The sequence below is a fragment of the Salvia miltiorrhiza genome, chromosome 8 (assembly GCF_028751815.1).
Source record: "Salvia miltiorrhiza cultivar Shanhuang (shh) chromosome 8, IMPLAD_Smil_shh, whole genome shotgun sequence".
NCBI classification, from domain to species: Eukaryota; Viridiplantae; Streptophyta; class Magnoliopsida; order Lamiales; family Lamiaceae; genus Salvia; species Salvia miltiorrhiza.
The window spans coordinates 55840505-55976483 of record NC_080394.1 but is presented as its reverse complement, the minus strand read 5'-3'; the positions used below and the strand labels follow the sequence as shown (position 1 = coordinate 55976483).

Here is a 135979-nt window from a genome sequence, read left to right as displayed (position 1 = left end):
GTGGTAGAAAAAGAACTAGGCAGCCCCGTGTGCGTCAAAAGATTGCTCTTCAGAATTCAAATAACCCTTCACCATCTGAGCAGGATGAACATCATGAGCATCATGTTGCGAATTCAAATAACCCTTCGCCATCTGAGCAGGATGAACATCATGAGCATCATGTTGCGAATTCAAATAACCCTTCGCCATCTGGCAGGATGAACATGTTGAGCATCATGTTGCGAATTCAAATAACCCTTCCCCATCTGATCAGGATGAACATCTTGAGCATCATGTTGCAAAGCCTAAACGTGGTGAAAAGAGGAACAATTCTGTCTCTGTTGCAACATCAACATCTGGACAGTATCATCCTAACCCTAAACGTCGTAGGCTTGCACCCAATGAGGAGAATGCGGATAATGTTGCAATCGATGAGCTTGCAACATTAGAACATTATGATTCTAAGCCTAAACATGGTAAAAAGAGGAACAGTGCAACATCAACATCTGGACAATATCATGTTAAGCCTAAACTTGGTAAGCGTGCACCCAATGAGAAGAATTTGGAGAATGTTGCAACTGATGAGCAGAACGAGGATGGATCCAGTGAGCCTCTTTTTACAGGCCACTAGTCTACCACCCACGCAATATGTGTGGGGCAGTGGTGGAGCCAGAAATTTACATTAGAGGGGGCTAAACTTGTATGAGGGTTCGGGGACTATCCCCAAGCCAAATTCTATTATAATCTATATTTTTTAAAATATTATATTTAAAAAATAAAATTTTATAAGTTTTATATATTATTTAAAATAGTTCTAACAAAAATAGTAGCATTAAAATGAAGATGAAATTATTTTATAGTTGGAGCCTTATCAAATGAATGATCAAGATTTTGACAAAACATTTTTTTATCTAATGAACACTATTATCTCTTTAAAGTTTTCACCAAAATACCTATATATTTTTTCTTTTAAATTTTCTATTAGTGTAGAAAGAGTTTTTGGAACTTTTAATTACTTTTTATAGATCAGTATTTCACAACATATTTTTGGAGACATTAATTGGCTGTAAATCCACAAACTATTAGTGAATTTTGGTATTTTTTCAACTCTATAAAGTTGTAATGCTAATACATAAACTTTAGTCAATTCCGAAATTTGTCATTAATTTTAATTTCACCAAATCAAAAATGACATGACAAAATTAAAGCTGATATAATAAACACACATTATATTAATAAATGGACGAATAAATTTGATCAAATTCAGCCAACAAATAATTAAAATTTCAAACCAAAATAATAAATGATGTTGCCCCAAAAAAATAGAATTTACAACTGTAGTTTAAGTGGAAAAATATATATATTTTTTTTATCACTCTGCTATTATATAGATAAAATGAACTTTCAAATTCTAACACTATGAATAGGGTGAAAAAATTTAAAAATAATATTTTCAAATTCATGAATATTATAACATTCTATATTGAATAAGTTAATTTAATTACACAAATTATATTAGAATCATATACATCTAATTTGACTACCATATTTTAATATATACCCACACGCATGCGAATATCTACACTTGTAAGATCCGTGCTAGTTTTATATTTAAATTAATTACCTTTAAATAAAGAAATACACAATCATCTGCACAAATTATTAAAATTAAAATTAAAAATCTATTAATTGATACTAAATTAAGTTGATTAATTGATTTAAATATGGAAACTATTTAAACAAATTAATTATATATGTTAGTGTAAATAATAATTAAATTTATTTTTTTTATAAAAAAAAAACTAAAAGTTTGGGAGTGGGCTTCAGCCCACCCTAGCCTCCATGTGGATCCGCCACTGGCGTGGGGATCATTTTATTTTCATGATGAGAGCTTGATTAAATAAAATAAATTATATACGCATTAAAGTTATACAAAGAAGACAAAAAAAATATATTAGCTTCATAAAAAAAAAATTAGAATGTTTTCTTGTATACATAAAATTTGTTAATACACATTCTAACTTCATATCAATTTAATTAGAAATCTATGAATTGTTCTAGATAGATTGAACAAAGAAGTGGTTAGGAAAAATTCAAATTTGAATGACATAACCAAATAGTTTGACAGTCCAATAAGATTGAGGGTTAAGGGTTTAGGTCGATTGAACTAACTTAAAAATCAACTGAATTGATCTGATTAATCTAAATCTTTCTTATTATTTGATTTTCAAATGTCATACTTTACCATCACTCGTTAACAATAAATTCTCACATTATTATAATTTATACCAGTCCCTAATTAAAAATAATTTTTTTGCTACCTATGGGATTCGAACTCAGGACCATGAATTCATCCAACAAGGTGATGAATCAACCATAGATCTTGATGATCTAAGAACTGAAAATGGTTCTTATTTTATATTTGAAAAAAAGTGTTTTTATTTTAACTCACCCATATATATATATATATATATATATATATATATATATATGGGTGAGTTAAAATAAAAACACTTTTTTTCAAATATAAAATAAGAACCATTTTCAGTTCTTAGATCATCAAGATCTATGGTTGATTCATCACCTTGTTGGATGAATTCATGGTCCTGAGTTCGAATCCCATAGGTAGCAAAAAAATTATTTTTCGCAATTCATACATTTATATATATATATATATATATATATATATATATATATATATACACATTTATATATATATATAGGGGGCCGCTCCAATGAGACCCCCTAATTTTAGTGAGATCTAGGGCACGATCTGGTGCATTTATTTTAACAATCCTATGGTTGATATTGTATCTGGAGGGTGATTTTTTTTCGCAGGGTTCGAATCCTGGAGGGAGCAGAATATTTTAAATTTTGTTATTCATCAGTATATACGGCCCTGTTCATCAGTATATATATCTTATTCATCACGAATTTTTTAAATTTTATTTTTCATCAGTATATACATCTTGTTCATTAGATATACGTTTTGTTCATTAGTATTATATGTCTTATTCATTGTACTCATGTTACACGAAAAATAGGGGGTCTCACTGGAGCGCGCCCCTATATATATATATATATATATATATATATATATATATATAGAGAGAGAGAGAGAGAGAGAGAGAGAGAAAGGTTAAACAGAGAATGATAAACATGTAGAGAAAGAAGAATTAATCTGGAGCATCCAAAATTACAAATCCAAGGGCCGATTTTTTTCTGTTTATTTTCCTTAATTATAGCCGAAAAGGCTATATATGTAATTGTTCAATTTTATGCAATCCGTTAATTAAGATTTGAAGATCTGTAATTATCTACTTATTTTTGGTAAGATATTATACATCCAAATCTTTATATTTCTTTTATTTTAAACTTTGTCTGTTGTGTACAGAATATATGTTCACGTTAATCTTTTCATAATCTGTACAATATATTTAATTTTTGATGTTCGCAATTTTTTTTTGCTTATTCGAAATATTTTATATTAAATATGTTCTGTCAGCAAAAAATATTCGAATGTTCTATTTAAATGTTCGTAATATTATTAGGCTTGTTCGAAAAGTTATATGTTAAATATTTTATATCATCAAAAGATTCGAATATTTTAGTTTATATGTTCGTAATTTTTTTAAAGCCTGTTCGAAACATTTATGTTTAATATTTTTAAAATTCTTAATCATATATAAATAATATTATTCAAAAATATAATGCGTAACGAACAATCACAATTTTTCAATGAACAAAACAAAATATTTCAATGAACTGAGCACAAGTTTTAATCATAAAATGCGAAAAAAAATGTTACACTGAATAAAGTAATATTTATCATGAATATAATATAAAACGAACAATCATGACTTTTCAATGAACACAATACAATTTCTAGATGAACATAACAAAATTTTTTAAATGAACAAACATAATTTCTAAACTAACAGAACACAATTCTTCGATGAACATGAGTCTAGCTGGAAAATCAATCTAACAGCCACGATGCTTTGGTGGTTCAGCCGCCGTAATATATTATAAAACGAACAATCATGACTTTTCAATGAACACGATACAATTTCTAGATGAACATAACAAAATTTTTTAAATGAACAAACATAATTTCTAAACGAACGGAACACAATTCTTCGATGAACAGGAATCTAGCTGAAAAATCAATCTAACAGTCACGATGCTTTGGTGGTTCAGCCGTCGTAGACTCCATTGTGCGAAGCAGCATTTGATTCTACGAACACAAATATTGTGGAAGCTTTCTTTTTTCAGCAAACTTGAACGAATTGAACGAAGCAGCAACTTTTTCCCTGAAAAATCTGGAAATCTGGAAATTTTGGTTTTGAACTTTCAACAAACATATGTTGTGTTGTTCTCATTTAACAAAGTTTTAAAAGTAAAATCAATTTAAAGTGGTCGAGGTTGATTTGGCCAGAATCGAAATTGTTTGGAGAAGATGATGGAAAATTATCGGAATAATGAGAAAATTAAAATGACGCACTAGATCTGTTCAAAAGATTTCTTAAAATTGTGAAATAAATCGAAAATCCTACCTTTGTTGAACTTCGCCGCCGAACAGGAAAATCGTGATAACAGAGATCCTCACCTTGATTGGCGAGATGGGCTACAAGCGCGGAGGCGCTGCGGCATCAGGATGCGCCCTTGGACCAGCATCGACAGCGACCGTTTGCGTCGACGAGCAGATGCCGGCGACCGAAGCAATATTGCACTGTGTTGGCGAGGATGTGACGGGCGTTGCCGTTCGCTGCTGCTACTGATGGCGAAGAGGGATGAGAGAGGCGGCAAGGTGGCTGCACAAGGGAAAGGGGGAGAGATGGAGAGATTGGAGAGAGAATGAGAGACGGTTGAGGGTTGAGGAACGAAAAAGAGTGAGAGAATGAAGAGTGAAAATAGGATTTTCCGTTTTCACTCATACGAAAGTTACCCATATACCCTTTCAGTAATTTTTGAATATTACAATTCTTAAATAAAATAGGAAAATTCATTCAATATAAGCCGCATGATGCAGTCGTTTTAATGGATGAGATCTCTTCTTTATTCTCTATACATAGAGTCATTCTTTGTTTAACTTGACCCACCCTATATATATATATATATATATATATATATATATAATGAGTCACATTATACTGGAAAGAACCCAATCTCCAATTATATAGGTTTATTCAAAATGATCAAATGTGTTTTTTTCTATTGCATAGTTTTAAACACACTAATTGCCCTAAAAAAAATACTAATCAAACAAATCAGTTCACACAGAATCATTAAATTTAATCAAGTACAAAATATAGATGTAATTCTTCAATACCTTATATTAATAAAAACGTGACCAACTAAGTCAAACTTGATTAATTAATTTAATCAAAATAATTAAATACTTTATCAATTAATTTGAAAAAAAAATCTCGATATACAAAAGTAATAAAACTCAACTATATATCAACTAACAACTAATTATAATTAATCAATCAAAAAACAAACAACTAATTAAAACTAAATATAGGCAATGAGGTCTACCTCAAATGGCAAAGTTGAGGCATCCAAAAACTCTCCTTTGTGAGAGGTCTTGTGTGTGTAGTGGTCCTGTCTACATGCGATTATTCTCAAAAAATGATCATTTCAAATTTAACGATATTAAAATTCAAAATCACCATAGAAATATAGAAATATACATATAGATATGAATATTGAAAGTTATAATTGAATATACATATATGAATAGTTTTCTTTTTATTTTATTGGATCTACATATACAAAAACATCGCTTATTGGAGTAGATTATCATTTTCTTATGTTGTATTATTATGTTTTGGGAAAAGGTGCAGATGCACCCTTGTACTGGTAGCCTCTATAGCGTATAGCTCATCTTACTCAATGTGTGTGCAAAGAGGCCCCCGAAGTATTAAAAATAGCTCAATTACACCCTTTTGACCAAGCGGCGTTTTCCTCCGTTAGTCAACATTTTTTTTATTTTTTAATTAAAATAATGGGGCCCACCTTTTGCATTAGGTTCAGCAGTAGTGGAGTTTTGGGGAGGCTACTGTTCTGATCTCCATCGCGCAGGGGGTTAATTTCACGATTTCTGGCCACAATTCCAGGTATGAACAAAATTCATTCCTAATCAGGATCTACAATATGAAGTTTCAAATGCAAGTAAAATTTCTCCAAAGCAATGAAAAATCATTATCATTTACATCAGATGGGAAGAAGTATTTCCAAAAGTCATTGGTTCTGATGGGAGAGATAGGAGGAAATGATTACAATTATCCAATAATGCAAGGCTCAACTTTGGAGACCATCCAACCGCTCGTTTCGCTAGTCATTGACTGCATTGGCTCCACAATTAGTCGGTGGACGGAGGAGTGGTGAGAGATGTGAGGCAGAGTGGTGGCTTTTCGCTGCCACTTAATCGAAGCTCAAGAGAGAGGGAGATCCGTCGTGGTGTCGTCAGATTCTCAGCGAGGGGTTTCAGCCATGGTTGCGGCGCAGTCGTCGAAAATCGGGTGCGGCGATGGTAGCCTTGCGGCTGAGTCACCGGAATATCAGGAAGGAGAGGTGGTGTCTGGGGTATCGGGATTAGATGTGGGGGCGCGACTTGTGATCGTGTCACCGCCGAAGTATATAGAGGGAGCCGGGAGGAGGTCTGAGGGAGGCGTGCGACGGCGGCGTGGTATCGCCGGCGGCCGCTGCTGCAGCGACGTGGTATCAAATTCATAACTTTTCTTTATTAAAAGGAATTATATGTGTTTGTTTATTAAAGGTGGGTCCTACATTTTAATTAAAAAATATATAAAAAGTTGACTAACGGAAGAAAAACGTCGATTAGTCCAAATGGGCTAATTGATCGATTTTTAAGACTTCGGGGGCCTATTTGCACACACATTGAGTAAGGGGAGCTATACGCTATAGGGGCTACCACTACAAGGATCTGCACCTTTTCCCTTGGGTTTTTTCACGTTAATTTTGTTACGCATACTGTCAAACATAGTATAGGCATTAGAGGTTTTAGATTTTTCTCGAATATCTATATCTATATATATATATATATATATGTATGTATGTATATATAATTTATGTTGTAAATTCAAAATTAATATGTTTGCAAGTTCACAATATTATATGAGTGAAAATTTAAAATGCCCTACTCCTTAAGTTCTATAGTAAAAAATAAAAATGCTCTCTTTTATAAACATAAGCATTCTATGCCCTATTCATTAAATACCCTTTGATTTGATGGGTTTGTTTGATTTTCTGTGAAAGTCTTACACATTTGACCGATTTGACAGCCATCAATCATAAAAGTCAACGATTTGACAGCTATCAGTCAAGAGTACATGTGATCGGTGGGTGGCTAGATCATGCGTCCGCTCAAATCATTGACTTTTATGACTGATGGTTGTTAAATTTTAAGCTTCTATAAGTTTCAATTATAATATTTATGGCTTATATATATTAGTACTATATATAACATATACATATTTAATTACAACAAAGATATAGTTAAAAATGGAAAAATCAAAGTTACTATTTTTAGAAAACCGTTATTTGAAAAAATCATGCTGACTAATTGAATTAATTTATGGCAGTATTAATAGTATACTTTGAAATGTAATCAAAGATAATTAATTAATAATATAGTTAATCATTAAGTACTCAATACTATAATGTATTATTTACTAAAATTATTCTAAAAACAGAAAGTTGGAAAAATGAAAAGCTGAAGTTTCTATTTAAAGCAATCCGTAATCGTTATTATATATTATATAGATGTGGAGAATGGGAATAAATGTGGGCCAAAGAGGAGGCTTGCACCCAATGAGCCGAATGTGGAGAATGTTCAAACCAATGAGCCGAACGGGGATGGATCCATTGAGCCTCATATTACAACCCATGTGGAGAATGGGGATGAATTCTGTGTGATTCTCCTGTTAGGGATGAATGCAGTGAGTCTCTTGATGCAACTGAGGAGAATGATAATACATAGAAAATAGCATAAAAAGAGGCTGAACTTAAGCTGCGAATAAGATCGATCTTACGCAGGGGCGGATCCAGGATTTGAGGTTAGGGGGGTGAATTTATTGATCTACGACGCATGTAGACACGGGGGTGCAAATTTTTTTGAGAATTCCATACACTTCATTTTCAATCACTTAATATAATAGATAATTGTTTGCAATTCAATTAATTCAAGAGTTTAAAATTATTTAAGGCCATTATCTTAGGGCTATTTGCAAAAATAGGCCACTATTTTTCGGACTTGCAAAAATAGGCCAATTATTTTAGTTTTTTGCATTTTTAGGCCATATTTGAGCTCAATTCAGCATTTATAGGCCATTTTTTGGGGTCAAAATGTGGCCCAAAATAGCCTGATTGGGTACACATGTGGCCTAAAAATACTAAAAACTAAAATAATTGGCCTATTTTTGCAATTCCGAAAAATAGTGGTCTATTTTTGCAAATAGCCCTAAGATAATGGCCTTAAATTAATTTAAACTCATTAATTCAACATCAAGTAGATTGAAAGTATACAAAAACATACTTTTATGCATTCTTTTAAAAAAATATATTTCATTTTCTAAACAAATAAACTAACTTTCATTGTTAATAATTACTCTCTCCGTCCCAATAAAAGTGGCCACATTTCCTTTTTGGGTGTCCCATTACAAGTGGCTACTTTCTAAAAATGGCAAAATTTTACTTTAATTAAGTCAACAATTACTCACTAATTTGGTCAATAATTGTAGGTCACTTTCTAAAAATGCCAAAATTACTCACTAATTTGGTCAACAATTGTAGGCCACTTTCTAAAAATTACTCACTAATTTTGGTGGGTCACACTCAATTAAAACATAACAATCTCCTTCTTAATCTCCGTGCCCAAAAAAAAGTGACCACTTTTATTGGGACGTAATTTTACTTTTAACTTTGGAATGGACTCAAATTCAACATTAAAAATTAAATAAGAAAAAAATAGGATAAAAATAACATAAATGTAACAAATCAATGTACAATTTCAAAGAATTAATATGGATAGTTGGATATACTATAAATAATGTATTATATTTTTTCTTCTATTTCTTATTTATATACTCCCTCCGTCCCACGAATCTTGACACGTTTTCCTTTTTGGGCCGTCCCACGAATCTTGACACGTTTCCTTTTTTGGTAATAATTATTACCTTCTCTCTCCTACTTTATCACATTTATTATATTCTCTCTCCTACTTTATCACTTTTATTACATTTTCTCTCCTACTTTATCAATTTTATACTTTATTAATTACAAACTTAAAACACTAATCTACAACTCCTTAATTCTCGTGCCGAATCCAAACGTGTCAAGACTCGCGGGACGGAGGGAGTACACATATACATATATATAGATATATAAAATAAAATAAATTTCTATATAAAAAAAAAAAATTGGGAGGGGCTTCGGCCCTCCCTGAATCCGCCACTGATCTTACGTACGGATGGATTGCAATTTATTGTACTTCAAGGTGCCCTGAAGGCTCTCTTAGAAGATTTTCCTACGAAAGATTGCCCCATTACAGTGTATGAGCTTGAACAAAGAATCAATAGATTTGGGGTGGAAAATTATGACACACAGTCATTGATATTTAACAATGATTGGGTTAGTCGACTATCTGCTTTCGGAAAGAATGTTCAATTTCACGCTTTTTTTGAAGATGGATCTTTGTATTTGAAGAAAAACCGCTCCACAGATAGAGATGGAGATGCATTGTGAGTTTTTTATTTATTTTTCTACTAATCTATTTTGTGTTTATTTTATATTAATCTTTTTTTAGAATGAGCATGACGCTCTCTGAAAATACTCTCATTTTAAAACCCTAGCTGTCGTCTACGGTTTTTCCGGCGCCGGACGTCCTTCCTTCCGGCTGCTTTGGGATGGCATCTCTGACAAGGGTTCTTGTTGACTCACCTAGGGTTCTTACTAGGGTTTTGGATGCGCCTGCTGATAATCATGATCAAATGCCGTCTGCTGCTAACATCACGAAGGGGAGTACCGAGAACACTCAGGCTCTCGTTCAGAAACCTTCTTATGCCGCCTTCATGGGTCCACGTCCGCGGCGTAAACCCCATATCCCGGCACATAATTTCTTTGCCCTAAAACCTGAAAAGAAAGGGGATGAAGTTGCGCTAAATATTCCTTCATCTATCTATCAGAAATAGGTTTCTGAGTTTCAACACGCTCTTATCGGACGTCTGCTGCTGCGAAAAGGGGATAAGCCTCGTCTTAACTTGGAGTTGAAAAATGAACTTCACACCATGTGGGATATTCAAAATAACTGGAATCTTATTCCGATGGGAAAATGATATTTTACTTTGAAATTCTCAAGCGTTGATGATAAGGCGAAGGTCAAGAAATATTTGATATGGGAACTTTTGACAGGCACTATTCGTATTCGTGAATGGGTTAAAAATGTTTGATCCTTACCGGGAGATATCTTCTTTATGCCATGTTTGGGTCGGAATTTATTATTTATTGGTTGAATGTTGGTACCCGGAAATTATTACTGGAATTGGACATCATATTGGACTTCCTCTACATATCGACTCGGCTTCGGCACATGGGGAATTTGGACATTTTGCTCGCTTGCTGATTGAAATTGATCTCTCACTCCCTTTGCCTGAAACGCTTCTTGTTAATTGTGATGAAGGGTCTTTTTATGTGGAGTTTGGTTATGAACAACTTCCCCAATATTGTTCCAAATGCAGAATCACTGGGCATTCACTTGACAAATGCTGAAAAGGGGAGGCTGCCCATAAGGAAGCTGCTACGAAAGAGAAAACTATCGGCAATAAGACTGATAAGGAAAATGAACCTGGGAAGAGAGGTATGGACCTTGTGAAAGAACCAAAGTGGAAACCCAAAGAGTCTGAGGTGGAATACCAAAGTACCAATAATTTTGCTTGTCTTTCGGAGAATGAGGAGCACATTGATCAAGGGATTTTATATGGTCCCGATTTACTAGACAAGATTTTGATTAGTAGAAATACGAAAGGGTATGATGATACGGGAGAAGACAGGAGCAGGTTACCAGAACGCAGGATATGAAGTCTAATTCTTCCTCGGAAGAGTACATCCACAAGAGATTGAGTACAGCTATCACTGCGGGTCAGCAGCCTCGAAATTACACGGTGGAGAATTCTACCTCTCCCAGTGCCCGATCAATGGATAACATTACAGCTCGGAGTTGGGCTGCAGACATGGAATCGGGGGAAACTTCGACAAACTGCCTTTAGTTTCCATGAATTTATTAGTTTGGAATACCCGAGGGCTCTCGGACGAGTCTAAACTAATTCTCAAGGAACATTGCCGTTCCTTTTTCTCCTATGATCATGGGTATTCTAGAGCCCAAGAGGAAGTTCCATAAGATTCCGGATGGTTTTTGGCGTTCTTTAAATCTTATTCCTTGTCTTCAGAATTCTCGCCTTAACAGGATATCTAATATTTGGATTTTTACTCATCCTGATGCGACTACTAATGTTATTCTCACGTCTGAGCAGGTTGTTATTGTTGATTGCGTCTGGACTCGCTACACTTTCCGTGTTGCCATCGTTCATGGCGCTAATTCAAATGTTCTTAGAAGGCAGCTTTGGGTGGACCTGTTAGAACATGGTATAAACATATTTGTATAACTAGAAGACATGATTAGGATGTTGAATTGTTTGTGTTGTATTGCTTGATCTTGTTTCTGTGAATTACATCTACCCTTTATAGGGTTAAAGAGCAATATACAAGGAAAGTTACAAACTAGGAAACTCTAAATAATTGATCTTCATTTGATCTCCAATCAATGTAAATGATTATTTCCTTTCCAACAATCTTGATTTGATCTCCAATCAATGTAAATGATTCTTTCCTTTCCAACACTCCCCCTCAAGTTGAGTGACGGGATTTTCGATGCTCAACTTATCGAGAACTTGTGTAAAATTCTTGGTATTCACAGCCTTGGTTAAAATATCAGCGAGTTGATTGTTTTGTTTTTGAGATGATTATTGCTCCACTGAGGAGAAAATGAAGAACGCCGTAGAGCATCTGCTTGCTACCGGTAGGTACAAGATATCGAGCATTGTCACTTGTCCAGCAGCACTCCGGTGCAGTGTGAAGAAGACGCTTGAGCCGCGTCTGCAAATACTTCGACTTTTGGAAAGTATGAGTCTGATTGAAAAGTGGCCATCTCTTTCAGCAGTTGCTAGATTACAAGAGGTTAGATTTTTTGACAGATTCGTTAAGCCTTATTGTGATGAGATTGGCGAAAGAACACATCACAACGATATATGTCGAGGACTGAAAGAGGCGAAGCTTTGTAAGCAACGATTTTCGTCTTTTGCAATCGGAAGCTCAAGGTTTTGCTCCCTGTCCTGCTGTGAGTTTGATGGCATAGTGTGATGACGCTAATAGACAACGTTCATAAACCGTTGTCTATTAAGAAATAAACTGTTGTAAATGAGAGTATTGTCTATTGAAGGGCGGTCATAGACAACGGTCGGATATCCGTTGTCTATTCTCTAATAGAGATAGACAACAGTGTCCTGATCGTTGTCTATCAGAGAATAGACAACAATTGGGCGTCCGTTGTCTATTCTCTTACTGACAATCATTATCTATATTACAGTTTTTATTTTATATTTATATTTAAAATTTTCTGCTTTTTCAATATATATTTCAATAAATCTAAAAACATAATATTAAAAGCCAAAATTACATAAATTAATAATAGAATTCATACATTAAAATCAAACATCATCCTATTGAAACATTGTTCATCATCCTATATTACATTGAAACATTGTTCATCATCCTATATTACATTGAAACATTGCTCATCAAGCAAACTTAATTGAGGCAGTAACTAGATCAGTTTCTATTGGATGCCCAGTCGCGACTGTGAGTTGGCTAAAGTAAGCACAACATGCTCACGTTGATTCCTTATATTGTCTTTCTGCAAAAGGTAAGTCAAACAAGCCAAGGACTAATGTTAAAACAAAAATAGAAGCCATAAAAGCAATAAATATAAGTCAATGAGCAAGCACTGGACATTGGTTTAAAAGATGAACATGCTTCACTCATTTAGCAAATCTCTACATGCTTAAAAGTTAAAACAACTACCAACAGATGACGATTTTCTATAACATTTTGGCTATCAAAACAATTGCTATTGGTTATAACAGCCCATTTTGAACAAATAAACTTGAACTAGTTAGGCAAAAAGCTCATATTAACAAGTAATGCAGGTCAAAATATGTATAAGGAACGTCTACCTTAGAAGTTAAGAAAGCCGAAACAGCTCAAAAAGCTATCACCTAACTGGTTCTCTAAATTAATACTACTATTTCACTCTCATTGACTACTTCCAATAACAAAATTGACGCAAAATTGACACGAATTACATGAAGATTAAGCGAGAATTCGATAATTCGAAAAATAAAAAGGCAAAATAACCTAAAGCCCGGCGCGGGAAGAGCGAGTGATGGGTTTCTTCTTGTCCTTATCCTTGTCTTTCGAAGTCGGAGTTTTCCCCGTCAACAACCCATTTTCTCCTTTCCCTGACATTCTCTACCTCACGCAGATCTGAGAATTACACAGAAAATTCAATTGAGAATTAATATGAGGATACAAGAATACAAGAATTTGGGAATAACAAACAAGAAGAATTAACCAAGTGGAAAGTTCTAGGATATATACTAATCTTGAACTCTATATTAATAAATAATAAGGTAAGTGCAAATAAACAGGTAAATAAGCAGAGACAAAACTAGTAAGGCCCTTGTGTATAGGCAGTAGAATCTAAAGTTAAGCAGATTCTCCAGTACTTGGACTTTAATCAGTTGCTCAAAACTTAATAAAGCTGCATTTTGGACCAAGCTGGGGGTATAATCCCAGTCGAACTGAGCTCAGAAAGTGAAAGAATGACAGAGGCTTCTTCCAGTTACCAATATCGGCATAGATATTAAATAAATCTCTAAGCACAAATTTAATAGCTTTTACTTACAGCCGAAGAACTTAAAGCAAACATGGTTAATAATCCACCTACTTAAGCATATTGTGCTCATCATTTGTCATAGCACCACCAGAAGGTTTGCAAATTTTGGCTATTCTATCAAATACCAAGAGAGAAATGCTAGAATCAAACAATCTCCACCTGACCATCATCGGTAGGAATAAACACAATGTGCACATTAAAATCATCATCAACTTGAGACCAAAACAATGAGAGGGGATTGCAAACGAACCAATTTGCGGCGTTTCTCTCGAGGGGAATTGAACTTTCGGATGGTGTTCACGACGACAATTTGAATCCATGGGAGCGAGATCTGCCCGACGCGCGGCGCCTCTCCCATCCACCAACTCCAAACCTTCCTCACTCCGCCTCCAAACCACCAAAAATTCCTCCACCACCGTCTGCCAAAGAGGGAAATGAGAAGAGAATTTCAGTTTTTAAACAAAAAGGGGAACGAAATGAAAGGAATTAGAAACTAAAGAAATATAGGGTTTTTACCAAGGCAGACGGACGGCGGCGGCCGCGACTCTGCTGCTGTCGGTTGAAGATTTGAAGGGGAGAACGAGCGGTGGCGGCGGCCGGAGGAGGGCTGCTGTCGTCCGCCGAAGTTTGTTGGAAAGAGAGAGAGATTTTGTCAGATCTGGGGGAGAGGAGAGTGAGGACGGCGGGGACGGCGGCGCTAGTGTCGTCGGTAGGAGTCAGGAGGGGGAGGCGGCGTGGCTGGCGGCGGCGGATTCTGTGGGAGCCGTGATTGGGGCTAGGGCTCAGACGGCGGAGGCTCTCACCGTCGCCGATCTAAGTCAGAGGGGTAAAGGAGATGAGGCGGTGATGCCGCCGAGAGAGAGAAGGGAGAGCCGGGCGTGTCAGCGGCTTATCGCCGTTGCTTTGCCGGGAAGGACGAGCGGCGGCGGCGACTCTGCTGCTATCGCCGTTGCTTTGCGGGAAATCTGAGAGAGAGAGCTGAAATCTGAGAGAGAGATAGTGAGATGGGAGGGGGCGCGGCGCAGGAGAGATAAGGGGAATAGGGTTGGAGTTGGGTTTGTGTTGGGTTTAAATGTTTAATATGGGTATAAAATGTTAATGAAGAGACAAAAAATAAAATATTTTTAATTTTGTTTTTTTATAATTTATTTATTTTTTATGATTTTTATATCATATTAAATATTTTTTTCATTAATTTAAATTTAAGATGTAGTATTAAGTATTTTTTTTATGAATTAAATTTGATGATGTTCTTAAAAAAAATTAAAGAAAAAAATAGTAAAAAAAAATTAGTGAAAGAAGAGAGAGAAAAATGTAGGAAAAAACTCCTCTTTTATAGACAACGATTTTTCCAAGACCGTTGTCTATGACCGCCCTAAATAGACAACGATTTTTCAAAACTGTTGTCTATAGTTATAATAGACAACGGTTTTCAGACTCGTTGTCTATGACCGCCATATATAACCGCCTTAAATAGACAACGGTTTTTCCAAAACCGTTGTCTATAGTTATCATAGACAACGAGTTTTAGATTCGTTGTCTATGACCGCCCTAAATAGACAACGGTTTTTTCAAAACGTTGTCTATAATTATCATAGACAACAGTTTTAGAAGCATGTTGTCTATATTATGTTGTCTATGAGCTGAATTCTTGTAGTGGGGAGGCCTTGAGCTAGCTAAAGAAGCCATGGTGATTCAAATGGATTGTTAGTTTATATTCTAAACTTTCTTATATTGGATTTGCATGGCTTTTGCCAGTGTTTCTCAATTTCTCATCTAATTAATGGAATTTCCTTCTATTTCTCAATACATGTGGTTGGAAATTCTCTTATTTTAAGAGTGTTAATTGGAAATGGCAGTCATCAGAAATCCGGAAGATGTCACTATTTTGACAGCCACCAGCTGCACCAACAGATCAGCAGAAAGGCTGAATGAGAAAGGTCGAGATTCTAACAGCATGTCAACGTTCTCGAATCCCCATTAAAGGATCTCAGGATATGCTAAGGCTATAAATCCAACAAAGCCAGCATAAAAGATGTGCACTTCGTTAAGCCAACCGAGACAGAAGATAGAGTGGCAGTTCTGAACTGACAAGAACAGGAGATTAAAGATTAAATTAAACCATTATTCAATCTTTTTTTTTTTTGATCGGGCAAAGTCATGTTAGATGTAAGTAATTAGTTGGAGAACATTATATTCCATTTTAAACAAGTTTTTGAGAAAGACCTTTTCTTTTTATCTCCTAATACAAGTTTTTGCCATCTCTTTTCTTTAAACTGTAAGTGTGAGAATGAGAACATTATCATATTACTATAGTTTCTTAAAACATAAAAATAAGTAAGCGTTAGGATACATAATAAACATTTATAAGGACTTCATTGCTGTTATAATCCAAAAAATTCCAATAACAAGATAAATATGAAGGTCATAACTCTGGTCATGTTATTAAGGAACATTGATCATTCTCAAGGAGTGTGTGATATATAGAACACATTTGGTGATTACAAGACTTTGTAACCACGTGTTGGAGGCTAAAATATTAATTAATCAATACAAATTCTAGCAAAAAAGTGTTGATTTCTAGAATGCATCTGATTACATCTGATCCACGACTTCCATTCAAGTTTGCATAGTGACAATTTCCTCTTATTGTTTTGTATATATGTGCCATAACAATCAACAAGAGTCAATGATAATCTCTATCACACGTGAAGCTTTTTCAAAAGAAACTAGTATTCTCTCATGATCAACTTTACGTTGCTATTTCAAGAGTAAAGAGTCGGAGTGGCTTGAAGATTTTAGCATGTGATAAAAGATAATAATAGCATATCTAGTACAATGAATATTGTCTACGAAGAAGTTTTTCAAAACTTATAAATTTACTAATTTGTATTACCATGCTTTATTTAATACTAGCAGAGATGACGTGCGTTCGCATGTAAAAAATAATTATTTTAATGAAGAAATTGTTATGGGTGTAAATTTATATTTTATTTTATAGCAATATCTATCATTTTAATGTATTTTTTGAATCAATTATTGATTAATATTTGAAAAGTATAATGTTATAGAACTCATAAAATTAAAATAAAAATTTAATTTTATTTAATTAAACATCACTTAATTTTTTCTTCATATTTATTTTATAGGTTTCTTCTTAATTAATTTTAATTCCAAAGATTCTAGCAAAATTAAAATTTTAATTCTTTGTATTTTTTTAATTCTAAATTATTAAAATTATATAATAAAAACTAGTAACTTATATGATGAAGAGTCCTAATGGAAACTACTACTTAAATAACTATTAAAATATAAAGGATAAACCATAATATATTTATAGATATATTATATGTATAATATATTAAATTACACAATTGACCTTGAATTAAGTATATATATGAGGGATATAATAGGCAAATCAAATTTTGTAAAATAAAGCTCTTTTATAATAGGTATAGATTACAATTATCATTATTATTATTATTATTATTATTATTATTATTATTATTATTATTATTATTATTATTATTATTATTATTATTATTATTATTATAGCACCCTTATTTGTAATAGTATAATTAAAAAAACTATTTGCTTAGTTAAAGGTTATGTGTTCTCTTCCAATATAACATAATAATTTTTATTTATTATTTTAACACAATACAATGTTAATTAATACTACTATATAATTAATTAATGTTATAAAAAAATTACAATAATTAACCCCGTGCATGCGCACGTACGGGTGGAATTAATATTAGTTGAAAGGAATAGCAACAACTTTTGACCTTAAAACTATTTGCCATAGATGCTTGGAAATTGGCTTGAGCTACAATCAGTGGCGGAGCCAGACTTTGAGTTCAGGGGGGTCCATTTTTTTTTTAATAAAATAAATAAATAAATAATAAAAAATTCGAAATAAATAATAATCACTAATACAACTATAATGTCATTTAAATTACATAACAAGTCAAATAAACAACATAAACAATTTTTTTCAGAAATCATAACATTTCTCTCCTGTTTTTCATGTTCTGAAACCTCTGCATAATAGCTTCATTAGTAACATTTACAAACACATCCTTTTCGATGTAAGGTACTAAGCAATCGTTCAAAAGATTGTCTCCCATACGATTGCGAAGAACACTCTTGATGATCTTCATTGCTGAAAAGACTCTTTCAACTGTAGCAGTAGCAACTGGTAAAGTCAATGATAACTTAACTAACAAATACACCAAAGGAAAAATGTCATGTTTCCTTGTAGAAACCATCTTCTCAGCAAGATCTCCAATCCCTGATAGTTCTAAGAACTTTTCATCCATGCGCACATCGACAATAAAGTTCTCAAGCTGACTTTCAAGTTCATACAAAGCAACTTCAGAAAATTCAGACGGATAAAACTTTGCAAGTCGAACTAGCTTTTCAATATCAAATCCAGCAAATGAGTCTCTAGGATCCAAACATGACATGCATAAAATCAATTCTGTGTTGACTTCATCAAAACGTTGATTTAACTCTAAAACCTGCATGTCAATCACAGTGTAAAAAAGCTCAACTCGATAATGGTGGAGATTTGTCATTTTCTCAACTCTACGCCTTCCTCTTCCTCGAGGTGCATATTCATCTTCCATATCAATCATTTCTATCTCATTTTTACTACAAAACATAGAAATGTCAGTTAACATCATCTCCCATTCTTTATCTCTCATTGCTTGCAAGCGAGTTTTTGCTACATTAACAAGTCTCATTGCATTCACAATATCTTGTTCTTTCCTTTGTAGCACTTGAGATAGATCATGTGTAATTCCCAAAATTTTCTTCATCAGATGTAACACAAAGACAAACTCAAATCGACTAATAACATCTAACAAATCCATAGCTTCAGATTTTTGTGAATCATCGGTACCATTTGCCCCAACATACTCCAGAACATCAACAACAGAAGTAAATAAGTGAATCAAGTTGATGAGAGTACCGTAATGAGAACTCCAACGAGTGTCCCCGTGTCGTTTCATCCCCATTTCTTGATTCAATCCCCTTCCGGTCTTAATTTCATCACTTGCAATGCCTTCCATAATCTTCTCTCTTTGGCTCTCTCGAAGCATATCCCTGCGCTTACATGAACCTCCAACCACATTGCATAAACGCGAGATAGTGTTAAAGAAAGACCCAATAATGATATGCTTTTTCGCAACAGCAACAATTGTTAGTTGAAGCTGATGAGCAAAACAATGAACATAATAGGCATTAGGATTCCTCTTGAGAATCAAAGTTTTCAATCCACTGAATTCACCTCTCATGTTACTTGCACCATCATATCCTTGACCTCTCAAACTAGAAATGCTCAACCCATAAGTAGAAAATAAGGAATCAATTCCCTTCTCAAGTGAGGTAGCAATTGTGTCACTAACATGCACTAGACCAATAAATCGTTCAATGACACATCCCTTTTTATTCACATAGCGTAGAACAATACCCATTTGCTCTTTGACAGACACATCCCGACATTCATCAACTAATATGGCAAAAAAATCATTACCAATATCATCAATGATAGCTCTAGTAGTCTCAACTGCAATTGCATTTATGATATCTTTCTGAATGTCAGGTGATGTAAGTTTCAAGTTTTCAGGAGCATTCTTCAACACAACATTAGATATCTCTTTACTACAAGAAGCCAAAAGTTTCAAAAGCTCCATAAAATTGCCTTGGTTCAAAGATTCTTCTGACTCATCATGTCCTCGAAAAGCCATTCCTTGCATAAGGAGATAGCGGAGACACTTTATTGATGCATCTAATCTAGAGCGATAATCCATCTGTGACTGTTTAGATACTCTAGAAATTGTCACCTCAATGTGTTGGGCTTGATTCATCAAATCTTGACATGCCAATCTACATTTATTATGATCACTATTAACCTCTCCAACATGATCTCTCAATCTATCTTTCTTGCGCCAAGTATTAAACCCTCCAGATATAAAAGCATCATGTCCTTTTTCGCTACTACCCGATGAAAACAAATAACAATATAAGCAAAAAGCAGCATCTTTTGCAATATTATATTCCAACCACATCTTGAATTCATCAAACCAAGCCGAAACAAATTTTCGCTTTCTATTGGCCTCTATCTTCTGTGGAAAATCATGATTACGCGGTTGACATGGACCTTTTAATAAATAAGCTCTACGCACCTGCTCAATCATGTTTGGAGGATAGCTCATTATGTTAGGCCGTAGTCCCGGATCACTTGGAAGATTTAATAAATCAACCACTTTCGAAGATGGCTCAAGCTGAAGATCAACTTCAATATTCACTTCTTTTGGTGATGCTTCAGGTTCCACACGTGCATTAGGACCATTAATCGTTGAAGATGAACCCGCCCCACTTGTAGTAACTATGTGATTATAATATCGTTTCATTTTCAGCTACTTCCTGTGAATAAAAAATATATACATTTCAGTCAATATATAAACGCATTAATACCAACAAATATATGAGGCAAATCACCAATCAAATTACAATTCTCATACCAAAGGAACATTACAATGTGAATACTACTGATTTAGACATCAATAGAGAAAAACAAAAGAACAAACAAAAAGGATCAATTGATTTAAACATGTTGCAGTTCCCATTTTTAATTTCAAAGAAGAACAAACTTATATTTTTATTTTTTTAACAAACCAATAAAAACAAAATCTTAAGATTTATCATCAAATGTGCGTCTAAACATGCTGAATAAAAATCATTTCAACTAAATCCATTAAAAATAAATGGCTACAAGCCTACAACTAAATAAATCACAGCACCCTCTCTGCAAAGTCGATGGCAACACAGTTCAACGATATTTAATAAATCCGATTTCCTTAGCATTGCTGCGGAAGCTACAAACTTATATTTTTAAAACCAACATGAAATTAAAGAAAAAGACGTCGCACCGGAGAGAGACGACGCACCGGAGAGAGATTGCTGTCGACGGAGAGAAATTGCCGGCGACGGCGTCGACAGGGGCAGGCTGGCAGCAGCCGGTAGAGAAGTTGGAAAGCGGCGCGGCACCTGGAAGTTGGAAAGCGGCGCAGCTGCGCAATGGAGAAGGGGAGGAGTTTCAGAGGTTAGGTTGTGAGGGCTGCGAAAATGAACCCTAAAATTGTTTTTTTTTTAATTTTTATTAATATATGTGAAATTACTAAAATACCCCTGCGAAAATTACAAAATTCCAGGGGGGTCCAGTGAACCCACTGCCCCCCCCCTTGGCTCCGCCACTGGCTACAATAGTAGCATATGCTAGCTCATTTGACTAACATATATGATGCATGCCATTGCCATCAAATTCATCCCTAGCTTTTTATCTGGGCATATAGATGGCTTATGCTGCAGTGATTTCCCTTAAGCAAACAATAGAACGTCTTCTAAATTCTTGTCGATTTTCTCGGGAAAGCTTGCGATCTGCCTCCGAGGAGGCGGCATCACTACAGAGCGTCCTGAAAAGACTCGACGATCACGGCGGAGGCGAAAGGTTGGAGGCTTTGGACGGCCAGACGAGAGAGGCGGCGAGCAAACTTGAAGATTTTCTGATACTCCTGTTAGTCAAAAGAAGGGGGCCAACCACCAAGTCAAAAGGGTGGCTTCCACTTTAGCTGCAAATGGCTTCAAGCAATGCGGCCATCAATCTTTCAACAACTGCTGCAGATACTATTCATTTGGAGGCAGTCTTTTGCCTATAAATAGAGAAGGCAGAAACCTGCAAAAATCACCCCAAAACCCCAGAACAACACCACCAAGCAGAAGGAAAATTTTGCTAGAGAGAGAGAAAAATCTTGTGAGAGAAAACTTCAGTGTGGAAGTTATACACGAGTGATAAAAGTGAGTTGAGAGAGATAGCCTCTGCGTAGGCAGATACAAAATACAGTGTGGTATTTTTGTTGTACTCCTCCTTTTGAGATTCTCTAATATATTGGTGTGGGTCCGTGGACGTAGGCAGTTTGGCCGAACCACGTTAAAAATATCGGTGTCATTTTTCTTCTCGTTTCATATCGGTCGATATCCACAATATTGAGTCACACTTGATCCCGGGCGGAATTAGTTGTGTCTAATTTCCCAACAACAATCCTGGGCGGAATTATTAGCGTCTATAATTCCCAACAACTGGTATCAGAGCCACAGTGGTGGCAGATATTTTCTGATGTTTTTTCGCTGTTACTATTCACGGCGGTTCCGATTTGTCGACAAAAGGTGTTCTAAACACGGTGGTTAGCTGAAAAATCAGAAATGATCCAAGGAGTCCAGATCGAGTGGGAGCAATGTCGACAGACGATAAAATTTCCAAAATAGATAAATTCAACGGTGTGAATTTTGGATTTTTTGGAAAATGCAAATGGAGGATTACTTGTACCAGAAGGACCTGTATAAGCCCTTGAAGGAAAATCCAGAAGTCAAGGACATGGACGGAGCAAGTCAAAGAATGGCAGGCAGAGCTCCATGAACCACAAGAATTCCAACAAATCAAAGTCTGTTGAATGTTGGAACTGTGGTCAGGTCGGGCACTACAGAACGCAGTGTAAAGTACCTTCAAAGGGAAACGAGAAAAAGACCGAAGCCAATGTTATGGCTGAAGAAGAAGGCGATGTCTTGATATGTTCCATGGAGAAAATGGCCGAGTATTGGGTCATAGACTCTGGAGCATCTTTCCATGCCACCTCGAATCGAAATTCCTTCATAAATTACATGTCGGGAAATTTCGGAGAAGTATATCTTGGAGATGATCATCCATGCAGCGTGGTGGGCATAGGAGAAGTACAGATCAAACTCAATGGATCTGTATGGAAATTGAAGGACGTGAGACATATTCCAGAGTTGAGGAATAACTTGATCTCCGTCAAGCAATTGTCGAGAGAAGGATGTGATACACACCTCTCAGGTGATTGTTGGAAAATCACTAGGGGCGCAATGATTCTTGCACGTGGCAAGGATGCTGGCAGCCTATACACAGCGATGAATGCGTGTGTGACAATTGCAGTTGCTGATAGCAAGAAGAATGCAAATCTGTGGCACCAAAGACTTGGGCACATGAGCCAGAAAGGGCTCAAGTATATGCATTCGAAAGGGAAACTACCAGAGCTTCAGTCTGTTGATATAGACTTTTGCAAAAGTTGTATCTTCGGGAAGCAGAAGAGGGTGAGTTTCAACACAAGTTGTAGAACTCTGAAGCAAGTAAAGCTTGAGTTAGTCCACACAGATGTTTGGGGTCCAGCAAGAGTTTCATCCATTGGCGGAAAGTCTTACCTTTGTGACTTTCATCGATGACCACTCGAAAAAGGTGTGGGTTTACTTCTTGAGACAAAAGTCAGAGGTGTTTGAGGCGTTCAAGAAGTGGAAGGCCATGGTGGAGAATGAAACTGGCTTACGGATAAAGAGATCCGATAATGGCGGAGAATACGAAGATATGGCGTTCAAGAAATTTTGTTACCAGAATGGCATCAAGTTGGAAATGCCAGGGACCCCACAACAAAATAGAGTCGCAGAACGCATGAACCGGACGTTGACAGAAAGAGCTAGGAGCATGAGGATACATGCAGGACTGCCAACACAATTTTGGGCAGAAGCTGTCAACACAACGGCATATCTCGTTAACCATGGGACATCTGTACCATTGGAGTACAGAATACCGGAGAAAGTTTGGAGCGGCAAAGAAATCAAACTTTCTCACATAAAAGTATTTGGCAGGTCATCTCGACCTCAGGTTCCTTGTATCGAAAGTCTTCCTGATAGTGTGGTCAGGCAGCGAGTCCCGTTGAGTGGTAACGGCGGTGCAAGATATACGGAGGTGTACCCCCAGTGAACTCACGATTGAATCCGGTGGTTCCTTGTATCGAAAGTCTTCCTGATACTGTGGTCAGGCAGCGAGTCCCGTTGAGTGGTAACGGCGGTGCAAGATGTATGGATTGTCGTTCGAGGGAGGACATGATGTGGTCCTTGGTTTGAGGGGAGGATTTAGGAGAAGCAAAGCGAATTCTCGGGATGAGAATTTACAGAGACAAGCAAAAAGGTGTTTTGCAGTTGTCTCAGGCCAAATACGTTGATCGAATCTTGCAAAGATTCAACATGAGCAGTGCTAAGCCGGTTAGCTCAGCGTTAGCTAACCATTTCCGCCTATGCAAAGAGCACTCTCAAAAGACAAAGGAGGAAAGAGACTTCATGGCTAAAATTCCTTACGCCTCAGCCGTTGGAAGTCTGATGTATGCCATGGTCTGTACTAGACCAGATATCGCTCATGCAGTGGGAGTTGTGAGCAGATTTATGGCAAATCCAGGAAAGCAGCATTGGGAAGCAGTAAGGTGGATATTGAGATATCTACGTGGATCTACTGATAGATGCTTGTGCTTTCGACGAGGTGATGTAGCACTACAAGGTTTTGTAGATGCAAATTTTGGCGGTGCGGTAGATCGCAGGAGAAGCACTACCGGTTATGTCTTTACAGTTAAGACAGAAAGACTGCTGCGTTGATCAAGGTGTGAAGACAGATTGAAATCAGTCTTCAAGTGGGAGATTGTTAGTCAAAAGAAGGGGGCCAACCACCAAGTCAAAAGGGTGGCTTCCACTTTAGCTGCAAATGGCTTCAAGCAATGCGGCCATCAATCTTTCAACAACTGCTGCAGATACTATTCATTTGGAGGCAGTCTTTTGCCTATAAATAGAGAAGGCAGAAACCTGCAAAAATCACCCCAAAACCCCAGAACAACACCACCAAGCAGAAGGAAAATTTTGCTAGAGAGAGAGAAAAATCTTGTGAGAGAAAACTTCAGTGTGGAAGTTATACACGAGTGATAAAAGTGAGTTGAGAGAGATAGCCTCTGCGTAGGCAGATACAAAATACAGTGTGGTATTTTTGTTGTACTCCTCCTTTTGAGATTCTCTAATATATTGGTGTGGGTCCGTGGACGTAGGCAGTTTGGCCGAACCACGTTAAAAATATCGGTGTCATTTTTCTTCTCGTTTCATATCGGTCGATATCCACAATATTGAGTCACACTTGATCCCGGGCGGAATTAGTTGTGTCTAATTTCCCAACAACAATCCTGGGCGGAATTATTAGCGTCTATAATTCCCAACAACTCCATCAATCAGATTATGACGGAGATGAATTAGTTTCTTGTGAGATGATGAGGTGGTTTGCTGAAACTGCGACGAAGTTGAGGGAGGATTACGCCGCGGAACTAGACAATGACGACGGGGGCGAGGGCGGTGGCGGCGACGCTTCATTATCAGAAACTGATGACTCTGATGATGCCGACATGGTTGGATACTCTGATGAACTGAACCGTATGAAATGGCACATGAGAAAAGCCGTGAGGCCAGACGACTGGGCAGCTGCGTCGATCTTCGGGCGGCCGGGCACCAAAAGAACGTACGCGGCGCGGGAGCTTTTTCAATACGTACGAGAACTACAAACTTTTCACTGCGGCGTGTGGGTGACCGTGGCCCCCAATAATCACCGCAAAGATATCCTCATCGGCATTCTCTCTCAGGCTAGAATCTATCTCAACTGTGGCGACCGGGAGGTGGCGGTGGCGGCGGTCGGGCAAGGCGCCACGGGGCTCAAGGGGAGCTACGAGGACGACGAAGAATTTGCAATCAGGGTCAATCTGCTCAACATACTGGCGGGGCGGAGGTACAATATTCGATTCGTATTCGTCAAATTATTTAAATATCTTTCAAATACTAAATTCGATTTGGATTATTCGTACGTATCATAATATTATTATTGTGACAATATACAATTCTAGCATTTTCGATATAGCAAGAGAAACTTGAGTTAATAACTCATAAAGATAAAAAAAATTGGAAATATTAATCTTTTTTGTGTAAATGTGCCAATTATATCCTTAATAAAAAAAAAATTAGAATTCAAATTTTTTATCCATATGGATAAAAAGTAAAAAATGACTATTGTTTCTTTATTTAAAAATTAACATTGCAATTACACGAATTTAAATTAATTTTTCGTGTAATTATCGAATTTTATGTATAAAAGTATTAAAGTAAAAAATGAGTATGATTTTTATATTTTTATCTATATGACTATAAATTTCTATGAGTGGATTTTGAAAATAGCCACTTTTATATAGTAAAAATAAATTTTACCCACTAATATAAAAACTTAAAAAAATACCCACATTTACCATTTTACCCTTACATATAAAATTTTACAAATACCCACTGTTCACTGGTTGTGAATTCAACTCGAATTCACAACTAAATTCAAGTATTGGTTGTGAATAACAAGTGTTGGTTGTGAATTCGCGTGAATTCACAACCAACATTATTTCGAGTTGTGAATTCACAACCGATAAAACTTGAATTCACAATCAACATTATTTCAAATTGTGAATTCACAACCAATGAAACTTGAATTCACAACCAACACTATTTCAATTGTGAATTCACAACCAACGTTGATAATTCAGTTGTGAATTCATAAATCTGGTTGTGAATTCAAGAACATTTGTACAAAATTGCTCGATTTTCATCAATTTCTTTGTTACTTGTAATTTTTTTTATTAAAATCAAATTGAATTTAATTTTTTCTCAAATAATCTAAATAATCTCCTAGTTAACTTCCGTGTTGAAATCAACATAAAAGAATATCGAATATAATTGAAAAAAAATCAATTCCCCCCCCCCCCTAATTCACTAATCCATCAACTCGAAGAAATTGTTGATCAAGTTAATCTGCAACAATTCGCTGATCCCCTAATTCACCAAATTCACTCAAATTCACCAAAACTCCCCTCAAATTCAACAATTTTAAAATAAGTCACATGGAAATTATACACATTCGCCCCATTCGTTAAGTAAACTGGAAATTGATGGCAGAGGGAGATCGACGGCAGAGCATGCGTTTCTCGCCGGCCGTTGCAGGAGAGAGAAAGAGAGAGAGAAGACAAAGAGCGAGGCGGCGGCGGCCGCGACGCGGCGGAGACGTCGAACTTGTGAGCGTCGAGATCTGATCACCGAGCTTCTGATCGTCGGCGATGGTGAGGCTCGAGATCTGATCGCCGAGATCGATGACCTTCTCCGGAGCCTCGACCGCGGCGAGGGGGCGGACGGCGGCGGAGGTGCGTGTAGATAGAGGAAGAAGGAGAGAGAGATGCCGAGATTGGAGATGAGGAGAGGAACGCGCGGCGGCAACGCCGATGTCGCCATGGCTGTCCTCGACCGCCACCGCCGTGCTCCAGTCGATCCGCCGCCTCAATGGCCGCCCTCGGCCGCCACCGCCGTGCTCCAGTCGATCCGCCGCCTCAATCGCCAGAGAGAGAGAGAGTGCGTTGAGGAATGAGAGAGAGAGGAGAGAGCGGGTAGAGAGAGAGAAATGAGATAATGAAATGAAATTAGGGTTTGCCCATTTATATAGAAGGGTAATTTAGTCCTTTAACACAAAAAGTGGGTATTTTTTATGTTTTTATTTGAGTGGGTAAAATTTATTTTTGTTATAAGAAAGTGGGTACTTTGATATATTAACACAATTTCTATTACTCCCTCAGTCTCATTATTATAGTGTAAAAGTGTGTGAGACCAATTGTTTATAGTGTAAAGACATTGCCAAAAATAGAAACAGACCAATATTAATGAGACACCCCAATAAGGAAAACATACAGAGAGTGTGTATTATATACTTTTGACCATTTCTCATACTATAACAAAAGAAAATTACACGAATGTAGATAAAATTGTGTAAATAATACTCCCTCCGTCCCGCGAGTCTTGACACGTTTGGGTTCGGCACGGGAATTAAGGAGTTGTAGATTAGTGTTTTAAGTGTGTAATTAATAAAATATAAAATTGATAAAGTAGGAGAGAGAAGGTAATAAAAGTGATAAAGTAGGAGAGAGAATATAATAAATGTGATAAAGTAGGAGAGAGAAAGTAATAATTATTACCAAAAAAAGAAACGTGTCAAGATTCGTGGGACGGAGGGAGTAGTAATAGTCATTTTTTACTATTATGCTCTTACATGAATTATTCGTGTAGCTAAACTTCATGTAACAGTGTAAATAATATTGTTACACATCGAATTTGTACAATCCTAAGGTACATGATCGTGTTGGATAACATGAATGAGACGGGAATGTTGGAGTACTTGGTGACTGCGTTTCCGGTGCAGAACAACGGGAGTGTAGTGTTGGTGACGAGCAGCGCCGTAAACGTAATGAACCATCCGGGGCTCCTTTTAACTTATAGGATGGGATATCCGGCCTTACGATACGAGGACATGTGGTGGGATCTTCTCCGGTCTATGCTGTTGGCGCCGCAGCCCGTCTCGCCGGACTTGGAGGATGTGGGAAGGAAGGCTGTCCGGAACTGTCGAGGCCGGTTTTTTTGTTTTGTGAAGCTTATCTTCTTCTTATGGAACGCCGACAGAAGTGTAGAGGCGTGGAGCCAGGTAGCCCATCATCCACACCATCCAATCTTCCACGAAATTGTTGATGAACTAGCAGATGTAAGTACAACTTTTCTCTCTGTGTGATTAAAGGATAAAAAGATTAAAAAAAAAAAAAAATAGTGGAATTTAATACCGAGTAAAATTTAATTAAAGACAATGAATTAAAAACATTAAAGATTATTGTGTGTCAAGAAATACTAGAAGCACAAGTGATAGTTAGAATATGAATTGAAAGTCTAATTTTTCAAATCTGATTTGACATACATATTTCACAGACTCACTCTTGTATTGATGAACTAATCGCCAGGTACGTAAAATCAGAGAAGACTTGAACAATTTTACAGATAGTGACAAGGCCGTCTTATCCCATTTTATCGAAGATATTGATGCACCAACTGGCGTTCAATTTATGAAGGAGAAGCTCTTCCCGGAAAGGAAGTTCTTCCCAAAGATGGAAGTCATCTCATTTGTTGGAATGGCGGGCATTGGCAAGACAGCATTTGTTAAGAAGGTTTATGAATATGCTAAGATTTTGTCCGAATATGAGAATATTGATTTGCGTTATTACAAGCACTGCGTGTGGCTTACTTTAGGCCCAAAATATAAATCAGAAGATATATTCATAGATATTCTAGCTCAGATATTTCCAGACATTGATAAAATGGTAATCAGAGGAGATGCAGATCTTGCTGCTGAGAAGATCCAAGTGTTACTGAACAAGAGGCTCTTCATTGTGTTGGACGATGTGTGGAGCGAAGCTCCATTGGAGCACTTGGCGAAGTCATTTCCGAACATCAAGGGCAGGGCTTTTGTGACTACTAGAATGGGGAAAGTGGCACGTTCTGAAAAGGTCCACATTGTTCGTGAAATGCACTTACTAAGCAAAGAAGAAAGCTGGAAGCTTCTTTGTGAGAAGGTGTTTATTGAAGAAGATAACTGCCCTTTTGATCTGAGGAGAAGTGGGAAGAAAATTGCTGAGAACTGTGATGGTCTTCCTCTCACCATTCTCAAAATAGCTAGCCTCGTTTCCAAAGACCTCACCGCGGAATACTGGGACGATGTGGCAAAGAAGAATTCGGATTTCGTGAGTGCGTTGCAAGACTTATCTGAAACACTAATTCCAATCTACAGCAACCTGCCTCAGTATTTGAAACCCTGCTTTCTCTACATGGGAGTGTTTCCGGAGAAAAGCGAGGTCTCCGCCTCCAGAATCGTCCAGCTCTGGAGTGCTGAGGGTTTTCTCGAACAAGGAGACGAACAAGAGTTGGGTGCAGAATGTTTGCGGGAGCTTGTCGATAGAAATCTTGTGATGAGATCCGACACTTGTCGCCTTAATTCTGTTTTATGGTATCTAACCAACGCTGTAGCTGCGAGGACCAGCTTCTTCTATACATTGAGTAGTAATCAAGATGATAATGATTCAATCAAGACGGCTCGCAGATTCTGTATCCGCAACTGCATTTTGCTGAGCATTAAAGACGTGCATGTCGCGATGATGGGGTCGGCTTCAACAGCGCATTCCTTTCTCTGTAGCGGCGCGTATCATCAGTACCCTGTGCTGGTATGCTGGGAGCTGAGGCTGCTGAGGGTGCTGGATGCTGCGGCAATCCGTTTCTATGATTTCCCTATTGAAGCAGTGGAGCTTATTCATCTCAGGCACCTCGCCATCACCTGCGACGGAGACCTTCCGCCTACCATCTCCAAACTGTGGAATCTCCAATTCTTGATTGTCAGTCGCCATCTCTGCCTGTCTGGAGATCCTTCCTACCTGCCTATGGAGATATGGGATATGAAGGAACTCAAACATGTTCAGGTTTTTTTTTTTTTTTTTTTTTTAAAGGATCAATAATGATTTCCGTTTAATTTTTTTACCGATTAATTGGTTCAGGTCACAGGAAGCAACCTACCGATCCCTAATACTAGCGGCGCTGTCTTACCAAACCTGGTGACTCTGTTGGATGTGGGCTACCACACTTTCACTGAGGAGGTCCTGAAAGGAATCCCCAATCTACAAAAGCTAGGGATTCAAATTGATTTACCGCCTGGTGATGCTCCTGATCCGTTTCATCAATACCTGAATCGTATCTCCAGTCTCAGCAAACTGGAATCACTGGAATGTGTGGTGGTGAATCCTGAGGTTGAGCCCAGGGTTGCTCCACCGGCTCCTCGCTCGATGTTCCCGCCAAGTCTGGAACGGCTGAGCTTGAGCGGGCTGGGGTATCCCTGGGAGTACATGAATATCATTGAAGAGTTGAAGAATCTCAGGGTGCTAGATTATTTATTTATTTTGATTTTTTTATGAAAGATGATCAATAATGATTACTCATTTTTCTCGATATATATAGGTGTTGGAATTACGGGGATATGCTTTTCAGGGAGAAAAGTGGGAGACAAGTTTCAGGGCTTTCCGGAAACTGGAACGTCTTGTGATTGAAGATACAGATTTGGTGCAGTGGAAGACTACAGTTTATAGCTTTCTTAAGCTTAAACATGTGAGCATCAAACACTGCTACATGTTGGATGAAGTCCCTAGTCATGTTTTGGCGTGGCATGATACATTTGAAGTAGTTGACTGCAATCCTTTGGCTGCGGCGAATTGGAAAGAGATGATAAGAATGTGGAGAGGAAGCAATGTCCCACTTATAACTGAAGCTACATCATATCGACATTCAAAACTTCATATGGACTTCTCTTGGGAAGTCGGTAAAAGGTTAACCATTCCTGCAGCTGTAGATCCACCGCCTGCCCTTCTCAACTGTCGCGCCGTCATCATCAAACAATTAAATCAGGTAAACGCTCTGAGGCTTAGGGGGTGTATTGGATTGAGATTCTGTAGGATTTTAAAGGATTTCGAAAGTTTGGGTGTATTCAATCCAAACTCTTAAAAGTCTTTTAAAATCCAGAGGTATTATATCCAGATTTTTTAAAGTCTTTTAAAATCCAGATGTATTTAAACCAAACTTTTTAAAGTCTTTTAAAATCAAGTAGTATTCAACATTTCATGGATTTTAACAATCCATAGATTTTGATGGATTTGTCAAAAAAAAAAAAAATACAAAGGACGAAATCTGAGCTTCAGACTTGAGATTTCAATGGATTCCTCTAAACTTCATGCGACTCCACACGAAGTCTATGGATTTATAAAGTTCTTTAAAATCTTAGAGAATCCCAATCCAATACACCCTTTGTTTCCCATTTTTTTGAGTGTATTATGAGTGAAATTAATATGAGTTTTTTCATATCACACCAAAAATGGAGGGATAATATTATCCATCCTTGAAATGAAAATAAGGAAGGAAAAATAGTGAACTTCTCTTTTGTGTAAAATGCGGGAAGAGAAAAAAGACATTTAAATTAAAGGCATAAATTTTTGTTATCCATCCTTTTTAAATTTTAGAGACCACTTGAGTTTATTATATGTGTAATTTATTAATTATTTAAGCTAATATATTCTCTTATAAATAATGAGTTAAAAACAAATTTCTTCAAAGTTTAAAGACACTAACCCTTGGTATGGTGGAATGAAATGGAAGTAGGAATGAAATGAAGATGGGAAAGAAATGACAAACTTTAGGTTATTCCTATGCTTGATATGCATAAAGAATATTAAAGCACTGAAATTGTGATTCTTTGTTTGATTTTTATTCATATGGTTGGTAGCTAGAAATAAAGTTTAGGAATCAAATGAAATTATTTTATTTTACTAAATTATATTTTACACCACTTAAAAGTATAAAAACTATAAATCTAATTGAGTAAATAAATATTTTATTAATGTATTTCACGAAGAACATTTACAAAAATTTAAATTAAATTAGTAATTTTGTGGATGTAATATATAGTTCTATAAGATATACACTTTCTCTCTTAATTTTTTTTTTAAAAGATTATCGATAGATAGATTTAAGTATTTGTAATTCTCTATTTTTTTCTTTTAACTTTATAAAACTTAAATGTTTGAATTAATTAATACTTAATTATATTAAGACTAAATATTATGAAGGAGTCCATAAAATTTAGCATAAATTTAACATAGTATTATTTTTTATATACATAGTTAAACTGTAAGCATATTAATTCTCATTTAAAAAATATTATTCTTTCAACATAAAAATATACATCTATATATTTCATAAATTATATTTTTTTGTTGTATTCGTTATACTGTAAATAGTTACGTTAGTTAAACGCATTTGTAATGAACTTGACCCAATATTTTTAGTATATATAAGTTAGAAAAAAAATCAATTAGTTAGTGTAATTGTTGATGTATAATAAATAAGAAAAAAGAAATATATAAAATAGAAATATGAAAGAAATCATGAGAACAAATTATATAAAATAAATACGTAGAATCTTATTAAGTTAGTACTACTATTATATATGATTATATAATGTGTTGCATCACTTTCAATTAATTCATATATTAAACTATTGCTTATATTAAGTTGATAGTAATATTTTATTTTAAAAAATATTTTTTATTCAGAAAATACTTTTTATATTTTCAATAATAATAATAATAATAATGCATGCTTCATACAAATATACATGTCAAAATTCAAATTTGATTAATTAACAATGTCATGAAATGACTAATACCATAGTGGATGGAATGAATGGTGATTCCAAATGTAATGGTGAATTGGTGATTCCTACAAAAAAAAAGTATACCAAGAAAATGAATAGAATGAAGGTAGGAATCATCATTCCATTCTCACTTCCTTTCCATCATACCAATCACCTCCTTATAATTATATTTATAAAAAAAAAAAAAAAAAAAAACATTTTTAGTTTAAGATGTGAACTCACATGCGGCACGCCGCGCGCTTCTTTACGGCAGGGGCAAGTCGAGCCAAGACAAGCCGGGATGGTAGAGTCTGTATTATGGCCTCTGCACATAGATCGCGATCATGCCACTTCGCCTACGGGTGCAATGCACCATGATCCTCTGATGCAGGATCCTCCACATCAATATTCTATGCACGAGATTGGTATTACCTCTGGCGGAGATGAATTAGTTTCTTCTGAAACTGCGAAGAAGTTGAGAGAGGATTACGCCGCAGAACTAGACAATGACGACGGGGGCGATGGCGGTGGCGGCGACGCTTCATCATTGGAAACTGATGACTCTGATGCAGACAATATGGTTGGATACTCTGATGAACTGAACGATGTGAAATGGCACATGAGAAACGCTGTGAGGCCAGACGACTGGGCGGCCGCGTCGATCTTCGGGCGGCCGGGCACCGGAATAACGTACGCGGCATGGGAGGTTTTCCAGTACGCACGACAAGCAGAAGCCTTCGAGTGCTGCGTGTGGGCGGCCGTGGGCCCCAGACGTCACCGCAAGGCGGTCCTCCTGGGCATCCTCTGCCTGCTTCTGAACATAGTAAACGGTAACAGAGGAGGCGACGGGAAGGCGGCAGAGGTCGGAGAAGACGACATGTTGTTCGAGCTGAGCGAGGAGGAATACGTGAGGGGCGGTGTGGCGTCGCTACTGGCGGGGCGGAAGTACATGATCGTGTTGGATGACGTGGATGACACTGGAATGTTGGACTACTTGCTGACGGCCGGCGTTTCCGGTGCAGAATAACGGGAGCCTGGTGTTGGTGACGACCAGCGCCGTCGACGTCAGTAACCATCCGTCGCTGCGTCTAACTAGTACTAACTTGGAAGATCGGGGCTTACAATATGAGGACATGTGGTGGGGTCTTCTCCGGTGTATGCTGTCGGGGCCCATCTCGCCGGAGTTGGAGGAAGTGGGAAGGAAGGCTGTCCGGAACTGTGGAGGCCGCTTTTTTTGCTTTGTGAAGCTTATCTTCTTCTTATGGAACACCGACTGGAGCGTGGAGGCGTGGAGCCAGATAGCCCATCATCCACACCATCCAATCTTCCACCAAATTGTTGATGAACTATCAGAGGTAAGTACAACTTTTCTCTCTGTATAGAGTTGGTATCAATTTTATATAAATATAGAAATATAAAAATATTTTAATTTATTTTCCGTGTATTGAATCTCACTCCAGGTACGTAAAATCAAAGAAGACCTGAACAATTTTACAGATAGCGACAAGGCTGTCTTACCCCATTTTATCAAAGATATTGATGCACCAACTGGAGTTCAATTTATGAAGGAGAAGCTCTTCCCAAAAAGGAAGTTCTTCCCAAAGATGGAAGTGATCTCATTTGTTGGAATGGCGGGCATTGGCAAGACAACATTTGTTAAGAAGGTTTATGAATATGCTAAGATTTTGTCCCAATATGAGAATATTGATTTGCGTTATTACAAGCACTACGTGTGGCTTACTTTAGGCCCAAAATATAAATCAGAAGATATATTCATAGATATTCTAGCTCAGATATTTCCAGACATTGATAAAATGGAAATCAAAGGAGATGCAAAACGTGTTGGCAAATTGATCCGAGGGTTACAGAACAAGAGGCTCTTGATTGTGTTGGACAACGTGTGGAGCGAAGCTCCACTGGAGCACTTGGCAAAGTCGTTTCCGAACATCAAGGGCAGAGCTTTGGTGACTACTAGAATGGGGAAAGTGGCACGTTCTGAAAAGATCCACATTGTTCGTGAAATGCACTTACTAAGTAAAGAAGAAAGCTGGAAGCTTCTCTGTGAGAAGGTGTTTGTTGAAGAAGATTACTGCCCTTTTGATCTGATGAGAAGTGGGAAGAGAATTGCAGAGAACTGTGACGGTCTTCCTCTCACGATTCTAAAAGTAGCCAGCCTCGTGTCCAGAAACCTCACCGCGGAATACTGGGACGATGTAGCAAAAAAGAATTTGGATTTCGTGAACGCGTTGCAAGACTTATCTCAAACACTAGAAGTTGCCGTTGAGGAGCAGCCTCATATAAGCGTTAAGGAGCAACAACCTGCGGCTGCTTTGTCGCCACCGTACGTGAGCAGTGCAACTCCACGTCCGCTTTCGCCAACGCTACAAACAAGGTTTGCAAAGTTTATGTCCGCTGCTGCTTCAGGAGGTCGAGTGCTGGCGATGATCCTTAAGGAGAGCGATGGCAACTCCCTAGAGTATGATTTTTTTGCAGATATTGTGGACCAGAGCAAAGATTTGGTGATAGGGGTATAAAACTTGTTTATCTTTTCGCATTATGTTTGTTATAAATTATCTTTTACTATTGAATTCTTATACATTTAGTTTGATGCAGGCTATTGATTTGTACATGTTGGTGTTGAGGATTAGGCTGATCGTCGGGAATGTTCTATTACATAGTGTTAACTCTGATAACACTATCATCTGCGACACTGATTTGTTCGTAAGATTTTATCTTGTTGTGGAGAATTCATAATTATTTTTAACTCTTACCTAATTACTTTTTTCCTATTTCCTAATTAAATATTGTATTAATAGATATACTTGAACAATGAGTGGGTGAAGATATGTAATAAGTGGCGTGAACTACAATCCACGCATGAAGAGAGCCACGTTCAATTTGGCGACGAAAGTTACCGCGATTGGAGACCCAACGAGGAGTGGGTCAATGCAATTCGAGGTATAGGCGTTCCGAACACTCAGAGATCATGGATCAATGCAACTCAGGTAACTTATTCATTCAGTGATTATGAATTTTTTATACTTAAACTATTATTGTCCTTATTTGAACGTGTGATTATGTTAGGTTATTGTCCCTTGTCTCGTCGGTTCGCACTATGTTGTATGCCAATTAGATCTCCATGAGGGGATTTGCGAGTTATACGACTCGCTTCATTATTGTCTTAACGAGGATACTCGTGCATACCGAGTTCAACAACTCTCTGGAATACTTAAGCTGCTACCTCGTTTGTTGTTGTTTGGTGAATGGTTCGCTTATAGTCCGATTCGATCTCCCAATTTTCAAAATCGGATGGAATTTACTTTGAGGGTAGCTGAACCAATGATGCAGTTTAATCAAGCAGACAATGTCAGTTGTGGCGTATTCTGTTGCATGCAAGTAGAGCGGATCATTGCCGATTCACCATCCATTGAATGGGGTCATGGCCACGTCACCGAGTATAGGTGGAACATTGCTGCTAGGATATTTGATTTGTGCGAGACCCCAGAGCTAGAGCTAGAAGACTCACGGGTTTGTCCAGATTTGTCCAACTGAGTATTGGAATTTTGATATGTGATTTAATTAAATGTGAATTTATTTTATTTATCAATATTTTTTTTAACGTATTTCCAATAAATTTAGCAAATACATCTGTTCTAGCTCGCTCACGGTGGATATTACCCATAAGGTTGATGGCCAGTGGGGCTGTCTTTGGAATGTTGAGGTGCCTCCCAAACTCAGGAACTTTTTGTGGCGTGCGGCTAGGGGAAATTTGCCATCTAAAGAGCGTCTCCTCTCTCGGGGTGTTGCAAAAGTGGGTTCGAAAACCTTTGGCATTCGTTCTTTCACTGTCCCTTCACCGAGGACTGCTGGAGGCATGGTGGTTTGCAGCTTTATATTTCAAACATCACAACCTCTTGTGACTCTTTTGAACAGGCGCTTTCTAAAATTTTGCGGGACTCGGATTCTGAAAGGAAAGCTAATGTGTGCATGATGCTTTGGCAAATTTGGAGGGACAGGAATGTGATGGTTTGGCAGGAGATTTCCCCTGTTTTTTCTAGATCGGTGCTCTGCGCTGTTGCTGTGAGGAGTGATTGGAAAGCTGCGTATATTTCGCCCACCCAGAATTCGCATGTTGTTGCTACTTGTTTGGGGTGGCACCTTATCCCCGAAGGGTCGATTAAATGCAACGTTGATGCTGCATTTTTTGATGAGGATCAGTCCATGGGTGTTGGTGTGGCTATCAAAGATCATGAGGGGAGCTTCGTGACTGGCAAATCCATCAAACTTGCGGGTCGCCGCAGCGTTGTTGAGGGAGAATTGCTTGGTATCAAAGAGGCTTTATCTTGGATTAAGGAGCTTGGCTACGATAGAGGAGGTTTGGAATCTGATAGCAAACAGGCGTGTGACTTAATTAATTCGGGTGGGAGGAATATGTAAGAGCTGGGCGTTATTGCTTCTTCTTGCCGTCAAGATTTGTTGGTTTTGCCGAATTTTAGTATTCGTCATATTAGGCGTGAACAGAATGTCATCGCTCATTGTCTAGCGAAGGCTGTGAGAGATTTTATCAAACATCATGTTTGAAATGAACCCTGTCTTCTGTGGTGAGTCATCTCCTCGTCCCATGTTCTTGTGTTCAATAATATATCTCCGCTTTTCTCTCTAAAAAAAAAGCAAATACATTTGTTAATTAATCTATGTCTATCCAACTAGGTAGCCAGTCAAATTTCTCAATGTGCTCGAGCTAGCTAATCGGCGGCTGCCTAGTCCCCTTCGAAAAATTTGATTTGGCTACTTAATTTGGTTGATTAATTTAAATATCACAAAATCTTGGGTACACCCGGATGTACCGTACAACCAGATTGACCCGTACCCAAATTAGTTTTATTTATATGATTTGGGTCAAGATATGGGTTCAAATCAGAGTGCGTATCAAAGTCTAAGTGAAGATGTAACTCAATTGTACGGTACACCCGGGTGTACCCAAGACCACTATATACATGTCGAGTGTTGTATCAGTTTACCCAAAATACACAAAGACATTCTTAATTAGTATTTCAAAATTTAATTACGAGTAAATTCATTAAAATAGATTTATTAAGAAGTAATTCATTTTTTTAGACTATTTATTTGAATATTTATGTGTTGAATGTCTTATCAAATTGCTCAAATTATAAATAAATACTCCCTCCGTCCACCAATTCAAGGCCTACTTGCCTTTTTGGTCCGTCCACAAAAACAAGGTCTACCTATTTTTGGTAAGTGTTTATTCATTATTTAATCAAAAAAGTCAAAGATTCTTTACAAAAAAGTGGGACCCTTTCTCCACTCAACTAATAAAAATACACTTTTTATTAAAAAGTGGGACCCTTTCTCCACTTAACTAATAAAAATACATTTTTTCTTAAAACCCGTGTTTTTTCATATAGGCCTTTAATTGGTGGACGGAGGGAGTAAATATTATTATTATTATTATTATTATTATTATTATTATTATTATTTGTTTTGCATTAATTAAAATAAATTTTACTCCACATATTAATCAAGAATATACTAATTAAAATATCTTTTTTAAAGAAATTAAAATACTCCCTCCGTCCCGCCCAAGATGCTACATATTCCTTTTTGGGCCGTCCCAACGAAGATGCTACATTTCTATATTTGGCAAAAATAAGGAATTTTAAACACTTAATTAACACAAATTAAGTATTTCTTTATTACATTATCTCTCCTACTTTATCACTTTATTACCTTCTCTTTCTTACTTTATCACTTTCTCTCTCATACTTTATCACTTTATTACCTTCTCTTTCTTACTTTATTACCTTCTCTTTCTTACTTTATCACTTTATTATTACACACTTAAAACATTAATCTACAACTCCTTAAATCCCGTGCCCAAAGGTAAATGTAGCGTCTTGGCCGGGACGGAGGGAGTATCTTTTAAATATTCTTTTTTGCAATATACTCCCTCCGTCCCAACTTTTAGTATCAAGCTTTCCTTTTTTGGCCGTCCCACATTTTGGTATTCATTTTTCTATTTTTAGTAAAAGTAGGTGAAACCCTTACTTCATTTTAATTATTTTAACTCTCACATAAATTGTAGGATCCTTATTTCACTCACAACACACCAATCACTTTATTAAAACTTGTGCCGCTCTCAACTAGATACCAAAAGCCGAGGCGGAGGGAGTAATAAAATAGGCTGCTCGAGCTAAAATTGAATATGCTCTATTTCAGTATTAAAGCGAGATAATCTCATTCAAGTAAAATCTAAATAATGTTTTCAGATAGTATTTTCTCTATATTTAATCTACTGTTTGGAAAGTGCATAAAAACACGTAATGTATCGAAAATGGGTTATTGCCGGAAAATATTTATAATTGTCAATTTTTTTATTTATGTATGATTTTATAATTTAATTAAAAATACATAAATTTTCAAGTAATTCCAATTATGACATAATTTGAATTTCTGTCAAATGCCACAAAATCAACAATTAAAAAACGACACCATTTTCATTAGTATAACTGTGTGTCTTGTGCGGCAACCGACCATATTGAGTCACGCTAGAGTTTCGATTGCCAATTAAAATTTTATTTGACAGAAATTCAAATTATGTTTAAAATTAATTGTGATTAAATTAAAAATTAATAGGTTAAGTATCAAATAAGCCCCTGACACAGTAGCCCTTATCACGTTTACCTCCCTATAGTCCAAGTTGGGCCAATTAAACCCTCATAGTACCTAAAATCGAATAAGTGAGCCCTCGCCTTTAACGGCCATATAACACCGTCTGCCTTTAACCTTTTATTTTATTTTATTAAGTGGGCCTCGCAGTCCGCAGTCTATGCCGACTCACCGAGTCCCACTCGCCGCCGCCGAAATACTCGGCCAGCTCCTTGAACATCCCCGACCCCAGCATGTCGTCCACCCGCCGCACCAGATGCTCTGCCAGCACCGCCGACGACACGTCCACCCAAATGAAGCAGCACCTGTACTGTACCTCAGCCCCCTGCACACGGCGAACGCGTCCGACGCGGGGTCGAATTTCTCCGCCAGCAATGCGTAGATGAACTCGGGGTGCGACTCGGATGAGGCGGCGAGGCGGAAGTCGGAGGGGGTGAACTCGAGGTGCGACTCGGACGAGTCGAACTCGCCCAGGAGGTGGTGGGGGACGTGTTCCCGGTCGCGGGGAGGGATTTTGTTGGTGGTGATGTCGAGGCCGCGGTGGATTTGGATTTTGTCGGAGTTGACGATCTCCGACGATCGGAAGAATCTCGACGCCAAGTCGATGGAGAGCTTGGTCTTGTCGCAGCCCGTGGGGCCCATCACCACCACGATCTTCCTGTGGCGGCGGGAGGAGGCGGCGGTGGCGGAGGCCATCTTCGGGGCGCACCTGCGAAACGGTGGTGTCTTGTGATGACGCGTTTGAAATTGGAGCAGTGATAATCTTCTCATAAGGAAGAAGAAAAAGAAAAGATTTATGAAATTGAAAGGAATTAAGAGTGGTGGATGAGAGGTTGGTTGTTTGTTACGTTGCAGCGCAGAGAGAGAGGAGTGAAAATATTTGTAGAATGGAAGAAATTAAAAACTGGTGGGGCCCACTTAATAATAAATAAAAAAATTAAAGACAGACGGCGTTATATGGCCGTTAGAGGCGAGGGCTCACTTATTCGATTTTAGGTACTATGAGGGTTTAATTGGCCCAACTTGAACTATAGGGAGGTAAACGTGATAAGGGCTGCTATGTCAGGGGCTTATTTGATACTTTACCCAAAATTAATATCAAGTCAAAAAAAATTAAAAATTAATATATTTTTAAATTAAATTATAAAATTATGTTATAAATAAAAAGTTCGCAAACTATAAATATTTTACGGTAAATAACCCTCATCGAAAATACGGAGGCAAAAGGGCTGTTTTGACTGTACAATATGTATTTCAATATTAATTAATATATCGATGAGTAAGTGAGAGAGGTGAAAGTGATATTGAAACTAAGCTCTCCCTTCCCTGCCATGGCGACGCCGCTGCTTCAGAAACCCTCAATCCAGAAGCTTTGAGTCCATCCATTTTTCAGGCAAGTCGTTCATCATTTCCCAACACATCTTCTATTTCTATCGAAACATGATTGCAATTGCACGCAGGAATCTCTCCTGTTTATTTGTAAACCCTAATTCATTTCTCTGCAACTCCAATGCTCATCTCTTCCCGTCAATCCATTTCTTCTCCACTTGGAGGGTGAAAAACCCAATCCCTAGCCCTGAAATCTACGATCTATTGCTCAACAAACACCAATTTCTTCCTGAATTAGCTTCAATAGCTTCAACTGGTTTACCTAAAGCTAGTAGCCCCATAGGAGCTGATTCAGTAGTGTCATTCCTCAAAGAGAATAGCTTTACGGCTACTCAGCTGCAGAAAGTCGTCACATATGATTCTCGAATTCTAGGGTTTACCATTGAGAGCATTAATTTCAAATTGAAGGTATTCCAGAGTTTGGGCCTTTCCCCCAAGGAGATTGCCAAGATAATATCCGAACATGCGACTATTTTACATTTAAGTTATGAGAATAGTATCATTCCCAAATTATCGATGCTAAAGTGCTTGCTGGGATCCGATCATGATGTGGCCAGACTTTTGAAACGATGCAGCTGGTTTCTGTCAGCCGTTTTGGAGAAAACCTTAATGCCAAATATGGAAATCTTGAAGAGCTATAGCATACCAATGGTGCATATCCTTCATTTTCTCTATCTTCGCCCGAGATGTTTCGTGGTCAAGCCGGATATTATGCAGAAATCTGTAGTCAGGGCTATAGAATTTGGGGTCCCTTGGACTTCAGGCGTTTTTATCCAAGCTGTGAATCTTTTCACTCATACGAGTGAAGGGATGTGGGAAGTCAAGGTGCAAACGCTCCGCGATTTGGGATTTTCTGATGATGATATACTCACAATATTTAGGAAGCAACCATTGGTTTTCTCACTATCTGGGAAGAAAATGAAGAATGTCACAGAGCTTCTGCTTGCTACCGGTAAGTACGATCTATCCAGCATTGTCACTTGTCCAGCAGCCCTCGGGTACAGTATGAAGAAGAGGATTGAGCCGCGATTGCAAATACTTAGACTTTTGGAAAGTAGGAGTTTGATTGAAAAGTGGCCATCACTTTCACGTGTTGTTACGTTAACAGAGGATAGATTTTTAGACAGATGCGTTAAGCCTTATTGTGATGAGATTGTCGAAGAACACATCACAAAGATATATGTGGAAGGCAGAAAAAGATGAAGCTTTGTTCCATGTTGATGAACTTGGGAAAGGCCTTGAGCTAGCTAAAGAAGATTCAAATGGATTGTTAGTTTATATTCTAAACTTTCTTATATTGGATGCATTTTGAAGCAATTGCTGTAGAGTTGGAGGTGACTGGATTCAGCTGAGTTCGGAGGAATTAATATGATTTTTTTTTTTTTTTAATGATCAGTAGGCGAAATATGCTGTTGTGAATCCTTGTGGCTTTTTCCAGTGTTTCTCAATTTCTCATCTCATTAATGGAACTTCCTTCTATTTCTCAATACATTTGGTTGGAAATGCTCTTATTTTGAGAGGGTTAATTGGAAACGGCAGTCATCAGAAATCGAATAATGGAGTAGAATTGTTGATGTGATTTCGTAGACAATAGAAAGAATCTCGATCGATTAACTTATGCGAGCATTAAATAGAGTAGGGTGGACAAAAATATTTTATCCGATGAACAGTTTGCATTTCATTGAAACATTTAAGCTCAATAGCTAAATCATACATTTGAAAAATAAGTCCACCTGATTAGGCAATGTCTGTCGTTTATTCTTAACTTTGAATCGGAATAGCAACGCTAGTCCTCACGATCCACAAAGCCTACAAGAAATCTATAATCTTAATAGGTACCCTGAATCTAATCTTAAATCATAGTGAATTGCTTAAACATTTTATGATTCACTTAGCCGGGTTTTCAAAATTTAATAAATAAATAATGAAAACTAATTTTTTTGAACTAAAAACACCAACAACATCCTTACTCGATTTTTCTTTGAAAATTGGATTTATGAAAAACAAACTTTAATCATAAATGATCCTATTAGTAAAATATTAATGCTAATTTCTTTCATGTTCAATTAATATAACAAGTAATCACACTTAATATATGCACATAATAAATATTATTATTATTATGCAATTATACTTTAGTAAAATAATTAATCAAGCTCAAATATAAAGTCTAATTAATAAACTAATTGAGCTTAGCTAACTAAATAAATAAAAACACATGGTCCAATATTTAAAATAAAACTAAGCCCAACAAATAAATAAATCTGCAGCCGAGTCTCTTTTTCGTTTAAAGAAAAACGGCCTATCTTAAAAGTTTACAAGCCCAACTGGAATTCAATGGCTCAAATCAATTTCTTCTTCAAAACGCACGCACACATGACACAACTCAACACATACAAAAGAGTGACAAAAAAAAAAATCAAATTAAGTTTTGGCGGGAAAATAGAATTGTTGCAAATGGATAGTCTTCCACCGCCACCGCGGCCCCGCCGGTGCAGTGAAGGCTCGCTGATTGGGGTTCAGTTTCCGGTAAGTAAAGAAGAAGAAATTGGATCGGATATGAATTGTTGAATTAAATGAAATCAGAATTTTGAGCAATAGTTTAAAGCTGTAGCGATTGATTATTTTGTTATTTGCAGAGTGTTCGAACTCGCCCTTACTATTTTAGGAGGTGTAAAAAGGTGAATCCGACAAGCATAGAGTCTCTGTTCGAGGAGCTGTTGATGGAAATCCTGGTACGTCTCTCAGCTGATGATCTTTACGCCAATGTAAGGCTGGTGTGTCGCAGATGGTACCATCTAATCCATTCCAAACCTTTCGTGTACGCGCACCTTAACCATACTAGTCATGGACTTCTTCTCTCACATTCCTCGGATTACCTAGTTTTTATAACTGCAACAACACAAGGCCGAATTGAAGTATCTAATTTAGGTTACGTAATCAGGTTCCGACATGTCTCTAGTTGTAATGGTTTGACTGTGGGGTTAGAGTTCTGTGGAAAGTATGCTGCGTTTATTGTGAATCCTGCTACAAAGTGTCGCTTCAGCCTCCCTCCATTGCCTGTTGGAGGAGAGTCTGGTTTCCTCGGGATAGCTTATGCTGCAGCTTCCATGGAGTATAAAGTGGTCCTAACATACATTGTTGATAGGATACATAAATGTGCTATATTAACTGTTGGAGTCGACAAGACTTGGAGAAGTGTCGCCATTGCTAAATCAATTGGCATCCTTCAGACTCCGTTAATCATTCAAGGATTTATGCTCTGGCTTTTAGAAAGGACTCGTATCATGACATTGAATGTGGAGAGTGAAGTTATGAGAGAGATTCATGTCCCCATTTTTCCTCCAGATTATGACAAGAGGAGGCACTCGTATTGTTATCTTTCAACAGGGAGGTATCTCTCTCTGTTGATTGAGTATGAACATTTGTTGTGGCAAGTTTGGGAGATGAAACCGGAAACTGGGGAATGGAGAAAGCTGTCGCGCAACATTGACCTGAGAGCTCATAAGTGTAGAATCCAACAGTTTGCTTTGGAGAGTCAGGATGACCTTCAGATAGTTGGTTGGGTTAAATATCCGGAGGTGTTGGTGTTTGTTTTCAGGGGGATTCGTCGCTTTTGCTATTACTACAATCTTGGTGCAGATGAAATCCACTCCATCGATGTACCTGTTTTTGGTAATTTCGCCGAGTATGCAGTGCATAGGAACAGCCTCGTGTGGTTAAGTTAAGGGCTTCTATTCTGTTTTCTTGTCACTATTTCAATGTGTTGTTTGAGGGATCTTTAATTTATAAACATTATTTTCTTTCATGTCATCAATATTGACAAACTTGTAGCTGCTACATTGGACATGTTATTCATAGTATGCATTTCAGATGTGGTAAGTGACATGTGAAGCATCCAGTGGTAAATTATTACTTCTTTAGAAACATGTAGTCAAGTACATGCCTCTATTCATTCCTTATACAATAGTTGGTATCAGCTTCTTCATTTTCTTATTCTACTTGTTTTCTTTTTTGTTGTTTTGAGTGTTTTGACTTATTGATAACATCATCCTTCATTCTGTTTGTGGCTTTAGGCAACCTTATGACATGTTCAGATGCATTCGATGTTAATTATCTTTTCTATCAAGTCTTTGAGGAAACTGGCATGTGGTGATCAGAAAGCCCATTTGATGCATGAATGTGTAAAACATCTACTAATTCCTCTATAATGCACGAGAATATTTTTATTGAATTTATTCAATTAATTAATTCAACTAAAAATAATTATTATTTGATTTGATATATTAAGTTATTGACAATTTTGGTTATTTGCTTTGTGTTCTTTTTTTATTGATAAGAAATTAAATAAAAAACTATTATTTTACCAACTACGTGTCAAATAATGGCGCGGAATTTGGACGAAATTTTGCCAGAATTTAAATTAGTAGCAAATTCAGATAACTGCCCTTTTGATCTGAGGAGAAGTGGGATGAAAATTGCTGAGAACTGTGATGGTCTTCCTCTCGCAATTCTCAAAATAGCCAGCCTCGTATCCAAAGACCTCACCGCGGAATACTGGGACGACGTAGCAAAGAAGAATTCGGATTTTGTGAGTGCGTTGCAAGACTTATCTGAAACAATAGAAGCTGGCGTTGAGGAGCAACGACCCACAGCTGCTTTGTTGCCACCGTACGTGAGCAGTGCGGCTCCACGTCCACTTTCGCCAACGCTACAAACAAGGTTTGCAAAGTATATGTCCGATGCTGCTTAAGGAGGTCTAGTGCTGGCGATGGTCCTTAAGGAGAGTGATGGCAACTCCCTAGAGTATGATTTTTTTGCAGATATCATGGACCAGAGCAAAGATTTGGTGATAGGGGTACAAAACTTTTTTTTTTTTTCTTTTGCATTATGTTTGTTATAAATTACTCTTTTACGATTGAATTCTTATATATTTAGTTTGATGCAGGCTATTGATTTGTACATGTTGGCGTTGAGGATTAGGTGATCACCGGGAATGTTCTATTACAGAGTGTTAACTCTGATAACACACCATCATCTGCGACGCTGATTTGTTCGTAAGATTTATCCATTTGTGGAGAATTCATAATTATTTTTAACTCTTACCTAATTACTTTTTTTTTCCATTTCCTAAATACTATATTGGAATAGATATACTTGAACAATGAGTGGTTGAAGATATGTAACCAGTGGTGTGAACTCCAATCTGCGCGTGAAGAGGGCCACGTTCAATTTGGCGATGAAAGTTACCGCGATTGGAGACCCGATGAGGAGTGGGCCAATCAGGGTCGTCTCTGAGGGCGGGCCAGCATGGGCGACCGCCCAGGGCCTATCATTTTCAGGGGCCCAAATTTTTTTATATTTTCTTATATATACTATTATTATTATGGGCTTAAATTTCTTCTTGTGTATACTACTAGCATTGGGGAAAAAAAAGGCCCAAAAAAGTACATCCAGAATAATTTTGGGGCCCCCAAAAATGGTAAGGTCTAATATCATTTTTTGTGTATACTATGCGCATGGGCTCTGTCATGAAACAATTAGAAGGTCTAATATTTAATACAAGTTTGACTATTGCTAAGGGTTTTGCATCTAACATGAATATGGAGCCAATATTTTCAATAAAATGTCATTTAGAACTTGAATATTTTGTAGTTGTTGTGGACATAACGATTGTTTCTTTAAAATGTAAATTTAAAGAAATGAAACCATTTGATCATATATTTGGTTTTTCGTTTGATTCGAAAACTTTAAAATCTTTGGATAGTGAAAAATTAAGACATTAATGTGTTAATTTGAAATCTACTTTTACTCATGATATGAGTTAGATGATTTATTTACTAAATTAAAAATATTACAAATGAAATTGCCAAATAAAATAACTTCAACTATTGAAATTCTTAAATTTATGAAAATTACATATTGTTATCCAAATATTGCAATATTGTTGACTATGTCAGTAACCGTAGCTTTGGCCGAGAAGAGTTTTTGAAAGTTAAAATTGTTGAAGACATATTTAAAAACGTCGATATGGCAAAAAAGATTAAATCGTTTAGCAATTTTTTGTATTGAAAAAGATATCTTAAAAAATATTGAAACAAATGTTCTTATAGATGACTTTGCAAGTAAAAGGCGAGAATAAGTCATTTATTTTTATAATTATTAATATTTTTTTTTTTACCGAAATATTATAATATAACTTTAAAAAAAGTGTTTTTTTGTATTTTTATGATGGTGAATAGAGAGCCTATTTTTATCGTTTTGCCCTGGGCCCATTTTTCGTTAGAAACGGCCCTGGGGCCAATGCAATTCGAGGCGTAGGCATTCCGAATACTCAGAGATCATGGATCAATGCTACTCAGGTAACTTATTCATTTGGTAATTAATTATGAATTTTTTTATACTAAATTACTATTGTCCTTATTTTGAACGTGCGACTGTGTTAGGTTATTGTCCCTTGTCTCGTCGGTTCACACTATGTTGTATGTCGATTAGATCTCCATGAGGGGATTTGCGAGTTATACGACTCGCTTCATTATTGTCTTAACGAGGATACTCGTGCATACCGAGTTCAACAACTCTCTGGAATACTTAAGCTGCTACCTCGTTTGTTGTTGTTTGGTGAATGGTTCGCTTATAGTCCGATTCGATCTCCCAATTTCCAAAATCGGATGGAATTTATTTTGAGGGTAGCTGCACCGACGCTGCAGTTTAATCAGACAGACAATGTTAGTTGCGGCGTATTCTGTTGCATGCAAGTAGAGCGGCTTACTGCCGACTCACCCTCCATTGAATGGGGTCATGGCCACGTCACCGAGTATAGGTGGAACATTGCTGCTAGGATATTTGATTTGTGCAAGACCCCAGCGGTAGAGCTAGAAGACTCACGAGTTTGTCCACATTTGTCCAATTGAGTATTGGATTTTCGATATGTGATTTAATTAAATGTGGATTTATTTTATTTATCAATTTTTTTTACGTATTTCCAATAAATTTAGCAAATATATTTGTTAATTAATCTATCCAACTATTCTCTCAATTTTTTTTTATTTTTTATTTTTAAATAATCTATCCAACTAGGTAGCCGGTCAAATTTCTCAATGTGCTCGAGCTAGCTAATTGGGGGCTGCCTAGTCCCATTTGAAAAATTAAATTTGGCTACTTAATTTGGTTGATTAATTATCCCAAGGGGATACCAAGCAGTGCGACCTTCTGTCTGCGAACAGTGAGGTCTAAGGATGAAACCCCATCGCTTCCCCCCAAGTAAAATAATAATAATAATAAAAAAAATTGGTTGATTAATTTTAATATATACATGTTGAATGTTGTATCAATCTACCCAAAATACACAGACATTCTTATTTGGAATTTCAAAATTTAATTACGAGTAAATTCATTAAATTAGATTTATTAATAAGTAGTAATTCATTTTTTGAGACGATTTATTTGAATATTTATGTGTTGAAAGTCTTGTCAAATTGCTCAAATTATAAATAAATAATAATAATAATAATTATTATTATTAAAATAATAATAATAATTATTATTATTATTATTATTATTATTATTATTTGTTTTGCATTAATTACAATAAATTATACTCCACATATTAATCAAGAATATACTAATTAAAATATCTTTTAAATATTCTTTTTTGCTAATAAAATAGGTTGCTGGAGTTAAAATTGAATCTGCCTATTTCATTATTATTAAAGATATTGTATTATAGCTCCGAACAGCGGGAGATTCTTTAAAAGAAAGAGATTCCCATTCAAGTAAAATCTAAATAATGTTTTTAGATAATATTTCTCTATATTTAATATATTGTTTGGAAAGTGCATAAAAACAAGTAATGTATCGAAAACGGATTATTGTCGGAAAATATTCATAATTATCCATTTTTTGATTTATAATATAATCTTATAATTTAATTAAAAAATACATTAATTTTCAATTATGACATAATTTAAATTTCTGTCAAATGCCACAAAATCATCAGTTAAAAAACGACACTAGCTTCAATAGTATAACTATGTATCTTGTGTGGCAACCGACCATTTTGAGTCACGCTGGAGTAGGGTTGTAAACGAATCAAATATTTTTGCTCAATTCGAGATTCGATTCGAAATTGCCCGATTCGTATTCGAAATTATTCGATTCGTATTCGATAACAAATATTTGATTCGATTCGATTATTATTCAAATACGTATATGAAATTATGATATTCGATTCGATATATATATATATATATATATATATATAATATTTTAATTATAATTTTATAATATCTTATTCTGATCCTAATTGTATATATATTATATTATATATAGAATATTAACATTTTAATTATAATTTTGGTAGAATTTAATTTTTTAACCCTCTTTTTAAAAAAATAGTAAAAAAAAGGGTTAATTACGCCAAAAACCATGAACTATACCTCCATTTCCAAATTTACCATGAACTTTGTTTTTTATCAGCAATTCCATGAATTTAAAGGGTTGATCAATTTTTCCATGCTTTTTTGCTCCGGTGAAGCTCCGAGCTGAGATGGCAATTACGAGCTGACATGGCGCCGACATGGCGCCTACTATGACTGAAAATTGACACATGGCAACTACGGGCTGACATGGCGCCGACAGGGCACTGCCCTCTGCCGCCGCCGCCCTGCCACCCTTCTCCACCACCATCTCCAGATCAGCCACCCTATGCCGCCGCCCTCTGCTGCGTTCTCCCACCACCACACCAGATCCGCCACCTTCATCTTCCCCCTCGCGCCACCACCACGCTAGATCCACCGTCTCCCTCCCTCCTCCCACCCCCAAATTGAAACCCTAGGACCGCCTCAAACACATTACAGAACCAAAACAATTAACATCTGGAAAATCAAAGCAACGAATTGATGCAAAATTCTCGAGTTACCGACCAAGCGAATTGGCTATCGAGCTCAACAATGTCGCAATTGCAGAACACGCACCAGAGGCGATTCTGGTGCGCGAGCTCGGGAAGGATCGGCATCGGAGTTTTGAGGAAGAATTTGACGTCGTCGGAGAGCTTCGATTGGAAGCGCGAGAGGAGGCTGGAAAGCGAATTTTTGTGGCTTGGCAAATAATTGTGGCAGCGGCCGTGGTTGTGGTTCAATTTACAGACCTCGCAGAACACGAATTCATGCGGTTCGTTTCTGCTCTTCTTCTTCTTCTTGTCGCTTGAAATTGAGTTCGCCGCCTTTGGCTCTCTTTTTCCCAGCCCGGCGCGACAGCAGATCCAACCTGCGACCTAACAGCAGCACATGGAGCCGCCGTCTCCCTCCCTCCTCCCACCCCTAAATTGAAACCCTAGGACCGCCTCCCTCCTCCCACCACCGGCGCCGCGCCACAGATCTTAATTTCAGAATCGCGACGGCGGCGCACGACCTGGTGGCGAAGATGTGGCCCTAGGACCGCCTCCCTCCTCCCAACGCCGCGAAAATCTGACTCCAGCGAGCAGCAGACTCCCTCCTCCCACCGCCAACCGGTCCCGATGACGTCTAGTGAATTTCCCGGCTAGGAGGCATGGTTGGGGCTCAAAACGACGTCGTTTTACCCCCCAACTAAACGGCGTCGTTTTGATTCAGTTCCGGCGATGCCATGTCATTGCCGGCGATGCCATGTCAGCATTCAATTTGGGGATTTTTGAAAGTCATGGAAAAATTAATCAACCCTTTAAATTCATGGAATTGCTGATAAAAAACAAAGTTCATGGTAAATTTGGAAATGGAGGTATAGTTCATGGTTTTTGGCGTAATTAACCCTAAAAAAACTATTCTAACCTATTGGAAAAACTATCGCGCCTCCATTCCATTCCCAATTCAAGATCTGTCACTCGATTCAATTTCCAAGCTTCCAGCGGCGCGCCTGCCCTATTCTTCCCCCACACACTTCTTCTCCTCTTCTCCACGCACGCCGCGCCGCCGCGCCGTCTGCTGCTGCCCCGTCGTCTGCTGATGCCCCGTCGTGTGCACCTCTAGCGTCGACCTCTCCGTCTGCCTCTCCGTCTGCTGCTGCCGTCGACGTCAGCCTCTCCATCTGCTGCTGCCGTCAACGTCTGCCAGGCTCGTCGCACGTCGCCGGTCGCCCTCCGTCTGCTGCTGCCCCGTCGTGTGCACCACGCCGCCCTCTCCGTCTGCACCTTTGGCGTTGCCCTCTCCGTCTGCTGCCGCCCCGCCGTCTGCACCCGTCGCCCTCTCCGTCTGCACCTCTAGCGTCGCCCTCTCCGTCTGTTGCTGCCGTCGACAGCCTCTCCATCTGCTGCTGCCGTCAACGTCTGCCAGGCTCGTCGCACGCCGCCGGTCGCCCTCCGTCTGAATCATGTGAGCATATTTTGTTAGAAATCTGTGTGTTGGGCTGTTGGCTAGAATTTGTTTATTGAATCATGTGAGCATATTTTGTGAATCATGTCAGCATGTGAGCATATTTTGTTAGAATTTTGTTAGAAATCTGTTTATTGAATCCGTGAGCATGCTAGAATCACACGCCTCATCTACTACTTAAGTTTGAATAATTGTTGGTCTTAAGTTTGGCCTCATCTACTGTCACTTGAGTTTAGCCAATTTTCTGTCACTTGCCTTCTGTCACTTGCCTTATCAGCACGCCCCATCTTACCGTTCTGACCTCTCTTATCAAGGGATTCACTTCCTCTGAATTTGCCCCTCTCTGTCACTGATTTGTTTCTGCTAGAGACCTTGAAGAAGACGAAGAGTTTGGTTGCGCTTTGCACATAGCGCGCCAGAGAAAAGAAAACGAGGGTGTCCACTAGGCCATCTCTAGGGAAGTGAATCACTTGGAAAGGATTATGAATTTAAGGTCTCTAGCAGAAACAAATCAGTGACAGAGAGTGGTAAATTCAGAGGAAGTGAATCACTTGATAAGAGAGGTCAGAACGGTAAGATGGGGCGTGCTGATAAGCCAAAACATGTTAGAGACAATGGCTTAGGGAATGTAATATCAAAGATAAGTGATAACAGGAAAGCTCCTTTGGCCACACAAAAGGAGTTGAATCAGAGAATAAATGCAGTTGGTTCTGTCCGTCACAATAGAAAGGATCAGAGAATGAAGGCCTTGGTTAATGGTTCAGATTTAACAGAGGCACCACCTAAGAAGAAAAAACGAGGTATCCGGATAGATCCTTATGATACATCAAACAAGAGATTGGATGATAGCATATCTGATCAAGGTCAGTATGGTTTTTCTTCTAATGGCTAGCCTTGTCTCTGTACCAGTCTAGAATTCATGATTTCTATTTTTAGTTGTCAAAAGAATACCAATCTTCCATTAGTTTTGTATGTTATTTTGATACATGTTCCTTTGTTTTCCTTAGTAAAGGATTTTGACTTCCAGAATTTGGCAAAATGGAAGGTTACATCAGATTTTCTTACCAGTTGAATTATGAATTGCATTATCATGAGGTTTTAATCTCTTATAAATCCATGAGGCAAAGCAAAATTATCTTTGGATTCTATTCACCCAGAGATCGATATGGTACTCATTCAGCTCCTACTGTCTTACGGATCAAGCTTGTGGTTTTGGATTTTTATCAGCCCAAGCAAATCCTAATTTTGATAGTACGGTAGCAGATTAGTGTTACCTTCAATTGAAAAACAACTAGCTTCACTTGTTTAAAAGAATATATTTGTCATTACAACTAGGGGCTGGCACAATCCTTTCAGTTGAGTGAGCCGTGCCAAACCCAAATTCTGGTACAAAACCATAAATGATGAATGAATTTTTGGCTTCTTAAGTTTGATTTCTATGCATGATGTCCAGGTAATAATCAGGGGAAGGTGGATGAGACAGAAAGCAGTGGTTCTCAAATGTCAAAGAATGCGCAATTTCGTGCTATATGTCCTAGCTCCTCCATCCTTTCCTTTGTAGAAGACAATGTAATAACCCATTCAGCCTATATGTCATTGGCAACTCCTATAGTTAGTTACATTCTCAACTGTTAACGTTGTGATTCTTTTCTTTTTCTCTGGAAAATCTTTATCCAGTTATTAGGACGTAGACGTGAAATTGTATTTAGGAGAGCTGGCTACGACATTGAGCTTCCTGCTCCTTTAGACAACATACCCTTCTCAACGACTCCAGAAAGAGAACGGATCGAAGTACCAGTATGGAGTTACTCTCTTCCAATTTTGAATTGTTTCTACCATGTTCATGTTTGATATTTGAAGTTGACTAAGGCTGAATGGGGTGAATGGTGGGTTGTTGGAAAACAAGGCTGGAATATCACCTGTCTTTGATTCTTCCCATTATTCTTGATACCTACTATCATCTGCTTAACATGAAATTCGGACTTCTGATGCTAGCCAAACTAACATATATTCAATATTATGCTTTTATTGCATGACGTCTTCTCCTTTTTTCATTATAATTACCTGAAATGTACTTGTGTAATTTATAAAAAAAAATATGCTATGTGATGTGGTTGTCTAAAACTGTTATTGGATCTTACATTGAATCCTTACTCTTGCTAATTTGATCACGTTGCAGGCATTTAGAAACAAATTAGAATTCTTTGCTGCTGCAAAGATTTCCTCATCATTTCCCCCTCCTGATCTTCCTGAGATTGCATTTGCAGGTAGAATCGTAATATTAGTCACCTCCTTTCAATATAAATAGAGTGAAAAGTTGGTTTTTTGGATTTTGCATTTCCTTGAGCACAGTTCTCGTTTTTGTTCTTTTTCCTGTTTTAAGACTGCTTTCCTATGTATACTATACTTTCCAAATAGTTATGGCACATGAAATTTGAATGCATGAAGACCGAAGTATAGATAAAAGACAAATAGCTGGTCCAGTTTATCTTAGGGCTCTTGTATTGTTGTCTTTCTTACAAGATGATTTGGATTTTAATGTTATGGAACTTATATTACAAACTTCCTGGGAAAACATTCAGCTTCATTTCAGAATAAGTTTCTAGTACTTACTTTGGACTGTTTATTCTGTTAGGCCGGTCAAATGTGGGAAAGTCATCATTGCTCAATGCACTAACGAGGCAATGGGGTGTTGTACGGACGTCAGACAAGCCGGGCCTCACACAGGTGCTGCATGTGTTGTTACTGCTAACACTCAAAATATATATGCACGCACACTAACATTTTACCATCCTTTTGCAGAGTATCAATTTTTTTAAGCTTGGACCGAAGCTATGTATGGTGGATTTGCCTGGATATGGTTTTGCTTATGCCAAAGAAGAGGTGAAAGAAGCATGGGAGGAACTTGTGAGTATTCTAACAAGCACTACAACTTTGTTCCATTTCACATCTCTATTTCTGTCTCTAATTTTCCTTCAGCCATTCTGGATTTCTTGTGATTTGTTGGTGATTATCACACGTTCGGTCACTCCTAAGAACAGAAAACTAGTATTTGTCAATTTCTTGAAAAGGTAAGATGAAAAAGTGGAAAAAAGAAAGTCATTTTATACTGGAAAATTTCAAGAAACTAAAGGTTAATGATGATGGTGATCAGCAACTTTTGTCTGTAGAAGGAAGGGAAAACTAGGTCTAGCTTGTCAATGATGAGCTTGGATTAGTGATCATAGCACGATATGACATCATGTCCTTATGATTTATGTGAGGTATGTGAGGGTTGAGAACAAGCACAAGAAGCAAACATAATCTCACACTTCAACTCAGGCCCTCTGTACGGGGAAGGAAGCACCCTCTTCAAATGTTAATGCAATTACACCTTTATTAAAGTATCAGAGACCAATTTGGATAAAGTGATATTAAAAAAAATCAATTTTTGTTAATGTTTGGATGCCTACCTCGCATGATGTTTTGCTAGGTGAGGTCTTAATGAGAAAACATTTCGAACATGGGAAACAAAGTTACATCCAATAAATACACATTATATATATATATATATATATATATATATATATATATATACAGAGAGAGAGAGAGAGAGAGTTAGGTTATAGTGAGAATGCTATTTTTCGTGAGAAATGAAAATAATGCATAAGTCAGTATATAGTGTTGCGTAAGTTTCTTATAATGATTGAATAATGGTATTCAATTAATTGATACAATTTCCGATTCCTTCAGGATTCAAACCTAGGTAAAAATTCGCCTCCTCTAGGTAAATATCAGCCATAGGATTTGAAAATCTAACGTTACAGTTTCATTCTTATCACATTTGTCCATTCACAAAAAGGATAATCAAAATTAACTTGTCTCTTGTTGAATGCCTCATATGCAATCAAAAGATTTTAAGTTGAATACTTTTCTCTATAAACTAGATTAACATCTTCCTGTTCAACTATGGTGATTAAGCTTTCTTTAGAGGTTTCATATGCTGGTGATTTCTCTTTGCGTTGTTTGATATATTTTGTCAAGGTGTAGATTACATTCAGTTTCTAATTGTTGCGTTTTTTATGTCGCAAATCCTTTTTAGGTAAAAGAGTATGTCATGACACGTGTTGGTCTAAAGCGGGTATGCCTTCTTATAGACACAAAATGGGGTATGAAGCCAAGGGATTTTGAACTTATTGATCTGATGGAAAGGTACATAAATTATTTGCACGACCTCCATCATCGTGTGTTTCTTTTTCTGTTGCAAAATCTTTCTATTGGTGAATTTCAGTGACAGAGTGATGTCCATAACTTTATATTATAAATGGTTGAATCACATGGCAGAGGTGGTCCAAAGTTGCTTTACTCTTTATATTTTTCCTTGGGTATTTATTAGTCATATGTTGTAAATTGTACTCCCTCCGTCCCATAAAAACATGCATACCTGGTAATAACTCTCCCACTAAACATCACAATCAATGTGGGACCCTTTCTCCACTCACACTACATTTTACAAGATTTCTTAAAACTCATGTGGTCCCATACCATGCATGTTTTTATGGGATGGATGGAGTATTTAATACTTCCTCCGTCCCCCATATTTATGCATACCTTGCCTTTTTGGTATGTCCCCCAAATTTATGCATACTCTATTTTTGGACACTACCCCACATATAATTCTTATAATTTTACCCTTTTAACTTCCACTATTTACCCACAATCTACTTAACAATACCGTCAATGTGGGACCCTTTCTCCACTATCATTACTTCAAACAACTTTTTATTAAAACTCGTGCCTGAGTCAATCATGCATAATTTTAAGAGACGGAGGGAGTATTATGTCTGTAATGCTAAACAGGCCAACTGCGAAAATAAGTGGGCTATTGAAGATTTAGATTATGTGTACAATTGTTTTTAGTGACTTGATGGAGCATCATCCTGAAAATCAATTTGCTGCTAGTTTGTTGTTAATTCCACTAATGAGAATTTTGCTAACCCTTCTTCATCTTAAATGTGCAGGTATGAGACAAAGTATCAAATTGTTTTAACAAAAACTGATTTGGTCTTTCCAATTGATGTGGCGCGACGAGCAATGCAAATTGAAGAGGTAAGTATTGTAGACGTGTAATAGTATAGAAATCACATCCATACATGCTTTTCTGACTGGAGCAACATCATCTATGATCTTACAGAACCTCAAAGCAAAGAAATCTGCAGTTCAGCCTTTGGTATGGACATCAATAATTTCTCTTTACGTGTAGTTTTATTCTATAATATGAATCATAATTACAATAACCTTGTCTAACTACAGATGATGATAAGCTCGAAAACTGGGGCTGGTATCCGAAGTTTAAGGACAGTACTAGCTAATATTGCCCGGTTTGTCCCACGCTAGAAGGCGCTTCTTGAGAGGTATTTGTTCATGCTGGATTTGAATTAGTGAAACAAGTAGAACCTAGGGCGCTAGAATAGGAAAACAACTCTCCCTCAAGCTTTAATTACCAATTAGTAGTTAGTTTTTAAATTCTAATTGTAGTTCTTTGCAAAACTTCTTTTGCTATATGCACACAAGATTTTGTTTTATTCTCCCCTGAAAATCATAATGTCTGGTGTTCAAATATCAACGTTTTGGATCTCACTAGTTAAAAAATTGCAGTTATTCCAGTGATGTGATGCATCCCAATACTAAGGTCATTGTGCAGTTGATATTGAATAGAGAAATCAATGTGTAATCGGAAACATATTTTAACACTGGCCATCTCTGAATCAAAAATTGGATATTGGGTCTGTTTTTGGGAATGTTTTTTCACTTTGTTATCAAGGATTGGATATTGTATTTGTTTATGAGTCTTTAAGAGGATTTTTTTTTCTCTCATGTTTGGAATTTTAAGGATTTAGTTTAGCCCCCATCTATTTGTGAGTGGAGTTAAGATAAACTTTTAATGTGGCCAGCTTAACTTTTCTTGGGCTCATATTTATATAGTATGACAATGTTTTTTTAAATGAGAGTTTGATGCTTGCAACGTAGCTTACCTTTTATACAGAATAGTTTATTCACCCAGTTTGATTTCGCATTGGTTTATGTATTATTGCACCTTGTGCTTAATATTTTGAGATAATCTGACAATTGCTAGTTAATTCTCACTCTTTCAATCTTGTTGCAAGTTAGACCAAAAAAATTCAAAACATTCAGTAATGTCCAATTTTTTTTTTTTTTTTGATGAATAATTTCTTACTAAATAATACAAACCACACATACCCCCCACCTATGGTGGGTATTGTGGCCGAGAGTACTCGAACCTGTGACCTCTTGGTTAACAGGCAACCACCCCATCCACTAGGCCATCCCAAGGGGACGAAATGTCCAATTTTTTGATTTGCAGTAAATTCATCTCTCTAAATTTTTGTGAGTTCGGAGTTGAGATTTGGACTTTCAGTCAACTTAAAAACTTAAAATTTATTAAGTACTTTGAAGCTCATTGTCTGAATTATCCTTCCATATTGTCAGTCTTCTTGTTGGATGTATTGAACTGCTACACGAACTATTGGGGATAGGGATGGCAACAGGCTATATCTGGACTGGATCTCATCAATACCATATTCAGATTTAGATCTGCGGATCTTAAAATTTAGGATTCAGATCCGTCAAATCCGCGGGTCTAGATCTATGGATCTACTATTTTTAAATTAAATTAAAAAGTCACAAAATCAACAACATTTAATTTTCTTCTTAAAAAATATTGCATAAAACAAAGTATTTTAATTTGTAATTCTAATTTGTGTATTATTTTTAATTTTTAATATATTTAATATTATTAATAAAATAAATATAAAAAATAAATAATATATACTCCCTCCGTCCCGCCCAAGATGCAACATTTTTCTTTTTGGGTTGTCCCAACCAAGATGCTACATTCTTTATTTGGCAAAAACTAACACTAATTAAATACTCCCTCCGTCCGCCAAGATTATGTCACAATTACTATATCGGGCGTTCGCCAAGATTATGTCACTTTTCTTTTATGGCAATGGTCCCACCATCCTCTTTAATATTTTATCCTTACTAACACTCTTTATTTATAAAAAAACCACTCAAAATTCAATCTCAACCACTCATCTCATAAAGTGGTGGGACCCTTTCTCCACTACATCAAAATCATCACCAATTTTATTAAATCTCGTGCCCAAGCAAATTGCCATAATTTTGGCGGACGGAGGGAGTATTTTCTTATTACATTCTCTCTCCTACTTTATCACTTTTTTATTTTCTCTTTCTTACTTTATCACTAATTAAATATTTTCTTATTACATTCTCTCTCCTACTTTATCACTTTATTACTTATTCTCTCCTACTTTATCACTCCTTAATATACAACTCCTTAAATCTTGTGCCCAAAAGCAATGTTGCGTCTTAAGTGGGACGGAGGGAGTATTAAATAAAACGGATTCACGGGTCGGATCCGAATCTCAAATTTCAAGATTCAGATCCACATCCGTTTTAAAAATTGAGATCCAGATCCACGGGTCCAAAAAATTGAGATCCAAACCCTGAAAAACGGATCTGGATCCACGGATCTGGATCGGGTCCACGATCCATTGTCATCTCTAATTGGGGAGTCCTAATTTTGTTGTGCCAACCACCAACTCAATTACTCAACGTCAGACATCAATGATGAAATTAACAATCAGAGAGGACAATTTAGATAATTTAAATGCCATCAATCAATTTTGAATTTTGATGTTAGATGAACTTCGAAATCTCACTTCCAAACTAATGCCAAAAAATAGGAGAGATGAATTTTTACTATAAATCGAAATATTGGAATACTATTAAAATATTTTAAAATAGAGGTGTCATCTGCAACAAGATCACGGTTTAACTGTTATTATCCATAATATATTTTGAGAGAATAATCTTTAATATTTTATATCAAATATGTTGTGACTTATTACGAATTGCGAGGTCAGTTTGTTCTTAAACGAGTTTGTGATTTGGACGTGAGTGAAGTTTTTTTTTTCTTTAGAATTACAAAAGATATTTAATGTATAATTAAACAAGCAATGGATACTACTCACAAAGGTGGAAAAAACTACCCACACGTAGGCGGGATTGAATTAAAGATATCTCATAAAAGAGAATTTTTGGGTGCCTCAATTTTATCATTTAAGCTAAGCTTCATTGACAAAAAATTAAAAAGGACGTGTGTGAAGTTCCACTAACTTTAATTGAGAGATTATTTTACATATAATTGACATTATATCATTGGGACTCGTTAAAAAGAGGATGAATGCATTGTTTTACCATTCCAACCTAATTCTTTGATCACTAATTGAGGGACTTTTGTAATGACTGCAGCACGTCGTCTCTCATTTGCTTCTTCTTCTTCTTCTTCTTCTTCTTCTTCTTCTTCTTCTTCTTCTGTCTCATTGCTTTTGAAGGTACAAAACCACATCTTGAGCACTTCCAGATTCGGTAGTGCACACAGAGCCGTCGTCGCTGCCGGAGTTATTACACAAAAATCCAGATTTAATTCTCTAAGAGTAGATGGAAATTTGGGTACGTGCAGATATTGATCGTATGATGACCTCCAGCTTAATGTTTGGAGTTTGTGAAGATGACACATCAACTACTTCACTCATCCCTGATGAGCCTTCATGCTCATAAGAGATATGCAAGCTTTTTATATTTGGAATGCTTTCCAAGAAACCCCTTCTAATCACTGACGAACTTATCCTCACACTCCCTATCGTCTGCAGCTTCTTCAGAACAATTTTTTTCATGTAATCATCTTCTATCCTGAGATATGATATACCCAATATGATGAGATGTCTTAACTCAGACATCTCCCACAACTCAGCTGGACAAGAGACACAGTCTAGCTTAGCAATCAACGTTTGCAAATTACACAATCATGATATTCCACTTCTTGGCAATGACTTGCAATTGGTAGATAAGTAGCGTAAGTTCACAAGTTGTAATATTTCTTCCGGGAACTCAATCTCATACCTATTCATTTCCAATAAATCCAACACCCTAAGCAATCTTAATGTGAAAACCATGGGAAGTACATTCCTATCGGACTCGATCAAGAGTAGAAATGATCGAACAAGTGACATCTTTGATGAAGAAGCATACTCATCATCTTCCATTCCATATGATGTGTGAATACTCACACGATGCAGCTGGTTAGAGAATGTGGAATTCTTGACATGTAGAAACTTCTCATCATCAGCTTTCCTAATGCATAAATCTCTCAAAAGATCATGCATGTTGTACCTCTTTGCTTTTCCATACCAATCATAACTTGTAATCGAAACTAGATTCCTTTCTACAAGTGACTTTAAATAATCCTCTGCCTCTTCCTCCAAACTTTTATCTCCGTTCGATTTCACAAATCCTTCTGCTACCCACTTCCATATGAGTCTCAAGGGGTCAATCTCATAATCTTCGGGGAATGCTGCCATATAGAGGAAACATGGTTTCAAGTGAAGCGGCAAATGGTTATAACTTAAGGATAGTATATTCAAGAACTGCTCGTCCCATTCAGCAATTGCAGCTCTTACGTCGTTCCCAATATCCTCCCAAACATCTTTCAATCTTTCCACCTTTGACAACAGCCCTCCAATCACATTGATAGCCAGAGGAAGCCCACCGCAATCACTTGAAATCTTCTTTCCTATCCCTTGTAACTCATGAGGCCAATCCTCTTCTCCAAACACAATTTGGCTAAGAAGATCCCAACTTTGAGACTCGCTCAGCAACTGCACCTTATGATGCAGACTCTTGGAGTCTGCATGTTTGGCGACATCCGATTCCCTAGTGGTGATCACAATCCGACTCCCCTTATTGTTGTCCGGGAAGTACCTCCTTATCTCATCCCAGAATGTGGTGCTCCAAATATCATCTAATACAATCATGTATCTTCTACCACACAAGCTCCTATACAAGATATCTTTTAACTCACCATCTCCCTTTCCATTATGTTTGTCACATTCTTCTTTTCCAATTATGCACTGAATAAGGCTTAATAGAATTGACCTCATATTGTAATCTTGTGAAATTGTGGTCGAAGCAAGATAGCTAAAGTGGTGAAGAATGAGTGGATCTTGATAAAGTTTTCGAGCAAGAGTGGTTTTACCTATACCACCCATACCCATGATGGGCAGGATCTCCAGCTTGCTCTGCATCCCGGTCAGCCGATCCTTCAACTACATCAGAACTTCATCGACTCCCACCACGACGCTCTTCGAACTCGAGAAAGAAGCACCATCACCACTCCATGAGCTGCCAGTTGGCTTCTTGTTTCTCTCCACCTCAACGAGCTCCTCAACTTGTTGGGTTAAAGAATCAAGTTTTTGTGTCACAAGCAGCACATCTGGTGTGAGCGGAGTGAATTTTTGGAGACTGACACCACAAACTAGAAATTTGACTAGTGTTCGATAGCTTTGGTGATGGCCGAGAATAGTTGACGCAGAGCAGTTGATGAAGGTGGTTTCAAGAGTGAAGAATGGTAAAAGAGCAGAGTTTGTGTTATAATTTATTTAAATTAGGATTATAAAATATATGAGTAAATAGTAAATATTTAATTTATTATTATTATTATTTTAAAAAGGGGGTTATACTTTGTCAATTTTCTGGTTTATATCATGACCTTATAATTTGGCCAGAAAATACATCAATTTTCAATTTAATTGTAACATGACTTTATAGTCTCGCTAGAAAATACACTAAATTTCAATTTATTCTCAATTATAACATGACCTTGTAATTAATTTAGTATAATAATGTCAAGTTTAATACATTAAATATTTTTAATTTTCTTTTCATCTCACAATATACTATATATAAATACATATATATTTGATAAATATACATCTATATGTAAATAATATATAATATTATTTACTTTTTAACATAGTTTCTATTATATATGTACGTAATTTTTTTATTGGTCCTAATATTTTATAATTTCATAATTTAAATAAATAAATACTTATTATATATATAATATATTAATAGAATATTAAAATCAAATTTATATATATATATACATATGCATTTGTGTGTTGAAAATGTATATATATATATATATATATATATATATATATATATATATATATATATATATATATAACAAGATATTATATTGATGGCTTAAAAATACATGCACAATATATAGATTATGAAATAATTAATCATTTAACTTAATATTTATAAAAATTAATCAATCAATTAAAAATATTTTACACATAACAATTTAATATAAACACAATAAATATTAATACATCTATGATGAAAAATAATCTAAATAAGGTCATGTTATAATTGAGAATAAATTGAAACTTGATGTATTTTCTGGCCAAATTATAAAGTCATGATATAAACCAGAAAATTGACAAAGTATATGTATTTTCTGGCAATAACCCCTTTAAAAAGAGGGTTATTTCTTCGTGCTATGAGATTGAATTATCTCCCCTGCACCAAATCACCATCCCTGTGATTGTCTCTTCCTTGAGATAATAAAATCCATCTCCCTTTATAGTTCGTTCTTCTTCACCCCTGAATCAGAACCTTGCTGCAAAACGTGCAGACTGATCTATCTATCTTTGTCAAACCACATTCCCCTGTGATTGTCTTCCTCAAGATAATCAAGCCGCATTTTTTTTCTTTTTCCCTTGTCCCTTTCAGAACAAGTCTGTTGTTACCAAGAACCTGTAGTACCCACCTTTGAAACTTCAATTCTTGTAACAATCCTCCATCGGACTCACTGGAACGAACCTCCAGAATCAAGAACCCACTGCAGACCCCCTTCTAGCACATTCAGTGCTTCCGCGAAATCCCATGGCTCTTTCTCTTCTGACTCCACCCTCTTAGTGGCATTTGACTGATCTTGGCTTTTCTTCCAAGCAATGCAGTCCCTCTTCCAGTGCCCCAGCTTCCCGCAGTAGAAACACCCCTGAGCCTCATCATCTGAGCCCATGTTTCCCTGCCTTCCTTTCTTGCCCTTCTTGAAAACCCTCTGGGGTTTCTTGGCCTTGCCACTCTTCCCCGATCGCTGTCGAACAGCCCTAACCGCTGCCGATTCCGCAACAGCGCTGATTTCTCATCATCGAGCGAAACTGACGAACTATTTGAATAAGCGGCCATCGATTTCATCGAGAAGAGCGATCTGCATCCGCTCCTCGTGAGATTCCCGTAATCGATCTGTCAGATCCACCTTCTTTCGCATTCCCTGCGAATCTCACCATTCACCGTGGCAATTTCCTCTTCTTTACGTTAGGAAAAACTTTTCAACCAGAAATTACTGTCTCTCCGATCAGATTTCCCCAATCGGTCGATTGATCTTCTTCGCCGCGATTCAATCAGCCGCAATCTTTGCTGTCGACATCCTTGAATCTACTGCGCCGATCTTCGTCTTCCCACAGACGGCGCCATTTGTTGAGCAAGTGATCAGCACTCACGCGATAAACCAAACAAAACCAGCGATTAATCGAAGAAAACAAGAACAAAGGAAATAAACGGAGAAGAAAGAACGCAAGACTTTTTACGTGGTTCGGCAATGTGCCTACATCCACGGAGGGGACCTCTGGATCCTTTCACTATCGGAATATTGAGATTACAGATACAATCAAGAGTTTCAAGCTCACAACAATGGCTATGCTAACCGCTCTCTCTCTCACTCTCAATCTGTACTAACTCAATATTCACCCCCTCACTATTGAGATAATACTAACTACTATTTATAGACTAATAAAGAATAGCATTGACATCCTTTCACTTATCCTTATTTGCAGATAAGTCCTTCAATTGTTGAGTTTTGTAGACACACTCTCCAACAAACTTCAATATTATGTAACCTCTCTCTACTTGAAAGCATTTTAATTTACAATAAATCTATACAGCCACATTCTGATCACCCACAAATTAATATAATAAGGAAAATATTGATTTATTTAATTTATTTTTTAAAGAAAAATAAGATTTAATTATTTTATTATATTCTCTACATTGTACTTATTTTTATTTTTGGGTTAAGTACCAAATACCCCCCCAACGTTGGGGCCCCTATCGCGTATAGGACCCTATAGTCAGGGTCCGCGCTGTTTACTACCTCAACGTGACTAAACCTAAGCAAATCCCCCCCTCAAATACCAAATACCCCCCCTGCATTAAGTCACCGTTGGGGGGGTATTTGGTACTTAATACCTGACTATAGGGTCCTATACGCGATAGGGGCCCAACGTTTGGGGGGGAATTTGCTTAGGTTTAGCCACGTTGAGGTAGTAAACAGCGCGGACCCTAACTATAGGGTCCTATACGCGATAGGGGCCCCAACGTTGGGGGGGTATTTGGTACTTAACCCTTTATTTTTTATTTTTGCATTTTTTATTTTTTAATTTATTTTTTAATAAAAATAAAAAAGTTACCAAAAAATTACAAAAAAATAACTAAGTAGAGAATATGATAAAATAACTAAATCTTATATTTATTTTAAAAAATAAGTTAAATAAATTAAATTATTTTATATTTAGGTAAATTGTGGGTGGCCACAATGTGGTATTTTGGTGAGTGGTGGATTTTCTTGCAATAACCTCTTTTTAAAAACACTAAAAGGGAAAATGAGTTGCTCTTCTAAAAAAAAAAAAAAAAAAAAGTGGAAAAAACAAGCCAGTGAGAAAAACAAAGCAAATTATGAAGCAATGGTAGACAAGACAAGAGAGGAGAAATCTAATTAATGAGTTTCAAATGTGGCCACTTTGAGTCGTCTTCAATCTTCATCTTCCTTTCTTTTCTCTTCCTCTTTCTGTGCTGTGTAGATATGCGACACAAGAAATTCGTCAGTTTCATGAAACCCAACAATATGATTAGAGTGAAAATAAGACTGACGAATTATAGGAAGATACGAAGTTGGAGTTGGTAGTTCTCGTATTCAGATTGCTGCTCATCTTGAATCTGTCTCGCTGACGCCACTGCTGAACCGCTACACCTTTCTAAGTGGATTAATTGGAGGGTTGGGATTTCTCCAATGCGGGCGGGGATTTCCTCTAGCTTCCTACAACCTCGTATAAAGAGATGGCGGAGTCTAGGGAAGTTGGTTTCATCAGCTCTCCAACGCACCAGTTTTAAACCAACGAGTAGCAGAAACTGCAATGAGTTGAATTCATCTCCTTCTGCTATTTCCCATTCTTCATTTGCTTCTTCTTCTTCTTCTACTTCTTCTTCTGTCTCATTGCTTTTGAAGGTACAATACTCTATTTTGAGCACTTCCAGATTCGGTAGTGCACACAGAGCCGTCGTCGCTGCCGGAGTTATTACACAACGATCCAGGTTTAATTTTCTAAGAGTAGATGGAAATTTGGGTACGTGCAGATAATATTTCCTGAACACTGAACTTCTCCAGGTAAATGTTTGGAGTTTGTGAAGATGACTCAGATCAACTACGTCACTCATCCCTGATGAGCCTTCAACCTTATACCAGATTTCCAAGCTTTTTATATTTGGAATGCTATCCAAGAAACCCCTTCTAATCACTGACCGACTGAGCATCACAGTCTGTATCGTCTGCAGCTTCTTCTGAACAATTTTTTTCATGTAATCATCTTCTATCCTGAGATATGCACCCAACATGATGAGATGTCTTAACTCAGACATCTCCCACAACTCAGCTGGACAAGAGCCATCGCGTAGCCAAGCAATCAACGTTTGCAAATTACACAATCTTGATATTCCACTTCTTGGCAATGACTTGCAATCGATACCTAAGTAGCGTAAGTTCACAAGTTGTAATATTTCTTCCGGGAACTCAATCTTACGCATTTCCAATAAATCCAACACCCTAAGCAATCTTAATGTGAAAACCATGGGAAGTACATTCCTATCCAACTCGATCAAGAGTAGAAATGATCGAACAAGTGACATCTCTGATGAAGAAGCATACTCATCATCTTCCATTCCATATGATGTGTGAATACTCACACGACGCACCTGGTTAGAGAATGTGGAATTCTTGACATGTAGAAACTTCTCATCATCAGCTTTCCTAATGCATAAATCTCTCAAAAGATCATGCATGTTGTAGGTCTCTACTTTTCCATACCAACTATAACTTGTAATAATCGAAACTAGATTCCTTTCTACAAGTGACTTTAAATAATCCTCTGCCTCTTCCTCCAAACTTTTATCTCCATTCGATTTCACAAATCCTTCTGCTACCAACATGCATATGAGTCTCAAGTGGTCAATCTCATAATCTTCGGGGAATGCTGCCATATAGAGGAAACATGGTTTCAAGTGAATCGGCAAATGGTTATAACTTAAGGATAGTATATTCAAGAACTGCTTGTCCGATTCAGCAATTGCAGCTCTTACGTCGTTCCCAATATTCTCCCAAACATCTTTCAATCTTTCCACCTTTGACAACAGCCCTCCAATCACATTGATAGCCAGAGGAAGCCCACCGCAATCACTCGAAATCTTCTTCCCTATCCCTTGTAACTCATGAGGCCAATCCTCTTTTCCAAACACAATTTGGCTAAGAAGATCCCAACTTTGAGACTCGCTCAGCAACTGCACCTGATGATGGTGCTGAATCTCCGAGTCTGCATATTTGGCGACATCCGATTCCCTAGTGGCGATCACAATCCGACTCCCGTTATTGTAGTTCGGGAAGTACATCCTTATCTCATCCCAGAATGTGGTGCTCCAAATATCATCTAATACAATCATGTATCTTCTACCACACAAGCTCCTATACAAGATATTTTTTAACTCACCATCTCCCTCATGTTCATAGTCTGATCCAGTTATGCAATGAAGAAGGCTTAATAGAATTGAGCGCATATTGTAATCTTGTGAAATTGTGGTCCAAGCAAGATAGCTAAAGTGGTCAAGAATGAGTGGATCTTGATAAAGTTTTCGAGCAAGAGTGGTTTTACCTATACCACCCATACCCACGATGGGCAGGATCTCCAACTTGCTCTGCATCCCGATCAGCCGATCCTTCAGCTGCATCAGATCTTCATCAACTCCCACCACGACGCTCGAGAAAGAAGCACCACTCACTGAGCTGCCAGTCGGCTTCTTGTTTGTCTCCACCTCCACGAGCTTCACGACTTGTTCGATCACAGAATCAAGTTTTTGTGTCACAAGCAGCACATCTGGTGTCGTGTCTTCTTCTTCTTCTTCTTCTGGCATCGAAAACAGTTGTTCAAGCATGTAAGATTCATGCATCGAGAAAATTCGTCTAACCATGTGAGATTCAACGATGTCTTCTGCTTCATTTGCTACGTCTCTGATTTGGCACTCCAAGCTTGGTATTTTGGAGAGTAGTGGAGTTTTTTCGAGAATCTGCTGCTGCAGGTAAGAAGCTTTTTCGAGGAGGGATTGGAGTTGTGGTTTCTCACGTCCAAGATTCCAGCGTGTTTGTTCGGGATCCAGAATCCCTTCGAGGATGGTGATGAGTGATTGAAGATTGTAAGCCATTTTTCAGATCTCTGCTCACTCGAAAAATAAGCAAAACAAAAGGAAAGGAAAGTGGTGTTCAGTAAATATGGCTGCCATTATTAAGACCATCTTTGTCTTGTCGGTAGGAAAATTGGGGAGTGGTCACTCTCTCTCATCTAGTTTGGATCAATGGTGCAACGATTTGTCAATATTTGATTGGTTAAGTAGATTTTGTTAGGATAATTAATAAAAATTAGTATATTTTTAATATAAATATTTAAAAAATAATTAAAAATATCAAAATTTATATTTTTTTATTTTCTATAAATAGAGACCATTGTTGCTATATTTCAATACACCTTCAAATTCTCTCATTTATCCTCCCTACATCTAACTTCTATTATTTGTTACTCTATTTTTCAATGGGTCGAGGCAATAATTCTTTCTTCAGCTCTCAAAATATAATGTTTTAAGTTTTTTATTTTGTTTCACAATATAAGATTGTCTCTTCAATCAAGATTTATTATCTCACTCTTCTCATTAAATTTTTCACTTTCCAACTCCCTCATTAATATATTAATTAACTTTATTTATCACTTCTCCTTTTAAAATACTTTTTTTAAAGGGAAGAATTATCAATCTTTCATTTAAATTTATTGGGATATGGAGTACATTAAGTTTAGCCGGTGAGAAAAGAGAATGAGTTTTTAAAATTTGATGTTAATTAATTCTTGTGCAAAGGTTTAAAACATCTTATATTTTGGAAAGGAGGGAGTAGTAATAAACACAATCGACATTCCATGCATTATTTGGATAAAATAAAAATTAAATAGATAATAAACAAAGTCAATGTTTCATGCATTACTTGAAAGAAACAAAAAACACCAACACCTTCTAAATATGGGGTTAAGCAAAATGGCGGAAAAATATTTCTGCTAAGCAATTCTGCTTTTATATATATTGCGTACAGACCAAAAACAGAAAAAGTGACGACGATATTGTGAACGAAGAGAGTAGTAAAAATTACATACACCTCGGATCAGTACCTGAGAGTAATGCAAAGATTTCCAATTCTTGTATAATCATAAGTTCCAGGTTCCGTAGCTGAAGGCTGCAGAACAACAGAATCAGTTGCAAAAGGAAAACTATGGGTGTCTTTGGTATATAAATTGAGATAGGGAGTGATAAATAAAACTTAGATAAATAATATGGATTACGCGAGATTGTTATTATTTATTCATGTTTGATTGATAAGATAGTAATACTAAGATAATTAATATTCATGTTTGGTAAAAAAGATACAACTATAATAAATGAGCAAATTACAATTTTAACCTTATATAAATTAAAATTAATTAATTAAGAAATACAAAAATAAACATTTTTCTATTTAATCCCAACTTCCCAACTACACAAAAAAGTTCCACCGCCGGCCGCCCAACACTACCCCCAATTTCTTGAACAGATGACCCCATGCCTCCAAAATCTGCTTGAACGGAACTTCAACAGACCACACACATGCAAAGAGTAGAGCCACCGCCTAACTCAATCTTTTTTCCCATTCTTTAGTCTTCACATAGCACCACCCAATTTTTATTTTTCTACAGAATGCCGCCCAACATCTTAATTCAACAAAATCAATTCTTGCATAAATCATTACACTCAAAATTGCTGCTCCTCTTCTAAAATTTAGGCAAACAACGACAACACACGTTGTTTTCGTCGTCGTCGCCGCGACAGTGGTAGAGGGCGGTCCCCTTTTCATCCACCGAGCAACAACAACAGCGTCGCCGTCGTCGAACCAATATGCCTCCTGATACAACCTGACAATCACCATCTCAGTCCAAATCCCGTGAGATCCACAAGGTTGCACCAGTCTCCTTCCTCAATCCAAATTCTATCAGATCCCCAAGGTCGCTACCGTGAGATGATGATAGAATCAACATATGAGACAAATTAGTTGAAATAATTGAAGGGTAATACTGACAGATGTAAAATAATCTAGGTTACTGTACAAACAAGCATAGCTAACCGAGGATGAGGGTGTGATAACATTCCTAAAGAGGAACAATGTTTTAACAGCGGGCCGCCTATTTCTCGGGCTTTCTTGATTATTTATATGGTATACCAAACAAATGGATTAGGGCATATAAGTATCCTATTCACGCCTTATCTCCCATATCAAACACGCCCTACCGTATTGTGAGTAGAGAGTAGGATCCACCATGTGATAGATTGTTTGCAAAAATGGAAAATGACTGATTTTTGGGGACATCCCAAAATGACAAAAAGAGACTATTGTTTGCCAAAATGGAAATGGATTGATTTTTGTGGACATCTCAAAATGACAAAAAAAAAGACTATTTTTTGTAAACGAAGGGAGTAACAAAAATAATTTTAATTGAATGTATTTAAACTCAATATTGAAAAAATAAAAAGAAATTACAATAATAAAAATTATTTTTTTAAAAAAAAGATTAATAATAAAAATAAAATTTAAACACAGATTTATTCAGAAAAAATAAAGAGGATAAAGAAATTTTTTATATTTTAATCTTTAATAATATAATTTTTATATTTTAATCAAATATTTACATAAAATATAATATCAAATTAAAGCTCTTATCATGATCTTTAATTTAATATACATATTAAATATTTTATAATTAATCGAATTTCATAATTTTAGTAAGAAATAAAATAAATATAAATAAGAAAATATAGAAAAAAATAATAAAAAAAGATATAATTTACAAATATACCTTCAACTTTATTATAACTACAAAATTGCAATTTAATTTTGGAAACAATTTGAAATTAGCTTCAAATTGAAATCGTGGCTTTTTAATATAGTATAAATGTGTGTGTGTGTGTGTGTGTGTGTTTTGATTTATAATATAATCTTATAATGTAATTAAAAAATACATTAATTTTCAAATTATTTTCAATTATGACATAATTTAAATTTCTGTCAAATGCCACAAAATCATCAGTTGAAAAACGACACTGGCTTCATTAGTATAACTATGTATCTTGTGTGGCAACCTACCATTTTGAGTCACGCTGGAGTTCCAATTGCCAACTAAAATTTTATTTGACAAAAATACAAATTATGCCACAATTGCGATTAAATTAAAAATTAGCAATATATTTTTTAATTAAATTATAAAGTTATGTTATAAACGAAAAATTGGCAAATTATAAATATTTTACGGTAAATAACCCTTATCGAAAATACGGAGGCAAAAGGGTTGTTTTGACTTAAGAATGTACAATATTATTTGAGTCAATATATGAAATTGGCCACTTTCATATAGTAAACTTAAAAATTGGTCAGTCAAATAAAAACTTTAAAATTTGGCCACTTTTTGTGTATAAGTACAAAATTACCCCTAACAATAAAAATTAAAAAATTAGCCACAAATTCATACTCCTCTCTCTCCTCTCGCTGACTCGCTCTCTCTCTCTACGCTTTCTCTCTCTTGCTCTATCTCTCTTCCCTTCTTCTTCTCCTTCCTCCCCCTGCCTTCCTCTCTATGGTGTTTGCAAGGCAAATCTCCTCGAATAACTTATGGATTTGCAAGGATTTAGGAAAAAGCGTCTGTTTTTGGTGTTTTGGGGTGATTTACAGGCGGTGGTGCGAAGGTGACGGAGATGGAGGGTGCGGCGGAGAAGAGGCGGTTTGTGAGGCCTTTCGATTAGGATTTCGTCGGATTTCTAGCGTGTTCTCTCCTCTGGTGAAGCGTCGCCGCCTCGGCCTCGTCGTCTCTACCCATAGCAGCGCCGAAAACGACGCCGTCCATCCAGATTCAGACGGCTTCATCCAGATTTAGGCGACGCCTTCTTCTCTTTCTCTCTCCTCTATCTCTCTCTCTCTACCCCTTTCTTTTTCTCCTCCGGTCAATAGTTGTGCGGCGGGCTGGAGACGACGGTGGCGGGAGGTGTCGCTCCAAACGATGTAGATCTCCCGACGGCTAAGGGCGGTGCCGTGGCGGCGGCGGCAGCAGAATGTGAATTCAACGGAAATGACGACTCCATATAGAAAAATTATCGTACTGTAAATTGCAATTTGCAACTATATAGTAGAATAAAGTAATTATTTGTAATTTAAGTTGATCCAAATCATCCTTGAGAAAATTAAAAGTCCTTCGATTTTTGGATAATTTTTTTTTTGGTTATATGAATTCACAATTTAATGTTCTTGAATTCACAACCAGCTCGATGAATTCACAACTTAATATTCTTGAATTTACAACCAAATCTATAAATTCACAATCAAAAAAATTACAGTTTTAATTGTGAATTCAAACTTTAAAAACTCAAATTCACAACTACTTGAATTCACAACCAAAATAAATTTTAGTTGTGAATTAAATTCAGGTTGTGAATTCGACTGATTGTAAATTCACAACCAACATAAATTTGGTTGTGAATTCATTTTTTGTGAATTCACAACCAAAAAATTCTAGTTGTGAATTAAATTTTGGTTGTGAATTCGACTGGTTGTGAATTAAATTTTGACTGTGAATTCGTCTAGTTGTGAATTCACAAACAAAAAATTCTGATTGTAAATTCGACTGGTTGTGAATTCTCAATTCACAACCAGTGTGAATTCACAACCAAAACACTGGTTGTGAATTGCGGGATTTTTTAAAGGGGTGATATAAAGTGGATATTTTTTAATTTTTAATGTGGAAGGGTATTTTGGTAAAAGTGGCTATCTTTTAATATTTTTATCTTAGTGGATAATTTTTAATTTTATAATATGAAAGTGGTCATTTTAAAAATCCACTCATATTATTTCAATATTAATATATGGATGAGTAAGTGAGAGAGTGAAAGTGATATTAAAGCTTCTCCCTTCCCTGCAATGGCGACGCCGCTGCTTCAGAAACCCTCAATCCAGAAGCTTTGATACCATCCATTTTGCAGGCAAGTCGTTCATCATTTCCCAACACATCTTCTATTTCTATTAAAACATGATTGCAATTGCACGCAGGAATCTCTCCTGTTTATTTGTAAACACTAATTCATTTCTCTGCAACTCCAATGCTCATCTCTTCCCGTCAATCCATTTCTTCTCCACTTGGAGGGTGAAAAACCTAATCCCTAACCCTAAAATCTACGATCTATTGGTCAACAAACACCAATTTCCTCCTGATTTAGCTTCACTAGCTTCATCGTGTTTACCTAAAGCTAGTAGCCCCATAGGAGCTGATTCAGTAGTGTCATTCCTCAAAGAGAATAGCTTTACGGCTACTCAGCTGCAGAAAGTCGTCACATATGATTCTCGAATTCTAGGGTTTACCATTGAGAGCATTAATTTCAAATTCAAGGTATTCCAAAATTTGGGCCTTTCCCCCAAGGAGATTGCCAAGATAATATTCGAAAATACGACTATTTTACATTCAAGTTATGAGAATAGGATCATTCCGAAATTATCGATGCTAAAGTGCTTGCTGGGATCCGATCATGATGTGGCCAGACTTTTGATACGATGCAGCTGGTTTCTGTTAGCCGATTTGGAGAAAACCTTAATGCCAAATATTGAAATCTTGAAGAGCTATAGCATACCAATGGAGCGTATCCTTTATTTTCTCCATCTTCGCCCGAGATGTTTCGTGGTCAAGCCGGATATTATGCAGAAATCTGTAGTCAGGGCTATAGAATTTGGGGTCACTTGGACTTCAGGCGTTTTTATCCAAGCTGTGAGTCTTTTCACTCATACGAGTAAAGGGATGTGGGAAGTCAAGGTGCAAAAGATCCGCGATTTGGGATTTTCTGATGATGATATGCTCACAATATTTAGGAAGCAACCATCAGTTTTTGCACAATCTGGGAAGAAAATGAAGAATGTCACAGAGATTCTGCTTGCTACCGGTAAGTACGATCTATCCAGCATTGTCACTTGTCCAGCAGCACTCGGGTACAGTATGAAGAAGAGGATTGAGCCACGGTTGCAAATACTTAGACTCTTGGAAAGTAGGAGTTTGATTGAAAAGTGGCCAAAACTTTCAGCTGTTGCTACATTAACAGAGGATAGATTTTTTGACAGATTCGTTAAGCCTTACTGTGATGAGATTGGCGAAGAACACATCACAAAGATATATGTGGAAGGCAGAAAAAGATGAAGCTTTGTAAGCAGATACTTAAAGAACTTGTATGAAGTTCTAATGCTGAAAGTTGGTAGTTGCTTTTGCCTTTGCAATCGGAAGCTCAAAGTTTTGTTCCATGTTGATGAAGTTGGGGAAGGCCTTGAGCTAGCTAAAGAAGCCATGGTGATTCAAATGGATTGTTAGTTTATATTCTAAACTTTCTTGTAATGGATGCATTTTGAAGCAATTGCAGTAGAGTTGGAGGTGACTGGAATCAGCTGAGTTCAGTGGAATGAATGTGATTTTTTTTTGTAGATCAGTAGGCGAAATATGCAGTTGTGAATCCTTGTGGCTTTTGCTAGTGTTTCTCAATTTCTCATCTAATTAATGGAACTTCCTTCTATTTCTCAAGACTTGTGGTTGGAAATGCTCTCATTTTGAGAGCGTTAATTGGAAATGTGAGTCATAGAGTAGAATTGTTAGCGTGATTTGGTACATACTAGTAGTATTTGCACTTGTGTAATGAAAGAAAACGTTTTTATACTTTTATATAAGTTGATACTAATGTAATTATCATGTTTATAAATATAATAGGGTTAAGTATCAGATTAGCCCCTATGGTGGAGGCCCCTATGGCATTGAACCCCTTATGGCAAGGGGTGTATCAAATAAGCCCCTATGGTGGATAAAATCAAACAATGTAACCCCTAACTTTAACGTTGCACTAACTCCGTTTTCTTCATATTTTTTTTTTATTCCTGCGGGGCCCACCAGCTAACTAACTGAAATCCTCCTTCATATTTGGGGATTTTCGGATTTGAAGAACCCTAACCTAAGTTGCGTTTCTTCAAATCAGAGTCTTCGCGCAGTGAGTATTGCGAACAGCTGTTAAGAGTACACCAAATGTAACCCCCTTAAGATGACATCCATCTAAAGAAATCAAAGGCCTACAACCCCCCAGCCAGTTCTTCTCACATGCATCAAAACAAACAAACAGTCTCTTGAACACTCTCCTCCCATTTGCTAACTCATCCCTACTTAACTGCAGTTCCATCTTTGTTCCCGGGTTTGTCTCCTTCACTTTCTCAATATACCCACACAACATATTGAATTCTTCTCTATAACTGCCCTTCAGCTTTGTCAGTATGAGCCTCTTAGCCCTTTTGCATTTAATCAAGCTAACATGAACCTTCAAATTCTGTTTCACTTGCCCCTGCATATCCCTAGAAGAAAACTTGGGATTTCTATACAATGCCTCCTTGAAATAGTTGGCAAGGTATGCTTGAGATGCACCAGACACCTCCCTCTGCCTTGAGCAGGTATGTTGGGCAATCAAAGTCTTAATAACCAACCCTTCTGCCTCCCCATCTTTTGAAGCAAACATTACAAAAGGACAAGTCTTCTCACTAATGCAGATGACCCTAATTCTGCAAGGTTCATTTTTTACAAACTTAAGTCTGTACCCAAACTTCACAGCATAGGTATTGATAGCCTCCCTGCATTCCTTTGCCCCTGCAAAGGTGAGGCCTAACTCAAATTTACCCTGCTCCCCAAGTTCTGTTGAATCCAAAACAGGACCTTCCTCTATCTCATCATCACCATCTGACTGGACATCACTATATAAGCTAGAGTCTGTATCTGAGTCAACATCAACACCTATGTCATCATCATCCTCATCTTCAGTATGTGCATCCTCTATCTCAGTGTCAACCTGTGCATCCTCTAGCCCAATGTCAACCTGTGCATCCTCTATCTCAGTGTCTATTGTGTTAGGTTTATCATCAGCCTGGCCCAAACTAACATCCTCTATCCCAGTCACTAATGTGTTAGGATTATCATCAGTCTCTTGGATAGCATCAACCTTAGCCAAACTAGCATCCTCTACCCCAGTAGCTACATCCTTAGGATTATCCTCACCATCAGTGGCAATCCTCAAACCATGAACATCTTCTAAATCACCCCTGTCAACTTCCTCCTCAAACATACGTAAAGGTGTAATTTCAGGTATGGGATCCATTTCATGGTCAGCAAACAATGAGACCTCTTCTCGACCAAGACAATCAAAGTAGTCAAACACTTTCTTACAGTGATTGGAGTCCCTAAGGAGGATTAATCCTTTTTCTAAAGGTTCATCTTCATCAAAGGCATAAACTGTCTTAGGTTTACTACCATAGCAATTACTAAATTCCTCAATAATCCGTTCATATGTCATTTTATCATATTCTTCTTCTATTTCTGAAGAGTTGTAGCCATCATAAAACATATTCCCATGCCCATCATCCTTCACCCATATACCAATGTAATTAAAAACGAAAACCAACATGCTGCATCACAGAGAGCAAGAAAACGCAAACAATTTCAATTTCAATACTTTATACACAAATTACTTCGAGATAAATCAACATTCAAAACCCTTGCATGCACTACTAAAAACCGAGAAAAAAAAAAGGATCAAAACCTACCTTAATCGCGTTTTGATCAATCCCACTCCAATAGCTTATCTTCTTCTATCAATGGCGACTGCAACCAAGGTGAAACTTGTTTGGATTTTTCGAATGAGAATTGATGAAGAAAGGAATTGTTGAGCGTCGATTCATATGTCTTCTGTTAAAAACACCCGCCCAAATACTGCTGGTGGGCCCCGCAGGAATAAAAAAACAAAAAAAAAAATATGAAGAAAACGGAGTTAGTGCAACGTTAAAGTTAGGGGTTACATTGTTTGATTTTATCCACCATAGGGGCTTATTTGATACACCCCTTGCCATAAGGGGTTCAATGCCATAGGGGCCTCCACCATAGGGGCTAATCTGATACTTAACCCAATATAATATATCCCTCTGCCCACCAAAAAATAATCCTAAAGATAGACGACGCAGATTTTAATAAAAATAGTTACTATTGTGAGTGGAGAAAGAAATCTATTTAAAAAGTAGTGTTTATAATGATAATTATTATATTGTGAGTGAAAAATAGAACCCACCATGTGATAGATTGTTTGCAAAAATGGAAAATGACTGATTTTTTGGTCCCAAAATGACAAAAAAAGACTATTGTTTGCAAAAATGGAAATGGATTGATTTTGTGGACATCTCAAAATGACAAAAAAAGACTATTTTTTGTAAACGGAGGGAGTAACAAAATTAATTTTAATTGAATGTATTTAAACTTAATATTGAAAAAATAAAAAGAAATTACAATAATAAAAATTGAAATTTAAAAAAAAGAAAAGAAAAATAATAAAAATAAATTTTAAACACAGATTTATTCATAAAAAATGAAAGAGGATAAAGGAATTTTTTAGATTTTAATCTTTAATAATATAATTTTTATATTTTAATCAGATATTTACATAATATATAATATCAAATTAAAGTTCTTATCATGATCTTTAATTTAACATACATATTAAATATTTTATAATTAATCGAATTTCATAATTTTAGAAAGAAATAAAATAAAAATAAAAAATAAAATAAAACAAAAAAGATATAATTCACAAATATACCTTCAATTTTATAATAACTACAAAATTACAATTTAATTTTAAAATCAATTTGAAATTAGCTTCAAATTGAAATCTTGGCTTTTTAATATAGTATAAATGTGTGTGTGTGTGTGTGTGTTTTTTCCTTCATGGATACTCAAATAAATATATAAATATTTGTATAGAAACAATATATAGTAATTATTATTATAAACATGTTAGCAACAAAAATACCAACAATTCTATGTTAGCATCAAGGAGACACCATAGCTGTTGAGAGCATACCAACACTTCTATGTTAGCATCAAGGAGACACCATAGCTGTTGAGAGCATCTCCACTCGCCGGTGCGAGTGGAGGATCGGTGCGAGTGGAGGATCGATCCGGGTCTTGGGGAGGGGGGCTGCACTGGAGACGCGGGCTGATGCGAGGCCGTGTTTTAGCCAAGACACGGGTTGAAGGCGAGAAATGTATGGCGCGTCCTGAGGACTCGCCCAATTAAAAAAAAAAATTGAAATTTATTATTTAAATTCAAAAAAATTCGAAATTCATTATTTAAAAATTCAAAATTCATTATTTAATTATGTTTTTAATTTTATTTTAATTATTGTAATGTTTAATTTTATTTTTAATTAAATTGGGAATTTAAAAATAAAAGTGTAGAAATGTGAATTTTGTGGAAATGAAGATCTAAGACACCCTTTAAGACACAATGCATTGGAGAGGGGTGTGTCTTAGGTGGGGACCACCATCTAAGACACCCCCTAAGACACAACCCACTGGAGATGCTCTGATAGTTGAATGTTGATGTTACGATTTTGCCCTTGCATATTTCAGTATTTCCATTTTTACACTATTTTCCCATTATGAAATTTGTTTTCATTAATTTTGTGGCAGACTTTACATTAGAGTAAGAACTTTTACACGTTTCTAATTTTTCAAATAAATTATAAATTTTACTCTTTTTTGGCGAAAAAAGTGCATTATATATTCAAATCTAATTGAACAACGTGAAAAAGTCAATCAAAAAATCGAACTTTCAGATTATTAAATTAACTGCAAATCTAGCAAGTTCATGCGTCGCCTCAACAGTATATGTTGTTTTTTCATCGAAGCTCCAGTACTGGCTGTTCGTCAAAGGTGCCCCTATCAATAACAATAATTTTCAGTTATGTAGTATAATATAATAAAATTGATAATATAGGTCTTAAAATAATTACAATTAAAAACACTACACTTAAAAAAGTACTCTCTCCGTCTCATCGATCTTGTCCTATTTTTATTTTTTGTAATGATTTTACATTACAAACAATATGGCACCACATTTTTACAACAATTATTTAACTCTCATTAAAAATGGTGTTCAAAAGAAATGAGACAAGTCTAATGGGATGTATGGAGTAATAGATTCATTTATCTGCTCAGCACATTATTTATAAAATATTTCTTAAAACTCGTGTTTTTCGCCAAATGAAATATTTATGAAGGATAGAGAGAGTACAAAATAGCTCAGCCCAGCCCAGCCCAGCCCAAAAGAGAAATGTGAGGCCCAATACATACTCTTGGACTGTGAATAAAAAGGCAACACGACCTAGATGGTGTTTGGAGCTTATAAGCTCCTCAAAACAGCTTATAAGCTGTTTAGGAGCTTATAAGCTTCTTCAAAGTGTTTGGTAAAATAAGTTCCTAAACAACTTACCAATCATAACCCAGGGATTGGATAATGGTATTAAGGGCTCTTATGAAATCTTTGATCATAAACATTATGAATTCTAATATTGTGAAGTGTACAATATCAACTAGAATATGCATATGATGAATAGTGAATAGTGATTTTGCAAAACATGCGGAAGTATTGAAATAAATAAACTTTTGATAAACTTTATACAGAGTGTCGTTAACTTACAGAAATTATGAATTCGTACAGAGAGATATGAGAAATACAAGGAACTAGGCTTTATAAGCTGAGGGAATGGTTTAGAGGTTTTAGAAAATGACTTGCTCCGTCAATTTTCGCCTGCCTCTTGAAATGAATTTTAGCTTTCTTAAATAGAGGAGCTCTTTGGAATGTCTTTGTCGTTGAGTGGCTCATCAATTTTTGAAAAGGTGCCTGTGTGCCTTGAAAGTCTTTGTGATACCTCGAAAGTCTTTGATTGGACAAAAGTTTGTCTGTCATCTGCTCATCAACTTTTGAAAAAGGTGTCTGTGTGCCTTGAAAGTCTTTGTGACACCTCGAAAGTCTTTGATTGGACAAAAGTTTGTCTGTCATCTGCTGCTCGTGAAAAGAGTGCCCACAATTGTCCTGCTGCCATCTGCGGCTTTTGAAAAGAGTGACTCATGATGGAATGGTGATGTCGGCCTTGAATTTCCTGCATTGAAATAGGTTAGTTGAAAATTTTTTATTTTTCTTTCTTTTTTCTTTTGTTTTTCTTTTCTTTTCTTTTTTGTTGTTTTTTCTTCTTTTCTTTCTTTTTTCTTTTGCTTATTTTTTCTTTTCCTTTTTATGAATATGATGAATAGGTAGTCAGAAATCAAAGGGATCTTGTTCACATGGTCCTCCATAATCTGCACAAGATCCTTCAGAGGTGGTATCTTCTGTTTCTGATTCTCTTTTCATCTTGATGAATTGTAAATACTCTTTTGCTGTTTCGGGATCCTCTTCAAAGAGTTGAAACATCTTGACTTAATTTTGAGAAAGAGGAACTGATTCCTTTTCTTTTTTCTTTTCATTGGAAGGAAGATCTGGAATGATTTTCTCTTGAACTGGTTTCTCCCACTTGGGTTTTTCACTTGTCTGGAGAAATTTCTGAACAACATTGAAATTGCAGAGCTTGGTGGAGAAGTTTTTCCATCATTTAATTTTGAATTCTCGAATGATTGACATGGGTAATGGCTCTGGATGGAATTGTGCAATGGCATAACTCCAGCAAAAGATCCAGGGAACTTTGAATTCTGAATAGAATTGAATATCTTTGAGGTACATAGGACCTGGGGCTTTTGAAATATAATGATTGTATCCTTGATGGACGTCTGCTGGGAGGATATTAGGTAATGCACCGAAATCCATCCACCATTCAAGAAACCAAATTGGATAAGAAGTTTTTGAAAACTCCGAATGGAAGGTAAAGAACCATGAATGATCAAAGGGTCTGAGGAAAAAGGTTTTGAACCATGCCATTTTGTAGTCTGGATATGAATATCCTTTTGGTGAATTTTTTTTGGAAAATCCTCTTTCAGAATGAGGAAAAGTCCATTCATCAGAACGGATGATCTTTTTGATGATGCATTTTGAGAATGAAATTCTTTCTGGATTTTTGGGATCATATGTATGGACAAGTTCGATGGAATTTGAATCAATAAGGATGAATTCATAGAAGATTTGAGTCTTTTGAGTATTGTCAGAATACCATTGGCATCCTTTTGGAAAGTACCTTGAAATAATATCTTTGAGTTTTGCAAAATCTGGAGTTGTAGTGAATTTTGTCAAGGTAATATTTTGAGCATTTGGTTTGGTAAAATAAGTATTGGAAGGATTGAATTTTGAAATAGTTGTTTTTGAAGTTGAAGCTTTAATGGGAGTAGTAGGTGCAGGAGCTTTGACTATTTGAGAGTATGGGAGTTCTGGAAATTCAACAAGAGCTGAGAATTGATTTGGATTATTTGGATTGTATCGACTCATGCTTTTCTGTAGAATTTTGAAGAAATTCTCTGGTTAGAAAATCAGGTAAAGAATTATTTTCTCCTTTAATATATTCTATGTCAAAATCAAAGCTTGGAAGTATAGCTTGCCATCTGGCAAAGATTTGTTTTGAAACAATATTTTTAACATCCTTTCGTAAAACTTCTTTAGCAGATTTGCAATCTATTCTTAAAAGGAATTTTTTATTAAAAATATCATTTTGAAATTTTGAAATACAAAGAACAATGGCAAGAATTTCCTTTTTGATAGTAGAATAATTCTTTTGTGGTCCAAGCCAAATTCCAGAATGGAATCTAACAAGTTGTTCATTTTTCTTTGAAAGAGATGTAGATGCATGAGATGCATGAGATGAGATGTTTTGTTTAAGGATTCCCCCATATCCTATATCTAAGGCATCGGTTTCTATAATCATAAAAGCATCTGGTTTAGGAATGCCTAGACAGGGTAAAGATTTAACTTGTATTTTTATTTTTTTGATAATGTCAGTATGGACAGAAGTCCATGGAGGAGGATTTTTTTGAAGTCTTTGAAATAAAGGTTTGCAGATTATTCTTAATTTGGGAAAGAAGTCGGATATATAGTTGAGACATCCAAGAAACCTTTGTAGTTGAGTTTTTTCTTTAATTTCATTAGGAAATTTGTATGCGAATTCAATAGCCCTAGTAATAGGTTTAATAGTTCCTTTATGAATATCATGTCCTAAGAATCTTATTTTTGTTTGAAATAGTTTTACTTTTGAGGAAGAAATGGCTAATCCGTTTCTTTTAATTACTTGTATAAATATTTTTAGATGTTTGAAGTGTTGTTCAATATTCTGAGAAAATATAAGAATATCATCAATATAAACAATTGAAAAATCTGAATAATCATTAAAAATTTCATTCATAATGTTTTGAAATTCTGAAGGAGCATTTTTTAATCCAAATGGAATTACATTCCATTCATAATGTCCAAAAGGGACAGTGAAGGCTGTTTTATATTTGTCTTTTTCAATAATTTGAATTTGCCAAAATCCTGACTTTAGGTCAAATTTTGAGAATATTTTTGCTTTATATAATCTATTGACAAGATCTCTTTTATTGGGTATTGGATATCTAATCCATTCTAAAACTTCATTAAGAGGTTTGTAGTTAATGACTAATCTGGGAACTCCTCGTTCCTTTTCTGCTTGATTGTTAACATAAAATCCAGCACAAGACCAAGGAGATTTTGAAGGTCTAATTAAATTTTTCGAAAGAAGAGAATTAATTTCTTCTTTACAAGTATTAAGTAATTCATGATTCATTTGAATGGGTCTGGCTTTGGTAGGAATATTATTTTCATCAAATTTAGGAATGTATGGAAGGGAAACAGTATGTTTCTTTCTTTCCCAGAAAGCATTTGGTAAATCTGAACAAATACTTTCTTTAATGATATTTTCTATATTAGTAATCCTTAATTGAATATTTTTATCAAGGAGTTCTTCTTCAATTTTGAGATAAGGTAATTCTTCTTTTAAAGTTTTAATATGAGATTCTTTTCTTTGAATAGAATTTATTTGAAAGATATAGTGTTGTTGAAGTAGAGAGATTTCTCTTTCTTTAATGGGTTTTATAAATTTAAAGGAGATAGAATTTTCTAAAATATTAGTGGTGATTCCTGTTCCGTTGACTTCGAAAGGATAAAGGATAGTAAGAAATGGGTTTCCAAGAATTATATCTTGATTAAGATCTTTGACTAATATGAATGGAGTTTTAAAACAATATCCTTCGTTGCATATATGAGCATTAGAAAGTTTATATTTTATATTAAGAGGAGTGGCATTTGCAGCAGTCAGTTTTTCATTTGTTTTTTCATAATATTTGGAGGGAATAAGTCCTTCTCTAATACAATTTTGATCAGCTCCACTATCAATTAAACAAGTAATAGTAATTTTGAAATCATCTATAACTAAAGTGATAATTGAATACCATTTTTGAAAAGATATTTGCTCAATATTGAGTATGGAAGAGTCAAAATTATCAATGGTGTGATTTTCTGATGATTCAGGAATATCTTCTTGATTATCTTTGAGAAGGGATATTCTTGTTTCTAATTCAAGATCTTTTATATGTAAATTGTTGATCTCTTTATTAAGTATATTAATTTGTTGTTTTAAAAGATTAATTTCTCTTTGTAGATCATTAGTATTAATACCTTTATTATAAATAGATGAAGAAGGTGCTTTTTCAAATAGTTTTGAAATAGTAAAGGGTTCAATGGATTGGATAGTTTTGTCTTCTTTAGGACTTTCTTCTTTCAAAATTATTTCTCTGAGTCTGATTAAATATTTTTGTTTATCTTCTTGATCAGGGACCTTTTCTATAAGGTCAAAAAGTAATTCTTTTTCATTTTTATTTTTTGTAATAACATTAATATTAAGAGGACAAAATCCATTACAAGGATCTTCATCTTCTTCAGATTCATCACTATCAAATATTTGATTTATGAAATTATTTTCAGGATCTGTTGAGGAATTTTCATCTGAATATTCTTGTTCTTCATCAGATGATATTTTTTCTGAAATTAATAGAGATGAGATTTTATTCTTAAGATCTTCATTGTCGAAAAATATTTCATCAATTTTGCCTTTGAGATGACAGACATCTGCTTTATGTCCCTGTTTATGACATTTCCAACAAGTAATTTTTGTTTTTTCAAATTTTTTAAAAGGTTTTTGTTTAGAAAAATTTCTAGATTGATTGAAAAGTTTTCTGAAATATTTTCTTTTATGGGGTTTATATTCAGTGGTTTTTGAAAATCTTTTCTCTTTTTGTTTAAGTTTTGAGGATGGAGCTTGAATCTTTTGTAGACCAAAAGACTCACAAAAGGTCCCTATTTCTTTTTTGAATCTATTCTTTTCAGAACCGTATTTGGATTGTATTTTAAGTTCTGTACAAAGTAAAAGGCCTTCTTTTTTAATAAAAGCAAAAAGTTGACCATAAGTGATAGTTGTGAAATTTATTTCATTTGATTCAGTGGCCTCTTTGAGTTTTTGATGTATTCTTTCCCCAAATAGTTTGGGAGTCCTGCTATGAATCTTTCTTTCCAGAATGAAGCATTACAATCACTTCTTTTAAGGATATGAGTTAAGAAGACATCTTTATACCATCTATAATCAGATAGGGTAGGACATCTTAAATTAGATAGAACTATTTGAGTAGAATCTAATTCTTCTTTAGGATTTCCTATGAAATACATACCTATGGTAATTATTAATAAATCACAGTCATCATTTTTATCAACAAAGGTACCGTCTTCTTCTTCAAATGTGGTTACGTGTTGAAGTATTTGTTGCTTATCATTGATGTCTAATGAATTATCCCACCAGTTTTTAAGTTGTCCGGTAAATCCCGTGACTATTAGTGCTGCAGCATTTTCTTCAGTTAAATTTTGAACTTTATAAGCAATTCTGGCCATGCCCATTTCTTGAAGTATATTAAGAATTTCATATTCTGATCTACCATCAATATTCCACTCGTGAATAGAGTGACCATCATATTTGGAATTATTTTTGAATTGAGGTCTTTCCTCGAATTGAATATCTGGAGGAGTATATCTATTATTATAATAGTTTTTTGTTCCAGGTTTAAAATGTATTCTATTGATTTTATTATCATCAGAATTATTTTCTTGATTTTCTAAACAATTAATATTTTTTGTTCCAGAACCAGAAGGGCTCTCTAACTTTTTAGAAATTCTATCAATAAGATTATGAGTAGTAGATAATTTGAGTTTGTTTTCTATTTTCTCAGGAAGACTTCTAGGAATAAAATGAGGATTTGAAGTATTATGTGGAAAATTATTTATTTGTTTTTGTGAATCAATTTTTGTTGAAATATGATCTATTTGTTCGGCGATGGTTTGTAAGATTTGATTTGAATAATTATTTTGTTCGTGGAGTTTTTTGATATCACTCATTTTTGGACCATCTTCTCCGTCTCTTCCAGTACGAAATGGAGTAGCAGATATTTCTCCATTAGGAATTTGTATTTTGATATTTTGTAGAGGAGGATGAATGGAAGTTAATATAGAACCAGTAGCTAATTTCCATTTTTTATAAAGGTTTGTTTGAACATTTATTTGATCCAGATTGTAGACATTATTAATATCATTAAGCTGACAGTATCCTTGAAACCAATCTAAAATTGGAATATTAGATTTTAATTTATGTAATCCTTTTATCCATTCAATTTGAAGTTTATCTCTTAAAGGTTTTTCTAGTTTTAAAAACCATTCTTTTCTTTCGATTTCTTCTGGATCATTGAATTCTTTTTCAAGGTAATTGAAATTAATAGAGAAATTCATATTAGAAATCATATTGATTTGATCTTCCATTTGAGAAATAGTAGGAGATCCTACTTGATGTGTTTCTTCTTCAGTTTGATAACTAGTCGAAGGAATTGGAGATTTGTAATTAACTTTAATATTAGGATAATTAAATTTAGAACTTTCAGAAAGTGAATTTCTTGATGAGACTTCTTGAATACGTATTGAGGATTTTCTTTGTTCTCTATATGAATTAAACCTTAGAAGAATTCTCCCGTCATCATCTTCTTCAATCTCAGAGACTTCTCATTTTTCAATTCCTCTTGGTATTTGAGGATTTTGAATTATGAATTCATTAGGAATTGTTATTTCATTCCATTTAAGTCTTTTAGGAACAAAAGATGTTGAATTATCTGCTTCAATTTGAAGTATGACAGTTTCATCTTTTAAAGTTGGAGTGAATCTAAATTTTGGATTTAAATGAGATGACATAACTCTAAAGTAAACTCGATATATGACAGCAAATTTTTTACAAAGATTCTTAAATTCATCTCCTTGAAGGTGAATATCAAGAATTAAAGAATCAAGAATTAAAGGATCCGTGAGATCTATGGAATAATTAGGGACACAGTTGAAATAAATAGGACCATTACAAACATTGGTTTGAATCATTGCTAATAAAGATGATTTATACTTCTTTAATCTATTATCTCTAAGGGCAAGATAAACAGGAGCATCAACTCCAATATGAACTAAGGGTTTGACTGCTACTTGAATTAACCCGAAATGAATATATCTATAACCTTTTTCTATATATTTTCTTATAGAAACTTTTGAAAGTAGTTGCATACTTTGAAACTCTTCTTGAAGAGAAATGGTTCCTTCATGAGTTTTAATAGAAAAAGCAGTTTTGAAATCAAATGTTCCGATTTGATACATAGATTCTATTGGTTGTTCAGGAATAGTCCAATTTGAATAATTATTTTCTTAATTATTTGGTTGATTAATTTTAATAGATACATGTTGAATGTTGTATCAATCTACCCAAAATACACAGACATTCTTATTTGGAATTTCAAAATTTAATTACGAGTAAATTCATTAAATTAGATTTATTAAGAAGTAATTCATTTTTTGAGACGATTTATTTGAATATTTATGTGTTGAAAGTCTTGTCAAATTGCTCAAATTATAAATAAATAATAATAATAATAATAATAATAATAATTATTATTATTATTATTATTATTATTATTATTATTATTATTATTATTATTATTTGTTTTGCATTAATTACAATAAATTATACTCCACATATTAATCAAGAATATACTAATTAAAATATCTTTTAAATATTATTTTTTGCTATATAATAAAATAGGTTGCTGGAGTTAAAATTGAATCTGCCTATTTCATTATTATTAAAGATATTGTATTAGAGCATCCGCATTGGGGGTTCCTTGATAGCCTACTTGATAGTGTTTGTGTTATTGAGTAGGTAGTGCTGCATTGGGGTTCCTTGATAGCCTACTTGATAATATTAGTTTTGATTTTATGTTTTTCATTTAAATTTTATTGCATAATTTAAATAGCATATTTTTGTAATAGTTAAATACTGGATTAAACATAAAATTTAAAATTACTTAAAACATAAAAAAAATACATAAAAATTTAAAAATACCTAAAAAAAATACATAAAAATTTAAAAAAACCTAAAACATCATTAAAATCACATAATTAAAAGCCTAGGATAGACCACGACGCCTGAGCACGTTGGCGACCATGGACGCGTGCAATGCACGTTGTGCGTCCGTCATGTGCGTCGTATCCGTGTTCAGGAGCTGCATATCGAGCTCTCTCTCCCGGATATCGTTCCTCCGCTGGTACTGGGCGGTGAATGCCCTCATCTGCGCGTCGTTCCTATCCAACCTCTCCAGAATTTCTGGTGGAGGATCCGAGCTCGTATGCGACGCTGCTGCCTTCCCCTTCGCCGCCTTGTTGCCAATGGGCCGGGCAGAAGAGATCTCCTCGCCCGACGCCGAGGTGGTGAAGCCACCCTCCTCCGTAGTCTTTGTCCTCTTGGAGGCATGCACGTCTCCAAGGAGGTACATCGACTTGAACTTGGAATTGTTCCGGAGAACTCTCCACGCGTTCCAGAAATTGAAGGAGGCCCTGTGTGGGCTTCGAGCCTTGAAGATGGTTTGGGCCTTTTCACGAATCATATCATCCGAATGACCGGACGGCCAATTGTTGCGCGTCTCCACCCAAACAGCTTCCCAGAGACGCACATCTGCGCTCACCCGGGACCAGTGGCCTTGAAGTTGCTTGATCTTAAGGTCGACGCCGAGGATGGGGTTCACACGTTCGCGGATCCGGCCCCAATATGCCTCTCCCTTCTGATTCGTCCCACGGATCGAGTCGTTGGTCTCCTCCGCCCAAATTTGGACGATGAGATCCGTATGCTCGGGAGCATACGTATGACGGTACCTAGCGGCCTTGTCGTGCTTGATTTTGGTGGCCATTTCCTTCCTTCGGCCGCCTTTCTTTGGTGGGGATACACTCTGCTGAGCACTGACCGGTTCCTCCTCGGGCGGGCTCTCCTCCAAGTTGATTCCTCCCATATCAGGATGATAATCGGAGGAGAGATCGGGGCACCAATTTGGATCGTAGAAAGAGCTGTGTGGATCCATGGCGGAGAAAATTGTAGGAGAATAAGAGGTGTGAAGAGAAGAAAATTGGAGAAGAAGATGTGTGAAGAGAAGAAGGAATAAGGTGGGGTGTTTTAAAGAAGAGAAGAAGGAAAATAATAATAATAATAATAATAATAATAATAATAATAATAATAATAATAATAATAATGAAAACGGTCGGTCAAAGGTGCGGAAACCGAGGAGCTGCAGTCAAAATTCGAATAAAATTCGAATTTTCGAATTTTTCCTTTTTTTTTTTAAATTGGGCGCTTGCATTGCACGCGCCATCTCCTCCGCCCTTCGAGCATACTCGATAACTCGAGGAGTCCTCGAGGAGCTCCACGCCGCATCGCCCTCCTCGACGCCCTCCCTCTCCTCGAGTACCCGCGATGCGGGTGTTCTTATAGCTCCGAACAGCGGGAGATTCTTTAAAAGAAAGAGATTCCCATTCAAGTAAAATCTAAATAATGTTTTCAGATAATATTTTCTCTATATTTAATATATTGTTTGGAAAGTGCATAAAAACAAGTAATGTATCGAAAACGGATTATTGTCGGAAAATATTCATAATTATCCATTTTTTGATTTATAATATAATCTTATAATGTAATTAAAAAATACATTAATTTTCAAATTATTTTCAATTATGACATAATTTAAATTTCTGTCAAATGCCACAAAATCATCAGTTAAAAAACGACACTAGCTTCATTAGTATAACTATGTATCTTGTGTGGCAACCGACCATTTTGAGTCACGCTGGAGTTCCAATTGCCAACTAAAATTTTATTTGACAAAAAAACAAATTATGTTACAATTGCGATTAAATTAAAAATTAGTAATATATTTTTTAATTAAATTATAAAGTTATGTTATAAACGAAAAATTAGCAAATTATAAATATTTTACGGTAAATAACCCTCATTGAAAATACGGAGGCAAAAGGGCTGTTTTGACTTAAGAATGTACAATATTATTTCAATATTAATATATGGATGAGTAAGTGAGAGAGTGAAAGTGATATTAAAGCTTCTCCCTTCCCTGCCATGGCAACGCCGCTGCTTCAGAAACCCTCAATCCAGAAGCTTTGATACCATCCATTTTGCAGGCAAGTCGTTCATCATTTCCCAACACATCTTCTATTTCTATTAAAACATGATTGCAGTTGCACGCAGGAATCTCTCCTGTTTATTTGTAAACACTAATTCATTTCTCTGCAACTCCAATGCTCATCTCTTCCCGTCAATCCATTTCTTCTCCACTTGGAGGGTGAAAAACCCAATCCCTAACCCTAAAATCTACGATCTATTGGTCAACAAACACCAATTTCCTCCTGATTTAGCTTCACTAGCTTCATCGGGTTTACCTAAATCTAGAAGCCCCTTAAGAGTTGATACATTATTGTCATTCCTCAAAGAGAATAGCTTTACGGCTACTCAGCTGCAGAAACTCGTCATATGTTATCCTCGAATTCTAGGGTTTACCATTGAGAGCATTAATTTCAAATTCAAGGTATTCCAAAATTTGGGCCTTTCCCCCAAGGAGATTGCCAAGATAATATCCGGTCGTACGTCTATTTTACATTCAAGTTATGAGAATGGGATCATTCCCAAATTATCAACGCTAAAGTGCTTGCTGGGATCCGATCATGATGTGGCCAGACTTTTGATACGATGCAGCTGGTTTCTGTCAGCCGATTTGGAGAAAACCTTAATGCCAAATATGGAAATCTTGAAGAGCTATAGCATACCAATGGAGCGTATCCTTTATTTTCTCCATCTTCGCCCGAGATGTTTCGTGGTCAAGCCGGATATTTTGCAGAAATCTGTAGTCAGGGCTATAGAATTTGGGGTCCCTTGGACTTCAGGCGTTTTTATCCAAGCTGTGAGTCTTTTCACTCATACGAGTAAAGGAATGTGGGAAGTCAAGGTGCAAACGATCCGCGATTTGGGATTTTCTGATGATGATATACTCACAATATTTAGGAAGCAACCATTAGTTTTTGCACAAACTGAGGAGAAAATGAAGAACGTCGTAGAGCATCTGCTTGCTACCGGTAGGTACAAGATATCGAGCATTGTCACTTGTCCAGCGGCACTCGGGTACAGTGTGAAGAAGAGGATTGAGCCACGGTTGCAAATACTTAGACTCTTGGAAAGTAGGAGTCTGATTGAAAAGTGGCCAAAACTTTCAGCTGTTGCTACATTAACAGAGGATAGATTTTTTGACAGATTCGTTAAGCCTTACTGTGATGAGATTGGCGAAGAACACATCACAAAGATATATGTGGAAGGCAGAAAAAGATGAAGCTTTGTAAGCAGATACTTAAAGAACTTGTATGAAGTTCTAATGCTGAAAGTTGGTAGTTGCTTTTGCCTTTGCAATCGGAAGCTCAAAGTTTTGTTCCATGTTGATGAAGTTGGGGAAGGCCTTGAGCTAGCTAAAGAAGCCATGGTGATTCAAATGGATTGTTAGTTTATATTCTAAACTTTCTTGTAATGGATGCATTTTGAAGCAATTGCAGTAGAGTTGGAGGTGACTGGAATCAGCTGAGTTCAGTGGAATGAATGTGATTTTTTTTTGTAGATCAGTAGGCGAAATATGCAGTTGTGAATCCTTGTGGCTTTTGCTAGTGTTTCTCAATTTCTCATCTAATTAATGGAACTTCCTTCTATTTCTCAAGACTTGTGGTTGGAAATGCTCTCATTTTGAGAGCGTTAATTGGAAATGTGAGTCATAGAGTAGAATTGTTAGCGTGATTTGGTACATACTAGTAGTATTTGCACTTGTGTAATGAAAGAAAACGTTTTTATACTTTTATATAAGTTGATACTAATGTAATTATCATGTTTATAAATATAATATATCCCTCTGCCCACCAAAAAATAATCCTAAAGATAGACGACACAGATTTTAATAAAAATAGTTACTATTGTGAGTGGAGAAAGAAATCTATTTAAAAAGTAGTGTTTATAATGATAATTATTATATTGTGAGTGAAGAATAAAACCCACCATGTGATAGATTGTTTGCAAAAATGGAAAATGACTTATTTTTTGGGACATCCCAAAATGACAAAAAAAGACTATTGTTTGCAAAAATGGAAATGGATTGATTTTGTGGACATCTCAAAATGACAAAAAAAAAAGACTATTTTTTTGTAAACGGAGGGAGTAACAAAATTAATTTTTATTGAATGTATTTAAACTTAATATTGAAAAAATAAAAAGAAATTACAATAATAAAAATTGAAATTTAAAAAAAAGAAAAGAAAATAATAAAAATAAATTTTAAACATAGATTTATTCATAAAAAATGAAAGAGGATAAAGGAATTTTTTAGATTTTAATCTTTAATAATATAATTTTTATATTTTAATCAGATATTTACATAATATATAATATCAAATTAAAGCTCTTATCATGATCTTTAATTTAACATACATATTAAATATTTTATAATTAATCGAATTTCATAATTTTAGAAAGAAATAAAATAAAATAAAACAAAAAAGATATAATTCACAAATATACCTTCAATTTTATAATAACTACAAAATTACAATTTAATTTTAAAATCAATTTGAAATTAGCTTCAAATTGAAATCTTGGCTTTTTAATATAGTATAAATGTGTGTGTGTGTGTGTGTGTGTGTGTTTTTTCCTTCATGGATACTCAAATAAATATATAAATATTTGTATAGAAACAATATATAGTAATTATTATTATAAACATTTTAGCAACAAAAATACCAACAATTCTATGTTAGCATCAAGGAGACACCATAGCTGTTGAGAGCATACCAACAATTCTATGTTAGCATCAAGGAGACACCATAGCTGTTTAGAGCATCTCCACTCGCCGGTGCGAGTGGAGGATCGATCCGGGTCTTGGGGAGGGGGGGCTGCACTGGAGACGCAGGCTGATGCGAGGCCGTGTTTTAACCAAGACACGGGTTGAAGGCGAGAAATGTATGGCGCGTCCTGAGGACTCGCCCAATTAAAAAAAATTGAAATTTATTATTTAAATTCAAAAAAATTCGAAATTCATTATTTAAAAATTCAAAATTCATTATTTAATTATGTTTTTAATTTTATTTTAATTATTGTAATGTTTAATTTTATTTTTAATTAAATTGGGAATTTAAAAATAAAAGTGTAGAAATGTGAATTTTGTGGAAATGAAGATCTAAGACACCCTTTAAGACACAATGCATTGGAGAGGGGTGTGTCTTAGGTGGGGACCACCATCTAAGACACCCCCTAAGACACAACCCACTGGAGATGCTCTGATAGTTGAATGTTGATGTTACGATTTTGCCCTTGCATATTTCAGTATTTCCATTTTTACACTATTTTCCCATTATGAAATTTGTTTTCATTAATTTTATGGCAGACTTTACATTAGAGTAAGAACTTTTACACGTTTCTAATTTTTCAAATAAATTATAAATTTTACTCTTTTTTTGGCGAAAAAAGTGCATTATATATTCAAATCTAATTGAACAACGTGAAAAAGTCAATCAAAAAATCGAACTTTCAGATTATTAAATTAACTGCAAATCTAGCAAGTTCATGCGTCGCCTCAACAGTATATGTTGTTTTTTCATCGAAGCTCCAGTACTGGCTGTTCGTCAAAGGTGCCCCTATCAATAACAATAATTTTCAGTTATGTAGTATAATATAATAAAATTGATAATATAGGTCTTAAAATAATTACAATTAAAAACACTACACTTAAAAAAGTACTCTCTCCGTCTCATCGATCTTGTCCTATTTTTATTTTTTGTAATGATTTTACATTACAAACAATATGGCACCACATTTTTACAACAATTATTTAACTCTCATTAAAAATGGTGTTCAAAAGAAATGAGACAAGTCTAATGGGATGTATGGAGTAATAGATTCATTTATCTGCTCAGCACATTATTTATAAAATATTTCTTAAAACTCGTGTTTTTCGCCAAATGAAATATTTATGAAGGATAGAGAGAGTACAAAATAGCTCAGCCCAGCCCAGCCCAAAAGAGAAATGCGAGGCCCAATACATACTCTTGGACTGTGAATAAAAAGGCAACACGACCTAGATGGTGTTTGAAGCTTATAAGCTCCTCAAAACAGCTTATAAGCTGTTTAGGAGCTTATAAGCTTCTTCAAAGTGTTTGGTAAAATAAGTTCCTAAACAACTTACCAATCATAACCCAGGGATTGGATAATGGTATTAAGGTGTCACACCCCAATTCTTGAATGAATAAATATAATCGAGGTGCAACTAATTCATAGAAATAAACAAGGAACAACCTTGTTAAAACCCGAATAATAAGATAGAGAGTCGGGCTAGGCCCCTTTGGATCACAAATTTTGTTTCATGTTTCTGACAACCGACGTTCATTAACATACAACTAGAAATTTGAAATTGAAGCTCGACATGAAGTCATCTTAAGTTGAGAAAACAAAAGGTGTATAAAAGTTATTACTACAGCGGAAGTCTATATAGAAATTGAACCTTAGCCTCAGCTCAGTCCCGTCAGCACCAGTCAGTCAACCTGAAAACATTTGAAAGTATTTTTGGGCTAAGTACTAATGTACTCAGTGGGCATGCATTTTCATAAACATTTCATATTTTCGTAAAGACAGTTTATCCAATCATAATTGACATAACTTAGAAGGTTTTAAAATGAAATAACTTCTAAGCATCTTAAAATATTTTCTTTCATTTGTGCGCACATGTCACACTCCTTTTCTGTTACTCGCTGTGATCCCGGACCTTTTAGCCACCGACGGATCCATTTCTCCCATGACACTTGCCCTGAGGACGTAACTCAGACAAGTTGAATTGACCTCGGGACGCTACCCAGGCAGGCCTTACATGATACATGCTCCGGAACACATCCAGCCAAGCACCCTTATAACGCCTCTTACATGAATTAGTGCCCGATGGAGATCAACCCACCGAAACAACTAACAAGTGTACACAATTCTCAAATAACGTGTTAGGCCATAAGAGAACCTCGATCGATCCATGAATTGCGAGCCTTAAACAGAGCAGAGTGCACATAAACATTTTATTGGATAAACAGTTTGCATTTTATTAAATAAACAATTTGCATTTCATTGAAACATTTTGAGCTTAATAACTCAATCATACTTTATACATTTGGAAAGTAAGCCCACCTGGTTAGGCAAAGCCTGAAGATCATAATCACATAAATTCATCTCGGAGAAGCAGCGCTAACCCCTTGGTTCACAAAGCCTACAAGAAATTCTACTCTTAATAGGTCTCGTGAAGCTAATCTTACTTCTTAGTGAGTGTGCTAAACATTCTATGATTCATCACGCCGGGTTTTCAAAATTTAATAAATATTTGAAAACTAAAATTCTTAAGTCAAGGACACCAACAATATCCTTACTCGATTTTCTTTATTAATTGGATAACCAATTAAATCATAAATACTTTTATTGCATAATTGATGTGTGTATTTTAGTTACTTAGTTTAGTGCGTGTTTCGCCTTGGTTTCATATGATTTTGCATAAGTTTGCAATGTTTTGGCGCAGGGAATCGAAGAATTGGAGATGGAGCTGTTGATGGAAGCAATTGGTGAAAGACGAGTGTTTGATGGAGATTTAGCGTGAAGTTTGAAGCTAATTAGAGATTTGGGCTTTGGAAATATTTATCTTATAATTTATTTAAGCCAAATACTCTATTAATTAAGTTTTTGGGCTTTAATTTTGGGAGGGCCGAAACCCACGAAATTGTAGGGTGTTCGGCCACTTAAGGGTTTAATCCCTTGAATTTGATTAGGATTAGGACTCTTATTTTAATGGCACTAGCCGCAACATTAGACTGGGGATTATTAGGTTTACTTTTAGTTTAGTTTTTACACATACAATTTTACATTCAGCCGCTAGTTTTATTATAGATAGTTTAGATTTTGTTTTTTTTATGATTCCTACACAATTTTTATACTCAGCCGCAACTTTTGATTCTTAATAGCATAGTTGACTTTTACTTTTGTTAATTCCATGCAAACCTTTCATTCATGCAATTTTCGACTCCATAGCTTTAGTTAGTTTAATTCTTGTTTATTTGGTTCATCAAATAGCGGCTGGAACTTGGATCGAGGCAGACGAATTCTCTTCAATTCGGTTCAGTTTGATTTAATTTCTTGCAAAATTATTTTTGTTAATTTGATTTTATTATTTATTATGTTTTATTTTATTTATTTGATTGTTTCTATTTCAATCATGAGTAGCTAATTCTTTTAATTCGGCGAGAATAATGAAACTCTAATTTAATGATCTGTGAGACCTAATTGAGCATAAAATTGGTTCCTATTGATTTTGATTTATTCCTAGGGTTTAAAGATAATTCCGATTTTATTTAAGTCTGGCCAACTTAGGTTAAATTGGATTACAGTCAATTAGTTCCTGCCAATCCGTAATTGTTGGAATAGGGCTGATTAGTGACAAAACTACCATGTTCGTAGTAGGAATTAATTGGTATATTAATTATTACTAGCGTATCTAGGATAATTGATATAAATTGGGTTCCTTCATCTTAATGCTATTAGAATATTAAATCTAAGACTGGCGTATCCAGCTAGGTTATATTTTAATAAGAGAAATAGGCAGGACTAGCGTATCTAGCCGTCTATCGACACAGTAAGTAGGAATTGGGGTATGTCAGTGCGTATCACGGTATCCTATAACTAATTGGTTAATAGGGATTAATTAATTATTGCGTCAAGGATCAGAGATTAAATTAGTGTGGATTTATTTGAGCCGAATTACCCTTTTATTGATTATTTTCTAGAGTTATTTTAATTGATTTAATTTGCTTTCTTAGGTTAATTAATATTTTCTCCAAATTAAGGCGTGGTGGCATCACCGTTTTATAGATTTAGGGATTTGAATGATTTTTGCTGCTCTCTGTGGGATCGACCCTGCTTATCACGATACTAATTTATTTTGATAATTCTGCAGGAATTATTTTGGTGGGATACGACGTCCACCAAATTGGCGCCGTTGCCGGGGAGCGGTGTTAATTAATTCTTTTCCCTTTGTCTATTTTTTTTTTTTCCTTGTTTATGAGCAGATCGTCCAAGCCGAACCTTCTCTACGATAGTGAAATTGAGAAGACCGCGAAGAAGTTAAGGAAGGAGGCAAAGGCGAGGAAGCTACTGGATCTGCTGGATTCGCAAGCTGACCTTCCCGTTCGACCGGAGCAGTTTGTCGAAGAAAAACCCGGTTCTGTCGCTGCTGAAGAGGTTCCGTTTGCCCAAACAGACCACGACTCAGAGACAGAATCAGACTTTGAAGAAGAAACCGACTCAATTTCGGTTGCAAGTACTGAGAGTGACATGGCTGACGATCCGAGACTGTGCGATCTCTCCAGCCACGAGGCCGATGACCCACCCACTCCCATTCAGATGCCGGCAGCTGCTACCAGTATTGAGATCAAGCTTGGACTGCTTAATGTTCTCCCGAAATACTATGGCAAAAAGGGAGAAGATCCGTACAATTTTTTGAGCGAATTCATCAAGATTTACAAAGTCCAGAAACGCCCCACGGGGATTACGGAGGAGCACTTTAGATTGGCGGCATTCCCCTTCACCATGACAGCAGAGGCGAACTCTTGGTTCGCGAGTCTTCCTCCCAATTCTATCACTACGTGGGCAGAGATGAAAAAGCTATTCTTGGAACATTTTTTTCCGCCCACCAAGACGAATGCGCTGAAGAAAGAAATTAGTGGAGTGAAGCAGGAGTACGACGAGTCATTGAGCATATACTGGACTCGATTCAGGAGATTGGTGGACAGTTGCCCCAACCATAAGTTTTCGGATGGGGATTTGCTGCAGTACTTCTATCAGGGGATGACCGTGGATACTAAAAACCTTGTGAATTCATCAAGTGGAGGAGGGTTTTCCCAAAACACGGTGAGTGAAGCCAAAAAATTAATTCAACACTTGGTGGAAGCTACGAGGGAATATGATGAGCCACGCATTCAAATGCTCAAGAAAGCTGCGCAAGCAAGCTCCTCAAATTTGGATGACAAGTTAGAAGAGAGATTGGGAAGGATGGAGAGAATGCTAAGCACTGTGGTGGAGAAAGTGGCGAGCGCTGGACAACCGACGGAAAAACCATGTGGAGCGTGTGGAAACTTTGGCCATACGAGCTTGCAGTGCACAGGGGGTGAGGAAGAGTATCAAGCCCATGCCAATTCTTCCCATAATTTTTACAGCTGTGACGCGCCACTGCCCCATTTGCCCAAACGGGACCAGTACGCGAACAATCACAATGCTCCATGGAGAAACCATCCCAATTTCCGATGGAGAGATCCCGAGCCGAAGCAACCACCAACGATGCAACAGCCACAGCAGCAAAACTACCATCCTCCACATCAAAGGACGGGGTATCAAGCTCCACAAGCTCAGCAACATCCTCCCGAGAAGCAAGGCAAGTCACTTGAGGAGATGATGGCGGATTTGATTGGCAACCAGCAATTTCTGCAAAATAATGTGCAACAACTTCAACAATCTCAAGCCGAGCAGAAGGTGCAAATTGAGGGACTATCTCGTCAGATGTCTCAGCTCGCCACATCCATGAATCAGCTTAAGGGAAATAATGGAGCTTTGCCATCTCAAGTTCATGTGAATCCCAAGGAGAATGTCAACAAGATCACCTTGAGGAGCGGTACAGAGTTGGACGGACCGACAACCCAGAACTCTCAAGATGGACCGCAGGAAGATTCTGGACTCGAATTTCGTGTGGAGGAATTCGAGCGTTCTGTTGGCGCAAAGGATTCGATCATTCAGCAGGCAGAACAGCCCCGTTTGGCCAAACAGAGCAAGGGGCCGACAGCTGAGCAGAAGGGGAAAGGAGCAGCACTTGAATCCAACGAAGAGGAGCAGACCGAGGTCTCTAAACCGTTGAGCTTACATGATCCCAAGGCTGCAACATCAGTCCCCTTTCCAGGAAGGTTGGCGAGGAAGAAGCCGGAAGAGGAGCTCATCGATTTTGTGAAGATCTTCGGCAAACTTGAAGTGAATCTTCCATTCTTGCAAGCACTTAAAATTCCTCCTTTTGGGAAATTTGTGAAGGACTTCATAGCTGGAAAGTCCAAGGCAACTGGAAAGATTGTGATGGGCGAGAACGTTTCAGCTGCACTCAAGAAGGAGTTGCCCGCCAAATGCAAAGATCCTGGTATGTTTTCTCTTCCCATTTACATTGGTGATACTAGGATCGAGCATGCTATGTGTGACTTAGGAGCGTCTATCAATGTTATGCCTCTCACTGTTTATAATAGATTGTCGGGTGTAGAATTGGTAGATACTAGAGTGGTCATCCAGTTAGCCGATAGGTCTTGTGTTTATCCCGAGGGTTTGCTTGAGAATGTTCTTGTGAGTGTGAATAATTTTGTATATCCTGCCGATTTCTATGTGGTGAGGATGAGTGGAGTGCAATCTAAGGGTTCAACGGGAGTCCTTTTAGGTCGTCCGTTCCTAAGAACTGAAAAGTCAATCATAGATGTTAGTAATGGCACGATTTGTCTGGATTATCATGGGGAGAAATACACTTTTAGTATGGATGATGCCATGAAAACTCCGAATGATGCTGAAAATGCTTATTCTATTGATGTGATTGACCCTCTCGTCCAAGAATTTCTTGAGACCGAATTCATGCAGGATAAGTTGGAACTCACTATGATCAAGAGTTGGATAGATTTTGATGCTCAAGGAATGAACGATGCAGAGGTCAAGGAGGCCATCATGTCTCTTTATGCACAACCGGAGGTGGTCAGTTCGGGAAGCCAGTTCTGTTTGCCCAAACAGACACCATACGACAGACCACTGAGATCCGATGAGAAGCCACCTGAACTGGAGCTCAAGCCTCTACCTCAGAATCTGAAGTATGTCTACTTGGGGGATGCCGATACTCTTCCAGTCATCATTAGCAGCGATCTGACCGCAAGCCAGGAGCAGCAGTTGATCACCGTGCTTAAGAGGCACAAGAAGGCTATTGGGTGGACATTGGCGGACATCACTGGTATAAGCCCTGACGTATGTCAACATTACATCTTGATGGAGCCGGATGCTAAGCCTGTTAGAGATCCGCAGAGGAAGTTGAATCCGAACATGAGGGAGATCGTGCTTAAGGAGATTCTAAAGCTCCTCGCTTTGGGAATCATTTATCCTATCTCTGATAGCAAGTGGGTGAGCCCGATTCACATGGTTCCAAAGAAGTCGGGGTTGCAAGTGGTTGAGAACGAGAAGAATGAGTTGGTGCCGATGCGTCTTGTGACTGGATGGCGGATGTGCATCGATTACCGGAAGTTAAATGCAGCCACTCGCAAGGACCATTTTCCTCTACCATTCATTGATCAGATGTTGGAGCGCTTGGCTGGACAATCATTCTTTTGCTTCTTGGATGGGTATAGTGGCTATTTTCAAATTCATGTCAACCAAGAAGATCAAGAGAAGACTACCTTCACCTGCCCGTTTGGAACATATGCTTGCAAGAGGATGCCGTTTGGATTGTGCAATGCACCCGGCACTTTCCAAAGATGTATGATGAGTATTTTTTCTGATTTGATCGAGAAGAGCATCGAGATCTTTATGGACGATTTTACAGTTTATGGAGCATCGTTTGAGGGCTGCCTTGACAACTTGGAGAAGGTTTTGACACGTTGTGTGGAGAAGAATCTAATATTGAATTTTGAAAAGTGTCATTTTATGGTCAAGGAGGGCATCGTTTTAGGCCATGTTGTTTCAGAAAGGGGGATTCAAGTGGACAAGGCAAAGGTGGATTTGATAGCGAAGCTGCCATATCCTACAAATGTGAAGGAGATTCGAGGTTTTCTTGGTCACGCTGGATTCTACAGACGATTCATCAAGGATTTCGCAAAGATCGCGCAACCATTGACACATCTGCTGCAGAATGATGTTCCGTTTGCCCTAACAGACGACTGCAAGCAGGCGTTTGACTTGTTGAAAACCAAGTTGACCACGGCTCCGATTATGCAACCACCTGACTGGAACCTTCCTTTTGAGCTCATGTGCGACGCTAGTGACCATGCTGTGGGTGCGGTGCTTGGACAAAAGATGGGGAAGGAGAGCCATGTAATTTATTACGCTTCAAAGACGTTAAATCCTGCCCAATGCAACTATGCAACAACAGAAAAGGAGATGTTGGCGATTATTTTTGCCTTTGAAAAGTTCCGTTCATATCTTTTGGGGGCGAAAATAATTGTCTACACGGACCATGCCGCATTGAAGTTTCTACTATCAAAGAAGGAGTCTAAACCACGTTTGATTAGATGGATTCTTTTGTTGCAGGAGTTTGATTGGGAGATTCGGGATAAGAAGGGAGCGGAGAATCATGTGGCTGACCATTTAAGTCGTTTAGTCCAGCAAGAGGAAGATAAGAGCCCTATCAACGAAGCTTTCCCAGAAGAGCATCTTTATGCTATCCAGACCTGTTCGGCTGTCTGTTTGCCCAAACAGAGCCCTCTGTCCGAGCCAGCAGCACATTCAGCCGTTGTCAAGGGTGATCCCGAACCTTGGTTTGCCGATATCGTCAATTACTTGACTTCTGGAATATTCCCACCTTTGTTCAAAAAGGCACAGCGGATGAAACTTCGAAGTGAGTGCAAGTATTATCTTTGGGATGAACCTTATTTGTGGAAGGTTGGAGCCGATCAAATCATCCGACGTTGCGTTCCTGAAGCAGAGCAACGAGCAATTCTTGTACACTGCCATTCTCTAGCTTGTGGCGGTCATCTTGGTCCGAAACGAACAGCAAGGAAGGTACTTGATTCTGGTTTCTTTTGGACCACATTGCATAGAGATGCTTATCTATTTTGCAAAAGCTGTGATCGTTGTCAACTGACCGGAAATATCTCCAAGCGAGATGAGATGCCCCAAGTCCCGATGATTTTTTGTGAGATATTTGATGTGTGGGGGATGGATTTCATGGGACCGTTCCCAAGCTCATACGGAAATCTCTACATCTTGCTCGCCGTTGACTATGTGTCAAAATGGGTAGAAGCAAAGGCCACAAAGACGAATGATGCCAAGGTGGTTGCTGCGTTTTTGAAGTCCCACATTTTTACTAGGTATGGAGTACCTCGAGCAGTAATTAGCGATCAGGGGACGCACTTCTGCAACCGCACCATCGAAGCATTGATGAAGAAATATGGTGTGCATCATCGATTAGCTACTCCTTACCATCCTCAAACAAATGGGCAAGCCGAAGTTTCAAACCGGGAGGTTAAGCAGATTTTGGAGAAAACGGTGAATCCGTCTCGAAAGGATTGGAGCTTAAGGCTAGATGACGCACTATGGGCGTACCGAACTGCCTATAAAACCCCAATTGGTATGTCACCATATCGTTTAATCTTTGGGAAGATGTGCCACTTGCCGGTTGAGTTAGAGCACCGCGCCTATTGGGCCGTGAAGGAGGTGAATAAGAATTTGCCCAAGTGTGAAGAGGAACGAAAATTCCAACTTCAAGAATTGGAGGAACTTCGTCTTGAAGCATATGATGCAGCCATGTGGTACAAAGAGCGCACCAAGATGTGGCATGACAAGAATCTGCATCGGAAGACATTGAAGGTCGGGCAAAAGGTACTCTTGTTCCAATCAAAGCTGCGTTTAATGCCCGGCAAGTTGAAGACCAAATGGGTTGGTCCGTTCGTGATCCAGTCTGTTTGCCCAAACGGGGCATTTGAGATTCGCAGTTTAGACACGGCTAAGACATTCACCGTGAATGGACAACGTTTGAAGCCGTACTATGATGCCTCTTCTTTAGTTCCAGCGGAGTCTGTTTCGCTGTTTGTTCCGGGCATCTTTTGAGCATTCGAGAGTCGAGCCGACGACGTTAAATAATGGCGCTTATCGGGAGGCAACCCGATTTTCTTTCCCTTTTATTTTCCTATATTGCCTTTCTCTTCCTTTATTTTTGTTTCGTTCAGTTTTCCTTTTAGTTTCTTAGGTCCTTCTTAGTTTTAATTTTTGTTAAGTTTCAGTTAAAAAAAAAAAAAAAAAAAGAGATCGATGGGAATGTGGCAGCCCTACAAGAGAGCATTGCGAACTTGAGCGCCACCATTCGACAGGAGATGAGGCGGCAGCGCACACGGTGATTTCCTTCCTTTTCTTGTTTTGTTTTTGCTTGTTCTTGTGTTGTTTTTTTTATGTTTTGTGTTTCGTTGTGTGTTTTCGTTGTCCCTTACTTATACTTTATTTTGTTTGCTTGAGGGCAAGCAAAATCTAAGTGTGAGGGTGGCGTCTTTGAGTTTGTTTTTTTTGTTGAGTCAGTTTATGTTGAGTTTTGTGAGTCTTCTGGCTAAGTAATTGATAAGTTCAGTTGTTGGAGCATGCTGTTAGATTAAAAATGTGTGATAACTTGATCTTTCCCGACTTAAGAATTGAGAGCTTGTGATTGACAATGTGTGTTTTATTACATGATGTCTGGAATGACAAAATAAGGGCGATGAGTGAATCTAAACTACACATAAGTGAGGTATTGAGCCTAATAGAGTAGAGCACTCTCTACTAATTTTTGTTTTGAGAGATTTGATGATCCATGAAGTCGTGATATTAAGTGTGTCATATGTGGTGAATGATAAGAGGCACTAGGGTAGCCATTTGGCCTGCGTTTGAATTCCTACCCATACACTAACCCCTAGTGAGCCATGTTGAGCCTTTGCCATGATTGTTCATATTAGTCACTATATATATATAGCCAAGGCCTGTTTTTTGTGAACCTTCTCTTTGGTCCCATTGTGCATGTTAGAATTGAATTACATCCTAATTGAATTTTTTAGGAATGTGCATAAGGATGTTTGTTTGCCCAAACAGAACCAAGCCGAAATTGCATTCTGAATCTAGGACAGATGTTCTGTTTGGCCAAACAGAGGAAGATGCTGGCAGTTGGGCAGATTGTTTTTGATGTACTCTTTGCATGATTGTGTTGTTTTAATGAAGTTGTGCAGAAAAAAAAAAAAAAAAAAAAAATAGAAAAAGAAAAAAAAAGAGAGAAAAAAGAAAGAAAAAAAAAGAGAAAAAAGAAAGAAAAAAAAAACAGAAAAAGAAAGAAAAAAAAAAGAGAGAGAAAATAAAGGTTGCACCAAGTTTGAATTAGTATACATGCATTAAGTTGTTTGATGGTTGTTGCCCATAGTTGAGTTGGAAGTTGCTCTTCATATGTTTAGAATTCTTTGGGTGTGACTTGATTCGAGCATGCACGATATTTGATCTTCAATGTTTGAGCTTAGGACCCCTAGGATCTTGCCTACATCATTGATAGTCCTTAGCCCCATTACAACCAAAAAAGAAAGACCTTTTTGAGCCATAATGTGACTGCGAAATATCATGACTAATTGGAGTTTCTTCTTGTGTGAGAATTACCTTATCTTATGGAGAGATTGAATGAGCGTGAGAGTTGCACTCATTGTTGCCTAATTTGGACTAGATTGATGATGAAAACACATTTTGGAGGTTCATGTTTTTAGTTCGAGAGTTGGGAAGTGATGGTGAATTGCATGATTCGATTTGATAGACTGTTGCATTCCTGATGCTTTGATGTTGCTTGGCTAGTCGTTTGGTTTGTTCGTGTCTTGTCTCGTTTTCCTTTTTATTTTCTGTTCTTGGTGTCTATGTTTATGGTTTCTATTTCCGCTCTTTCGTTTCTAGAGTCTTCGTGTCTAGGAAGGGAGTTGCTTCTAGGGGCTGAATTTCACCATTAATTCTTCTCTTATTTCATACTTGAGGACAAGTATGATCTAAGTGTGAGGGGGTTTGATGTGTGTATTTTAGTTACTTAGTTTAGTGCGTGTTTCGCCTTGGTTTCATATGATTTTGCATAAGTTTGCAATGTTTTGGCGCAGGGAATCGAAGAATTGGAGATGGAGCTGTTGATGGAAGCAATTGGTGAAAGACGAGTGTTTGATGGAGATTTAGCGTGAAGTTTGAAGCTAATTAGAGATTTGGGCTTTGGAAATATTTATCTTATAATTTATTTAAGCCAAATACTCTATTAATTAAGTTTTTGGGCTTTAATTTTGGGAGGGCCGAAACCCACGAAATTGTAGGGTGTTCGGCCACTTAAGGGTTTAATCCCTTGAATTTGATTAGGATTAGGACTCTTATTTTAATGGCACTAGCCGCAACATTAGACTGGGGATTATTAGGTTTACTTTTAGTTTAGTTTTTACACATACAATTTTACATTCAGCCGCTAGTTTTATTATAGATAGTTTAGATTTTGTTTTTTTTATGATTCCTACACAATTTTTATACTCAGCCGCAACTTTTGATTCTTAATAGCATAGTTGACTTTTACTTTTGTTAATTCCATGCAAACCTTTCATTCATGCAATTTTCGACTCCATAGCTTTAGTTAGTTTAATTCTTGTTTATTTGGTTCATCAAATAGCGGCTGGAACTTGGATCGAGGCAGACGAATTCTCTTCAATTCGGTTCAGTTTGATTTAATTTCTTGCAAAATTATTTTTGTTAATTTGATTTTATTATTTATTATGTTTTATTTTATTTATTTGATTGTTTCTATTTCAATCATGAGTAGCTAATTCTTTTAATTCGGCGAGAATAATGAAACTCTAATTTAATGATCTGTGAGACCTAATTGAGCATAAAATTGGTTCCTATTGATTTTGATTTATTCCTAGGGTTTAAAGATAATTCCGATTTTATTTAAGTCTGGCCAACTTAGGTTAAATTGGATTACAGTCAATTAGTTCCTGCCAATCCGTAATTGTTGGAATAGGGCTGATTAGTGACAAAACTACCATGTTCGTAGTAGGAATTAATTGGTATATTAATTATTACTAGCGTATCTAGGATAATTGATATAAATTGGGTTCCTTCATCTTAATGCTATTAGAATATTAAATCTAAGACTGGCGTATCCAGCTAGGTTATATTTTAATAAGAGAAATAGGCAGGACTAGCGTATCTAGCCGTCTATCGACACAGTAAGTAGGAATTGGGGTATGTCAGTGCGTATCACGGTATCCTATAACTAATTGGTTAATAGGGATTAATTAATTATTGCGTCAAGGATCAGAGATTAAATTAGTGTGGATTTATTTGAGCCGAATTACCCTTTTATTGATTATTTTCTAGAGTTATTTTAATTGATTTAATTTGCTTTCTTAGGTTAATTAATATTTTCTCCAAATTAAGGCGTGGTGGCATCACCGTTTTATAGATTTAGGGATTTGAATGATTTTTGCTGCTCTCTGTGGGATCGACCCTGCTTATCACGATACTAATTTATTTTGATAATTCTGCAGGAATTATTTTGGTGGGATACGACGTCCACCAAATTGGCGCCGTTGCCGGGGAGCGGTGTTAATTAATTCTTTTCCCTTTGTCTATTTTTTTTTTCCTTGTTTATGAGCAGATCGTCCAAGCCGAACCTTCTCTACGATAGTGAAATTGAGAAGACCGCGAAGAAGTTAAGGAAGGAGGCAAAGGCGAGGAAGCTACTGGATCTGCTGGATTCGCAAGCTGACCTTCCCGTTCGACCGGAGCAGTTTGTCGAAGAAAAACCCGGTTCTGTCGCTGCTGAAGAGGTTCCGTTTGCCCAAACAGACCACGACTCAGAGACAGAATCAGACTTTGAAGAAGAAACCGACTCAATTTCGGTTGCAAGTACTGAGAGTGACATGGCTGACGATCCGAGACTGTGCGATCTCTCCAGCCACGAGGCCGATGACCCACCCACTCCCATTCAGATGCCGGCAGCTGCTACCAGTATTGAGATCAAGCTTGGACTGCTTAATGTTCTCCCGAAATACTATGGCAAAAAGGGAGAAGATCCGTACAATTTTTTGAGCGAATTCATCAAGATTTACAAAGTCCAGAAACGCCCCACGGGGATTACGGAGGAGCACTTTAGATTGGCGGCATTCCCCTTCACCATGACAGCAGAGGCGAACTCTTGGTTCGCGAGTCTTCCTCCCAATTCTATCACTACGTGGGCAGAGATGAAAAAGCTATTCTTGGAACATTTTTTTCCGCCCACCAAGACGAATGCGCTGAAGAAAGAAATTAGTGGAGTGAAGCAGGAGTACGACGAGTCATTGAGCATATACTGGACTCGATTCAGGAGATTGGTGGACAGTTGCCCCAACCATAAGTTTTCGGATGGGGATTTGCTGCAGTACTTCTATCAGGGGATGACCGTGGATACTAAAAACCTTGTGAATTCATCAAGTGGAGGAGGGTTTTCCCAAAACACGGTGAGTGAAGCCAAAAAATTAATTCAACACTTGGTGGAAGCTACGAGGGAATATGATGAGCCACGCATTCAAATGCTCAAGAAAGCTGCGCAAGCAAGCTCCTCAAATTTGGATGACAAGTTAGAAGAGAGATTGGGAAGGATGGAGAGAATGCTAAGCACTGTGGTGGAGAAAGTGGCGAGCGCTGGACAACCGACGGAAAAACCATGTGGAGCGTGTGGAAACTTTGGCCATACGAGCTTGCAGTGCACAGGGGGTGAGGAAGAGTATCAAGCCCATGCCAATTCTTCCCATAATTTTTACAGCTGTGACGCGCCACTGCCCCATTTGCCCAAACGGGACCAGTACGCGAACAATCACAATGCTCCATGGAGAAACCATCCCAATTTCCGATGGAGAGATCCCGAGCCGAAGCAACCACCAACGATGCAACAGCCACAGCAGCAAAACTACCATCCTCCACATCAAAGGACGGGGTATCAAGCTCCACAAGCTCAGCAACATCCTCCCGAGAAGCAAGGCAAGTCACTTGAGGAGATGATGGCGGATTTGATTGGCAACCAGCAATTTCTGCAAAATAATGTGCAACAACTTCAACAATCTCAAGCCGAGCAGAAGGTGCAAATTGAGGGACTATCTCGTCAGATGTCTCAGCTCGCCACATCCATGAATCAGCTTAAGGGAAATAATGGAGCTTTGCCATCTCAAGTTCATGTGAATCCCAAGGAGAATGTCAACAAGATCACCTTGAGGAGCGGTACAGAGTTGGACGGACCGACAACCCAGAACTCTCAAGATGGACCGCAGGAAGATTCTGGACTCGAATTTCGTGTGGAGGAATTCGAGCGTTCTGTTGGCGCAAAGGATTCGATCATTCAGCAGGCAGAACAGCCCCGTTTGGCCAAACAGAGCAAGGGGCCGACAGCTGAGCAGAAGGGGAAAGGAGCAGCACTTGAATCCAACGAAGAGGAGCAGACCGAGGTCTCTAAACCGTTGAGCTTACATGATCCCAAGGCTGCAACATCAGTCCCCTTTCCAGGAAGGTTGGCGAGGAAGAAGCCGGAAGAGGAGCTCATCGATTTTGTGAAGATCTTCGGCAAACTTGAAGTGAATCTTCCATTCTTGCAAGCACTTAAAATTCCTCCTTTTGGGAAATTTGTGAAGGACTTCATAGCTGGAAAGTCCAAGGCAACTGGAAAGATTGTGATGGGCGAGAACGTTTCAGCTGCACTCAAGAAGGAGTTGCCCGCCAAATGCAAAGATCCTGGTATGTTTTCTCTTCCCATTTACATTGGTGATACTAGGATCGAGCATGCTATGTGTGACTTAGGAGCGTCTATCAATGTTATGCCTCTCACTGTTTATAATAGATTGTCGGGTGTAGAATTGGTAGATACTAGAGTGGTCATCCAGTTAGCCGATAGGTCTTGTGTTTATCCCGAGGGTTTGCTTGAGAATGTTCTTGTGAGTGTGAATAATTTTGTATATCCTGCCGATTTCTATGTGGTGAGGATGAGTGGAGTGCAATCTAAGGGTTCAACGGGAGTCCTTTTAGGTCGTCCGTTCCTAAGAACTGAAAAGTCAATCATAGATGTTAGTAATGGCACGATTTGTCTGGATTATCATGGGGAGAAATACACTTTTAGTATGGATGATGCCATGAAAACTCCGAATGATGCTGAAAATGCTTATTCTATTGATGTGATTGACCCTCTCGTCCAAGAATTTCTTGAGACCGAATTCATGCAGGATAAGTTGGAACTCACTATGATCAAGAGTTGGATAGATTTTGATGCTCAAGGAATGAACGATGCAGAGGTCAAGGAGGCCATCATGTCTCTTTATGCACAACCGGAGGTGGTCAGTTCGGGAAGCCAGTTCTGTTTGCCCAAACAGACACCATACGACAGACCACTGAGATCCGATGAGAAGCCACCTGAACTGGAGCTCAAGCCTCTACCTCAGAATCTGAAGTATGTCTACTTGGGGGATGCCGATACTCTTCCAGTCATCATTAGCAGCGATCTGACCGCAAGCCAGGAGCAGCAGTTGATCACCGTGCTTAAGAGGCACAAGAAGGCTATTGGGTGGACATTGGCGGACATCACTGGTATAAGCCCTGACGTATGTCAACATTACATCTTGATGGAGCCGGATGCTAAGCCTGTTAGAGATCCGCAGAGGAAGTTGAATCCGAACATGAGGGAGATCGTGCTTAAGGAGATTCTAAAGCTCCTCGCTTTGGGAATCATTTATCCTATCTCTGATAGCAAGTGGGTGAGCCCGATTCACATGGTTCCAAAGAAGTCGGGGTTGCAAGTGGTTGAGAACGAGAAGAATGAGTTGGTGCCGATGCGTCTTGTGACTGGATGGCGGATGTGCATCGATTACCGGAAGTTAAATGCAGCCACTCGCAAGGACCATTTTCCTCTACCATTCATTGATCAGATGTTGGAGCGCTTGGCTGGACAATCATTCTTTTGCTTCTTGGATGGGTATAGTGGCTATTTTCAAATTCATGTCAACCAAGAAGATCAAGAGAAGACTACCTTCACCTGCCCGTTTGGAACATATGCTTGCAAGAGGATGCCGTTTGGATTGTGCAATGCACCCGGCACTTTCCAAAGATGTATGATGAGTATTTTTTCTGATTTGATCGAGAAGAGCATCGAGATCTTTATGGACGATTTTACAGTTTATGGAGCATCGTTTGAGGGCTGCCTTGACAACTTGGAGAAGGTTTTGACACGTTGTGTGGAGAAGAATCTAATATTGAATTTTGAAAAGTGTCATTTTATGGTCAAGGAGGGCATCGTTTTAGGCCATGTTGTTTCAGAAAGGGGGATTCAAGTGGACAAGGCAAAGGTGGATTTGATAGCGAAGCTGCCATATCCTACAAATGTGAAGGAGATTCGAGGTTTTCTTGGTCACGCTGGATTCTACAGACGATTCATCAAGGATTTCGCAAAGATCGCGCAACCATTGACACATCTGCTGCAGAATGATGTTCCGTTTGCCCTAACAGACGACTGCAAGCAGGCGTTTGACTTGTTGAAAACCAAGTTGACCACGGCTCCGATTATGCAACCACCTGACTGGAACCTTCCTTTTGAGCTCATGTGCGACGCTAGTGACCATGCTGTGGGTGCGGTGCTTGGACAAAAGATGGGGAAGGAGAGCCATGTAATTTATTACGCTTCAAAGACGTTAAATCCTGCCCAATGCAACTATGCAACAACAGAAAAGGAGATGTTGGCGATTATTTTTGCCTTTGAAAAGTTCCGTTCATATCTTTTGGGGGCGAAAATAATTGTCTACACGGACCATGCCGCATTGAAGTTTCTACTATCAAAGAAGGAGTCTAAACCACGTTTGATTAGATGGATTCTTTTGTTGCAGGAGTTTGATTGGGAGATTCGGGATAAGAAGGGAGCGGAGAATCATGTGGCTGACCATTTAAGTCGTTTAGTCCAGCAAGAGGAAGATAAGAGCCCTATCAACGAAGCTTTCCCAGAAGAGCATCTTTATGCTATCCAGACCTGTTCGGCTGTCTGTTTGCCCAAACAGAGCCCTCTGTCCGAGCCAGCAGCACATTCAGCCGTTGTCAAGGGTGATCCCGAACCTTGGTTTGCCGATATCGTCAATTACTTGACTTCTGGAATATTCCCACCTTTGTTCAAAAAGGCACAGCGGATGAAACTTCGAAGTGAGTGCAAGTATTATCTTTGGGATGAACCTTATTTGTGGAAGGTTGGAGCCGATCAAATCATCCGACGTTGCGTTCCTGAAGCAGAGCAACGAGCAATTCTTGTACACTGCCATTCTCTAGCTTGTGGCGGTCATCTTGGTCCGAAACGAACAGCAAGGAAGGTACTTGATTCTGGTTTCTTTTGGACCACATTGCATAGAGATGCTTATCTATTTTGCAAAAGCTGTGATCGTTGTCAACTGACCGGAAATATCTCCAAGCGAGATGAGATGCCCCAAGTCCCGATGATTTTTTGTGAGATATTTGATGTGTGGGGGATGGATTTCATGGGACCGTTCCCAAGCTCATACGGAAATCTCTACATCTTGCTCGCCGTTGACTATGTGTCAAAATGGGTAGAAGCAAAGGCCACAAAGACGAATGATGCCAAGGTGGTTGCTGCGTTTTTGAAGTCCCACATTTTTACTAGGTATGGAGTACCTCGAGCAGTAATTAGCGATCAGGGGACGCACTTCTGCAACCGCACCATCGAAGCATTGATGAAGAAATATGGTGTGCATCATCGATTAGCTACTCCTTACCATCCTCAAACAAATGGGCAAGCCGAAGTTTCAAACCGGGAGGTTAAGCAGATTTTGGAGAAAACGGTGAATCCGTCTCGAAAGGATTGGAGCTTAAGGCTAGATGACGCACTATGGGCGTACCGAACTGCCTATAAAACCCCAATTGGTATGTCACCATATCGTTTAATCTTTGGGAAGATGTGCCACTTGCCGGTTGAGTTAGAGCACCGCGCCTATTGGGCCGTGAAGGAGGTGAATAAGAATTTGCCCAAGTGTGAAGAGGAACGAAAATTCCAACTTCAAGAATTGGAGGAACTTCGTCTTGAAGCATATGATGCAGCCATGTGGTACAAAGAGCGCACCAAGATGTGGCATGACAAGAATCTGCATCGGAAGACATTGAAGGTCGGGCAAAAGGTACTCTTGTTCCAATCAAAGCTGCGTTTAATGCCCGGCAAGTTGAAGACCAAATGGGTTGGTCCGTTCGTGATCCAGTCTGTTTGCCCAAACGGGGCATTTGAGATTCGCAGTTTAGACACGGCTAAGACATTCACCGTGAATGGACAACGTTTGAAGCCGTACTATGATGCCTCTTCTTTAGTTCCAGCGGAGTCTGTTTCGCTGTTTGTTCCGGGCATCTTTTGAGCATTCGAGAGTCGAGCCGACGACGTTAAATAATGGCGCTTATCGGGAGGCAACCCGATTTTCTTTCCCTTTTATTTTCCTATATTGCCTTTCTCTTCCTTTATTTTTGTTTCGTTCAGTTTTCCTTTTAGTTTCTTAGGTCCTTCTTAGTTTTAATTTTTGTTAAGTTTCAGTTAAAAAAAAAAAAAAAAAAGAGATCGATGGGAATGTGGCAGCCCTACAAGAGAGCATTGCGAACTTGAGCGCCACCATTCGACAGGAGATGAGGCGGCAGCGCACACGGTGATTTCCTTCCTTTTCTTGTTTTGTTTTTGCTTGTTCTTGTGTTGTTTTTTTATGTTTTGTGTTTCGTTGTGTGTTTTCGTTGTCCCTTACTTATACTTTATTTTGTTTGCTTGAGGGCAAGCAAAATCTAAGTGTGAGGGGGGCGTCTTTGAGTTTGTTTTTTTTGTTGAGTCAGTTTATGTTGAGTTTTGTGAGTCTTCTGGCTAAGTAATTGATAAGTTCAGTTGTTGGAGCATGCTGTTAGATTAAAAATGTGTGATAACTTGATCTTTCCCGACTTAAGAATTGAGAGCTTGTGATTGACAATGTGTGTTTTATTACATGATGTCTGGAATGACAAAATAAGGGCGATGAGTGAATCTAAACTACACATAAGTGAGGTATTGAGCCTAATAGAGTAGAGCACTCTCTACTAATTTTTGTTTTGAGAGATTTGATGATCCATGAAGTCGTGATATTAAGTGTGTCATATGTGGTGAATGATAAGAGGCACTAGGGTAGCCATTTGGCCTGCGTTTGAATTCCTACCCATACACTAACCCCTAGTGAGCCATGTTGAGCCTTTGCCATGATTGTTCATATTAGTCACTATATATATATAGCCAAGGCCTGTTTTTTGTGAACCTTCTCTTTGGTCCCATTGTGCATGTTAGAATTGAATTACATCCTAATTGAATTTTTTAGGAATGTGCATAAGGATGTTTGTTTGCCCAAACAGAACCAAGCCGAAATTGCATTCTGAATCTAGGACAGATGTTCTGTTTGGCCAAACAGAGGAAGATGCTGGCAGTTGGGCAGATTGTTTTTGATGTACTCTTTGCATGATTGTGTTGTTTTAATGAAGTTGTGCAGAAAAAAAAAAAAAAAAAAATAGAAAAAGAAAAAAAAAGAGAGAAAAAAGAAAGAAAAAAAAAGAGAAAAAAGAAAGAAAAAAAAAACAGAAAAAGAAAGAAAAAAAAAGAGAGAGAAAATAAAGGTTGCACCAAGTTTGAATTAGTATACATGCATTAAGTTGTTTGATGGTTGTTGCCCATAGTTGAGTTGGAAGTTGCTCTTCATATGTTTAGAATTCTTTGGGTGTGACTTGATTCGAGCATGCACGATATTTGATCTTCAATGTTTGAGCTTAGGACCCCTAGGATCTTGCCTACATCATTGATAGTCCTTAGCCCCATTACAACCAAAAAAGAAAGACCTTTTTGAGCCATAATGTGACTGCGAAATATCATGACTAATTGGAGTTTCTTCTTGTGTGAGAATTACCTTATCTTATGGAGAGATTGAATGAGCGTGAGAGTTGCACTCATTGTTGCCTAATTTGGACTAGATTGATGATGAAAACACATTTTGGAGGTTCATGTTTTTAGTTCGAGAGTTGGGAAGTGATGGTGAATTGCATGATTCGATTTGATAGACTGTTGCATTCCTGATGCTTTGATGTTGCTTGGCTAGTCGTTTGGTTTGTTCGTGTCTTGTCTCGTTTTCCTTTTTATTTTCTGTTCTTGGTGTCTATGTTTATGGTTTCTATTTCCGCTCTTTCGTTTCTAGAGTCTTCGTGTCTAGGAAGGGAGTTGCTTCTAGGGGCTGAATTTCACCATTAATTCTTCTCTTATTTCATACTTGAGGACAAGTATGATCTAAGTGTGAGGGGGTTTGATGTGTGTATTTTAGTTACTTAGTTTAGTGCGTGTTTCGCCTTGGTTTCATATGATTTTGCATAAGTTTGCAATGTTTTGGCGCAGGGAATCGAAGAATTGGAGATGGAGCTGTTGATGGAAGCAATTGGTGAAAGACGAGTGTTTGATGGAGATTTAGCGTGAAGTTTGAAGCTAATTAGAGATTTGGGCTTTGGAAATATTTATCTTATAATTTATTTAAGCCAAATACTCTATTAATTAAGTTTTTGGGCTTTAATTTTGGGAGGGCCGAAACCCACGAAATTGTAGGGTGTTCGGCCACTTAAGGGTTTAATCCCTTGAATTTGATTAGGATTAGGACTCTTATTTTAATGGCACTAGCCGCAACATTAGACTGGGGATTATTAGGTTTACTTTTAGTTTAGTTTTTACACATACAATTTTACATTCAGCCGCTAGTTTTATTATAGATAGTTTAGATTTTGTTTTTTTTATGATTCCTACACAATTTTTATACTCAGCCGCAACTTTTGATTCTTAATAGCATAGTTGACTTTTACTTTTGTTAATTCCATGCAAACCTTTCATTCATGCAATTTTCGACTCCATAGCTTTAGTTAGTTTAATTCTTGTTTATTTGGTTCATCAAATAGCGGCTGGAACTTGGATCGAGGCAGACGAATTCTCTTCAATTCGGTTCAGTTTGATTTAATTTCTTGCAAAATTATTTTTGTTAATTTGATTTTATTATTTATTATGTTTTATTTTATTTATTTGATTGTTTCTATTTCAATCATGAGTAGCTAATTCTTTTAATTCGGCGAGAATAATGAAACTCTAATTTAATGATCTGTGAGACCTAATTGAGCATAAAATTGGTTCCTATTGATTTTGATTTATTCCTAGGGTTTAAAGATAATTCCGATTTTATTTAAGTCTGGCCAACTTAGGTTAAATTGGATTACAGTCAATTAGTTCCTGCCAATCCGTAATTGTTGGAATAGGGCTGATTAGTGACAAAACTACCATGTTCGTAGTAGGAATTAATTGGTATATTAATTATTACTAGCGTATCTAGGATAATTGATATAAATTGGGTTCCTTCATCTTAATGCTATTAGAATATTAAATCTAAGACTGGCGTATCCAGCTAGGTTATATTTTAATAAGAGAAATAGGCAGGACTAGCGTATCTAGCCGTCTATCGACACAGTAAGTAGGAATTGGGGTATGTCAGTGCGTATCACGGTATCCTATAACTAATTGGTTAATAGGGATTAATTAATTATTGCGTCAAGGATCAGAGATTAAATTAGTGTGGATTTATTTGAGCCGAATTACCCTTTTATTGATTATTTTCTAGAGTTATTTTAATTGATTTAATTTGCTTTCTTAGGTTAATTAATATTTTCTCCAAATTAAGGCGTGGTGGCATCACCGTTTTATAGATTTAGGGATTTGAATGATTTTTGCTGCTCTCTGTGGGATCGACCCTGCTTATCACGATACTAATTTATTTTGATAATTCTGCAGGAATTATTTTGGTGGGATACGACGTCCACCAAATTGGCGCCGTTGCCGGGGAGCGGTGTTAATTAATTCTTTTCCCTTTGTCTATTTTTTTTTTTCCTTGTTTATGAGCAGATCGTCCAAGCCGAACCTTCTCTACGATAGTGAAATTGAGAAGACCGCGAAGAAGTTAAGGAAGGAGGCAAAGGCGAGGAAGCTACTGGATCTGCTGGATTCGCAAGCTGACCTTCATCTCCTTGGTATCCATTGAACTTCGGTAAGATCTGAAGCAATGAGGGCTTCATTTCATACCGACGAGGTGCGAACGGATTTGCGGGTAAGGTGATTCCGTTCGGCCTCAAGTTGAGGTTAGTTGGGTACGCCAACTGTCTGAGGGTCTGCTCCGGTACGACATCTGCTTGTTCGGCTTCTGCCATAGCTTCGCGTCTCGCTATTCGTGCTTCTGCGCGTAGTCGTCTTTCTGTTCGATCAATATCGGGGTCAAACACCAATGCTCTTACAGCTCTACGAGTTCCACGCATACACCAGTAGCGGAAGATGGAATGAGGAGAGAACAAAATTGCTGCGCGTCACTCCCCGGCAACGGCGCCAATTTTGGCACACACCCGTCGTGCGGTGTGGACAAAATGCCTGTGTAAGCCCAGTACGGACAATACACGCTCCTACTTCTCACGACAAGGACTTAGTCTTAGCGGTAAGCGTAGGGTCGAATCCCACAGGGAGTGAGGAACCACTTTGTTCTCCAACGACAAACTGAGGTGTCACAATTCTCAATCTGTATACTCTGCACAAGAAATAACAAGATCAATGATAACAAAGGGGTGAGGTTATTCGGTTAGGTCATAACTGTTGTTAACATTCGTTTCGGTCATAGGCACACTGATGATCCGTCTATGATCCATGCAATTCCGAGGCGTGGCCCAAAGACATCGGGGCGTTTCACGGGATTACACTTCACATATAGGATGGTTGATCTCATTGTGGTCACTTGGTCCGAAGGTCACACGATCCCCGGTCACAAGGCAGTGCTTCACTCCTCCTTAGATAGTAGTCATACCCGTTACTCACCAAGTATGACCCTCATCAACCTTCTCTCCTGAGGTCCCCAACTCCGCACTAGAGTGACACATGCCTCCTGGACTCAACTATTTCCGGCCTTGTCGACCGACCAGTCATAGACATGCTACGGCGCCGAGATTGCTTTCCTCGTTTGATAACCATGGCTTTATGCCTCGTCACAGTTGATGGATATTCTCTAGAGAAGCCCAAGACTGAGGAAGGACAGTGTATCCCATCAATCCTTTCCCCACCTTCCGGATCTACAACGCCTTTTGTTGACGCTGCTCAGCTACTCGGTCTTGGGCATACCGGTTGTCACGCCCTGGTATACCCTGGCCTTTGCTTGACACGGACAGCATTTTACCGAACGAGGGTCTCCCGTCAGGCCCCTACTGTCCATGGTTTGGCACAGATCCGTCTGGAACCACGAGACTCAACCGAAAGAACAAATGCCTCACGAATGTTTACATGTTAACAACAATTATTTCCACCCCTAAAACCTCACCTAAAGGATTACTCACACATAATAAAATTCATAGTTGCAAAAAGAATTAAACTCATGATTAAGCGAAATGAAATACTGAATTGGATAAAATAATACCTAGGCTTCAAGCCTTCGAACTTGTCCAAAAGTAAAAACACTACGGAATTGAAGTACGGAAATGTCAAGTGTTTTGAATGCCACACGCGGCGAATAAAAGCAATAACTGATGAAAAGTAAAATGTTCGGGGTGCCAAGAGCTTCTTCACGTTGCACAACATTAGCTTTTTATACTGCCGAATGGTAGAGGCCTAACCCTAGCTGCGCCGGTTCCAAATCTTCGCCGGGATCTTCTTTCCTTAATTAGCTCGATCTTTGATTGATCCTGATTGAAGATGGCGTCCAGCTGCAAGCTTAGTCAACCTTTCCCATCCCTTCGGTCCTTCTAGTCTCTTCTTCAACCTTCCGCTTGTTCCATGAGATCTCCGAGATTGACCTTCCTTTTATGGCTCTGGCTGTCTGCTTCTTCTGGTAACGATCAGACCGACTGCTCTTATCGGTGTGGCTCATACCAGGTGGTGGCTCCAGGTTCCCATGCCCCAAGTTGAATTGGAGAGGTACTTGTTGGCCGAAGCTCCATGCTGGCAAACATGATTTGGCAATCTGGGCTCGGTAATGCCCATTCTGACCGCATTTCTTCCGTTTCCGCTCTACTGATCTTCCTTCCTCCACAACTTTGTTTTCCCCCTGGACAGACCTGAACTGACACAAATAAAGAGAAAAAGAGGGCCAAATGGCCCAAAAGTCGAAGACGCATCACACCTACACACTTAAAGCATACTTGCCCTCAAGTATGTAGGTGGATTCACAGAAGACACGGACGAAAAGGGCGAAAGAAAAGAAATAAAACTAAGAGACACGAAACTTGCATATATTTTAGGATCAGATCATACCAACATGCGTCATTCAGTTCAGTCAAACCACAAACCAGAGTACTGATCATGCATAAAGTGTGATGGTAGTCTCTCTTCTCGCTCAAGCACCGGGCTATGTGTTTGCACTCATAATTTGCTGTGCTAGTTCCTCTAAGAGTTTGATCGAAGACTACAAATTAAGCACACTAGTATGACTTATCAAAGGGTCTTTGTTGGGCTGTAATGTGGCATACGGAGCTAAGGTGGGAAAATATGGTCCAGTGGCTAATTTCAGTATCATCCTTACTCAGCATACACATTCAGTACAGCTATAACTAACCCTTAATTTTCCCGCTTTCAATGGGGTTCATTTCCCTTTTGATTCTTCTTATGGGCAATCATCTTTAGTCACAAAAATTTTTTGTGCCCGGATTTCTTTCTTTTCTTATAATCCCCTGTTCACCATTTCATTCATTTCACAAATTCTTCCTCCTAGATATAGCATTATCAAAGCTTAAGAAAGAATGAGTTCGGCTCAAGTTGGCATACTGGGGATTATTTTCATACTAGTCATCAAAGAAAATCTGGGGCCATAAATCAAAGAATCGTGCCCAAATCACACAAGTCATGTACTAGCAAAATTGAGTCCTCAAACAAAACCAAGATTCCCTAGTCACAGCAAATTCTCACCACAAGCATGCATTTTTTTAATTTTGGTCCTGATCTCACCGGTGGGGTATTCTCTGTATTCTCACAACTACCATCATGCATTTCATACTCAATCCACCAATCATACCAAAACAAAAATCAGCATGCATAATCTTTCACCATCAAACAATGCAAGTAGACTCGACTCTATCACAGACAAAACAGACGCTAAAACAAGAAAAAGCAAAAGATAAAATAAAATCCTAATCTACGAGTTCAGGGGAAAGTACTTAGTCATTTTGGTCGGAGGATCTCACCTCCGCAGCCATCATCTCTTTGATTTCCTTAAAGCAAGCTTCCATCGCTTTGAATCCTTCCTCCACAGTGTCCCTCAGTGTGGCCACTTCTCCTCCCAGCATCACCAGCTCGTCCTTGACTTCTTTCAGTTCGTCCGTCAGTTTGATAATCTCGCTATTGACTGGGCGAGAGGTTCCTTGTTCCCTTGCAACCTTCGGTTCAGGTCGAACTGAGCTGCCTTCTGGTTGGACCAAACGGTAGTCTCCTCCTTCATCCATCTCAACAATCCGCCACCGCACGAGCCTCCCGATATCAAAGAATCGGGTTTCTGCCACAGCTGCCTCATCCGCGGCTTTCTCGTTGAAACCAGCAAGCTTCCTCGCCAAGAGGGTCACCAGTGGGCATAGGGAGAGATACTTGTTGGTATGGGTTACCCCATACTGAAATTGTAGTGCAGCGGTGAACCCAAAGTTCACCCTCTTTCTCTCCACCATGCACCAAAGCACAAAGAGCTCTTGCTGCGTGACGACGTTGGATCCCTCAATCCGGCCATAGATGTTATAGGCCAACCAACGATGGCAAATCTGCAAGGCTGGGTCGCGGAGTTCGTTGGATTTGCTAATATTCTTCACATACTTGGTCCCTGTTGAGAGTTGGGACCAGTACTGGTCAATCTGACTGCGCCACTCCGGTGGAGCCATGGTCTCGGCTTGCTTGTACTCATCATCGTACACCTCTGTGGCTTCAATCAAGTAGTTTCCCTTTGGCTTGAATTCCACCGTGCTCATGAACTCCTCCGACAGATTCTTGAATGCCAACACATTCCACTCCAAAATCTTCCCCCAACCAACATTCTGAAAATATCCCTGTACACGCTCTTTCATCCCGAAACCCTCCAATACTTCAGTCACCAGATAATACCAAGGGGTGATCTCCCGGTTTTTCAAGACTGCATACCTCTCACTGTCTCTCGGTATAACCGTTTCCGTAGTGCTGGGTCGCACCACTCCCTTGCGCTTGATGCCCTTGGGTTTTGATGTGAGCGTGCTCGTCACCGGCTTAGCAGGGGCGATCACATCCTCTGAGTTGGAGCTCTCAACCGTCTCGGTTCTCTCTGGATCTACTTCCATTGGCTCCTCTATCTCCTTGGCCTTTCCTTTTTCGGCTGCAGTGGGTTTCCGTAGCTTCTTGCTTTGTGCAGTCCGGGTTTTACTGCTGGCCTTCTTTGGTTGGGCCTTGACTGGTAGTGGAGGTTTTGCAACATCTAGCTTTCTCTTTACTCCGGGTCTCTTGCTCTGGGGTGTTGGGATTTCCACTTCCTTCTCTTGAATTGCCTCAACCTCCTCTGCTTCCTCAGCCTCCTTCTCCTCCTCCTTTTCTTCTTCGCTCTTCTCTTCCGCTTCTTCTTGTTCTTTCCCTTCCGTATCTTCAGAAGCTGTCTTTCCTTCCTGCATGGAGGCTTCCGGCATTTGTGGTTGCGGTTGAACTTGAACAGGTGGTGGTGCGACAATGGATCGCGCCGGAGTTGCTTTGCTTGCCTGAGCCTTCCTTGTTTTCTTCACGGGCGGGGTGAGCTCGGGCTCCCCTTTTTCCTGTTGCGTAGACTCGGCGGCTGCTTTTGCTGTTTCTCGCTCCTCTTGTTGGAGAACTTCGGCACGCCCTTTGTCTTCGGGCTGGATTTTCAGCAAAGGGTCTTCAGTAACTTTGGTAGAAGTCTCCTCCGAAGCGCTTCGCCTTGTGGTGCGCTTTGGAGGTGGAGGTTTGGTGCCTTTCTTCTTCGGCGGTTGGGTACTGCCGGAGCCCTCTCCTTTGGTTTTTGCCATTGCGAGTTGCAGAGTTCTAAAAACTAGAATTTGTGTAGGAGTTCGGATTCTGTGGGAATTTTGGGGGTAGGGTTTGCTTTTAAGAAAGGTGATCGGCAGTTATGGAAATTTAGGGTTTGAGGTGAGTGGTGATCGTGGTGTAGCAGTTTCCGGAGGTTAGGGTTTGTGGGGAAGAAAATCGTAGGTTAAGGCTTTGAATATGGTAAGTGTGGCGGTTATGGCAGAAAAAAGGAATTTTAAGGAAATAAAAATCATGACCGAAATTTGAATTTCAAATTTTCTGCGGAAACCGAAGGGTTGCAGTCCCATCGCCGCCTGCCCCTGACACGCTTGCGTCATTTCCCTGCGTAAGCCCTCTCCCAGACCGTTCCAATCCCTAGCTCTCCACCTACACACTTTGCAACGCAAAGTGGGCTCGGATCAACCTCTGGGCCTTTTTCCAATTATCTCGGCCCGACTTACCTGCAAGTTAGTGCATCCAAACACGAAACAAAACAACTTAAAAGAAAAGAAAAGAAAAAATCGGTATAGACCATACCGAAGTAACCACGCTGGGTTGCCTCCCAGCAAGCGCTCTTGTTTCCCGTCTTGAGCTCGACCTCCCTTCACTCTTCACTCGTACTCAGGGTCGAGGAGGTAGCATTCCTCCTTCTCCTTTTCTATTTCAGCAAGCTCGTGATAAGGCTTAAGGCGGTGCCCATTCACCACGAACGTATCAACTCCATTTTGATCATATACTTCAATGCTTCCGTTTGAAAGGATTTCTTTGATCACGAATGGTCCTGACCATTTTGAGCGGAGTTTTCCAGCCATCATCTTGAAGCGTGAGTTGAAGAGTAGGACCTTTTGTCCCACTAAAAATTCCTTCTTCCTGATCTTGGCATCATGGATCCTTTTGGTTCGCTCCTTATAGAGCACCGCGTTGTCGTAAGCCTCCAACCGCAGTTCCTCCAACTCGCTCAGTTGCAGTTTCCTTGTTTCTCCAGCTAGGGTCATACTGAGGTTGATTTGCTTAATTGCCCAGTACGCCTTGTGTTCAATTTCCACGGGTAAGTGACATCTTTTGCCATAAAGTAGGCGAAACGGGGACATTCCGATGGGTGTCTTGAAAGCAGTTCTGTATGCCCATAACGCATCCCCTAGATGGTCACTCCAGTCTTTACGGTTGGGGTGCACCACCTTTTCTAGGATACTCTTTATCTCCCTGTTTGAAATCTCGGCCTGCCCATTTGCTTGGGGGTGATATGCAGTGGTGACCTTGTGTGTCACCCCCATCTTCTTGGTTAGTGATCTGATAATGGCATTACAGAAATGCGATCCTTGGTCACTGATTAGAATTTTCGGTACACCGTATCTCCCGAACACTTGCTCCTTCAGGAAACCTGCCACGGTATGGGCATCATTGCTTGCGGTTGCCTTGGCTTCAACCCACTTTGATACGTAGTCCACTGCCACCAGAATGTATTCGTAGTTCTTTGACTTTGGGAAGGGACCCATAAAGTCAATCCCCCATACGTCGAAAACTTCGACCGGCATGATTGGAACTTGTGGCATTTCATCCCTTGCGGTGATTCCTCCAGTCATCTGGCACTTCGGGCAGCTCTGTACCCATTTCCTTGCATCCGCAAATATTGTGGGCCAGTAGAATCCACTCTCCAAAATTCTGTGGGCTGTGCGCTTTCCTCCAAAATGTCCGCTATTTGCTGTCCCATGACACATGTCCAAAATTTGGGTATGCTCATCCTCAGGTATGCATCTCCGTATGACTTGATCTGCTCCAGTCTTCCAGAGATATGGATCTTCCCAATGGTAGTATCGCGCTTGCGCGAGTAACTTCCGTTGTTCGAATCTTGTCAATCCTGAGGGTAACTCCTTAGTAACCAGATAGTTAGCTATATCCGCATACCAGGGCTCCTGCTTGGTTAGAGCGTATAGTTCTTCTTCATCCTCCAGGGTGCTCATGGAATAAAGTTTTTCGTCTGGAAATGTATCGGTAATGGGCATACCGTCATCCTCCTCCAGTTGCAACCTGCTCAAATGGTCTGCCACGAGGTTTGCAGCTCCTTTCTTGTCCCTTATCTCTATATTGAACTCTTGTAGTAGCAAAATCCACCTGATGAGTCGAGGTTTGGATTCCTTCTTGGCCATTAAGTACTTCAACGCGGCATGATCCGTGTAGACCACCGCCTTCGTTCCCAAGAGGTAGGAGCGAAACTTTTCTATGGCAAATACTACCGCCAGGAGTTCTTTCTCGGTAGTTGTATAGCTGCACTGTGCTGGGTTCAGTGTTTTGGATGCGTAATAGATCACGCAACTCTCCTTGCCTTTCTTCTGTCCCAGTACTGCTCCAACTGCGTGGTTGCTGGCATCACACATGATCTCGAACGGTAAATCCCATACTGGCGGTTGAATAATGGGGGCCGACACCAGCTTGCTTCTCAGAATCGCGAAGGCCTCCTTACAATCATCATCAAACTCAAACGGCACGTCTTGTTGGAGAAGTCTGGTCATGGGCTGGGCAATCTTGGCGAAGTCCTTGATAAATCGCCGGTAGAAGCCTGCATGGCCGAGGAATGCACGTATGTGCTTTACGGTTGTCGGGTAAGGCAATTTGGCAATGGAATCGACTTTCGCCTTGTCCACTTCAATCCCTCTTTCTGAAATCACGTGCCCAAGCACTATCCCTTCCCTAACCATAAAATGGCATTTCTCATAATTAAGGACCAGGCTTTTCTCCACACATCTTTTCAAAATAAGCTCTAGATGCTTCAAACATGTGTCGAAAGAACTGCCATATACGGTGAAGTCATCCATGAATACTTCAATGCAATTCTCCAATAAGTCGGAGAAGATACTCATCATACACCGCTGAAAGGTTCCCGGTGCGTTGCAGAGTCCGAACGGCATTCTCCGGTATGCAAATGTCCCAAATACGCAGGTGAAAGTGGTTTTTTCCTGGTCTTCATGTGCCACAAAAATTTGCATATATCCAGAATACCCGTCTAGGAAACAGTAATAGGCATTACCGGCTAGTCTCTCCAACATCTGGTCGATAAAGGGTAATGGGAAGTGGTCCTTTCTGGTAGCATCGTTCAGCTTCCGATAGTCAATGCAAACTCTCCATCCAGTTTGCAATCGGGTGGGCACGAGCTCGCCTTGATCATTCTCCACAACCTGTACCCCTGATTTCTTCGGTACGACATGGACTGGACTCACCCATTGGCTGTCGGATATGGGATAAATGATTCCTAATTCCAACAGCTTAAGGATTTCCTTCAGCACTACCTCTTTCATGACCGGGTTCATCTTTCTTTGAGAGTCTCGAACGGGTTTGGCTCCCTCCTCAAGGTAAATGTGATGCATGCACTCCGTAGGGCTGATGCCTTTGATATCGGCTAAGGTCCAACCGATGGCTTCCCTATTTTCTCGTAGTACTCTCACCAAACGCTCTTGCTGCACAACAGTTAGATCAGAACTGATGATAACTGGTAGCGTCTCTTCTGGTCCCAGATAAGCATATTGTAAATGCTTAGGTAATTGTTTGAGCTCCAAAACGGGTGCTTTCTGGATTGAAGGTAGCAGCTTCTCGTACTGCCCATACTGAGACAATAACTCCGGTTTGCTTATCTCTGCTCCTCCAGCTAGATAGACTTCCTGGATTAATTCCTTGATCTTCTGATCTACCTCCACCTCGGCTTCTAAGGTGCTTTCTCTGAGGAAGTAGAGTTCCATGATAGCTTCCTTCATTTCATCGTCCTCCATATGCTCAGCATCCCGATCCGTTAGACCATACTGAATCACCTTCTCTGTGGTATCCCTGGAACCGAAAGTAATTCCTTGTTCCTGCACCAAGGGTTCAAATACGTCGACCATGTCCACCGTCTCCATTGCTTGTTTCCTTTTCATAGTCTCATAGATGTTGAATTCTACTTGGACCCCATCGAACTCACATGTCAATATTCCTGTTTTCATATCAATCTTGGTTCCGGCGGTCATCATGAATGGCCTTCCCAATAATATGGCATTCTCTCCAGTTTCAGGTCCGGTATCTAGGACGTAGAAGTCTGCTGGAAAAATCAAATCCCCGACCTTGATCAGCACGTCCTCCACTACTCCTTCAGGGTAAGCGTTGGACCTATCAGCTAACTGTATGACCACACGGGTGTTCCTCATCTCGCCAATATTTAGTCTCTTGTATACGGCCAATGGCATCACATTAATGGAGGCTCCCAGATCCATCATCGCCTTATCCATGTTGGTTCCTCCTATGTTGCATGGAATAGTGAACATCCCTGGATCCTTCCGCTTAGTGGGTAGCTTCCGTTTGATCACCGCCGAAACACTTTCTCCCATCACGTATCGGACCTCTTCCTCCATTTTGACTTTTCTTGAACAGAGATCTTTCAAGAATTTGGCATATTTAGGAATCTGCCTGATGGCATCGAGTAGAGGTATGCTCAGTTCAACTTTTTGAAACATCTTCATCATTTCACTTGCTTCTTTCTCTCTGGCTTTCTGCTTCAGGCGTCCTGTGTAAGGTGCTTCGGTTGGGTTACTACCTCCAGCTTGTTCATCAGTTGGACCTTTCCCGTTCTTATTCCATCCTCCTCGAAGCAATTCAGCCTCTGCTAACAATTCTTCCTCCTTTTCTTCCCCCTCAGGAAATTCGGTTAACACCACTTGGGCATGCTCTCTGGGGTTGATTCCCATGGCTGGGAGTTTACCAGCGTTCTCCTCTAGTTTGGCCACTGCCTTAGTCAAATGACTAATTTGCTGGTTAGTTTGGTTCATGCCGGCTCGAATTTCATTGCGAAACTTCTCGCTCTCCTTAGCCATGCTTTCAATTGCTTCTTCCCAGGGTGCTCTCCGATGTGGGGGTTGGTAAGGAGGTTGTTGCTGATTCTGGTTATGGTGTTGATGTGGTCCTAACTGGTAAGGAGGTTGTTGCTGGTTCTGATTATACTGAGGACGTTGCATTGGTGCGCCCATATTGTTCTGTTGCTGGGGCTGACCATCCTGCTTCCACCGAAAGTTGGGGTGATCCCTCCATCCGGGATTGTAAGTATTTGCATAAGGATCGTACTTTCGTGGGTTCCCATCATGTCCTCCGATAGCATTGACATCAACAATATCTTCACCAAAATTTGGACAATTTTCAGATTGGTGTCCAGTGGCATCGCAAAGGCCACACTGGCGAACCTTCTTCGGTATAGTCAAGCCCGACAGAAGTTCTTTGAGTTCATTCATGCTCTTCTCCATTGTTTTCTCCAAATTAGACATCTCCCCTTTCTCTTCAGCTTTCCTTGGTCTCTCAAGATTCCTTTCATGCCCTTCATCACGTGATTCTTCTGCCATGGTGCCCAATAACTGGAAAATCTCCATCGGGGTTTTGCTCATCAATGATCCATTACAAGCTGCTAGAACCAGACTGCGATCGTTCCTCCGCATGCCCTTTACAAAGCCCTCCACCTGATCTTTTGGAGAGATTTGGTGATGGGGGCAATTGCTTAACATTCTCTTGAATCTCGTCCAGTATTCGTAGAAGGATTCTAGCCCATCTTGCCTGATGCTTCGGATATCCCACCGCATTCGCTCCACTCGTGCTGCTGGGAAGAATTCTTCTAAGAAAGCTTGTTGCAGTTGTGCCCATGTAGTAACACTACCCGCGGGTAGATCATACAGCCATCTTCTTGCGTTGTCCACCAAGGTAAAAGGGAAGAGTATCAACTTGACATACTCTTGCTGCTCATCGTTTGATTGGTGCATGATTGTCATCTCAAAATCTTGGAGATGAGTATGAGGGTCATCTCCTTGGTATCCATTGAACTTCGGTAAGATCTGAAGCAATGAGGGCTTCATTTCATACCGACGAGGTGCGAACGGATTTGCGGGTAAGGTGATTCCGTTCGGCCTCAAGTTGAGGTTAGTTGGGTACGCCAACTGTCTGAGGGTCTGCTCCGGTACGACATCTGCTTGTTCGGCTTCTGCCATAGCTTCGCGTCTCGCTATTCGTGCTTCTGCGCGTAGTCGTCTTTCTGTTCGATCAATATCGGGGTCAAACACCAATGCTCTTACAGCTCTACGAGTTCCACGCATACACCAGTAGCGGAAGATGGAATGAGGAGAGAACAAAATTGCTGCGCGTCACTCCCCGGCAACGGCGCCAATTTTGGCACACACCCGTCGTGCGGTGTGGACAAAATGCCTGTGTAAGCCCAGTACGGACAATACACGCTCCTACTTCTCACGACAAGGACTTAGTCTTAGCGGTAAGCGTAGGGTCGAATCCCACAGGGAGTGAGGAACCACTTTGTTCTCCAACGACAAACTGAGGTGTCACAATTCTCAATCTGTATACTCTGCACAAGAAATAACAAGATCAATGATAACAAAGGGGTGAGGTTATTCGGTTAGGTCATAACTGTTGTTAACATTCGTTTCGGTCATAGGCACACTGATGATCCGTCTATGATCCATGCAATTCCGAGGCGTGGCCCAAAGACATCGGGGCGTTTCACGGGATTACACTTCACATATAGGATGGTTGATCTCATTGTGGTCACTTGGTCCGAAGGTCACACGATCCCCGGTCACAAGGCAGTGCTTCACTCCTCCTTAGATAGTAGTCATACCCGTTACTCACCAAGTATGACCCTCATCAACCTTCTCTCCTGAGGTCCCCAACTCCGCACTAGAGTGACACATGCCTCCTGGACTCAACTATTTCCGGCCTTGTCGACCGACCAGTCATAGACATGCTACGGCGCCGAGATTGCTTTCCTCGTTTGATAACCATGGCTTTATGCCTCGTCACAGTTGATGGATATTCTCTAGAGAAGCCCAAGACTGAGGAAGGACAGTGTATCCCATCAATCCTTTCCCCACCTTCCGGATCTACAACGCCTTTTGTTGACGCTGCTCAGCTACTCGGTCTTGGGCATACCGGTTGTCACGCCCTGGTATACCCTGGCCTTTGCTTGACACGGACAGCATTTTACCGAACGAGGGTCTCCCGTCAGGCCCCTACTGTCCATGGTTTGGCACAGATCCGTCTGGAACCACGAGACTCAACCGAAAGAACAAATGCCTCACGAATGTTTACATGTTAACAACAATTATTTCCACCCCTAAAACCTCACCTAAAGGATTACTCACACATAATAAAATTCATAGTTGCAAAAAGAATTAAACTCATGATTAAGCGAAATGAAATACTGAATTGGATAAAATAATACCTAGGCTTCAAGCCTTCGAACTTGTCCAAAAGTAAAAACACTACGGAATTGAAGTACGGAAATGTCAAGTGTTTTGAATGCCACACGCGGCGAATAAAAGCAATAACTGATGAAAAGTAAAATGTTCGGGGTGCCAAGAGCTTCTTCACGTTGCACAACATTAGCTTTTTATACTGCCGAATGGTAGAGGCCTAACCCTAGCTGCGCCGGTTCCAAATCTTCGCCGGGATCTTCTTTCCTTAATTAGCTCGATCTTTGATTGATCCTGATTGAAGATGGCGTCCAGCTGCAAGCTTAGTCAACCTTTCCCATCCCTTCGGTCCTTCTAGTCTCTTCTTCAACCTTCCGCTTGTTCCATGAGATCTCCGAGATTGACCTTCCTTTTATGGCTCTGGCTGTCTGCTTCTTCTGGTAACGATCAGACCGACTGCTCTTATCGGTGTGGCTCATACCAGGTGGTGGCTCCAGGTTCCCATGCCCCAAGTTGAATTGGAGAGGTACTTGTTGGCCGAAGCTCCATGCTGGCAAACATGATTTGGCAATCTGGGCTCGGTAATGCCCATTCTGACCGCATTTCTTCCGTTTCCGCTCTACTGATCTTCCTTCCTCCACAACTTTGTTTTCCCCCTGGACAGACCTGAACTGACACAAATAAAGAGAAAAAGAGGGCCCAATGGCCCAAAAGTCGAAGACGCATCAGAGCTCGCTGGGTTCCCAGCGCTCGCTGGGTTTCCAGCGCTCGCTGGGTTCCCAGCGAGTTCTGCCTTCCAGCGGCCGCTGGACCCCTAATTCAGAATGCTCGAATTGGATGGATTTTAATCAAATCCCAAACAAATACCCCCTAATTCATGCTCAATTCCGTGGAATTCATCAAATCCCCAACTATATACCCATAATTATATAATTCATGCTCCATAAAATCAACCAATATCCATTTAAAAAAGAAAACAAAATAACGTCAACATTCATAAAAATTTCAGCATTGAAAAAAAAAACGTTAATTCAACGAAAACATAAAAACACCTCCCTAACTATTATCTTCGGTCTCCGCCTGTGTGTCTTGATCGGTTTCAGTTATTTGTCTATTTTCCCACATAGCATTAGCAATACTTGTTCTCCATGCATTAGCTTCATTCCTCTGAGACAGCTGGCTTTGAGAAAGATAATCCAAAATGTCCGCATCGTTTTCAACATCTTCTGCAGCATTTCCTTCTTCAACTTCGACTGGAAATTCATCAGAACGACATTCCTTTCGGAGAAAGTTATGCAATCCAGCATAAGCCAAAACTAACTCTGCTTGTGTTTGAAAAGGAAACGGAGGAGCTGTTTTGAAAATTGTGAAACGTGATTTGAAGATTCCAAAAATGCGTTCAATCACGTTTCGCAATGATGCGTGTCGAAGATTGAACAACTCATCTGCATTTCTTGGTTTACGACCGTCACCACCAAAATCTTTGAGATGATATCGAACGCCACGTAACGGAGCCAAAAACTGTCGACGATTAGCAAATCCACAATTTACTAGAAAATATTTACCTTGAGGCACGTGGAGTCCATTTGGTCTAGACAATGCATCACTTAAAATTTTGGAATCATGGGCTGAGCCTTCCCATCCACTAAGCACATAAATGAACTGCAAATCAAAGTTGCAAGCTGCCAAAACATTTTGCGAATTCACCCCATGACGGTTACGATAACAGCTCACGTCTTTTCCTCTTATCATGGCCGGGATATGAGTGCCATCTATAGCCCCGATACAATCCTAAAATAATAGGTGAATGTGTTATACAAAAATCATAAATATTTAATATAATACAAGAGCAGAAATATTATACCTTGAAGTAAGGATAAAATCTGGTACTTTCCCGAATTTTAGCGGGTATTGCGCCAGTCGGCTTAAACATCATGTCTGGTGCTATGGTGTTCAATGCTCTCAAGATTTTGTTGAAGTTCCGACTAGCAGCAAAATGCGAACGACCAAACCTTTCACGAACGTTACAATAACGATCGTTGTGCCCTACAATGATGAGGAATGTTGCCAACATTTCTTCAACAGTTGTGTATCGTGTATCATCCACATGGGCTTTCTCCCTAATTATCTGGCATAATTTGATGAAGACGTCAGGATACATTCTATACAACTGTCGAAATTGGCTCGGATCTCCATCCATCATTCTCGTAATAAAACGGAATCCTTCCCTAGTCTTTGGTCGTCGCATCAGAGCATTGTCAGCAGTCGGATGATGCGTCATAATATTTCCCACTAGAGTGATAACTACCTTAGCTGCTTCCATCAGTTGCCTAGCATGAACAGAAAGTTCAATCTCCATCTCTGTTTCGATTTCATCATCAAGTTCTTCATCTATGTCTTCTTCAATTGCAATGTTAATTTTATCTTCATAATTCATGCTGCCATTTAAAACAATGAAACAATAATTGAAATAAGAATAAAAGGGACTCACAAAAAATAGCCTTTTAAAAATACTCATAAAAAACCATTCATTAATCAACAAAATAAAGCATTAAAACATAAAACCAACAAAACAATGTACTCATAAAACATAGTTCAAAAAACATGACTAAAATATCATCTATTTCCTAGTCTTCAATTCTATCCATCTTTTACGTTGAGGAACAGTCATTTTCATAAATCCATCTTTTTGTGACTTTGTAACAAGCAAGTCAAATGCTGTGTAGCGGTCCTCTTCACTCAAATCAGGTATTTCTTCAATAGCATCCCAAGTTGTAAAACTTTTTTCATTTTCTCTTTTCTCCATCATAGTATCTCGTTTCACGAAGAGGCTTTCAACTCGATCCATTGTGCTAGTGACTTTTTTAATTTGTACCAGGAGCTCCTGATGCGGACTATTTTCAGTGTGGCCTGAATTTGTCTCAAACTGGCCTCTGCTTCTCTTGGCGGGAGCTCTTCTCTGAGTGGACTCCACAGGCACTTCAGTGGGCTCCAAAGGTGATTTGGAGCCGGATAACGGTGGGTCACCTTCACCCAGTACTACAAACGCCTCAGTAGCAGTATCGTAATTCAACTCCTCTATGGTTGGACCTCTACTTTCATCAACTCCTATTGTCCTAGCATCAGTAGCACTGCCAACTCCAATTGCGTTTCTTCCTACAGCCACACCGTTTCCAACAGCAAATCTCAAGTCATCATAGTCCGAAAAACTCCCAGTGCGTAAGTATGCATCTTTTGGGTGAGCCTAAAAACATAAATAACAAAATTATTAATTAACTATATTATTTAAATTAAATTGTGTTTAAAAAATAATTGATAACAAATTTACCTCTATATACGCATCCCATACTTCATCTGGGGCCGTGAATTTTTTGGTGTCGTTGTCATAACCAAAACCAGAGTTAGACTTCATGAGGTTTGAATACGCAGTCCAACGGCTCTTAAACCATTTGATACGACTTTGGTAGTGATTATAATTTTTATTGCACCTAAGTTTGTCATTCAGAATAGGCAATATTCTTTCCTCTACTGTTGCTTTGCTAAATATACCACTATTATTGCGCCATCCCCTAATTGCAGATTCAACCAGAATTCGTAACAAGGCATCACTTTGTTCCTGTGTCCATGCTTCATACACTGCCCTTTTTTTGGATTCTTGTGGTTGAGAGTCTCCCATAATAATATTACTAGACACCGAACAGTACTATATGAATGAATAAAAATAAAAAATAAAAAACATCAACAAAAAACAAAAATCAACTCACATGCAATAGAAACACAACATACAGTTGCTAATAATTTATAAAGGTACAATATTCATGCTATAGAAAAATTGCATAATTAAAATACTATGAAGATATAAAATTTATGAAAAAATACCTTGCTAAAAGGTAAAGTAGAACCCTGAACTCTTTTTTGAAGGCGTGGTAGGCGTCTGGCGAATGTGAGGAGAAAACCATCGAAGATGGGTATTTAAAAGCGTTGCTGGGCTGGGCTGACTGGGCCCAGCAACCGCTGCAACCCAGCGGCCGCTGGGAACCCAGCGCACGCTCAAACCCAGCGAGCGCTGGCCTTTCTCAGCGTGTGCTGAGTTCTGGCGCTCGCTGGCTTCTTGGCCGCGAGTGCTGGAACTCAGCGCACGCTCAAAACTCCATGGATTTCAATTCTTGTGTTTCTTGGCCGGATTTCGTCGTGTGTATTTTTTTGGATGAAATCCATGAAAGTCATTCTGGATTTGAATTCAATGGAATAACGAATACACCTAGATTTGTATAGATTTTAAAAAGTCTGAAACGAATACACCCAGATTTATATGGACTTTTAAAAGTCTGGAACGAATACACCCAGATTTCTGCAGACTTTTAAAAGTCTGGAACGAATACACCCAGACTTTTAAAATCCGTGGAAATCTATTAAACTCCACAACTAATACACCCCCCTTAGATCATACTTGTCCTCAAGTATGACATAAGAGAAGAAATTAATGGTGAAATTCAGCCACAAGAAGCAACTCCCTTCCTTGACACGACACTAAAACTCCAAAGCAAAGAACGAACAACGGACACAAAACCAAACGGAAAAAAAAAACAGGAAAGACGAGAACACTAAAACGACAAACTAAACAGGAAACTGCAGCCAAAGAATCATCAAACACTAGCAACAAAACCTACTGCCAATTCAAATCGTGCAACTCACAATCAATCTTCAACTCTCAAATCAAGAAGAGGAAATATCAAACAAGTGTTTTTATTGTCTATCCAGTCCAAATTAAGCAACAACAAATTCCTCTCAAGATTCACTCTTCTCTCAAAGATGTATTTGTAAATTCACACTCAAGAAAGAAAATCCAATCGATCGTGATATGTCGTGGTCACACAGTAACTCAAAAAGGACTTTTCTCATTGGTTGTAATGGGGCTAAGGACTATCAATGATGTAGGCAAGATCCTAGGGGTCCTAAGCTTAAACATTGAAGATCAAGTATTGTGCATATTAAAACCGAATCACATCCAAAAACACTAAGCATACGAGGAACAAACACTAACTCATCCTTGGGCAACAAGATCATCACAATCAACTGCATGCTCAACTAATTCAACTTGGTGCATTTTTTTCTTTCTTTCTTTTTCTTTTTTTTTTTTTTCAGCACCTTTTATTCACATATTCAAACCACATACAGAGAATCATTTCACAATTCAGCTCGGTACAGAAAAACTTAGCCCAACCATCAACAACAGTCCCTGTTTGGCCAAACAGATCGTCCCTCCACGGTTCAGAACAGTTTTCAGCATGGATTCTGTTTGGGCAGACAGATACAACTTCCTCCAGAATTCAAATAAGATGTAATTCAATTCAAACATGCACAATAGGGTCAAAGAGAGAGTCCAAAACAGGCCTTGGCTAATTATTTTAGTGACTAACAACAAAGAACATGGTCAAGGCTGCAATGGGCTCACTAGGGGTGAATACATAGGTAGGAAATGAAAAGCAAGCCAAAAGGGCTACCCTAGTGCCTTCTATCATGCATTACCAATGACACACAACATATCATAACATCATGAATAACAAACCACTCAAGAATAAAATAGTAGAGGGTGCTCTACTCTAATAGGCTCAAATCTCACTTGTATGTGGCTTTTTATTCATTGTTGCTCTTATTTGTTATTTTTTAATTTCATCCAACAAAACACAGAATTTTCAATCACCAATTCTTAAGTCTCAAGCATCAAATCTCAAGTTCATCACACAATCTGATTCGGTAGCATGTTCATCACTAACATTCAACAATCCAAAGGCTAACAGTCCACAAACTCAACATAAAACTGACTCAACGAAACAAGAACTCAAAGACGCCCCTCTCACACTTAGATTTTGCTTGCCCTCAAGCAAACAAAATAAAGTATAAGTAATGGACCACGAAAACACACAACGAAACACAAAACATAAAAAACAACACAAGAACAAGCAAAAATAACAGGAAAAGGAAGGGAATCACCGCGCGCGCTGACGCCGCAGCTCCTGTCTGATGGTGGCGCTCAAGTTCGTGATGCTCTCCTCTAGGGCTGCCACATTCCTGTCGATCTCTCTCTCTCTCTTTTTTTTTTTTTTTAACTGAAACAAAACAAAAATTAAAATTAAGGAAAGGAACTAAAAACTAAAAATAAAAAAAGCTTAACGGAAACGAGAATTAAAGGAAAGAAGAACAAAGCAAAAAAATTAAAAGGGAAAGAAAGTCGGGTTGCCTCCCGATAAGCGCCATTATTTAATGTCGTCGGCTCGACTCTCGAATGCTCAAAAGATGCCCGGAACAAACAGCGAAACAGACTCCGCTGGAACTAAAGAAGAGGCATCATAGTACGGCTTCAAACGTTGTCCATTCACGGTGAATGTCTTAGCCGTGTCTAAACTGCGAATCTCAAATGCCCCGTTTGGGCAAACAGACTGGATCACGAACGGACCAACCCATTTGGTCTTCAACTTGCCGGGCATTAAACGCAGCTTCGATTGGAACAAGAGTACCTTTTGCCCGACCTTCAATGTATTCCGACTCAGATTCTTGTCATGCCACATCTTGGTGCGCTCTTTGTACCACATGGCTGCATCATATGCTTCAAGACGAAGTTCCTCCAATTCTTGAAGTTGGAATTTTCGTTCCTCTTCACACTTGGGCAAATTCTTATTCACCTCCTTCACGGCCCAATAGGCGCGGTGCTCTAACTCAACCGGCAAGTGGCACATCTTCCCAAAGATTAAACGATATGGTGACATACCAATTGGGGTTTTATAGGCAGTTCGGTACGCCCATAGTGCGTCATCTAGCCTCAAGCTCTAATCCTTTCGAGACGGATTCACCGTTTTCTCCAAAATCTGCTTAACCTCCCGGTTTGAAACTTCGGCTTGCCCATTTGTTTGAGGATGGTAAGGAGTAGCTAATCGATGATGCACACCATATTTCTTCATCAATGCTTCGATGGTGCGGTTGCAGAAGTGCGTCCCCTGATCGCTAATCACTGCTCGAGGTACTCCATACCTAGTAAAAATGTGGGACTTCAAAAACGCAGCAACCACCTTGGCATCATTCGTCTTTGTGGCCTTTGCTTCTACCCATTTTGACACATAGTCAACGGCGAGCAAGATGTAGAGATTTCCGTATGAGCTTGGGAACGGTCCCATGAAATCCATCCCCCACACATCAAATATCTCACAAAAAATCATCGGGACTTGGGGCATCTCATCTCGCTTGGAGATATTTCCGGTCAGTTGACAACGATCACAACTTTTGCAAAATAGATAAGCATCTCTATGCAATGTGGTCCAAAAGAAACCAGAATCAAGTACCTTCCTTGCTGTTCGTTTCGGACCAAAATGACCGCCACAAGCTAGAGAATGGCAGTGTACAAGAATTGCTCGTTGCTCTGCTTCAGGAACGCAACGTCGGATGATTTGATCGGCTCCAACCTTCCACAAATAAGGTTCATCCCAAAGATAATACTTGCACTCACTTCGAAGTTTCATCCGCTGTGCCTTTTTGAACAAAGGTGGGAATATTCCAGAAGTCAAGTAATTGACGATATCGGCAAACCAAGGCTCGGGATCACCCTTGACAACGGCTGAACGTGCTGCTGGCTCGGACAGAGGGCTCTGTTTGGGCAAACAGACAGCCGAACAGGTCTGGATAGCATAAAGATGCTCTTCTGGGAAAGCTTCGTTGATAGGGATCTCATCTTCCCCTTGCTGGACTAAACGACTTAAATGGTCAGCCACATGATTCTCCGCTCCCTTCTTATCCCGAATCTCCCAATCAAACTCCTGCAACAAAAGAATCCATCTAATCAAACGTGGTTTAGACTCCTTCTTTGATAGTAGAAACTTCAATGCGGAATGGTCCGTGTAGACAATTATTTTCGCCCCCAAAAGATATGAACGGAATTTTTCAAAGGCAAAAATAATCGACAACATCTCCTTTTCTGTTGTTGCATAGTTGCATTGGGCGGGATTCAACATCTTTGAAGCATAATAAATTACGTGGCTCTCCTTTCCCATCCTTTGTCCAAGCACTGCACCCACAGCATGGTCACTAGCGTCGCACATGAGCTCAAAAGGAAGGTTCCAGTCAGGTGGTTGCATAATCGGAGCCGTGGTCAACTTGGTTTTCAACAAGTCAAACGCCTGCTTGCAGTCGTCTGTTAGGGCAAACGGAACATCATTCTGCAGCAGATGTGTCAATGGTTGCGCGATCTTTGCGAAATCCTTGATGAATCGTCTGTAGAATCCAGCGTGACCAAGAAAACCTCGAATCTCCTTCACATTTGTAGGATATGGCAGCTTCGCTATCAAATCCACCTTTGCCTTGTCCACTTGAATCCCCTTTTCTGAAACAACATGGCCTAAAACGATGCCCTCCTTGACCATAAAATGACACTTTTCAAAATTCAAGATCAGATTCTTCTCTACACAACGTGTCAAAACCTTCTCCAAGTTGTCAAGGCAGCCCTCAAACGATGCTCCATAAACTGTAAAATCGTCCATAAAGATCTCGATGCTCTTCTCGATCAAATCAGAAAAAATACTCATCATACATCTTTGGAAAGTGCCGGGTGCATTGCACAATCCAAACGGCATCCTCTTGCAAGCATATGTTCCAAACGGGCAGGTGAAGGTAGTCTTCGCTTGATCTTCTTGGTTGACATGAATTTGAAAATAGCCACTATACCCATCCAAGAAGCAAAAGAATGATTGTCCAGCCAGGCGCTCCAACATCTGATCAATGAATGGTAGAGGAAAGTGGTC

The 135979-nt window shown here is 38.3% G+C and overlaps 14 protein-coding genes and 1 pseudogene across 19 annotated transcripts; 8 read left to right on the top strand and 7 right to left on the bottom strand.

Moving 5' to 3' along the window:
- Window positions 1–17908: 17908 nt before the first annotated feature.
- On the bottom strand, window positions 17909–21152 carry LOC130999314 (uncharacterized). 2 transcript variants are annotated; one of them, XM_057924829.1, is made up of 2 exons: window positions 20953–21152; window positions 17909–20446 (listed from the first exon to the last, which is right to left on the bottom strand). In XM_057924829.1, exon 2 carries the CDS (start codon window positions 20431–20433, stop codon window positions 18019–18021), a length of 2415 nt encoding a protein of 804 aa, XP_057780812.1. In that variant the 5' UTR covers window positions 20434–20446; window positions 20953–21152; the 3' UTR covers window positions 17909–18018. The 2 variants fall into 2 exon arrangements, with proteins under 2 accessions (XP_057780812.1, XP_057780813.1); XM_057924830.1 differs by having other exon boundaries at window positions 20971–21152.
- A 4008-nt stretch (window positions 21153–25160) lies between these two features.
- Window positions 25161–31237, top strand: LOC130999306 (putative late blight resistance protein homolog R1A-10). The gene is made up of 4 exons (XM_057924821.1): window positions 25161–25682; window positions 28103–28511; window positions 28762–30267; window positions 30343–31237. Exons 1-4 carry the CDS (start codon window positions 25171–25173, stop codon window positions 30754–30756), a joined length of 2841 nt encoding a protein of 946 aa, XP_057780804.1. The 5' UTR covers window positions 25161–25170; the 3' UTR covers window positions 30757–31237.
- A 2813-nt stretch (window positions 31238–34050) lies between these two features.
- On the top strand, window positions 34051–36586 carry LOC130999317 (uncharacterized). The gene is made up of 5 exons (XM_057924833.1): window positions 34051–34378; window positions 34484–35551; window positions 35637–35744; window positions 35840–36028; window positions 36108–36586. The coding sequence occupies exons 1-5, from the start codon at window positions 34157–34159 to the stop codon at window positions 36573–36575; spliced, it is 2055 nt and encodes a 684-aa protein (XP_057780816.1). The 5' UTR covers window positions 34051–34156; the 3' UTR covers window positions 36576–36586.
- A 3257-nt stretch (window positions 36587–39843) lies between these two features.
- Window positions 39844–40406, bottom strand: LOC130998759 (adenylate isopentenyltransferase 1, chloroplastic-like; annotated as a pseudogene).
- A 583-nt stretch (window positions 40407–40989) lies between these two features.
- Window positions 40990–42648, top strand: LOC130999356 (uncharacterized). The gene has a single exon (XM_057924881.1). The coding sequence runs from the start codon at window positions 41151–41153 to the stop codon at window positions 42300–42302; it is 1152 nt and encodes a 383-aa protein (XP_057780864.1). The 5' UTR covers window positions 40990–41150; the 3' UTR covers window positions 42303–42648.
- An 836-nt stretch (window positions 42649–43484) lies between these two features.
- On the top strand, window positions 43485–45026 carry LOC130999355 (uncharacterized). Its single transcript, XM_057924880.1, has 2 exons — window positions 43485–43628; window positions 43739–45026. Exons 1-2 carry the CDS (start codon window positions 43557–43559, stop codon window positions 44825–44827), a joined length of 1161 nt encoding a protein of 386 aa, XP_057780863.1. The 5' UTR covers window positions 43485–43556; the 3' UTR covers window positions 44828–45026.
- Window positions 45027–45870: 844 nt separating this feature from the next.
- On the top strand, window positions 45871–48046 carry LOC130998758 (uncharacterized). Its single transcript, XM_057924166.1, has 4 exons — window positions 45871–45957; window positions 46048–46082; window positions 47386–47461; window positions 47546–48046. The coding sequence occupies exons 1-4, from the start codon at window positions 45871–45873 to the stop codon at window positions 48011–48013; spliced, it is 666 nt and encodes a 221-aa protein (XP_057780149.1). The 3' UTR covers window positions 48014–48046.
- A 2867-nt stretch (window positions 48047–50913) lies between these two features.
- LOC130999359 (uncharacterized) lies at window positions 50914–57300 on the top strand. Of its 5 annotated transcripts, XM_057924884.1 has the most exons (12): window positions 50914–51445; window positions 51813–52308; window positions 52899–53014; window positions 53123–53242; window positions 53625–53712; window positions 54081–54172; window positions 54248–54352; window positions 55527–55636; window positions 56446–56533; window positions 56619–56654; window positions 56738–56838; window positions 57083–57300. In XM_057924884.1, exons 2-11 carry the CDS (start codon window positions 52023–52025, stop codon window positions 56819–56821), a joined length of 1125 nt encoding a protein of 374 aa, XP_057780867.1. In that variant the 5' UTR covers window positions 50914–51445; window positions 51813–52022; the 3' UTR covers window positions 56822–56838; window positions 57083–57300. The 5 variants fall into 5 exon arrangements, with proteins under 5 accessions (XP_057780867.1, XP_057780871.1, XP_057780868.1 ...); XM_057924888.1 differs by lacking the exon at window positions 53123–53242 and having other exon boundaries at window positions 52100–52308; XM_057924885.1 differs by lacking the exon at window positions 57083–57300 and having other exon boundaries at window positions 52100–52308; window positions 56738–57009.
- Window positions 57301–60336: 3036 nt separating this feature from the next.
- LOC130998757 (putative late blight resistance protein homolog R1B-16) lies at window positions 60337–61614 on the bottom strand. The gene has a single exon (XM_057924165.1). It carries the CDS (start codon window positions 61612–61614, stop codon window positions 60337–60339), a length of 1278 nt encoding a protein of 425 aa, XP_057780148.1.
- A 3410-nt stretch (window positions 61615–65024) lies between these two features.
- On the bottom strand, window positions 65025–68236 carry LOC130999310 (putative late blight resistance protein homolog R1A-10). Its single transcript, XM_057924825.1, has 2 exons — window positions 65315–68236; window positions 65025–65236 (listed from the first exon to the last, which is right to left on the bottom strand). Exon 1 carries the CDS (start codon window positions 67907–67909, stop codon window positions 65318–65320), a length of 2592 nt encoding a protein of 863 aa, XP_057780808.1. The 5' UTR covers window positions 67910–68236; the 3' UTR covers window positions 65025–65236; window positions 65315–65317.
- A 4613-nt stretch (window positions 68237–72849) lies between these two features.
- LOC130998756 (uncharacterized) lies at window positions 72850–74001 on the top strand. Its single transcript, XM_057924164.1, has one exon. The coding sequence runs from the start codon at window positions 72850–72852 to the stop codon at window positions 73999–74001; it is 1152 nt and encodes a 383-aa protein (XP_057780147.1).
- Window positions 74002–89280: 15279 nt separating this feature from the next.
- Window positions 89281–90432, top strand: LOC130998755 (uncharacterized). The gene has a single exon (XM_057924163.1). The coding sequence runs from the start codon at window positions 89281–89283 to the stop codon at window positions 90430–90432; it is 1152 nt and encodes a 383-aa protein (XP_057780146.1).
- A 37814-nt stretch (window positions 90433–128246) lies between these two features.
- Window positions 128247–129254, bottom strand: LOC130998754 (uncharacterized). The gene is made up of 2 exons (XM_057924162.1): window positions 129055–129254; window positions 128247–128981 (listed from the first exon to the last, which is right to left on the bottom strand). The coding sequence occupies exons 1-2, from the start codon at window positions 129124–129126 to the stop codon at window positions 128247–128249; spliced, it is 807 nt and encodes a 268-aa protein (XP_057780145.1). The 5' UTR covers window positions 129127–129254.
- Window positions 129255–129791: 537 nt separating this feature from the next.
- LOC130999369 (uncharacterized protein At2g29880-like) lies at window positions 129792–130688 on the bottom strand. Its single transcript, XM_057924901.1, has 2 exons — window positions 130519–130688; window positions 129792–130434 (listed from the first exon to the last, which is right to left on the bottom strand). The coding sequence occupies exons 1-2, from the start codon at window positions 130600–130602 to the stop codon at window positions 129811–129813; spliced, it is 708 nt and encodes a 235-aa protein (XP_057780884.1). The 5' UTR covers window positions 130603–130688; the 3' UTR covers window positions 129792–129810.
- A 2792-nt stretch (window positions 130689–133480) lies between these two features.
- Window positions 133481–133927, bottom strand: LOC130998753 (uncharacterized). The gene has a single exon (XM_057924161.1). It carries the CDS (start codon window positions 133925–133927, stop codon window positions 133481–133483), a length of 447 nt encoding a protein of 148 aa, XP_057780144.1.
- Between the last annotated feature and the right edge of the window lie 2052 nt (window positions 133928–135979).

Bases quoted from the DNA above. Each gene is read 5' to 3' on its own strand.
- LOC130999314 (XM_057924829.1), bottom strand. From the start codon at position 20,433: ATGAAACGATATTATAATCACATAGTTACTACAAGTGGGGCGGGTTCA.
- LOC130999306 (XM_057924821.1), top strand. From the start codon at position 25,171: ATGATGAGGTGGTTTGCTGAAACTGCGACGAAGTTGAGGGAGGATTAC. The intron at 28,512-28,761 runs GTAAGTACAACT...ACTAATCGCCAG, and splicing joins TTGTTGATGAACTAGCAGAT to GTACGTAAAATCAGAGAAGA. The intron at 30,268-30,342 runs GTTTTTTTTTTT...TAATTGGTTCAG, and splicing joins AGGAACTCAAACATGTTCAG to GTCACAGGAAGCAACCTACC.
- LOC130999317 (XM_057924833.1), top strand. From the start codon at position 34,157: ATGTGGTGGGGTCTTCTCCGGTGTATGCTGTCGGGGCCCATCTCGCCG. The intron at 35,745-35,839 runs GTAAGATTTTAT...TTGTATTAATAG, and splicing joins TCTGCGACACTGATTTGTTC to ATATACTTGAACAATGAGTG. The intron at 36,029-36,107 runs GTAACTTATTCA...TGATTATGTTAG, and splicing joins CATGGATCAATGCAACTCAG to GTTATTGTCCCTTGTCTCGT.
- LOC130999356 (XM_057924881.1), top strand. From the start codon at position 41,151: ATGATTGCAATTGCACGCAGGAATCTCTCCTGTTTATTTGTAAACCCT.
- LOC130999355 (XM_057924880.1), top strand. From the start codon at position 43,557: ATGGATAGTCTTCCACCGCCACCGCGGCCCCGCCGGTGCAGTGAAGGC. The intron at 43,629-43,738 runs GTAAGTAAAGAA...TGTTATTTGCAG, and splicing joins TGATTGGGGTTCAGTTTCCG to AGTGTTCGAACTCGCCCTTA.
- LOC130998758 (XM_057924166.1), top strand. From the start codon at position 45,871: ATGGTCCTTAAGGAGAGTGATGGCAACTCCCTAGAGTATGATTTTTTT. The intron at 46,083-47,385 runs GTGATCACCGGG...ATTTTTCGTTAG, and splicing joins ATGTTGGCGTTGAGGATTAG to AAACGGCCCTGGGGCCAATG. The intron at 47,462-47,545 runs GTAACTTATTCA...CGACTGTGTTAG, and splicing joins CATGGATCAATGCTACTCAG to GTTATTGTCCCTTGTCTCGT.
- LOC130999359 (XM_057924884.1), top strand. From the start codon at position 52,023: ATGGGGCGTGCTGATAAGCCAAAACATGTTAGAGACAATGGCTTAGGG. The intron at 54,173-54,247 runs GTGCTGCATGTG...ATCCTTTTGCAG, and splicing joins ACAAGCCGGGCCTCACACAG to AGTATCAATTTTTTTAAGCT. The intron at 55,637-56,445 runs GTACATAAATTA...TTAAATGTGCAG, and splicing joins CTTATTGATCTGATGGAAAG to GTATGAGACAAAGTATCAAA.
- LOC130998757 (XM_057924165.1), bottom strand. From the start codon at position 61,614: ATGCAGAGCAAGCTGGAGATCCTGCCCATCATGGGTATGGGTGGTATA.
- LOC130999310 (XM_057924825.1), bottom strand. From the start codon at position 67,909: ATGGCTTACAATCTTCAATCACTCATCACCATCCTCGAAGGGATTCTG.
- LOC130998756 (XM_057924164.1), top strand. From the start codon at position 72,850: ATGATTGCAATTGCACGCAGGAATCTCTCCTGTTTATTTGTAAACACT.
- LOC130998755 (XM_057924163.1), top strand. From the start codon at position 89,281: ATGATTGCAGTTGCACGCAGGAATCTCTCCTGTTTATTTGTAAACACT.
- LOC130998754 (XM_057924162.1), bottom strand. From the start codon at position 129,126: ATGATGTTTAAGCCGACTGGCGCAATACCCGCTAAAATTCGGGAAAGT. The intron at 128,982-129,054 runs GTATAATATTTC...CTATTATTTTAG, and splicing joins GATTTTATCCTTACTTCAAG to GATTGTATCGGGGCTATAGA.
- LOC130999369 (XM_057924901.1), bottom strand. From the start codon at position 130,602: ATGAAGTCTAACTCTGGTTTTGGTTATGACAACGACACCAAAAAATTC. The intron at 130,435-130,518 runs GTAAATTTGTTA...TTATGTTTTTAG, and splicing joins TATGGGATGCGTATATAGAG to GCTCACCCAAAAGATGCATA.
- LOC130998753 (XM_057924161.1), bottom strand. From the start codon at position 133,927: ATGTGCCACTTGCCGGTTGAGTTAGAGCACCGCGCCTATTGGGCCGTG.